At 55.0% G+C, this 131,921-nt stretch overlaps 5 protein-coding genes across 12 annotated transcripts; 2 read left to right on the forward strand and 3 right to left on the reverse strand.

Annotated features, from left to right (window-relative positions):
• The first annotated feature begins 5,090 nt into the window (after nt 1–5,090).
• PLP1 (proteolipid protein 1) lies at nt 5,091–12,321 on the forward strand. Of its 2 annotated transcripts, none has more exons than XM_064159081.1 (7): nt 5,091–5,218; nt 7,461–7,647; nt 8,125–8,386; nt 9,184–9,352; nt 9,568–9,641; nt 9,733–9,798; nt 10,266–12,321. In XM_064159081.1, exons 1-7 carry the CDS (start codon nt 5,215–5,217, stop codon nt 10,335–10,337), a joined length of 834 nt encoding a protein of 277 aa, XP_064015151.1. In that variant the 5' UTR covers nt 5,091–5,214; the 3' UTR covers nt 10,338–12,321. The 2 variants fall into 2 exon arrangements, with proteins under 2 accessions (XP_064015151.1, XP_064015152.1); XM_064159082.1 differs by having other exon boundaries at nt 8,125–8,281.
• Nucleotides 12,322–17,504: 5,183 nt separating this feature from the next.
• On the reverse strand, nt 17,505–24,788 carry RAB9B (RAB9B, member RAS oncogene family). 6 transcript variants are annotated; one of them, XR_010305733.1, is made up of 5 exons: nt 23,888–23,968; nt 22,926–23,054; nt 22,195–22,262; nt 19,712–20,883; nt 17,505–19,036 (listed from the first exon to the last, which is right to left on the reverse strand). XR_010305733.1 is itself a non-coding variant. In XM_064159087.1 (4 exons), the coding sequence occupies exon 4, from the start codon at nt 20,846–20,848 to the stop codon at nt 20,243–20,245; it is 606 nt and encodes a 201-aa protein (XP_064015157.1). In that variant the 5' UTR covers nt 20,849–20,883; nt 22,195–22,262; nt 23,025–23,054; nt 24,245–24,788; the 3' UTR covers nt 17,505–20,242. The 6 variants fall into 6 exon arrangements, 5 of the variants coding, with proteins under 5 accessions (XP_064015157.1, XP_064015156.1, XP_064015158.1 ...); XM_064159087.1 differs by lacking the exon at nt 23,888–23,968 and adding an exon at nt 24,245–24,788 and having other exon boundaries at nt 17,505–20,883; nt 23,025–23,054; XM_064159086.1 differs by lacking the exon at nt 23,888–23,968 and adding an exon at nt 24,245–24,788 and having other exon boundaries at nt 17,505–20,883.
• Nucleotides 24,789–30,946: 6,158 nt separating this feature from the next.
• On the reverse strand, nt 30,947–32,534 carry LOC135183666 (thymosin beta-15A homolog). The gene is made up of 3 exons (XM_064158870.1): nt 32,426–32,534; nt 31,950–32,054; nt 30,947–31,459 (listed from the first exon to the last, which is right to left on the reverse strand). The coding sequence occupies exons 2-3, from the start codon at nt 32,047–32,049 to the stop codon at nt 31,422–31,424; spliced, it is 138 nt and encodes a 45-aa protein (XP_064014940.1). The 5' UTR covers nt 32,050–32,054; nt 32,426–32,534; the 3' UTR covers nt 30,947–31,421.
• A 2,961-nt stretch (nt 32,535–35,495) lies between these two features.
• On the forward strand, nt 35,496–36,749 carry LOC135184137 (nyctalopin-like). Its single transcript, XM_064159727.1, has one exon. It carries the CDS (start codon nt 35,550–35,552, stop codon nt 36,747–36,749), a length of 1,200 nt encoding a protein of 399 aa, XP_064015797.1. The 5' UTR covers nt 35,496–35,549.
• A 3,254-nt stretch (nt 36,750–40,003) lies between these two features.
• Nucleotides 40,004–121,626, reverse strand: PLS3 (plastin 3). Of its 2 annotated transcripts, XM_064159094.1 has the most exons (17): nt 121,553–121,626; nt 74,872–74,958; nt 67,156–67,319; nt 61,919–62,048; nt 58,794–58,926; nt 55,603–55,684; nt 54,819–54,984; nt 52,499–52,641; nt 51,177–51,203; nt 50,038–50,133; nt 48,763–48,958; nt 47,657–47,735; nt 45,774–45,888; nt 45,513–45,646; nt 43,869–43,992; nt 42,771–42,895; nt 40,004–41,792 (listed from the first exon to the last, which is right to left on the reverse strand). In XM_064159094.1, exons 2-17 carry the CDS (start codon nt 74,936–74,938, stop codon nt 41,660–41,662), a joined length of 1,914 nt encoding a protein of 637 aa, XP_064015164.1. In that variant the 5' UTR covers nt 74,939–74,958; nt 121,553–121,626; the 3' UTR covers nt 40,004–41,659. The 2 variants fall into 2 exon arrangements, with proteins under 2 accessions (XP_064015164.1, XP_064015165.1); XM_064159095.1 differs by lacking the exon at nt 51,177–51,203.
• Nucleotides 121,627–131,921: the final 10,295 nt, after the last annotated feature.

A 131,921-nucleotide genomic window follows, 5' to 3' on the forward strand; every position in this document is an offset into this window, starting at 1 on the left:
CCTGCTGGGCTTTAGAGTCATAGCATCAACCAGGTTGGAAGAGACTTCCAAGCTCATCCAGTCCAACCTAGCACCCAGCCCTGTCCAGTCAACTAGACCATGGCACTAAGTGCCCCAGCCAGGCTTGGCTTCAACACCTCCAGGCACGGTGACTCCACCACCTCCCTGGGCAGCCCATTCCAATGCCAATCACTCTCTCTGACAACAACTTCCTCCTAACATCCAGCCTAGACCTCCCCTGGCACAACTTGAGACTGTGTCCCCTTGTTTTTCAGCTGGTTGCGTGGGAGAAGAGCCCAACCCCACCTGGCTACAACCTTCCTTCAGGTAGGTGTAGACAGCAATGAGGTCTGCCCTGAGCCTCCTCTTCTGCAGGCTGCACACCCCCAGCTCCCTCAGCCTCTCCTCACAGGGCTGTGCTCCAGGCCTCTCACCAACTTCATCACCCTTCTCTGGACACCTTCCAGCACCTCAACATCTCTCTTGAATGGAGGAGCCCAGAACTGGACACAGTTTCAGAGCCTGCAGCCCTGCATGCTGGGGGACTCTCGAGACCCTTGGAGCATTTCAGGGGATGGGGCTCAGGGTGTAGTTTCTCACTGCTACTGACTCCCCCATGCCCGAGGCTGGTGCCTATTGCCCAGCCCTTGGCTGAGCCTGGCTGTATGATTCTATCTCACTCCTCTCCTGCCCTTCCTCTGTCATCCCACAACATTGGCCTGTCCATCTGTCCTTCAATGCGCCTCCATCGTCCTCTGACAGTCTCTGCCAGCTTCTTTTTTTAAATGTAATTTTTATTAGCAGATTTTGCAGCAACCCAGGAATGCAAATAGGACAGTGAGTGCAGCCAGGCCTGGGCAGCAGGCAGCAGGGATGGCTCCACGGGCGTCCTTGGCACCGCGGCAAGAGGCAGCTGGACAGATGCTGCCGGTGCCGCTGCGACCTTCCCGCAGCTGCTGCCTTCTAGCTGCTTGGATGAGGCTTCCTGGCATAGCAAGAACATCCCTGGGCATCCTTGAGTGCTATTGGCAGCTGCCTGGCTTGCCCTGGCCACAGGACTGCCCTGGGCAGTGCGCAGCAGGACACACCTCAAGCCCCCTGGCTGGGGTGGTTTTTCCTGGCTGATGGGTGAACCGAGGCAGCAAAGTGGTGAGTGAGGACAGTTAAAGTCAGCAGCAGGTAACGAGAGATTCAGCCTGGCCAGGGAAGTGGCTGCCTAAAAATAGCAGCAAGGTTCTCAGCTGTGACAAGATACACTGGCATTGCTGCTGCTGCCCCATGTATAATGGAGAGAGGCACTGCGTGTGCCATTGCTGGCTCCTCTTGGGCGTGCCAGGGCTGTGCCTGCATTTTGGGGGTGCACAGTGGAGAGGCCTTCTGTGTTGGCACCCTCTGTAGTGTGTGATTTTAGCCACCATGCATCTCTGAAAATGCAGCTCTGTGCCCAGGGCAGTGCAGAAAATGAACCTGTGGGGGACATAATCAGTTAGGGGGGAAAAAAGTCCTCCCTGAAACTGCAGGGTTGTGGCAACTTGTGGAGACCAGAAAACCTCCCAGGTGGCCCCCACTGTGTCTGGCCTCAGTGCTGCCTCTGAGCTCACCCTGGGGAGGGCTGCCCACTTGCCCAGCGTGCTTGGTGTGTGCCAAAGGGAGCAGAGCAAGCAGAAGGCTGTCCCGTGGCATCAGCATGATGGGAGTGAGTGTGACAGGCTGTCTGCAGTGATTATGGGTGAGGCGGCTGCATATGGGGATGGGGACAGGGAGGAGCCTTTGGTCCTCTGCCCCATATGCTTCTGCTTGCTTCCCCATCTCGCTTTGTGCTAATGTGGTAGAGCAGTGGAGATCAGCAGTGCCTGTGTGGCTCTGCCTTTGCCCTTGCTGTCACCTGCTGTCACCCCAGCCCCAAATTTGCCTTCCCTGTGGGCTAGGGAAAACTGGAGTCTGAGTTGCAGGTGTGAAGCACCAAGGACTGAAGACCACATAAGCACCTCAGAGAGGCCTTACCAGGGAGCTGTATCCAGAGATGTACACAGCTGTTTGCCTCCAAATACTTCATTTTGGTGCAGCACATTTGAGTATCTTTGTGCAGATGGTGGGTGGCTGAGGAAGAGGTGGGTGGCCGAGGAAGAGGTGGGTGGCCGAGGAAGAGTTGGGTGGCCGAGGAAGAGGTGGGTGGCTGAGGAGGAGATGGGTGGCTGAGGAGGAGATGGGTGGCTGAGGAGGAGATGGGTGGCTGAGGAAGAGGTGGGTGGCTGAGGAGGAGATGGGTGGCTGAGGAGGAGATGGGTGGCTGAGGAAGAGGTGGGTGGCTGAGGAGGAGGTTGGTAGGTGAGGAGGAGGTGGGTGGGTGAAGAGGATGTGGGTGGCTGAGGAAGAGGTGGATGGCTGAGGAAGAGGTGGGTGGCTGAGGAGGAGGTGGGTGGCTGAGGAGGAGGTTGGTAGGTGAGGAGGAGGTGGGTGGGTGAAGAGGGGGTGGGTGAAGAGGAGGTGGGTGGCTGAGGAAGAGGTGGGTGGCTGAGGAGGAGGTCGGTAGGTGAGGAGGAGGTGGGTGGCTGAGGAGGAGGTGGGTGGCTGAGGAGGAGGTTGGTAGGTGAGGAGGAGGTGGGTGGGTGAAGAGGGGGTGGGTGAAGAGGAGGTGGGTGGCTGAGGAAGAGGTGGGTGGCTGAGGAGGAGGTCGGTAGGTGAGGAGGAGGTGGGTGGCTGAGGAGGAGGTGGGTGGCCTTCTCGAGTCCAGTGTGGCAGTTCCCAGGCTCTGTTAATGAGCGCAGTTAATAAGCTAAACCCTTAATTGTCCTCGTGGAGAGGTGGGTTTGGGCAAATTGCCCCAAGAGTCAGAACAAATTGCAAGGTGCTCCAAATTGATTTATACAGATGTTTGTTTTTACCAGCCTGGCATGGCCCTCTCCTGGCTGGCAAACAGGAGTGCATCTCCCCTTCTCCTCCTGAGGGCTAGCAGCATTTCCTCTGGCAGGGATGAGCAGGGATGAGCAGACGAGGAAGCATTTACAAGGTCTGGCAGGCTCCCTGCAGCCACAAGGATGCCCTCAGGGCCTCACCCGAGAAGAGGCTGAGCTGCAGGATTGCTCCAAGCCTGTAGTTACGCACTGAGGATTTTCAGGAGACGCTCTCACGACCTCTCCAACTGAAATGCAAAGACAAAGGGATGCAAGGAGCTCTCATCAAGCATTTCCACGGCCACACATACCCCTGGGGCTCTGCTCTCCCAAGTGCAGCGTTTTGGAGTGAGCTGTTAGCTACCCACCCAGCTGCTCAGTGCAAGCTGCATGCTGCAAAGGAAAGGCATCTCCAAACACTTTTCCTGCATGCTTTTTTCTCCCTCAAGCCTCAGGGATCCAGGGAGAGGCTTTCCCCCTTTACCTCATCTCCCTGTTTTGCAGCTGCTTTCTGAAGCACCCACAGGAGAACTGCTGTGGTAGAGGCTGGTCCCTACTGCCAGAGAGTGATGCTAGCTGCAGCGCTGGGGAGGTGCCATCCCAGGAGAGAAACCCTTGCTGACAAACTGCCTGATCTCCAAGACTTTCCAGCCACTTTGTGTAGACATCAGTCTCTCCTGGTTGCCCTCCTTCTCCCGGATGAGGTAAAGCTGCCCCTCAGGGTAGTCAGAAATTGCAGAGTTGGCAAGATTGGAATATCTATGGAAAGAAAAAGAAGGGCTTGCATTCCCCCCCTCCCCTCCATGTCATATCTGCCTACCTACATATCTACATCATATTTTATATGCTATATTTACAGTGTTTATTCATGTCACCTTTTTTACCCTCCTGGTGTCCAGGGGTCTCTCTTCCCTGCCCTGGGGTGCAGGCTGGACTCCGTTGATTTCTAGTGGCCATAAGGGTCATGGGTTACTTCCAAAGGGATGCTGCAAGGCTGTCACCCTCCCATGGCCACTACAAGGTGACTATAGCTGGGTGACATCACTGGCAGACCAACTTGGTGATACCCAGATGAGAAAGAAAGGTGCCCAGGGATGCTGTCCACAGTGAAGGCAAAGACTCCCTGCTCCGTTGTCCCTTCCCAACCCTTTCCACCACACAGCTGGCTGGGGGCACTGGGCAGTCCTCTGCCACCAAGGTAGGAGGGGGTGCAGGGAGGCAGCATCTGGGTCCCACTGATGTGGGGTGCAGCTGTTCACCATGAAGCCCTGGCAGCAGTTGCACAGCTGCTCTGGTGATGCTTTCCCCAACACACCTGCAGGCAAGCCAAGGGGTGGCTCTTTGGGTGAGTGAGGCATGGGAAGGAGTCCCCATAAGGTAGCCCACCCTGCTCCTGGTCTGCTACAGCCCAGGAACCCTCTAGCCTGCCAGCATCCCCAGCCTCAGGGACAGCCAGGCCCTGCCACCTCGCTGCCTGGCACAAAGCAGAGCATTGAGGGACACAGTGAGGCTTTGTCCACCCTGTGCCTGCCGGGAAGGGGCCGGTTGCCCTCTGCAGGCTTCCATGGCCCGGTACTGGCTCTGCAGCTGCAGCGCCAGGGGAGCTGCAGCACCGATGGAATGTGGGGCACCCAAGGGAGCTTGGCTCCATCCCTGCAGCCATGCTTCTCACCTGGGGCTCCACCGGCTGTGCCCACCTGACCACCTTTCCTTCATGGGAGCCAAGGGGCCAAGGAAAGCAGCTGTAGGATTTCTACCAAAAAAACTCCCACTTTGGAGCCCCTGAGGCTGAGATAAGGTCCCTGGCATGGGGGTCCCCCATTCTCTGGTCATAGGTCCTGGGCAGTTAGGGAAGTGACAGAGGAGCATCACTGCTGTCCTGTGGGGCTGGTCTCCCACACTGTCACTGTGGGCAGCCTGGGGCAGACACAGCCCAGCTGGGCCTGGGGTGCCCCCAGAGTCACCAATGAGGGGACACCCCATGAACCTCCACCCTGACAAAGCAGTTCTCTTTCTTTTAGGAGAGCCTTTTTCCCTAGGAGCCCTGAGCAGGGCCGTGGGGCGGTTCTGCCCACACAGCCACCAGGCACCCAGGAGCTGGCAGCCAAGGGGTGCTGCTGGTGGGGCCAGAGGGGAGGGGCGGGGTCCTGTCCCTTTAAGGGGGGTGGCTGTCACTCAGAGAGCCCTTTTCTTTGCTGGAGAGCGGGACAGGCACCCAGAGGGAGAAATACAGGGCGAGGGAGTGCCAGCCAGGAGAGGGCTCCTGCAGGCAGCACCAAAGCAGCTGAGCAGGCAGTCGGGGGACCTGACGAAGTCCAGCATGGGTGAGTATGGGCTGAGGGTGGTGGACTCTTAGAGTTGTCACTAGTGGCTCTGGCGACCTGGTCCCAGATCAGAGCACTCTGAAACTCTCCTCTGGCCCCAGTCAGGTCCCGCTGGCCACAGCGTGGCCATGGCAGCCGTGGGAGCTCTCAGGGGATGTCTCAGTGTGGCAGGGATGGTGTTTTCCTTCCCAGAGCAGTTTGCTGTCGCAGTGTGCTTACGTGGGTCTGTGGGGATAGATGTCCCCACAGCTAGTCCCACCTCAGTTGTCTCCACCGAGGCTGGAGACATGAGAGCTCTTGCCCAGGTCCAGGCAGGGGAATGAGACCTGCCACAGCTCCTGCCATCTATATGCCAGCAGCCCCGGGAAAACGGAGGTGCAGCTTGTGCCCATGCTTCCCTATCGATACAACAGAGCCAGTACTTTACCTGCACGCCCTCAGGGCACCAGGGGGGTCTGTTCTCAAGGGGTCTGCAGGGTGCTGGCACCCTTCCTCCTCCTGCCTGCAGCCTATCTTTTGGCTCCAGCAGCAGCTGAGCCTGGGTACAAGGCCCAGGAGTATGTCATAAGGGCTCTTTCTCTCCTCCCATCCCCTCCCAAGCTTTCCCAGCCCCGAGGGGATGGAGCTGTGGCAGGAGCCCGCCAGGCCCTGCTGCTTCCCAGCAAGATCCTAGTCCCACCCCTCTGCCGCAGGAATGGGGCATCCATCATGCCCCAGACCCTGGAACCTGCCCAGCAGCTTCCCCAGGTGACCGAAAATCCTTTTATTTGAAAGAAAAGCCTTTAATCCAGCACCCCGCTGGGTGCCCAGAGCCATCCCCACGGGGCACAGCGAGGTTCAGGGAATAGCACTGGCCAGGAGGAGCAGGACCTCCTCTGGACCTGCCATGTCCAAGGCAAACAAGCGGGAGGGGGCTCCGTGCTCTCCTATAGCGCTGCCTTTGTTCCCTGTTTGCTCTCAGCACGGGGTAGCAGCCGGGGCGTCAGTGCCAGGACAATCCCCCATTGTCCTCGGTGCCACCACGACCTTGCTCCCTGTGTGGAGGGGAGGGCACTGCTGGCCAAGACCCCTCGGTTTTCTTGTCCTTTGAGGGAGGAGATAAGCACTGTGGGATCTGCGGAGGGAGTGTGGGTTTGGGAACACTTCCCACGGGTGCCTCTTTGGCATTCAAGGCACAAATGCTATGCCCAGATGGGACGTGCCCAAGCAACCGCTGTGCCCAGAGCAGGATGCCAGAGCTTGAGGAAGGGGAGCAGCTTTGCTGTGCAGGGCTGTTGCAGCCAGGGCAGAAAGTTACTGCAGTTTTACTGGAGCCAGATGCCAGTACATGCAAACCCACCTGGCTGCTTGCCCCCACATTAGGCAGGAGAGCAGCTGGCTGAGCACATCCCCACCCATCAGCAGCCTGAGCTAATGATCCTGCATGTTGGAGCCCCGACATGCAGAAGGAGCAGGTGGTCCAACTTCTAGGCAATCCAAGCAGCACACTGGCACATGCCCTCACTTTCCCTACCCACAAACAGGTACCTGTGGCCTCATGCCAAATACCTGTCCTGGAGACTCAGTCTTTAACATGAGCACTAACGTGCAGGGCACTAACATGGCTCTACTCCATCGGCACAGCTGTCCCTGTACTGAGACTGCTGCAGCCTGGGCAGCCAGAAGAGAAGTGCATCCCAGCGTGCCCCCTGAAAGCCCGGGGTGCTCAGGGCGTGTGCCAGCTCCTCCTGCACTGTCCCAGCAGTGGGCCGTGTTGCTGGCTCTCTGCTGGGGCTTGTCTTTGTGGAGATGCTGGTTTGCCCTCCATCTCTGACGGCAAAATGGAAACGCAGGCAGCTGGCATTGCTGCTGCCCGCAGCTGGGCTGTGCCGGCAGCAGGGAACCCATTAGCAGCTTGTTTGCCAGATCCCACTGGCATTACGCTACATCGCCCTGTATTTCCGTCGCGTCTCGCATGGCTGGGCACGGCGGCCCCGCCTCGGCTCCCCATCTGCCTCACACCCGGGGGCTGCCTTGCGCCCCTGCTGTCCCACGCTGTTATTGCCCCGTGTCTCTGGGCACTCGGACGCAATCCTGTCTGACTGCTCAGAGAGCCTCTCTAGCATTGCAACGAATCGTTTGTGGGCTTCCCTTCCACCTGCCCAGCACCTTCCTTCTCCCATGCTTGCCTGCTCCCGAGCTGCAGGCTCTGAGTGCTCCCGGTCCTGGCAGTCCTATTCCACATCACCTCTCTTCTCCCTAGGTTTGCTTGAGTGCTGTGCCAGATGTCTCATCGGGGCACCCTTTGCTTCACTGGTTGCCACTGGCTTGTGCTTCTTCGGGGTAGCACTGTTTTGTGGCTGTGGGCACGAAGCCCTCACAGGCACGGAGCAGCTCATTGAGACCTACTTCTCCAAAAACTACCAGGACTATGAGTATCTCATCGACGTGTAAGTACTCCGCTGTGGTGCGTTTGCCTTCGCACCAGGGCCTCTGGCATCTCTGTCCTGTGCTGTGCCAGAAGGAGATGTCTGGCCAGGCTGGCCAGGTCAATGCCCTCACCTTGGCACCAAGCAGAACGGCAGCTGCATCTGCCATGTGCGGTGCTGCAACTGCATGGCAGGCTCCAAGGGCTGCTTGTTTTCATGTCATGCCTGTTTTGATCTGACCCTGCCTGGTGCTGGACCTCTGCACCTGGTAGGTATAGAGAGCACAGGAAAGCTGGCAGCAGCTCACAGCCTTGCTTGCTGCGGCTCTGCGCCTGCTTGCTCCTCTCATGGCTTCACCTTCCATGTTGGCCCTCCAAGGTGCTATGGGGAGGATAAGTCACCGCAGCCAGGCTGCCCCTGGCCATGTGACACACGGGGCTGAGCTCCCTGGCGCTGCCCCAGCGTCTGAGCATCCCTGCCCTCTCCTCTTCCCGGCAGCATCCATGCTTTTCAGTATGTCATCTATGGCACAGCCTCCTTCTTCTTCCTCTACGGAGCCCTGCTGCTAGCTGAAGGCTTCTATACCACCGGCGCCGTCCGGCAAATCTTCGGGGACTACAGGACCACCATCTGCGGCAAGGGCCTCAGCGCAACGGTAACCGGGGGCCCGAAAGGGAGGGGAGCGCGAGGCCCCCAGCGAGCTCACTCGCTGCAGCGAGTGTGCCAGTGTTTGGGAAAGTGGCTAGGACATCCTGACAAGGTGATCTTAACCGGGGTTTGGCACCCCTTCGCGCGCCCGCACCGGGGTCATCACGCTCGGTGTGGATGAAGGGCAGGAGACTGTGGCCGTCCGGGTTTTGGGGCATCCCAAAGGGAAGCGCAGCCCAGACGCCCTCCCCCAGGCCTGCCGTGGCCCCTGGGGCCCAGAGCAGCCCAAATGGCCACGTTTAACAAAACTGCTTCACGTTTGAGCGTGGGGATCCATCAGCATCCCCAGAGCGCTGGCAGCCTGAGGCTCTCCAGTGCCTGCTGCCCTCAGGGTTGTCCTCCCTGCTGTGCTTGGGGACCGTGACAAAGTGCTGACAAGGGGAGCCTGTGGCCAGGGGGAGCAGCGGGGGGTGGCTGCGGTTCTCTCGGGGGACTGTTGGGGTGGCAGCCCAGTGGGAGGGCAAGAGAGCTGCATTTGCCTGCCAAGGCAGGTTTGGCAGCTGTCCTCACGCAGAGACCAAACCCTGCTTGGCCATGGCCGGGGTTATCCCTCCCCACGTGGAACACGGCAGCCATCCTACTGCCACCATTGGTCATTCCCACGCACATGGAGCTGGTCACAAAGCTGGTGCTGGCCCTGTGAGCTACACAGGCACCCAGCTTGGGCTGCTGCTCTGTGCTGGCTCCCTGGGGATATGCTGGCTTTGGTGGGTGGTGGGGAGCCATACACATCTCAGTCCCATGCCTGCCCCACACCCCCTCCTGCCTGGGGACCCTCGCGCTCCCCTGTCCATGTCCCTGGCCATTTGATAACCATGGTTCTGCCCTGGCTTGTCCTGCCCCTTGCAGTTTGTGGGCATTACCTACGTCCTGACCATCATCTGGCTCCTGGTCTTCGCCTGCTCTGCGGTGCCTGTCTACATCTACTTTAACACTTGGACCACCTGCCAGTCCATTGCCAACCCCAGCAAGACCTCGGCCAGCATTGGCACCCTGTGTGCAGATGCCAGGATGTATGGTGAGTGACAGGTTCACTGCCCAGAAGTCAGGGCTCAGGGCAGATGAGACGGGATGGAAGAGGGGGCCCAGGCAGATAAGGCTAGGATAAAGTAGGGGCAAGTGCTGAAGAGCCCCAAACTGCTGCCGTGTGTGTGATACACGCGGCTGTGAGAAGCTGAGCTGGCCTGGCAGGCAGTCTGTGGCTGGCTCACCCAGCTGCCTGTGTCTCATCAGGTGTTCTGCCCTGGAATGCTTTCCCTGGCAAAGTGTGCGGCTCCAACCTGCTCTCCATCTGCAAGACCAGTGAGGTGAGCATCCCCTGTCACCTCAGCCTTGGCAGTAGCCTCCCCAGCTGGCATGCTGGAGCCCAGCTGCTTAACCCCCCCCTTTCCCTTGCAGTTCCAGATGACTTTCCATCTCTTCATTGCGGCCTTCGTCGGGGCAGCCGCCACACTGGTGTCACTGGTGAGTTGGTGCTCCCTCTGCCCGGCAGTTCTGCACCCGGCGAGGAAGTGGGGGCAGAGGACAACGGAGGTGGTGGGCATGGATGTGACAGAACCTGTGCTCGTGGCATTTTCTGGCACATAAGTGCAGATGGCGAATTCAGGCCTTAAGAAGGTAGAGGTGGGTGCTGGAGGGGATCTGGAGAAGCTTTAGGAGACCACCAGGGAAAAGTTGTGCTGCCCATGCATTGAGTCCCTTGCCTTGCCCTGACTCTCTTCTTGCTTCACGCCAGCAATGAGACGCTGCAGTGTCCTGCTAGTGCAGTGCAGCCATGGGGCCCTGCGGGGCAACTGCCCTTTTGGGGTGCTGGGCTGGGAGATGCCACCTCCGGCATACCACAGCAGGGAGCCCCACTCTCCTTGCCCTCCTCATCTGTAGGAGCCTTGTTTCTCCTCCTCCCTTCTCGCTCACTCTCTTCCTACCCACAGCTCACCTTCATCATCGCCGCCACGTACAACTTTGCCGTCCTCAAGCTGATGGGCCGAGGCACCAAGTTCTAGCCCACTGAGTGAAGCCCAGTCAGACCAAACGCCCTTCTTTTCTCTAACACCGAGGCTTTAACACTGCAGCCACCTGACACCAGGTCTCCTCTGCCTTAACTCTGCCTTCGCCGCTGACTCCCCTCTTCTTCCTCCCTCGCGTCCGTCACCGTGCTGAGCATGACCAGAAGGAGAGCTTTCCACCAATGGACACCTCTCTTCATGCACTTTTCTCTCTCTGTGCTCATCCACAACCGGTTCACTCTAGGGTCAAGCCCGTCAAAACCAGCCAGAGAAGAGGAGGGACTTACTCCAGTGTCCCGGTGTTGCCTAGGGATGAGCAAAGGCCTTCATGCTCCTGGAAAGAGGAAATCCATGTAGGTCGCTCCATGAGTAGCAGGAGGCTGTCTAGAGAGAAAAGGAAGTTGGCCCAGCCCTGGTACCATTGCTAGAGACTCTCCTGGAGCTGTCTGCTGTCACCACCTGTGGATGGAGAACAAGAGAAGGGTATTTTTTTTTCCCCTTAGCAAAGAAAGATGAATTTACCCTAAACTGCCTGCTGCAGCCAAGGCAAAGGGAGTTCAGGGCAAGGATCTTCTCGTTGTGGAGAAGAGAGTGCTGACCCCATTGCTGATAAGCCCTAACCCAGCTGCCCTTATTAAAGCCTAAAGGAGTTTGGTGTCTCTGCAGACAAAGGTGGACTTCTGGCTTTACCCTCCAGGCATCAGAGAGGCAGCAGATAGATTTGACCAGAAGGGGACATCTCTGTGCCATGCCCTGGAAGTGTAAAGCCAGAGCCATCCCCCCGTGGGCAGGGGATGACCCTCTGGACTGTGCCCCTTTGCCCACCCCTGCCCTGCAAGTGCAGTGCTCGCTACATGCTCTTGTCACTTCATAATGGTGCTCTTCTCTGGGTGATGTCTGCTTCTTTAACCTCCACTGTGTCAGAGAGCTTGATTTGTTTCTCACTCATGTCAAACGTAACCTTCCCTTGTTCTGTCCCACTCTTCCCCTCACTTTTTCCCCTCCATGTTTCCTGCGAGTCAGGACAACTGTCTTGTGTCTGCCAAGGTGGGAAGGACTGGCAGCATCGTGCCATAAAGGAGTTGGGAAGGAAAAGTGGTGGTTTGGAGGGCAGAGGGCAGAAACACAGCCCATCTCTGCAAACTAGATGCTTTCTGGTGCCAGTTTAGTCTTTACCCATGGAGGGAAGGCAGCAGTGGGGGAAGGGGTTTGGTAGAGACAACCTCTCCCTTATGATTGCTTTCCATGGCAGCTGGAGGAATGCCCTCTGGCTGGGTAGCAAGGGCTCAGCCAGACCTGCCAAAATGCTGTTTCCAGTCCTTCCCACCAACTGGCATTTTGTTTTGGTCTTCTCTGCCTCTCCTTACTGCTAATCATTTTGTTTATTTATTGGAGGAACTACTGTAGCTCCATCTTGCATGGATTTTTCTTTTCTGTTTGGTTTTTTTTCCCCTTTGGGTCTGTATTACTGCTTTTTTTTTTAAGTGCCTGTTTCAGCAGAGGCAAGGATAAAGGAGCAGATCTGCTGAGCAGAGCATTTGAAGGATCCTTGCCGCTGGGAATGCTGAAATAGATTGGCCAGGCTACCAACGCACACAGGCTGAGGAGAAGGGGGGGGGGGGGACACATGCCAAGAGGGATGGCAGGGTGGGGAGAAACCAGCCAAGATCTGGAAATTCACATCAGTGCTGTCTCTCTTGGGGGGTTTGCTGGGGTGGTTTTTTTTTCAGGTATCCATTTAACAAAAAGTAACCAGATCCTCCTTCCCACCCTTGCCCCCAGACCCCAAACACACACACACACACACACGCACACACACACACACAGACAAAGAGAGTTAATCAACTGAAAGTGTTTCCTTCATTTCTGATCTAGAGTTTCAACTTGTTAACAAGCCAATAAAAAGGAGCAAGTTTTTAAAGACTCATCTTACAAGATGTATTTTATAAAAATTAAAGAGAATAAATTAAAATTAAGAACATTCTGAACGTGATCCATGTCTGTCTGTCCATTGGTTTCGCCAGCTTTCCCACCCTCCCTGCCCTGGCAAAGGGCAGAGGAGGGGGAGGACTGAAAAGGAGAAGGTCCTGCATGAGCAGCACCCACCAGCCTCATCTGCAGGCCCCTCCAGGATCCTGCCCATCTCTTTTTCCCACCCCAGCCATGAGGGTTCAGACCTCCGACTTCAAAATCTTTGGTCGTAGCTGGGCAGCCCTTAAAACCTCTCTTTCTCCTCCAGCCATCCAGAGAAAAGCTAGAGTCTTGTAAGAGCCACCTGCTCACGTTTGGTGAGGTGCTGCTGCTGTCCTTTGACACTCAGCCTTGGTGATAACCTTTGCCACATCTCCTGTAGCACCTACAGCATGACCATAGCAGAAGTAATCGGCACAACTCGAGCAGAGCTCACCAGTTCACATCAGGCACTGAGTGTGGTACAAGCACGGTCAGAGCCACATGGGATGCACGAATCCTTCTCTTGCAGAGAGCCCTGTGTGAAACACAATGGTTTGGTTCAGGCATAAGGCCAGACATAACCATCACAGGGTCCTACATGTTCTGTGCTATGCTCCGTGGGTGGCTGCATGCCATTTGCTGCATGCCATTTGCTGCATGCCACTTGAACAGCTTGCACAGCGCTGGTGCAGGGCAAGGTCATTGACTGCTGTCCTTCTGTCCCCTGATCAGACTAACTTTGCCCTTAGATGCGTATTTCTACAGCAGCTGCTCAAAAATGATCAGTTCAAATGCTGCTTCTCTTGGAAATGCCCCTCAGGAGTTGTGCTGAGGAGATTCCAGAGAATAAAGCCACAGAGAAATGGTCCCAGCCCCATGCTCAGAGTGCAGCACTTCTTATGTTTGCAGCAAACCTGCCCAAGAGGACAATTTTAGGTACAGTGAGGTGCCTGTGTGCAGCAGGACAGGCTGAGAGCTGGCAGGCTGTTGCCTACTCACAGCCAGGATTCCATCTGCTCTTCCTAAATGAGACTCTAGCCCAAATCCTAATCTCCCCTCTCCCACCTTCAGCCCCCTCTATTCAGACTGCAAGGCTTCCCAAGCAGCCCAGCCAGGAGAGGTTTAGCTCATGCACTGATGCTGCTGCAGCTCTGTGCACAGCTGTGCCTGCAAACCAGCCTTGTCCCAGCTCAGAGAAACCCATGGGGCTGTAGCCAGCATCAATGGGGACCTCTGTTCCCTGTGTTCCCAGATGCCACCACCTTCCTCTCCCAATGCTGAAAGGGCCCTGTGTGTGTGTGATCGGCCACTGGGCAGGAGCAAGCTGAGGAACAAAACACTTCTCTTTCCCCTGGCAGAGACTGGTGCCCCTCAGCCCGAGTGAGAGCTGGAGAGAGCAGCACGAGGCAGTGTGTGAAAGCAGCCAGCATGGCAAAGATGCTGGGCAAGTCTGAGGGCTGAAGAGCACATGTAGCCTCTTGCTGGGTATGCCTTTGGTTATGTCCTGTTGCCATCCTACCTGGAGACAAGGATCTTGCCCTCACAGCTCCTTCCCTGGACAGCCAGTGGGCCTCAGGAACCAGCTGAGAAAAGTCAGTACGAACTTGCCTTGTACCAAATCACATCCCTGTAAACGAGCCCACCGTGAGAGCTCAAAGGAGGGGAACCACTACAAACAGACTTCACCCCTGTCTGGTGGCTGACAGGTGGCTGCAGCTTGCTCCTGCAAAAGCTAGCCCAGAGAAGGGGACCTGGATGCTCTGCTGCAGGGCACAAAGGGTGACTCCCAGCCTTTATTTTCGTGCCCTACCACTCCAAGAGATGCTGCTAGCAAGGGGCGCCAGACAAGCAAGCCCTTGGGACAGTGAAGATGAAAACCTCCTCTGTGCAGGGAGAGTAAGAGGAGAGGGAGTGGAAAGGTAGAGGAAAGGAAGTGGAGAGGAAGAGAAGAGGGAGAGGAAAGGAAGAGGAGAGGGAGAGGAAATGAAGAGGAGAGGGAGAGAAGAGGGAGAGGAAAGGAAGATGAGAGGGAGAGGAAAGGAAGATGAGAGGGAGAGGAAAGGAAGATGAGAGGGAGAGAGATGGCACCTAAGTGTGTTCTTGTAGGGACGGCCACGGGTCCCCATGGCTCCGCTGCGGCCAGGCTGATGCTCCTCCCGCTGCCTCCCTCTGCCGGGCGGGCCTGGCTGCCTCATCCCCGGTCCTCCGTCTCCCCCCCGCGGCCGCAGCGGCGGCTGCAGCGGGGCCAGGCGGGTGCCGCGCTCCGGCTTCCCCCGCCCCAGCCCTGCCCTGCGTCTCCCGCCCGCTGCCTCGGCTGCCCCGGGGAGCCCTCCCCGCGATGCACGTCTGAGGATGCCCTGGGGCTTCCAAATCCGCGGCAGCCCAGCGGCCACATCAGAAGGAATTACTGTCTCCCTCCAGCGCCTTCAGCTCATAGCGTCGTAGAATCATTTTGGTTGCAAAGGACTTTTAAGCTCATCCAGTCCAACCATTCTCTAACTCGATCATGTCTGGTACTAAGCCACGTCCTTCAGCACCACATTTCTGCGTCTTTTAAAGACCGCCAGGGATGAGGATCCAACCATCTCCCTGGGGAGACTGTTCCAGAACCCTCTCTGCTTCTAATCTCCAACCTAAACCCCACTTGGTGCAACCTGCGGCCATTCCCTCTTGCCCTGTCTCTTTACTAGGGAAAAGAGGCAGCACTAGAGGCAAACCCAACTGCTGCCCACTGTCCTGGCTCAGCCCTCCATCCTCTGCCTGCACCAACACTCAGCAGAGCAAGCAGTCGGGCCACTGCTGCCCATGTGCCCCAGCGCTTCCTCTGGCACCGGCCAGGCACCAGCTGGTTCCTCTCCATTTCTGTGCAGTTTTGCACTGCTAGGAAGAGCCTCAGTGGTGGGGAAAGAAGAGCCAGTGAGAAGCCCTCACAGAGACAGCCAAGACTGATAGACAGCCCAAGCAAATGCTGTACTTGCCTGTTTATGAAGACAGGAGTCCTCCATCTGTGTGTGGCTACAGGCAGCAGCTCTAGAGGAAGCTACCAGGAAAAGAGCTGCTCTACCAGCCACGCATGACACTGAGCACTGGCTTCCATCCATTCCCCACTGCTTTTGCCCCAGCAAGCAACCCACCAGTCACTGACTTCACACATTGTCCCAGGCCTCAGCTGAGGCATCAGGCAGCTGCGGTTGGAGTTGCCATCACCTCCCACCTTGGCAGAGCAGGGAGTGCTTATTGCAGAGCAGAGCATGCCAGTGTCCCTGGCACCAGAGCGGCACCAAGCTTCTTGCTAAGGACTGGAGCCTAGGGTAGGGTTCAGAGGCTCCTGAAATAGTGTTTTCAGACTCTTTATGTATATCTGCTCATCCTCAAACACGAGCAAAAACATGCAGTCCCCAGAGACTGTGCTCCCATAAACCTCCCTACAGCTGTACCGCAGCCTCTGGAGCCAAGAAGCTGTATTTGGGAAACACACAGCCTCAGTGACTCAGGTGGCAACCCCAGGGCACATGCAGCCATTCAGGGCTCCTCAGCTAGAAGTTCTAGAGAAGATTTCAGTTTCCTCAGCCCACCAAGCAGATTCACGGCCTCGCAGCTTCATCAGTTGAACCGGAGCAGCAAAATCCTCAATGGGGGCTGTGGGATAGAGGGATGGATGGGACCAGGGACTCCTCAATATTCCTCCTCCTTTGTAAGCAAACAGGGATCTGCTACAGCATCTGTTCACATGGAAGCAGCTCACTGCTTTCCTCTGCAGACACTCCTTTGCCCTCCAGGGTTCCATTCTCTCCCCAGCCCCGGACAAAAACCCACTGAACCCACTGTTATTGCTTGTGGTGGCCAAGTGGGGAATGAGAGAACAGCTTCTCTGTCAGTCCTGCCTCTACCCTGCATTTTCTTACGTCTCATATCAGAGGATTCAGTGACTCATGGTTTTAGACAGACCCTCATCCACATGAGACATCCTCACCCAACTCCTGAGACTCCTCCAAGGCTACCACCACCTCCCACCTGTCCATGTTGTCTGTTTTCAGCTGTGTTTTGAAATGGCTAAAGTACACTGCTAGAGATTCCCCAGATACTCCAGTCCCCATTTTAAAAGTAGGATTTCCAAGGACTGGAGCTCCTGCACTGCCTTTGGAAGCATGGACAGGCAAGCAGACGTGGGAGGAAAATAAGCTAAAAGGGTCTGCCAACAGAAACAGCAGGCATGGACTCTGCAGAGAAAGCCTCCCAAAATAAGTGACCATCCTGGCAGGACAGCGGAAGAGAACAGTTCCCATATGCTGATTTCTGCCTCAGCATCCTATGGAAACCATGGCTGGTTGCAACCCCCTGGAGCCAGAGGGCCTGGTTCCAAGGCTGCAGGAAGAAATCAAAGCAAAGTGCCCAGCCTGCTGCTGAGAGCCCAGGCTGGAAATTAAAATGGAGTGACAGAAGGAGGCAAGGCAGAGTAATTTCTGTTATGAAAGTGTATTTGGACACACTCACGGGAAGACAAAAGCACTCACTGAGTTTGGCTGGTAAATAAGTCACATTCCTTCAACAACTACTTGTCTGGCTGGGTACACTCAGCAGATCCAGAGAGCTATTCTGCCACTTTGCTGTTAAGAACTCACCTGCAGTACTGCATCCAGCTCTGGAGCCCACAGCACAGTAAAGACACGGACCTGATGGAGAAGGCCTACAAAAATGAACAGAGGGTCAGAACACCTCTGTTATGAGGACAGGCTGAAGGAGCTGGGGTTCTTTGGCCTGGAGAGGGCTGCAGGAAGATCTAATAGCAGCTTTCTAGTATCTGAAGGGCCTTCAAGAAAGCTATGGAGGAACTGTTTGCAAAGGCCTGCAGTGGTAGGATGAGGACAATGGTTTGAAATGAGAGGAGATTTAGATTGAATGTCAGGAGCAATTTCTGCACCATGAGGTGCTGGAACAGACTGCCCAGGGAGCTATCCAAGGTCAGTCTTGACAAGGCTTTGAGCAACCTGCTCTAGTGTCACTGTTCACTGTGGGAGGGGGGTTGGACGAGACGACCTTTGGAGGTCCTTTCCAACTCAAACCATTCTATGATCCAAGAATAATCCCTTTCATCTCTTAGTAGCTTCTCTCTGCCAGATGCCATAACCAACCCAGTCCCCTGCTCTCCCTCAGAACAGGAGCCAGCTTGACCTTTGATAAACCAAGAAGGCAACCACTTTCTGAAACCACTTGAATACATTCATGGTTTATTTGCTTAAATAAAGGGAGAACCTCGGGTTCACAATTCCAGCTCTGTAGCAATAGCAACAACTGCAGCAGCATGAGTGGACACAGGGAGGGGATGGCTGTTGGCACTGAAGTTTGCAACAGAAAGCTATAAATTCTTGCTCCTTTGGCAACTGTGTGCAACATTTATAATAAATTAAACAAATACATTACACTACACCTTCTAAAATGAACTTTTAAACCACATAAGCCTAATAAAACAGGTGGGTTCTTTTTCAAGTCAACGAGCCAATGTCTGTTGGAAGTAAAAGATGCTGTGTAACAGCCTCCAGCAATACATGCCTGTGCACAATGAGGGGCTTGAGCTTCAGCTATCAGCATCTACACCAGGGCACTGCAAATAGTTTGCTGCCCCCATGCCTCCTACACCGTGGCTTGCTCAGTCTCTGTCCTCTCCCACAGGAGGTGCTGATCCTCACACAGTTCACACAGGATCCGAGCTGGGGAAGCAGCACCTGCAGGAAGCTTCCCCCAGCAGCCCCTCTGGCCGGGCTGGGCAGTGCAGAGGGGCCTGAGCCCCTGTGTGAACCAGCTCCGAAGGTCATACCTGCTCAGAGATGTGCAGTGGAACCACGGGTCAGAGAGTCTAGGGCCTTGAAGGAGGTATCAAGCAGTGTTAAACTGAAGCACAGCCTAGCGGCTCAAAGAGGTCAGACACTGGTAAAAAATGGCAACAAAAACTTCAATATCCTGTAAAAATCTGTTGCACCTACAGAGGCAGAACTTTCTCTCATACCTCAAGGGATCTGCTTCTCCAGAGACTATGAGCACTCTCTCTTTCCATCCCCCTGAACATGAGTGTTCAGCCCCGTTTAGACATCAGATCCCTTTAAAGCACTTCGCATTAAAGCTTTGATCCTTTCCACACGTGGCTGCCTTGCAGAGAAGGGCAGGTACACCCTGAGTTCCATCAGAGGACACTCCCTGTGTGCTCAGAAACGTGGTTCAACAGCCACCAGCTGGAAAGGCAGAGCCTGCCCTGCTCTAAAGCACAGCATAAGCAAGGCTGCTCGATTTGAGCTACAAAATCCATCAGCCAGTAGCTCATCACAGTGGGAGTTGCATTCAGCAGACAGCAAATATGTACTCAGAGAAGCTCTCCCCATGGCAAGCTGCTTTGAGCTTATGGGAAAAGCCAGAGTTTTGGACAAACATTTGCCTGGGAAGTTGCAGGACATGAGGTCACAATGGTAAAGTGAGCAGTCAGCAAGCACTCTTTGCTACACAGATAGCTTGGGACTAACACCTAGCAGGGTGCAGGAGCTGTGCTCATAAAGGCCCAGCATCTTCTTCTAGCAGGCTCCTTGCCCCTATGAATACCATTTTTCAGTCACCTTGAACAGAGGTGGAACCAGTGCAGCTCTCCCCTCAGTGGACTGAACTCAGCAACCTTTAACAAAGGCCACTTAACTGAGTGGACATCCTCTGCCAGTGGAGTCTGCCATATGAATCAGAGATAAACCATACTGGATCCCCTGTCAGGGAATAAGAACCAGGAAAGTGGCATCAGTAATCTGTGCTCAGCAGTACTGCACCTGACACAACAAGTAATAACGTGAACAGTTCTGTGTTGCAGCATCCCAACAGGAACATATGTGCTAAAGGAACTGAGGATGCCGATCTGCCAGCCACCAAAGCACAGTGGCCACTGGCCCCACACATGGGATGAGTGGATTTATCCACACAGGCCCACCTGCACACCTAGGAGACATCCCACCCACCTACCATCTGGTCTGCTAGAGTGCATCATCTGGACCTGCCGATTACTTGTGACAGAAACCAGATGAGGCTTCATGCTCCAGATCTCCTGAACTCCTGAGTAACTCTAAACCCTCTGAGACGACCCAGCAAGGGTCCACTTGGTTATTTTTTTCATATCCAGGGCTTTGAGGAATGAGAAGCAAGATCCAGTCTTGAGCCTCCACAAGAGACAAGGAAACCTCTATTAAACAAGCAGCAGGCAGTGTCTCCACAAAGTAACACTCACACGAGACAAACTCAGAGGTGAGGAAAACCCACACCAGAAATGGGCAGCCAGGGAGAAGCGATGCTGCCACAAACACAGTTCCACCTCTCCTCGTCACGTTGCTTCGGATCAGAGTTTTAACAGTTCTCAGCACAATTCAAGTCTCAGGACACAAAGCACTTACCCCAGACAACAGATAGGCACACCTCAGCCACTCCAGCATTTGGCATTCTCACAGTCACGGGGGCTAGAGTTTCTGCACCGAGTTTGGTTCAGTCTGCTGATGAGATTTTTCCTTTGGCAGTAAGGTCATGAGTTTAGTGGCTCTAGGATGTTTTTGAGTTCAGGACTAAAATACTTCAAAGAGTGTCTAGAGTGCTCTCAGCTATGTCCCGCAGGCAGTTCTTGATACAGATCAGATCACTGCTGTCTTTAGTGAATGTAAAGGACTTTAACCCAGTTCTCTAAACCTGCTAAACCAGGTAGAGATGGAAGCAGGACTATGCTCACATGTTCCTTCAAAAGCTCCCTCCTGCAGAAACATGCTCTGTGCATGAAAACCCCAGCCAGAATTCAGACGGTGACACTGCAACTCCCCAGTGAGCAAACCACTTTTTGTCCTTGTGGCCACTCTTCTCAGAGTGCCCCCGAGCTGCCCGTGCTTACTCTGATCCAGCTGCTGGCTTGAGCGATGTTCCCGAAGCAGCAGCCTCTCCTAACAACAGGAAGAGCCTGACTTGGAGCTGGAGTGCAGGTCAATGGTGTGGCCCAGCATGCAGTGCTCTAGCTGCTCCTCCACTGCCAGCACCTGTCGCACAGCCTCCTCAAAGGCCACTGCCACATTGGTGTCATCCTTGGCACTAGTCTCCAGGTATGGATAGTTACCATTTTCCATGCACCAGGCCTGGGCCTCCTCCGTGCTCACTTGTCTCTCCAGTTTGTCTATCTTGTTGCCCAGGACTACAAATGGAAAGCGTTCGGGGTCCTTCACATCAGCATAATAGACAAACTCCTTCTGCCAGTTACTGAGGTTCTCAAAGCTCTGCCGGTCATCCACACTGAAGGTCAGCAGGCAGCAGTCTGCTCCCCTGTAAAAAGGGGTTCGCAGGCTCTTGAATCTCTCCTGTCCCGCAGTGTCCCAGATCTGGAGGGTCACAAAACGTCCATCCACCTCCAGGTCCCGGTTTAAGAACTCCACACCAATCGTGTGGAAAGCCTGGGAGTCAAACTTGTTGGTGACATAGCGGTTCATGAGGGAACTCTTCCCAACTCCACCATCCCCAAGCAGAATGACTTTTAAGAGCAAGGACTTCCCACTCATTGCAGCAGGACGGAGGGACGAAGGACCAAGGCAACCTGCAGGGTTCAGAAACACCACAAACCAGCTGCTGGTGACTCGTGGATGCTGTGGAAAGTCACATGTGAAAGAGCAGAATATGGCACTTCCATTCCCACTCCCTAACAGGTTTTGTGCACAGCAGGCAAACTCTCTCCTGACAGAGATTAAAGCCAGAAACCGGACAAGCTTTCAGGCACACAAGTCCTTCAGCAGGTGCAAAACGTAAGCAGCAGGTCACTGCTATGTGCCAGGTGGGAATAACTTGTTGGGAGTTCAGTACCAATCATACTGCTTTTGGTGTAATAAAATCTGGTGTATCTGAAAGCCTGCCTGGTTTTTCCAAACATATTCTCACTAATTAAATATCTCTTCTGTGTCCTCAGGCTACCAGAGAAGCAGCAAAATCACCAGGGATCACCAGCAGCAGCCCTTCGTTTCCACTGCAGGATTGCCAGTTACTTCCTAGTACAAGAGGGACATGGAGATGCTGGAGCGTGTCCAGAGAAGGGCCAGGAGGATGCTCAGAGGGCTGCAGCAGCTCTGCTGTGAGCACAGACTGAAAGAGCTGGGGCTGTTCAGTCTGCAGAGGAGGAGGCTCCAAGGTGACCTTCTTGTGGCCTTCCAGGATCTGAAGGGGACCTAGAAAAAAGCTGGGGAGGGACTTTCTAGGCTCTCAGGGAGGGACAGGGCTAGGGGGAGCAGAACAAAGCTGGAGGTGGGTAGGTTCAGCCTGGGTGTGAGGAGGAAGTTCTTCACCATGAGAGTGGTGAGAGACTGGAATGGGTTGCCCAGGGAGGTGATTTAGGCCCCATCCCTGAAGAAGTTTAAGGCCAGGATGGCTGAGGCTGTGTGCAGTCTGCTCTAGGGTAGGGTGTCCCTGCCCATGGCAGGGGGATTGGAACTAGATGATCCTTGTGGTCCCTTCCAACCCTGACTGATTCTATGATTCTGTGACTTGCTCTACTGGAAGGAGTCAGAAGAGGCACAGGCCTCACATCAGTACAAGTCAGCTGGCAAACCAGTTCTTAATCACCCCAAGAAGGCTGACTCACAAGTGGAGCTGCACTCATTTTCCACGTGTGATCTCTGCAGCTCAGAGGGGCTTTCCCAGGTGCACAGACAGCTTCTCCGCTGCTTTTGTCTGGCAATGCCTTCTGCAGGACAGTTTGCTGAGGCACAGTTTCACACTGCAGCAACCCAGCCACCACAGGTCCCTTAGAGCAGCACTCACAAAAGAAGGGCAAGCGTCAACCAGTCCTCCCTTTCCCAGGGACTTTCTGTGAGTGAAAGTAAAGGCCTGACCTGCAGTGAGAAGTTTGGTACTGTACCTGCTCTAGAAACACAACTCTTCTGCCTCCAGGACTGTCGAGGGAGTACCTTCCTCCAGCACAAATCACTAAAAAACAAACATCAGTCAGAGGTTGCCTGAGCTGTGCTTGGCGCACTGCTTTTCAGCCTGGAATGCTGACCCAGGCTGGACGGACTGCAGAGCTCTAAGAAGCTGAAAGTGCAGCGCTGATGGCTGAAGTAAAACAGGCAAGAAGAAGGCACTGAGGACAGCACATCCCTTTCCCTAAGTAAAATGGAACACATGCCATTTCTGACCAGGGCAGGGCCCCTAGATGCCAAACTCCAGAACAAACTGAAGGAGCTCTGGCAAGAGCGCAGAGGGCTGTGTAATGCGGGTCTGCACTCAATCCAGGGGACATCAATAGCTTTGATTTGCTTGGCTGGCCTGCCCACAGAGTCTGGAATCTAATCTGAGGATTCAACATGTACTTCAACCTCCTAACCAGAAGAGCGGGCCAGCTGGTGTCAAGGGATCTGGCTTGTTTACACCTGCTACAAACATTCCTGGGAAGGGTGCGGACACCACAGTGCTGCTTTGTGACTACCACCACCAGACCACCCTCTGAACAAGTGAAACGGGAGCACCTGACACTGCTCAGCTTAGGGCTCCTACTCCTTTCAGGCCAAAGGCCACTTTTGGCAGTAACCCCAGGGAGCACGTCTCCACTCTGTTTCTGTTCTTGTTGCAGCTTCTCCAACCAGCGCTTACCACGAAGCCCAAATCAGAAACTTCTGCTTCTCCAAAAGGTTTCACCAGTTTCAGTTCCTCTGCACAGGCACAGCCCAGATCAAGCACTGCTGCACTAACCTGATGGGCCATGGGGCACTTGAGAAGCATCTGTGAGAAGCAAAGAACAAAATGCAAATGTCACAAGAGACAAACAGGAACTGAAGCACAGGTCCTTGGAGCTGCTAGCTTTGGGAAGGTCTCCCCTCAGCAGGTAAGCTGGTCAAAGCCCTTGCTCTCCCTTCTCCAGTTCCTGAGAGAGGAGGGCGTCAAAGTGGTCCCCTGTCACCAAAGCCCGACCTGACACACACCAGCATCACTGGCAGGAGTTTCTGTTTAGAAATGGTTTGCAGCAAGTGACTTAGCAGAAGTTCCTGACCTGACCGAAGGGTTATGCGAGGCTACAGGTCAGCAGGCTACCGACAGCCATGACACGGATGGGCACACTGCCACTCACGGCACCGGCGTTAGCAACGCTGCCTGCAACCTGCTTTCGCTCACTGGCCCTTTGCACGCTGTTTTGGAGGTCAACCTCGACTCGCAGCAAGACGGAAACCGCTCACGCAGGGAGCTGATGGAAACAGTAAGGTGCGATCGTGGGGGCTGGGCCCCGCTCTCCCCACTCCCCAGGCCGTGGCTCTCTCGCTCAGCAGGAGGTAGAACTCTCCGGCGGGCCCTCGCCTGGCTGCCCGCTCCTCGCTCGATCCACTGCCGGAGCACCAGAGCGGGACGGCCGAGGACAGACGCAGGGAAGGAGGGGGTGCCGCAGCCACGGAGCTGCACACCGAGGGAGCGCCGCTGCCCTCTCCCCAACCCCGCGGCCGATGCCGAGGCCCTTCGGTAGAGGTCGAGAGAAAGGAGCGGCCCGTTAGCCCTGGGAGGTGTCTGGGGGCCGAGGGGAACGCCGCCGGAGCCGCCCGCCCTTACCTCCCCTCCACCCGTACCTGCCGCCGCTCCCCGACCCGCAGGTGCCGCCTGGCCCGCGCCTGCGCCGCGCACGCGCCCTGCCGGTACCGGGCGCGGCGGGGCGGGGCCGGCGCTCAGGCGGTGGGGTGGCGGCTGTCCCTCGGCCGCCCGCGCCGCCCCCGCCGCCGCCCGCCCGGCGCTCCTGGGGGTGCCCTCCTGTCCTCCGTCCGCCTCCGCCTTCCCCGCTCCTGCCGTCCCGCTGTCCCCACGCCGGCTCCGCGCTGCCGGCAAGCGGGACCTCCGCGCTGGCTCAGCCGAGCCGCACCGGGGGCTGCCTGGTCTCAGCGGTGGGGTCTCCGTGGAGCCTGTGTGAGATGAGATCACGGCACTCTTACCGGGGTGGGGTGAGCAGGCAGCCGGGTTCTGGGGTGCGGCCCCGTGCTCGCCGCCAGCCGCTGCCTCGGTGAACTCATCACTCGTCCTGTGCTGCAGCTGCGGCTCGGCGCTCTTCCGCTGTTCCAGGCCCGGCGCTCGGCTCTGCCGCTGCTTCTCCAGGTCCTGTACCTGCAGGCAGCTCCAGCCCGGAGCCCCTGCTCTGGGGCAGCCCGAACGGCCCTGCCATCCTTAGCCTTGGTCACGCCCATCTTCCCCTAGCCCACAGCTGCGGGCAGTGTCTGCCAGGCGCTCCGGCATCCATTTCGCCTCCCAGGACCAAGACAGCCAGAGCACAGCTGGGGAAGGACACCCTCACACACGCACAGGCACCCCCATCTACCCCGCACAGCCCTGAGGATGTGCCCTGTGCGGGTTCCGAGCTGAGGCCTCGCAAACTCCACACTTGCCAGCCGCCACACAGGCAGCAGTACCTCAAGGGGCGCAGCAGCATCTCCCAGTGCATCATCCACGGCAGCCAGACCACATAGCAGGTGACCAGCTGGCGGTGGGGAGTCTGCCAGCGCTGCGGGGAAACTGGGACCATGGCAGCAGGCATGGGAGTTACCTACTCCCCATGGCACTGAGATGCTGGAGGTTCTATTTGAGCCTTCCCTTCGAAAGCTGCAGCCCTCTCAGGTCCCTCCCTGCTCATCTGGGAGTGGTGTGTGAAAGGCAACGGGGAGTGGAATGTTCCCAGGCTGCCATGAGACCTCTCTAAGACACAACACTACAAGCAGGGGCTTGTCCCGGCTCCACTCCAGCCCCGGGGCCAAGCTGCATGCTGCCACCACAGCCTTTGCTCTCACTCCCCATCCCCAGCTTTTCCCTGGAGCCCTTGGTCGGTTACTTGGGACATGCTGGGTGACAGAGCGGTGGAGCAGGTACATGACAGGAGGAGGCACTAGGCATAACTTTGGCCTGATGTAGGTGTGCAGGCAGGCTGGGGCTTTGAGAGATAGCAGAAAGCATCTGTTGCAACATGCTTATCTGCTGGCCGTTGCTCCTGCAGGTTCCTGGAAAGTCATGGATCTGGCTGGCAGATGCTGGCTCACAGCCTTGCACTGGGGAGTTTGGCTCCTGCTGCAGTGGGATCTGCTCAGGGACTCATGGAAAAGGCACGTGACAACAGAGCAGGCCTCATGGTGGCAAGGACAGAGGAGGGGGATAGAGTGGCACATGGCAACTTGGCTGCCTCTTGGCAAGGAATGTGCCTGGGCGAAGGGTTGGAGGGAAGCCACTCCTGCCACTGCTCCAGAGGGGATCTGGGGGAAGCAGCAGAGGGGCATTTTCCCGTGCTGAATCCCAGATGTTATTGTGCACCACATACTCTGTGCCCAGCTTATACTCTACACTGTACTCTGCACCTGGCCTGGCCCTGGTTCCCCATGGCCAGTGAGACCTTCCCCCATAGGCTCATCCAGGCACGTTTGAAGCTGTGGCACAACACCACAGAAAGGCTTTGGTTTTGGTTTTCCACTCCAAGAGGCTTCCTCGTGTCATGTATGTGCTATGCAGTTGAAAGCAGTCTTGGATGCCCCTGGCAAACTCCCAACTGCCTGGGCTGCAGCTCGGCCCTGGGATGCATCCCTGCTGCCATCACCACCATGGCTTTGAACCCCCACCTTGTCTCCCACCAGCTCTCTGGGTTGCCATACCCCAGCTGCTGCCTACAGAGAGGAATAAATCACAGAGTGGGGGCTATGCATTGGGAGCAGGGGAACAAAATGTCTTTTCATGCCATAATCCTTTCTAATAAAGCACCAGGGGGAAGAAAGACCATAAACAATGTCTCCTGTGTGAGCCAGCTGCTTCCTAAAATAAAACACTCCCCTCCACCATCAGCTGCCCTGGTTGGGGCACAAGTGCAGGCACCGCAGCACGACACCGGAGGAGCATCTGCCATAGGAGCAGGTGTTCCTGCAGCTCCCTGCTCAGCCCCACGGGCCTGCAGGCATCTGTAGAATGCAACTGAGAGACACACACATGCTAAAATGAGCACTTAATTCTGGCCACTCACGAAAGCAGGCTGCGAGCCACCAAAGGGCTTGACATGCCCAGGCGCCAGCAACATGCGCGCTGCTTGGAAAGGCATGTGGCAAAGCTGCTCCCACCTGTGCTCCACACCAGCAATGACCCGAGCAAATGTGAGGAGCATGGCAGGTTGCAGAGCAGCCCAGTGCATCATTCCCCTGCTTTATTTAGACCTGGATGCTGGCAGGACCCTGACTGTTACTGAGATTCTGGAGGAGAGGGCAGAAAGCTCTGAGCACTCCTGATTCATCATTGCTTGTGCTGAGCCCCAGCTGGCAGGGCATAAGTAAACCACTACTGGTAAATCTGACTGCCTGGGCAATATCTCTGCTGCTGGGTAAGGTGTCATGGGGTGTGCCAAGTGTAGCAGCCCTGCTCTGCCAGCCACCACATAGCCTGCAGGCAAGTTTACCAGTGCAGGTGTCTAGAGGTACCTGGCTCACTGTGCTGGTGCTTTTGCACCCACTAGTTAGCAGTGGTAGCTTTCCCTCCCCATGGCCACAGGGCTGTCCAGCACGGCACTGCTCCTCACTGCAGGATGGGGACAGCTTGTCTGTTAACACACACCTCCCCTGCCAGCTCCGTGTCATTGAGTGTCCTGAGGGGATAGTCTGACCCGCAGTGCCACATCACACATAGTCCCTCACCCCTTGGAGGCCTCTCATCAGCTCCATCCCCAAAGAAACTTGGTCACCAGCTCCCACAACACTTTCATTTCCCTCTTACCAGTCTCTTCTGCTTTCTCCTGTTACAACCAAACACACAACTATCTCCAGGCATGCAGATACCCTCCCCAGCAACTCCCAGCAGAGGTTTTCCTTGACAGCTTGAGTTTGCTGGCCCCTCACCTCGCCTCTCCAGCACTGCCATAGCAGGGTTTGAGCTCTGCACTTGGCAGCATGGCCACCCAGGCAGGCAAGGACACCTGGGAGGGAAAGGCTGACTCAAGTGATGCAGAGGCAATGACACCTTCTCCGTTGGGATGTGGTGAGTGGTGGGTGGGGGAGAACCCATGCTTGGGAGAGCTGCACTATCTGCCAAGCTGCACAGCATGGCTTCACCTTATCCTGCTTGCTCTGATGATAAATGCACACTCTCTGGGGACTGTTTGCTTGTACTGACTGCAGTGTGGGCTGGAGCTGGCAAACTCAGAAGCTGTACAAACTCAGAAGCTGCCCCAGGGCCTGGTCAAGGCCACCTCTTGGCTCTCACCACTTTCTGATGCAGCCTTAGGGACTGCCAGATGGAGAGTGGTCAAAGTGAAACCCTGGCTGCTGACGTGCAACAGCTTCCCCTGTACTGGGCAATCCATGCTGCAAACCAGCATGGTGCTGTGGGATGCATGGAGAGGGTGCTGCAGCCTGGCAGGGTGGGTGCACATCCAGGGGGAGGGGAATACTGGGGTGCCCAGTGCAGGGCCATGCACAGGGTACTCGGGCATCTCCTGTGAGAAATGGGATTATGATTCTCCAGACAAGAGTATACAGGAGCTAAATCTTCCCCTGGCTGGGTCAGAGGGGATGGAGCAGCAGCAGGGCCAGATGCCCATCCCAGCTTCAAGTCCACAAGCCCTGATCTGAATTCACCCTGTGTTGTTGTTCACCAGGTATCTGCCCAAATTCCTGCTGGTGACTCATCTTCCTCCTCCCTCCTCTGCAGTGCCAGCCAAAACTCTCCAGCGATGGGAGAAAACCACCCCAGGAGCACCCTGGCCAGGGAGAAGTATGGGTATTGCCAGAAGGAGCTGAAACATACCTAGTGCCCAGTGAGTGAAGGTGGCATTGAGCCCTGCCAGGAATGTCCAGAACCCAGGATGACATCCTTTGTGCTTGACTGACTGCTGGGACAGCCCATGCTGCTGAAGCTGCCACGTTTCTAAGGGGTATCAGACTGGCAGGTGTCCTGGTCTCCCACACTGCTGGCAGCTGTGTGCCCATGCATGCTGAGGTGAAAAAGAGAAGGCCTAGGTCAGGGAGGGAGGGAAAGTGTTGAAATAAAGGGCTTTTCTGCAATGCTTCTCGCTGACTGGATAATCCCCTGCTGGCAATGAGGACATTTTGGGCACTGGATTGAAAAATGGCTGTGTCTTTATCTCAGACATGAGGGCATGGTTTGGGGCAATGCACCTGGTACTTCCTTGTGCACCATTCTGGCAGGGGTGTGGGTGGCAGAACTGTCTGGGATTCCCTATTTTGGGTGGACACAGCCATATCAGCCACACAGCCCACTGATCTGGGTGTCCCCAAGGCCAGGCTGTGGCTGTCAGCCTCTGAAGTGGCTTCCTCAGAACACAAACCCAGCTGTAGCAGCACATAACCACATGTCTTAATCTGCATCGCCGTGTCCCTGAGGTGGTCACAGTGAAGAATGAACCCAAACCCAGATTCATGACACCCCTGACCTCACTTTGCAGCTCCTCAAGATGCTGCATAGAATCACCCAGGTCAGAAGGGACCTTTAAAGGTCATTTTGTCTAAAGGTCATTTGCCCTGTCTTTGCAGTGAGCAGGGACATCCTCAGCTAGATCAGATCACCCAGAGCCCTGTTGAGCCTGATCTTTACTATCTCTCAAACACCTCTCTGGGCAGCAAGGATGGAGCAAGGTAGTGCCATGGACTAGCTTCCACAGGCTCAGGGCAAATGCTGAAGTATTGCTGGCTCCTGGCCTCAGCCACCCTGACATTTGGGGCAGCTGCTGAGGAGCCGCAGCCCTCATCCTGGTAGGTGAACTGCTCAGCCCCGGAGGAAGAGGGCGGGTGGAGAGCAGGCACTCCTGCGCAGCCTCCGCTGCCGGCATGTGCAGCACGGGGCGAGCTGGAGGGGTCTGTGAGCACAGCTGTGCTGGGCACAGACACACCTGCTGTGACCTTGCAGAGCCCTGAGTGACTCAGGGGGAGATAAGTTGCCTGGTGGTTTTCCATGCCTGCAGTGGCCCATTGCAGCGTGACTAAAGAGCATGCAGGAGGGAGAGGCACTTGGGTGGTGTCAGGAGGAGATAGGGTGCTGTGGGCAGCCACCCAGCCACTCTATTCCCAAAAACCTCACTGAAGAGCAGGGATCACCTCTGCTACTTCGTGTTTCCATCCCCAAAAGCTTGGTTCAGTTCAAACTCTGGCTTTTGGGGACAGGGAAAAGGCTCAGGCTAGACTTACCTCTGGGTTTGATCCAGTTCTCAGATCGGGTGCATCAAGTGGCCAAGGGACTGCAAAGCCTCTGCGTGAGAAGGAAATGCTGAACCAGCAGGAGGGTGCTTAACTTTTAGTAGTCTGCAAGCCCTGGCTGCTGCTCCTGAGAGCAGGTCTTGCTGACATGGCCTTTTCTACCTTCTGCTTTCACAGAAGGGTCCAAAGGGGCTTCACGACCCCTCCCCAGCACAGAGCCAAGCCTGTCCCTGCCTGGTGAGAGAAACTGCCCTGGAGAAGGGGGCAAGCCCTGCTGGAGTGCCACCCCAGCATCCTGACAGCCCACCCAGACAGCTGGGCCTGGGAAAAGGATTCTCACATCCATGATAGGGTGCTGTCCTAGGGACATCAGGGATGCTGAGTGGGCACAGGCACATTAGCATATGCCAAGCTTCTCAGTGCCCAGACGAGCGAGGCTGGGCCTTAGCATCATTCCTGACCACCCTCAGGCCAGGGAAAATGCCACATGCTGCCCTGACAGCACACAAACACCAATCTCTTACCTCTGGCTCCTTTCACTCTGCATAAGGAGTAAAGGCAGCCACACCAGCAGAGTTATTTGCAGCCCTCGTCAGGCAGCGTGGGTGGAGGTACCAGGAAGATATGAACCGTGTCCAGGCAGGCACAACAGCCCTGTGTTTGTCTGCAGCTGACCAGGCTTACGAGGGACGCCGGCCAAAACTCTAAGTTTGCAAGTCTGCCTCCACCTCCTCTGTAAGGAGCTTTCTTAGTGACCCTGCAGGCCAGGTGGAGGTGAGGAAGTCCTGGCAGCACCCAGGAAGCCTCAGCATAGACCTGGAGGCACTATCAGACCCCAGATGTCCTTCACCTACACTGTGCTGCCTGCAAGACAGAGGGATCTCCACTCCTGCAAGGAAGGGCTGGGATCAGTTTGGAAGGTACCCCAGCAGTTTACAGCATTAATCCTTCTTTACAAGTCTGCAAAGTCCTCCCTAACCAAAGGCAGGGGGCAGAGGTTGGCTCAAAGTGAAGGGCTGTACCAGGCACTGAGAGGAGAGCTCTGTTCCAAGAACCAGCAGGACTCAGGCCAGAATCCACATTGCCAGCACAGACACCTCCAGCCATGCACAAGAGGAGCCAGCCCAAGCTGGCCCTGCTTGAAGCAGGAGGCTCTGCCTTCAGGTGGGCTCTATGGTCCAGGTTAGCCTCTACTTAAAGATGCACCAAGAAACGGCTGTGGTGGTGGTATTGCTGATGGAACAGTGGCCTAAGCCCTTGTGTCACACCAGCAATGCTCCCAGCTCCCTCAGGAACTGAGTTCTACACGAACACCAAGCTAGACTCACCCTGCAAGGAACCATCCCACATAGCCCTTTGAGCAACACCAAACCAGTGGTGCCACAGCACCAGACAGAGACAGTTGCACCCCCCAGGGCAATCCAGGCTGAAGCCTGAACCTCTGCCAGAGAAGCAGCCACAAGCCATAGGTAAGCCATTACGTTTTTTATTTTATAATAAACTTCTCATTTTTTTCCCCCAAGGAAGACAAAAAACTGTGAATGAGGCTACAGAACATCATAGTGAAAAGTATGAGAGACAGATCCTGGCCACTAGCCAGGCCAGAAAGGGTCCCCACTCCCCAAGGCAGAAGAGGTCCGTCCCTAGGAGCCTCATAGCCCTTGCTCATCTCCTCGTGTTACAGTAAGATCAACACTGTCAGAGGGAGCTGGCTGAGCAGTCGAGATGGGGTTGAGTCAGGCTACTGATGAACTGAGGTGGACAGGCTGTGTCCCACTCATCCACCAAAGCTGCCAGCAAGTCGGGGCAGTGGGTTAGGGGATGCAGCTGTTGTTTAGACACGTACATGATAGAGATTTAAAAAAACCAAACAACCCCACACATGATTTAATTCAAAGCAAAAAAACAAATCAAGTGGTAGCTCTTCCTGCCAGGCCATCTCACTCTACGAAGACTTCACACATTCCTTCTCCTGCTCAATAGCTGCAAGAGAAAGAGAGGTCCATTAGTCTCTGGCACTTTTCTTTTTCACGTGGAAATACCCACTCGAGAAGATTGCAGGGCAATCATTCAGGCCTTGGAACACAGTTGTATGGTTTGATCACAAGCAGGGGTCGATTCAAGTCACAGGGGGATAAGACACACGGGTGACAGCAAGTTGGGCATCTGCCTTCAGCTCTCCTCAGGGAAGTCGCTACCCCAGGCAACACCTCGGAACGCTGTGATCACGCCTGCTGCCCCAGAGTGCCATACCCTGGCCCCTCACCTCTCAGGCGGTGGTTCTCTCTAGGTCAGAGCCTAACTGCCCCGAAGCCCCTCTCTCCAACGCATGCCTCGACAGCGCGATCAGCAGCCGCGGAGGACACACGCCTCACCGGCCGCGGCCAACGCGTCTCTTCCCAGCAGCCAAGCACCGGGGCCGCTCCTCTGGCCCCCGGCAGGCCCGCCCGCCCGTCCCCGGGGCTGTACTCACTCTCCTTGGAGGGCAGCGTGTTCTTCTCCTCCGTGTTGGTCTTCTTCAGCTTCTTCTTGTCGAATTTCTCCACCTCCGATAGGTCTGGTTTGTCGCACATTTTGGCTGCAAGATCCTCTCCGAGGTTAGTCAAGGTTCTCAGGGATGGGGACCGGCAGACAAAGGCGGCCCGCCCAAGCCCCCGCCACGGACAATAGCGCAGGGCGGGGCGCGCCGCCGCCCCGGGCACGGCACTGCGCCGCTCCGGGCAGCCCCTGCGCCCACCGGAGGAGCGTCCCCCACCCTCGCAACGCGCTCAGTGCGGTATGCTGCCCATCAGCCCCAGGATCCCTGCAGCATCCAGCCAGAGGCGCCCCGGGCTAGTCCCTCCTCGCACCAGCCCTGCCGTGCAGCCCCCTCCCCGGTTACAGCGCGAACCCACGTCGCGGACAGCCCCGCGGGCGGCAGAGCCGGTGCCGTCCCGCATCGTGCCGTACCTGGTACCACGCCGCCCCGACCGTTCCCGCTCCGCTGCTCTGCCAGGTGAGGCTGGGGCGTGCGGCGTGGGGCGGCGCCTTAAATACCCGGACACCGCCCAGCCTACGCCCCCATTGGCTGCCCGCAGCCCACGGGGCCCGCCGGGAAGTGTAGTCCGTCCGCCCGTGGCTGCGGCCGGCCGGCGGCGGAGGGAACTGCCGCTCCCGAGGTGCACCGCGGCACGGGGCGGGGCAGCAGCGGAGCGCGGGGCGCGCGCGGGGCCGCGCATCTGCGGCGGTGGTACCCGGCAGGGGCGGCCGCGGCCCCGCTCCCACAGCCCCCGCTCGGGCACACGCACTCACGCCCGGCCCCGCACATGCGGCTTTGCACACACGTGCACGCCCGCGGCCAGCTTGCGGACTCGCACGGGCAGCGCCGTGCGTGCACTCCGCGCTTGCACACCCGCGGCGCAGGAACTGCTGCGCACACGCGGGCACACACACGCAGCCTCACCCCCCGCAGCCCCCCGCCCAGCCCTGCTGCCGTCTCTGCGCCAAACACCCGGGCACCAGCTGCGAAGGGCAGCAGCATAGTCCACACTGGGCCAGGTGACTCCTGGACCATCATCCCAGCCCCAAACCCTCCTCAGAGGTAGCAGCAGCAGCAGCTATGGGGAAGCAGCTTTTCATATCACAGACGCACAGAACAAGGGTAGGGGCTAGAAGGGACTTCCATAGATCATCGAGCCCAAATCCCCTGCCAGAGCAGGACCACCTAGAGCAGGTCACACAGGAGCACATCCAGGCTTGAAGGCTCCTAAAGAAGGAGACTCCACAACCTCTCCAGGCAGCCCTACCCTTCTCTGATGCTGTCAGTTTGCGTGTTGCTGTTGTATCTCCCTGGTTTAGTCCAGTTAAGCAACATCTGCCAATGATGAGCTCGAAGAGCTGTGTGCATGGAGTCTCTGAAAGTGTCCTATACAAACCCAAGGAGAGTTAGAGAGAGCTCTGGGCTCAACTGAAGGCCAGAACGTGGCAACACTGCTGGAATCGCAACCAGAAAGCCCAGGTGGGATAAAAGGGATGCCAGAGTGAGCAACCCATCTTGGAATCTTAGAATCATAAAATCAACCAGGCTGGAAGAGATCTCCAAGCTCACCAGCCCAACCTAGCACCCAGCCCTGCCCAACCAACCAGACCATGGCACTAAGTGCCCCAGCCAGGCTTGGCTCCAACACCTCCAGGCACAGCCACTCCACCACCTCCCTGGGCAGCCCATTCCAATGCCAATCACTCACCCTGACAACAACTTCCTCCTCACATCCATACTTCCCCCAGCATAACTTGAGACTGTGTCCCTTCTTCTGTTGCTGGTTGCCATTGGCAGGGCTGTGCTCAGGTGCCTGCTTTGCTTGGCATCTGCACCACAGCCTAAGCACAGGGCACCTACCACAGATGCAGCTACCCCAGGGTGCCAGTGCCCATCCCTAGGGCACCTACCACACATGCAGCTAGCCCAGGGTGCCGGCTCCCATCCCCAGGCCACCTGCCACATGTTCAGCCCCTGTTTCAGCTCCCATCCCCAGGTGGCACTGCCACTTGGAGCTGCCTTTGCTGAAGCCCCACAAAAGGCCTCCCTCAAAGGCGGGGGGTTTTGGGCAAACTGCCCTTCAGGTGCCAGGGGAGCAACGGTCAAGGCAGGAGCAGGAGCTCCTTCCTCCCAGACACATCCCAGGGGAAGTCTGTCACCTGCTGCTCTTTTCAGAGGGCAGGAGGTGATACAAGACCCTTGTGGGCACAGGAGAGTCATGGAAGCATTTTGGATGGTGAAAGAAGCTCATCCAGGCCAACCCTTCCCTGACTCTGCCAAGCCCGGGGCTAAACTGTGGCCCTCAGCTCTGCCTCCATGAAACACCTCTAGGGATGGGGATTCAATCACCTCCCTGGGCAGCCTATGTCAGGCTTTGAGAACCCTTTCAGGGAAGGATTTCCTTCTAACGTCCAACCTCAGCCCCTGTGTATTTCAGCTGCCTGGCAGAGCAGAGCCTTTGGGACTGAGGGAATGTGAGAGAGGCCTTGAGAACATCACAGCACCACAGAATGCCAGGGGCTGGAAGGAACCTCCAAAGCTCAGCCAGTCCAACCCCCTGCCAGAGCAGGGTCACCTAGAGCAGATCACACAGGAACATATCCACACAGGTCTGGAATATCTCCACAGAGGGAGACTCCACAACCCCCCTGGGCAGCCTGTGCCAGGCTCCTGCACCTTCACCCTGTCTAACCTAAACTTGTCCTGGTGTAACTCATCCCAGGCTTCTGTCACCTTCACTCTGTCTAACCTAAACCTCTCCTGGTGCATCCCATCCCAGGCTTCTGTCACTTTCACTCTGTCTAATCTAAACCTCTCCTCGTGCATCCCATTCCAGGCTTCTGTCACCTTCACTCTGCGTAACCTAAACCTCTCCTGGTGCATCCCATTCCAGGCTTCTCTCACCCTCACTCTGTCTAACCTAAACCTCTCCTGGTGCATCCCATTCCAGGCTTCTCTCACCCTCACTCTGTCTAACCTAAACCTCTCCTGGTGCATCCCATTCCAGGCTTCTGTCACCTTCACCCTGTCTAACCTATTCCTGCGCTGGTGCCATCCCAGGCTTCCGTCGCCCTCAGCTGTCTGACCTAAGCCTCCCCCGGTGCAAGCCCAGGTCACTTCCCGGCCGCTGTCGCTGGCCCGCAGGTACAAGAGGCTGCCTCTCACCGGGCTCTGACCTGCTTTGCGGGCGCGGCGGCGGCGGTGCCCGGCTGGGAGCGGTCCCATGCGCTCCGTCAATCCCCGCAGAGCAGGCGGCACCTAATCGGCTTTGCTGTGCCCGCAGGCTCCGTCCCCGCGGCGTGCAGCGGGCAGAGCTGGCTAATTCTCCGCCAGAGCTGGCTAATTCGCTGCCAGCCTGCCCCCAGAGCCCTGCCATGCTCGCCGCTCACCTCTCCCGGCCAGGCAGAGTCTCTTTCGCTTGCCTCCTCCTCCTCCCCTCTCCCCTCCGTCGGACGCTGGACGCGGCGGCCGACCATGCTCCTCCTCGTTCCGCTTCTGTTCACTTGCGCAGCCAAGGCCGGCCCGAGCCTGAATCTCTCCGCTCCGTGCCCCAGCATGTGCAGATGTGCTCCCGAGGAGATGATCCACTGTAACAGAGCCGGCCTGAGAGCCCTGCCCGCAGGCATAGCAGCCTCCACCGTCTCGCTCAGCCTCTCCAACAACTACCTGCGGACCCTCGGCACCAACACCTTCCAGAACCTGACTGTCCTGCACAGCCTCTGGCTCGATGGCAACAACCTGACCTTCCTGTCCCCGGGGACCTTCCACGCTCTCGGCCAGCTGCGGGAGCTGCACCTCGGCAGGAACTCGCGCCTCACCCACCTGCACGCCAACACCTTCCGAGGGCTCCTGAACCTGGTCAGCCTGGACCTGTCCCACTGCAACATCTTCGAACTCCACCCCCTGCTCTTCTCACACCTGCCCGCCCTGCAGAGGCTCGACCTGGCCTCCAATAACATGCGCTACGTCCCCCAGGCCTTCCAGAACCTCTCCAGCCTCACCAGGCTGTCCCTGGAGGGCAACCACATCGAAGCCATTGGCAGGGACTCCCTGAAGGACCTGGAAGCTCTGTACGCTCTGAACCTCAGGAGGAACCGGATCTGGATCATCCAAAGCGGCGCTTTCACAAAGCTCCTCAGGCTGGGAGAGTTAAATTTAGGACACAACTTCGTGGCTGATTTGCCTAATCAGCTTTTCGAGGGCTTGAGCCAGCTCAAGACCATGCACCTGGAAGCCAACAGAATCAGCGCCGTGGGCTGCGCCTTCAGGCGCCTCCTCAACCTGAGGAGCTTGTACCTGAACAACAACCGGATCTCCTCCATCTCAGGCTCTGCTTTCCTGGACTTAAACAAGCTGCACTTCCTTCACCTGAGCAGGAACAACCTCAGCTCCCTCCCCACGGGGCTGCTGGCAGGGCTGCCCAAGCTGAAGCACGTCCTCCTGTCCCACAACCCCTGGAGATGCGACTGCAAGATGCTGTGGTTCTGGCGGTGGAGCGCTGCGCACCGGGGAGCCATCCAAGGGCTACACTGTGCCTTCCTGGGCCCTAATGACACCCTGGCCCTTGATGTTCTCCAGCCAGGGGACCTGGCAGACTGTGCAGTGCCACCTCAGCTGGCAAGCGAAGACAAGTGCAAGGTGGCTGGCACCAGCACGGCTGCCAGGACCCCCACCGTCCCCAGCAAGCTCATCCTGTTGGCGCTTGTCTCCCATGCGTGGGGTTTGGTTCCGTGGCCACACTCTGACAGTGTTTGAATAGATATGTACTGGCTGCTTTTCCTTGCTCTCTGTTCTCATCATGGGTGGGGGTTGTGTGGAAACAGAAGGATTTGGTTGTGCAGGTTGTGCCTTCGTGGGCACTGCTCAGATCTGGAATGCTGATGTCACAGCAGAATGTAAACGTTCCCCTCCAAAGGAGAAGCTCCCATGAGTATGTTCAAGCCTGGGGGGCTTGTGCTGGAGGATGTGAGGCTGGGAAGCATAGCCCCAGCACAGCCTCTGGCCCCTCCATTCCCACATGCTCTCTAAGGCTGAGGCTGCCTTCCTGTGCCCAGCCTTCGCTGGGGGTATCGTGAGCGCTGCTGAAGCAGGACTACTTTGCAGGTGTTGCAGCACATCTGGAGGCCCTGCAAAAGGCTCACCCCAGCACCTCTGTGAAGGTGCAGTAGTGCCCACAGCTGGCACATCCTCATGCTTTGCTCTCAGAATGCAAGGCAGTGTTGGAGGAGTGGGCAAAACCGCCATAGACTCACAAACTCATTTGGGTTGGAAAAGGCCTTTCAGATTGAGTCCAACCTTTCTCTAACTCTGCCCCAAGGCTAGGGCTAAACTGTGGCCCTCAGCACCACTTCCAAACACTCCCAGGTATGGAGATTCAGCCACCTCCCTGAGCAACCTATGCCAGGCTTTGAGAACCCTTTCAGTGAACAAGCTTCTTCTCAGGTCCAACCTAATCCTCCCCTGGTGCAACTTGAGGCCATTTCTTCTCACCCTATCTCTTGTCAGTGGGGAGAAGAGGCTGGCACTAAGTGAACATGGAGGTTCCTTAGAACATGGAGCCTCAGCAACCTGCATTTGCTCCTTTGTCTCAGGGATGGTCTGCACGAGTTGTAGCTCCCTGAGTTTTGTCAGAGAGCTCTAACGTGGAGACACCACACCACTGCCTTTCCCCCACATCCAGCTGCTGGGTTGTGAGGCTTCCATCACAGAGCTAGTCAGAGCATCATAGAATCAGCCAGGTTGGAAGGGAACTCCAAAGCTCATCCAGCCCAACCCCTCTGCAGTCAGTAGGGGCATCTTCCACTAGATCAGGTCATCCAGAGCCTTGTCCAGCCTCACCTTGAATATCTGCAGGGATGGGACCTCAACCACCTCCCTGGCAACCTGTTGCAGTGTTCCACCCTCATGGTGCAGAACTTGTTCCTCACATCCAATCTAAATCTGCTCTGCTCTCATTTCAAGCCAGTTCACCTCTCTTTCCTTCTTCTCACAGATCAGCCTCCTCCATCCTCCCAACAGATGTTTTGGGAGGGATTTTACACCCAGCTCAACTCCTGCTGCAGATCACGCGAGGCTCCACTTGAAAAAGCTCTCAAAGCTTCTGCCTGCTGCAGCAGAGCCATGAGCTCTGGCCAGGGATCACAGAATCACAGAACCTTAGAGGGTGGAAGGGACCTCCAGAGATCATCCAGTCCAACCCATCTGCCAAGGCAGGATCATGCAGGGGAGTTCACGCAGGAATGCAGCCAGGTGGGGATGGAAAGTCTCCAGAGAAGGAGACTCCACAGCCTCTCTGGGCAGCCTGCTCCAGGGCTCTGGGACCCTCACTGTAAAGAAGTTTCTCCTTCTGTTGAGCTGAAACCTTCTCTGTTCCAGTTTGTAGCTGTTGCTCCTTGGCTTACTGCTGCTGACCACCAAAAAGAGCTTGCCCCCCTCCACTTGACCCCCACCCCTGAGGTGTTTGTACACATGGATCAGATCTGCTCTCAGCCTCCTCCTCCTCACACTAACCAGCCCCAGGGCTCTCAGTCTCTCTCCAGAGGGGAAATGCTCAAGTTCCCCACTCATCATCATGGCTCTCCATTTGTCTCTCTGCAGCCTTCCTGCAGGATCCCTTCAGGCACTGGCAGCAGCTCTGAGGTCCCCCTGGAGCCTTCTCCTCTGCAGGCTGCACCCCCCCAGCTCCCTCAGCCTGTGCTCACAGCAGAGCTGCTCCAGCCCTGGCAGCATCTCTGTGGACTCCTCTGGACATTCTCCAGCAGCTCTGTGTCCTTCTGCTGGGGATAGCAGCACTGGAGGCAGGATTGGAGGTGAGGTCTCAGCAGAGCAGTGTCCAGTGTTTGTGTCTGTGCTTGGCATTGCCCTGACCCAGCTGCAGAACCTTGCACTTGGTCTTGTTGAACCTCTTGAGCTTGGCTTGTGCCCACCTCTGCAGCCTGTGCAGGTCTCTCTGGATGGATCCCTGCCCTCCAGCCTGGGTGCTGCACCACACAGCTTGGTGTCACCACTGAGGCTGCACTCAATGCCTCTGTCACTACCTCAACACTTCTCAGCACTACCCCAACCTTCCTCGCTGTGAGGGTGCTGGAGCTTTGAAGCAGACTGTCCAGAGAGGTTGGGCTGCCCAAGGAGGTGGTGGAGCCACCATCCCTGGGGGTGTTCAAGGAAAGCCTGGATGAGGCACTTAGTGCCATGGTCTGGTTGACTGGACAGGGCTTGATGCTAGGTTGGCCTGGATGATCTTGGAGGTCTCTTCCAACCTGGTTGATGCTATGATTCTATGATTCCTTCCTCTGGAGGCCTTTCCAGCCCCAGCTGGGTGCCAGGACACGTTGCCATCACCTCAATAAGGACAACAAGTTGCATCTAAATGCATTTTTGGGTGGTTTGTTTGTTTTTATTCTTATTTTCAACTACTGCTCTGCCACCATATTACATCACTTGGGAATAGCTCAGAATAGCAAATAGGATCTCCAAAAAAATATATAGCAAAGAGCTTGCCAAAGCAAGATAATATTTAAACTCTATGGATACAGCATCTCCCTTCTTTGGCCACAATGCTTCCTTTGATCTGTAAAAATAAGGATTTGCTTTCTTCTGTCCCAGCAGGTTTGCTGTGCAACCACCAAACCTCCCCTCCCTTTCCCCCTCCCCCCCCCCCCGACAACGCAGTCTGGTTTGATACCCAACAGCATTTTAAGTTAAAAACAAAACCAAAACACAAACCAATTCCCTACCTCCCTCCCCCACCCCCCCCAACGTAACCCCCCCCCCCCAGAGTTAGAGTTTTCATGCAGGTTTTGTCTAAAAAGTACTTCCTAGGTGCACAGAACTGAGCCCAAGATGCAGGCAAAAATGCATTCGCTTCCCCTGCTCAGGTGTAAGGCTGCCACGTGGCATCTGTCTTCTGCAAGAGCTCCAAGGGTGGTGGTGGTCTTAAAGAGGGGGAAGATAATCCACAAAACCAAACCCAAAACCTTTGGATAAGCAGCAGGAGGAAAAACAAACCCTAAACCTGCTGTGCTTTATTTGCCTTCCCATTGGCTAAGGTGTAGCAAAGAGCACCAGGGCTAGAGAATAGCAGAGCAAGGTGCCACCATCCCTACCACCAGAGGAAGGTGCCACCTTCCCTATCACCAGAACAAGGTGCCACCTTCCTTACCACCACAGGAAGATGCCACCATCCCTACCACCAGAGGAAGGTGTCAACTTTTCTACCACCACATGATGGTGCCACCTTCCCTATCACCAGAGGAAGGTGCCAGCTTCCTTACCACCACAGGAATATGCCACCTTCCCTGCTACCACATGCAGGTGCCACCATCCCAACCACTGGAGGAAGGTGCCACCATCCTCACTACCACAGGAAAGTGCTACTATCCCAGCCACTGGAGGAAGGTGCCACCTTCCCTACCACCACATGAAGATGCCACTATCCCAACCACTTGAGGAAGGTGCTGCCATCCCAACCACCACAAGAAGGTGCCACCTTTTCTACCACTACAGGAAGGCACCACCTTCCCAGTCACCCCCTTCTCAGATCTGGCCTGCAGGTCCCAACTTGTACTGTACTTGTACTTCATCTGCAAAGGTGAGGAAGAAATCAAAGGCAGCCTGGACCCTATGGATTGCAGAGGGAAACTGGGTTGGTTTCCATTATGACTCGACCCAGCTCTTGGAGATTTCAGGGGTTAAATAAAGGGGAAAAAAAAACAAACATCAAAGAGGGAAATAAGAAAAAAACAACAAACAAAGAGAGGAAAAAAAAGAGGAAAAAAAGGGGAAAACAAAACAAAGAGGGAAAAAAAGAGGTATAAAAAAAGAGAGAGAAAGAAAGAAAAAAGAGGAGGAAAAAAAGGAAAAAACAGAAAAAATGAGAGAGAAAAAAAGATTAAAAATAGAGGAGGAAAAAAGAGGAAAAAAACAGAGGAAAAAAATCAGAGGGAAAAAAAAACCAGAAAAAAAAGAGAGAAAAACAGAGAGAAAAAAAGGAACAGGAAAAAACAAAGAGGAATAAAAACCAGATGGGGAAAAAAAACAGAAAAAGAACAAAGAGAGGAAAAAACCCAGAAAAAATATCAAAGAGAAAAAAGAAGAAACTGAAGAGAGAGGAAAAAACAGAAATGAAAGAAGAAAAAAAGAGAGGACAAAACAAAAACCAAGGAGAGGGGAAAAAAACAAAGAGAGGAAAAAAAAATCAACAAAGAGGAAAAAAGAAAGAGAAAAAAAAACAAGGAGAGGGGTAAAAAAAACCAAAGAGAGGGGAAAAAAAAGCCCTAAAATATGCATCAAGCATCTGAGAAATACTGGAGCAAAGGCAAGGTGCAGGTGTGGGGTGAATGCATTTCCGTGAGCTCCTGGGCAGCTCAGCTTTCCCTTGGGCACAGCCTGGCTGCTGGTTCAAAGCCCTCTCCCTGGCAGCAGCGACCAGAGCCTGCCTTGCGAAGCAAAACCAAGGTCCTCTCAGCTTGGGCAGTCCCTAGGCCAGTAGCACTTGGATGTGGTCGCTGCTGAGCTGCTGCTCGTGCACCTGCTGGGGGGCAGGTTGGGGTTTTGCTGCATTTTGTTTCTTTTCTTGGTTTATTTTTTTCTTTTTTCCTTCGTTTTTGTCTTCTTCTTCCTCCTCCTCCTCCTCCTCCTCTTTCTCGTCCCAAGGCTCAGCTCTTCTATACTCGCTTCATCCCTCTGCCCATCAAGCAGGCAAACACCGTCATGACCATCTTCGGTTTTACCTCCACCAGATCTTCTGGAAGGGCATAAACTCTGGCACCAATTCTTCTTGCCATGGACACAGCATACCTAAGCACCAGGAGAAACCAAACAGGGGCTCAGCACTGAGACTGCTACCAAGGAATGGCAAATCAGCTCAATCATAGAACCAAGCAGGTTGAAAGAGAGCTCCAAGCTCAGCCAGCCCAACCTAGCACCCAGCCCTGCCCAACCAACCAGACCATGGCACTAAGTGCCCCAGCCAGGCTTGGCTTCAACACCTCCAGGCACAGCCACTCCACCACCTCCCTGGGCAGCCCATTCCAATGCCAATCACTCTCTGACAACAACTTCCTCCTAACATCCAGCCTAGACCTGCCTTGGCACAGCTTGAGGCTGTGTCCCCTTCCCAATATCCAGTCTACATCTGCCCCACTCAAGCTTCATTCCCCCTCATCCCATCACTACAAATCCTTGTAAAAACTCTTTCCCCAGCTTTCTGGTAGCCTCCTTCAGGTACTGAAAGGCTGTGATAAGGTCTCCCTGGGGCTTTCTCTTCTCCAAGCTGAACAGCCCCAGCTCTCTCAGTCTGTCCCCCATCAGGAACATGCTCCAGGCCTCTGATCATCTTCATGGCCCTCTTCTCCCTTTTCTTGTACAAGCAATCCCAGGTCATGTTTTTCAGTTGGACTCAATGGTCTTAAAGGTCACAGGCTCACAGGATGTCAGGGGTTGGAAGGGACACAAAGCGATCATCAAGTCCAACCCCCCTGCCAGAGCAGGATCATACAATCTAGCTCAGGTCACACAGTCCTCTCTTGGACTCTGGAGTAGATCCCTGTCTCTCCTGAACTGGGGAGCCCAAAAATGAAGGCAATAACCCAGGTGAGGCCTCACCAGGGGCAGAACAGATTGAGGAGGAGAAGACATTCCAAGAAGTGATGCCTGTCTAAAAAGGTCCAACAGGAGAAGACTGAAACACCACAGCAATAAAGCCTGCAGCTTAAGGCCAGCAGATAGAAGGTTCACTCTGTCAGTGCAAAGCAGCTTTGGAGAGAGCAAACTCACTTTGCATTGTTGTGCTTGTCATCTTCTGATAGCTGACCTGTCTTCACCAGGTCATAGTTGATACAACCAGGTTGGATAGCATCAATTAAATCCACAACTGCCAAGCTTGTGCTGATGGTCTTGTCCTAGAGAAAACAGAGAGGCAAAGATGAATGTCTAATCCTTAAAGCATCCTTTGAACATCTAAAATTTAATGCATCCTTTGAATGTCTAAACCTTAAAGCATCCTCTGAATGTCTAATGCTTAAAGCATCCCTTCTAAGCACCCTTCTCACCTCAACTGGGCTGCCCTGCAGCATGCAACAAAGGAAGCTTTAACCAGGCCACTTCATGCAGCAGCATGAGTGATGATTCCCAGCTGGATCACAGGCAAAACCAAACTGCTGCTTCTCCACTGCTAAGAGCATGAGGTCATTGCTGCCACTCACCCCAAGAGCCCTGTTAATGCTAAGCAGCCAGGTCTGTCCCTCTGAGTAGACTCCAAGAGACGATGCTCACCAGCATCTTGTGCCCTTATGTTTGCCATGGAGGAGAAGAGGAGGCTGAGGGGAGGCCTCATTGTGTTCTACAATTCCCTGGAAGGAGGTTGCAGTGAGGTGGGGGTTGGGCTCTGCTGCCTTCTTTCAGGAGAGCAAATGGCCTGGAATTGTGCCAGGGAAGGGTTAGGTTGGAGCTGAGGCAAAATGTCTTTGGTGCAGAGGCTGCCCAGGGAGGTGGTGGAGTCCTCATGCCTGAAGGTGTTCAATAAACCTGTGGCCATGGCACTTGGGGACAGGGTTTAGTGGCCATGGTGGGGTTGGGTTGCTGGTTGGACTGGATGATCCTAGAGGGCTTTTCCAACCCAAACACTTCTGTGGTGATCTCAGCCCCCACCTCTGCCCCAGAGCCCAACCATCCTCCCCTCCTCCACGCTAACCCAGCAGCTCTCTTGCCCCATTGCTATTCCCTGCTATGGGCAGTTCTAAAACACTTCCTCTCTGCTAGCCTGAAGCCACTTTGCTCCAAGCACAAACTGAACCCTGCCCTGTTTAAACCCATTGCTGATGCTCCTTCAGCCCAGGAAATACTTTTTTTTGGATACAAGAGAGGAACTTGAACCTTGAAGTTCTGGATGGAGGTGGACTTGCCAGCTTCTTTCAGGGTCTGGTTTACCCAGCTGACTATAATGTCATCATTTGCTTTCTGGCCATCACCCAGGTCCTCCAGGACATTCAGTGTGTACCTGAGAAGTGGCAAAGAGAAAGAAGATCAGGCCAAATCCCCAGCGAGGATGCAGCCAGGATGCCCTGTGAGCCCATGGCAGCTTGGGAAGTCTTTAAGGTCTTCAGCTCTGGGTTTTTGTTTTCTTGGCTCTTGCTGTTTAAACTCCTTTAGCAAAAAGGAATCAGCAACTCTCTCCTCTCAAGTGTGATTTCTGTCAAAGCACTCAGTCTTTCCAGCCTTTCAAAGCCTTTAATGTGAGCTCCAAATGTTGCCTGGGCTCAGGGGACCTGTCAAACTCTTCTGCCCCCAATCCATAGGGATAAGACATCACCTAAAAAGGTGTGGATCAGTTTCCAAGGCAGCATTCTGACCCCTCCTGCCCACACAGTGTGATGAGATGTTGTGCTGAGGGATTGGGTTTAGTCAAGGACTTGGCAGTGTGAAACTAATGATTAGACTCCATGATCCAGAGGATGGCCACAAAGATGCTCAGAGGGCTGCAGCACCTCTGCTATGAGGACAGGCTATGAGAGTTGGGGCTCTGCAGCCTGGAGAAGAGAAGGCTTGGAGGAGACCTTGGAGTGGCCTTCCAGCATCTGAAGTGGGCTAGAGGAGGGCTGGGGAGGGACTATTGACAAGGTCTGGAAATGAGAGGATGAGGAGGAATGGGTTTGAAGTGGCAGAGGGGAGATTGAAAGTGGATGTTAGGAGAAAGTTGTTTGCAGTGAGGGTGGTGAGACACTGGCACAGGTTGAGGGTGCTAAGAAACTGGCACAGGTTTCCCAGGGAGGCTGTGGAGCACAGAAGCACCCAATGTGATCTTTAATCACATTGGGTGCTTCTGTGCTCCACTACCTCCCTGAATGTGTTCAGGACCAGGTTGGATGACACCTTGAGTGATCTGTTCTAGTGGGAGGTGTCCCTGCCTATAGCAAGGGGTTGGAGCTGGATGATCCTTGAGGTCCCTTCCAACCTAAACCATTCTATGATCTTGAAGGGCTTTTCCAGCCTAAGAATTTCTGTGATTCTGTGATACTCTGCAACCCTTTTGCTGATTCATCTGCATCATCCTAGAAACCTTCAGAAAGAGCAAGAGAAAGGCCAAGCTTATCCACTATTAAGTTTTCTCCTTTCCTCCCATCCCAATCCCAACAGGGGATATTTATAAAGCAGCCTTGGGAATGTTTCTCTCTCAATTCCCAATTGAAAGAAAAAGAAACCAGACCATAAAAGTTGGGGAAATGTCCCTGCTTAGGGTTTCTGCATGTGTGTAGGTGAGACAGAGGTGATCCTAAGTCACCAGGATGTCCACAGACCCCTCCCCAGCAGTTTCTCTGCTGCATTCTGCTCCGGCATCCTACGCACAAGCAGGAGCAGCTCTGCTGCAGTTTTGTCCAGCTGCAATGCCTCTAAGGGCAGAAAGTTTTACAGCCTCTCTTGGGGACCTGTTCCACTGCTGCAGTGCTCAAAAAACCCCAAATCTCTTCCCAAACTCTGTACTCCCAGTCAGAGGTCTCCCCCCTTTGAGCCAGGTCCTACCTCCTCATCAGCTGCCAGACTAAGGCTAGCGTCAGTGTGGGGTTTCCATCGTTCAGGTCCTGCCCTCCAATGCCAACCAGAGAGAATTTAGCTGGATGCTTTCCCAGGTCTACAGCATAGTTGCAGTTTTCTAGCTGCACAGGGAACAAAAAGAGGCTTTGAACACTCCCAGGTACCACTCACTTGTGCCTGGAGGCCTCAAAGGAGGACTCTTGTAGCGTGTGGAGCTTCTCTTTTCAGGCTTCTCCATGCAGTTCTTACCTTCTTCATGTTTGCTCCCAGCTTAGGGTATGGAGGTTTGTTCACTTTATTCCAGTCCACAGGAACCTTGATCTTCTCATACAGCTGCAGTATTACCAGTGCATCTTGGAGATCACTGAAGGGGGAAGGCACCAGCTGTGATCAATGGGTCAAGACTGCAAAGTGCTCTGACACACCAAGAGTCACTAAGGACACTTCACAACTGCTGCAGCTTCAACTACTCTAAAATGAGGCCCAGCACAAGAATGAAATTGCTGGTGGGGGTCCAGAAGAGGCCACCAAGATGATCAGAGGGCTGAAAAGGACAGTCTGAGGGATTTGGGGTTGTTCACTCTGGAGAAGAGAAGGCTCTGGGGGAGAGCTTTCAGTACCTGGAAGGGGTTCCAGGAGATTTGGGGTTGTTCAGCCTGGAGAAGATAAGGCTCTGGGGGAGAGCTTTCAGTACCTGGAAGGGGCTCCAGGAGATTTGGGGCTGTTCACCCTGGAGAAGATAAGGCTCTGGGGAGACCTTTCAGTACCTGGAAGGGGCTCCAGGAGATTTGGGGCTGTTCAGCCAGGAGAAGAGAAGGCTCTGGGGAGACCTTAGAGCTGCCTTTCAGTACCTGAAGGGGCTCCAGGAAGTTTGGGGTTGTTCAGCCTGGAGAAAGCAAGGCTTTGGGGAGACCTCAGAGCAGCCTTTCAGTACCTGAAGGGGCTCCAGGAGATTTGGGGAGGGACTTTGGACAAGGGCTGGGAATGACAGGAAAAGAGACAATGGTTTTGAGCTGGGAGAGGGGAGAGTGAGAGTGGAGATGAGGAAGAAATTGTTGAGACTGAGGGTAGGGAGAGACTGGCACAGGTTGCCCAGGGAGGCTGTGGCTGTCCCCCCTTGCTGGAGGTGTTCAAGAGCAAGGTTCATGGGTCCTTGAGCAAGCTGCGTTAGAGGGAGGTGTCCCTGCCCATGGCAGAGGGTTGGAACTGGATGCTAGAACCCATCAGGGTTGGAAGGGACCACAAGGATCTGCCAGTTCCAACCCCCCTGCCATGCCCAGGGACACCCTACCCTAGAGCAGGCTGCACACAGCCTCAGCCAGCCTGGCCTCAAACACCTCCAGCCATGGGGCCTCCACCACCTCCCTGGGCAACCCATGCCAGCCTCTCACCACTCTCCTGCTCAACAACTTCCTCCTCACCTCCAGCCTCACTCTCCCCACCTCCAGCTTTGCTCCATTCCCCCCAGTCCTGGCACTCTCTGACAGCCTCAGAAGTCTCTCCTCAGCTCTTTTGTAGCCCCCTTCAGATCCTGGCAGGCCACAAGAAGGTCACCTGGGAGCCTCCTCTGCTCCAGCCTGCACAGCCCCAACTCTTTCAGACTGTGCTCACAGCAGAGCTGCTGCAGCCCTCTGAGCATCCTCCTGGCCCTGCTCTGGACACTCTCCAGCATCTCCACAGCCCTCTTGTCCCAGGGGCTCCAGAGCTGGATGCAGTGGATCCAGACTGTTGGATATTGCTTGCAGCTCAGGAAGGCAGCGGAGCAGAGGAATCCAGCAAAGGATCATCTCCAATTTCCTATCTCACCTCCGTGAGCAAATCCTGCTGCTCTCCTGCTCAGCCTGATTAGTAGTGGGGTCAGGCTGTGTTTGTAGCTTAGCCTTCTCCCTTTCCTGACTTCCTAAACCTCTCCATATGTCCATAACATCCTTTTGAAGAATCCCAGGTTGGATTAGAGCCTGCAAACAAATCCAGCCTAGTTCTGGGTATAGTGTGGGGGCAGAGATGTTCAGGAGAAATAAACCGATTCTCTTTGTATACCTCCTGACTCAGCCACATGAATTCCCTGCCTCCAGGACAGGTCCAGCTCCAGTCTGCCCAGCCTGGGTCTCTGGCAGGAGCCTGGCACTCACCCATAGAGGTGATTCACGTGGGGGTTCACGCCCAGGGAGTTCATCCAGTTGCGGAAGGTTCGCTCCTCTCGGGTCTCTCCTGGAGCAGAGAAGACAGAGTCAGGCCACTCCTGCGAGCTCAGAGGGCTTTCCACCTTGCAAGGCAGCAGCTCAGCTCACTGCTCAGAGCAGAAAATGCCTATCTTTTCCTACAGCTTCTTGCAGAGGAAGAAAGTTGCCCTGATGCCTGCCTTTGGGTTCCAGTTGGACTTCCCCAGGCCTTAGAAGAGGCTGCCTTTGGCACCTGATGCCAGTCAAAGCAGCAGGAAGTTCTTTCCCATGGGTGTTCCCATGTCTGGAGCCAAGGCAGCCAAAGCCCCAACCCCAGATCTGCCAGCAACCACAGCTCCCTCAGCTGGCTCACTGCGCTGCTGAGGTGCTCCTGCCCCTCACAGGGAAGGGCAAAGCCTCCTAACCCTGGCATGGAGACTGGCAGGGGATTGCTGAGGTGCTCTTGCCCATCACAGGGAAGGGCACAGGGAATAGCCATGGCATGGAGGCTGACAGGGGATTGCTGAGGTGCTCCTGCCCCTCACAGGGAAGGGCACAGGGAATAGCCATGGCATGGAGGCTGACAGGGGATTGCTGAGGTGCTCCTGCCCCTCACAGGGAAGGGCACAGGGAATAGCCATGGCATGGAGGCTGACAGGGGATTGCTGAGGTGCTCCTGCCCCTCACAGGGAAGGGCACAGGGAATAGCCATGGCATGGAGGCTGACAGGGGATTGCTGAGGTGCTCTTGCCCCTCACAGGGAAGGGCACAGGGAATAGCCATGGCATGGAGGCTGACAGGGGATTGCTGAGGTGCTCTTGCCCCTCACAGGGAAGGGCAAAACCTCCTAACCCTGGCATGGAGGCTGACAGGCTGCTGCCATTACTGCTAACAGACTCAGACTCCACATCAAGGTCAGAGCAGCTAAAAACATTGTCAAGTGCCCTCCTCATGCACCCCAAGCGGCCAAACCCCCCCCTGCAGGCTGCAGTGGCAGCTGCTGCTTCAGCAGAGATCCCTCCAGCAGGCACAGCCTCTCTGCTCTTCTCCCACGCTGCCAGTGACAGGGCCAGCACCTTCCAGCAGGGTCCAGTCGATGTCCTGGTTCTCAGGCTTGGTGAGCGCTGGGTACTTGTTGAAGAGGTTGGCGACGAAGGCCAGGTTGAGCTTGGGGTTGCCGCTGACCACGTCTGCGGGCGTGACGAACTGGCGGCAGCCCAGGCGCTCCGCCTGCTGCAGCATGCACTCTGCCCGGCGCAGGTCGTCCCGCTCCTGCCGGGGCACAGGGGCGACAGCAGGCGGGCAGGAGGTCAGCACACACAGCAAGGCGGGTGGGAGGCTCCTGACTGCTGCAGGGGCTGAGTTAGCAGAGGCTGGAGGAGACCTCTGAGATCAGCGAGCGCAGGCTGCGAGCTGGCAGCAGCACAGGGAGCAGAGAGGGGCTCCGAGGGCAAGGCTCTGCCACTGTGTGCAGTCACAGAGTGGCTGCGGGAGAGGAGGCTCAGGGGTGACCTCACTGCTGAACAGTTCTGGGCTCCTCAATTCAAGAGAGATGTTGAGGTGCTGGAAGGTGTTTGGAGAAGGGCAGCAAGGCTGGGGAGGGGCCTGGAGCACAGCCCTGTGAGGAGAGGCTGAGGGAGCTGGGGGTGTGCAGCCTGCAGCAGAGGAGGCTCAGGGCAGAGCTCATTGCTGTCTGCAGCTCCCTGCGGGGAGGCTGTAGCCAGGTGGGGTTGGGCTCTGCTGCCAGGCAAGCAGCAACAGAAGAAGGGGACACAGCCTCAAGTTGTGCCAGGGCAGGTCTAGGCTGGGTGTTGTTAGGAAGTTGTTATGAGAGTGATTGGCATTGGAATGGGCTGCCCAGGGAGGTGGTGGAGTGGCCGTGGCTGGAGGTGTTGAAGCCAAACCTGGCTGGGGCACTTAGTGCCATGGTCTGGTTGGTTGGGCAGGGCTGGGTGCTAGGTTGTGCTGGCTGAGCTTGGAGGTCTCCTCCAACCTGCTTGATTCAATGATACGATTCTATGCTGGTGCCATGGTCTGGTTGATTGGGCAGGGATGGGTGCTGGGTTGGGCTGGATGAGCCTGGAGGTCTCCTCCAACCTGCTCTCCAAAGCAGAGTCAGCAAGCCCCCAGACAGAGCAAACCCACAAACACTTTCTCAGTCGTGTTTGTTACCTGGCAGGCAGTGACCAGCCCTGCACCAAGCCCTCATTTAGCTCACACTCGAGCTGTGCCCAGGCCCACTGACACTTTAGACACCCTAGAAATTCAGCTCCCAGGTTAGCCAGCAGTCAGAGGGCAGTGCAGGGCACAGGTGGTGAGTGGCAGCAGGAGAGGGCAGCCTGAACACTTACGTTGAAACCCGACATGTTAATATCGATCTGAGGCTCTCCTTCCTTCTGCCCTTTGGGTGCAATTTGATTGAGGAGGTGGAAATAGGCTCTGGAATCCTGGAAAGAGATGAAAAAGAAAAGCTTTAGGTCTCCCCCAGGGTGGTGAACACACTGCAGCAATTCATTGCAGGCTCATCTTTGTGGGTGCCATGGACAGAGGCACTGAGTGCAGCCTCAGCAAGTTTGCTGCCCACACCAAGCTGTGTGGTGCAGCAGCCAGGCTGGAGGGCAGGGATCCAGCCAGAGGGACCTGCACAGGCTGCAGAGGTGGGCACAAGCCAAGCTCAGGAGAGTCAACATGACCAAAGGCAAGGTCCTGCATCTGAGTCAAGTCAATGCCAAGCACCAATCCAGGCTGGGCAGTGAGTGGCTGGAGAGCAGCTTTAAGGGGAGGGACTTGGGATTGCTGCTGGAGGAGAAGCTCAAGAGGAGCCAGCAGTGTGCACTTGCAGCCCAGAAAGCCAAGCAGAGCCTGGGCTGCAGCAGCAGAAGTGTGGCCAGCAGGGCCAGGGAGGGGATTCTCCCCCTCTGCTCTGCTCTGCTGAGATCCCACCTGGAGTCCTGCATCCAGCTCTGGAGCCCCTGGGACAAGAGGGCTGTGGAGATGCTGGAGAGTGTCCAGAGCAGGGCCAGGAGGATGCTGAGAGGGCTGCAGCAGCTCTGCTGTGAGCACAGACTGAAAGAGTTGGGGCTGTGCAGGCTGGAGCAGAGGAGGCTCCCAAGTGACCTTCTTGTGGCCTTCCAGCATCTGAAGGGGCCTACAAAAAAGCTGGGGAGGGACTTTTGAGGCTGTCAGGGAGTGGCAGGAGTGGGGGGAATGGAGTAAAGCTGGAGGTGGAGAGAGTGAGGCTGGAGGTGAGGAGGAAGTTGTTGAGCAGGAGAGTGGTGAGAGGCTGGCATGGGTTGCCCAGGGAGGTGGTTGAGGCCCCATGGCTGGAGGTGTTTGAGGCCAGGCTGGCTGAGGCTGTGTGCAGCCTGCTCTAGGGTAGGGTGTCCCTGGGCATGGCAGGGGGGTTGGAACTGGCTGCTCCTTGTGGTCCCTTCCAGCCCTGCCTGATTCTATGATTCATTTTAACAAGTCACTGTGCACAGCTGTGTACCTTGACTGAGTTACCAAAGTCTGTAAGCTTAAAGCAGAGCACAAGGTAGAAATCCAGGCAGCAGGAAAGGAAAGAGAAAGGAAAAGGTTAGACATAGACAAGCTGAAAATAAACTGTTTGAGGCTGTCTCTGCTGCAGGCTCTGGTGTCACAGCCACCTCTCCAATGGCTGAAGGAGGCAGTGACCTCCTGCTGCTCATTCTTATGGCGCCCATGCCAGGTACCCCAAGGCAGCCCTAACCTCTAAAGAAGGCTACAGCCAACAATGCCAATGGCCCCATAAAGACAAAGCTGAAGGTCTTCTCCTGTGCCTATCCATTATCTAGAAGCCCTTCAGGGAGAGAAGGCAGGGACTGGCACAAACCAGGAGGAGCAAAGAGCTACAGTAATTATTTACCAGCTACAGGTCCTTTCAGCCCTCAGCACTAAGGAGGACCTCAGCATGTCCTCACAGCCTGTGGCTTGCACCAGAGAAGCCAACAACATCTCCAGCAAAGCTGCTGAGCAGTTTTTGAAGCTGGAAATTAGAGTGCCCATGTGCATGCATGCACAGACAGAGGCAAGCTCTGGGTTCCCCAGGCACCTCAGTGACCAAGTTCTGAGCCTTCCATCCCAACAGCCACTTAACCCTCAGTTCTCCTTCTCCTCCTCAACATTTCTGGCCAGGTATGTGAAGGGGGCTACAAAAAAGCTGGGGAGGGACTTTTGAGGCTGTGAGGGAGTGCCAGAACTAGGGGGAATGGAGCAAAGCTGGAGGTGGGGAGAGTCAGGCTGGGCTTGAGGAGGAAGTTGTTGAGCAGGAGAGTGGTGAGAGGCTGGAATGGGTTGCCCAGGGAGGTAGTTGAGGCCCCATGGCTGGAGGTGTTTGAGGCCAGGCTGGCTGAGGCTGTGTGCAGCCTGCTCTAGGGTAGGGTGTCCCTGGGCATGGCAGGGGGGTTGGAACTGGCTGCTCCTTGTGGTCCCTTCCAGCCCTGCCTGATTCTATGATTCTGATTCTAAGAGGAGAAGGTGCCCTGCAAGAGCAGAAGTTGTCCTGGTGCAAACAGCCTGGTGTTAGGTAGCTTGGGGGAGGGCAGAGGACAGATTCTATGATTCTATGTGAACAGGGCTCCAAAAATCTGCTGAGCTCAGCATCCAAACACTCCACAATGACCAGAAGTCACCATCCTGCCTTTCTACATTAGTGCTGAGAGAAAAAGGCCAACCCCTCACGTGGTAAAAGGAGCTGCAGATCCCTGCTCTCCCATTTGCAGCCCAGCAATAGGAGAGTTTGTTTCCCCCTGCTTTCCAGAGCCCTGTGTAGGTGAGGAGAGCTCTCAGTACCTTGATATCCGAGCTGAAGTTATTGATTTTGTGCCAGCCTGCGTTCTCCAGGTGAAAGTTGGCCCATCTTAGGAGCAGCTCTTCTGGGGAGAGCTTCATAAGGTCCTCCAGATTTTCACCATCACGAAGTAAGGCAGCCAGTGCTGGGAAAAGAAAGAGAGGAGTGCTTGTGAGGGGAAGGAAGGAGTTTTCCAGAGGCAAACCTGCACTTTACAGCAGTATTGCAGGGGAAGAAGGGGAGAACAACACCAGGCTCTGCAGCCTCAGAAGAGAAGGCTTCAAGGAGACCTTGGAGTGGCCTTGCAGGATCTGAAGGGGGCTACAGGAGGGCTAGGGAGGGACTACTGACAAGGTTTTGTAATGAGAGGATGAGGAGGAATGGGTTTGAAGTGACAGAGGGGATACTGAAACTGGATGTTAGGAAGGAGTTTGCAGTGAGGGTGCTGAGAGACAGGCACAGGTTTCCCAGGGAGGGAGAGAGACTCTGAGACTCTGTCCCCTTCTGTTTCTGGCTGGGTACTGGGGGTGCTGGCAGAGAGTGGCTGAAGATGAGGCAGCAGTGTGCCCAGGTGGGCAGCAGAGCCAATGGCATCCTGGGCTGGCTCAGGAGCAGTGTGGGCAGCAGGACAAGGGAGGTTCTTGTGCCCCTGTGCTCAGCACTGCTCAGGCCACCCCTGGAGTGCTATGTCCAGTTCTGGGCTCCTGCATTGCAGAGAGTTGTTGAGGTGCTGGAAGGTGTTTGGAGAAGGGCAGCAAGGCTGGGGAGGGGCCTGGAGCACAGCCCTGTGAGGAGAGGCTGAGGGAGCTGGGGGTGTGCAGCCTGCAGCAGAGGAGGCTCGGGGCAGAGCTCATTGCTGCCTGCAGCTCCCTGCAGGGAGGCTGTAGCCAGGTGGGGTTGGGCTCTGCTGCCAGGCACCCAGGGACAGAAGAAAGGGACAGAGTCTCAAGCTGTGCCAGGGCAGGTCTAGGCTGGATGTTAGGAGGAAATTGTCAGAGAGAGTGATTGGCATTGGAATGGGCTGCCCAGGGAGGTGGTGGAGTGGCCGTGCCTGGAGGTGTTGAAGCCAAGCCTGGCTGGGGCACTTAGTGCCATGGTCTGGTTGGTTGGGCAGGGCTGGGTGCTAGGTTGGGCTGTCTGAGCTTGGAGCTCTCTTCCAACCTGGCTGATGCTATGATTCTATCACTACAAGTCCTTGTCAAAAGACCCTTCCTGCCTTTCTTGCAGCCTCCCTTCAGCTACTGAAGATTTGTAGCTGTCTATAATCAGCAAGCAGCTTTTGCTCCCCTCCCCAACACCATCTTGCACCTGTGGCTGAAGCACAGCAGGAAATCCTGCCCAGCCAAGGTATCACAAAGCAATATGCTCCTTCACACCACAAAGCTTGGCCAAGGTGTGTCTGGACTTAGAGACTTGTGTTCAGTCAGTTCTCCAAGGCTGACATCACCAAGGCAGCACAACCCAACCCCTGAACCTGGCTGTAGAGCACTCAACTTGGCACAGGCCCTGAGGATGCTGAAGGTGAGCATCCTCCTTTCAGCAGAGAAGGGAAGAGGCAGTGGCAGGCTGTGAATGACAACATTCATAGAGTCTCAGAATGTCAGGGGTTGGAAGGGACCTGGAAAGATCATCTGGTCCAGCCCCCCTGCCAGAGCAGGATCACCCAGAGCAGATCACCCAGGAACACATCCAGATGGTTCTTGAATATCTCCAGAGAGGGAGACTCCACAGCCCCACTGGGCAGCCTCGCCAGGGCTCTGTCACCCTCACAGGGACAAAAATTCTTCCTCAGGTTCACATGGCACCTCCTGTGCCTCAGCTTCCACCCTTCATGCTGTGGAAGTGATCACTCAGAGTTTCATAGACCTTTCACAGGCTCACAGGGTGTCAGGGGTTGGAAGGGACCCAAGGAGATCATCCAGTCCAACCCCCCTGCCAGAGCAGGACCACACAGAGATCACACAGAACACATCCAGACAGGCCTGGAAAGGCTCCAGGGAAGGAGATTCCACAACTTCTCTGGGCAGCCTGTGCCCAGGCAAAGAAGTTCCCCCTTGTGTTGAGCTGGAACCTCCTGTGCTGCAACTTCCATCCATTGCTCCTTGTCTTATCCCACCTATGAGATCAAGCCTAAGCTCACCCACAGCTCACAACCCCACCTCTGCTGCCAAGCCGCTGCCACTAACCCACATCCACACAGCTTTTAACCACCTCCAGGTACAGTGACTGCATCCCCTCCCTGGGCAGCCTGTGCCAGTGCCTGAGAGCCCTCTCTGGGCAGACATTTTTCCTTCCCACTCCCTTCCCTGCCCTTGCATTTACCTTCATTTCTGCTGAGCTCGATGTCGGCGAACAAGCCGATCTTAATGATCTGCCAGAGAAGCCCAAGGACCAGGTGGGGTTTCCCTTCCCTCAAATCCTCTGCACCAATATTGACAACATGACAGCCAATGGCAGATGCAGAATTCAGTGCCAAGTTCAGGTTTTCCTGTGAAGAACACAGCTGGGTGAGACAGGGCCAGGGGAGAGGCTGCTTTGCCTTTCATCTAGCACCAGAGAGCGGAGATTTCTCCTTCGACCTTGCTCCGACAGCAGCGGCTCGGAGGAAAGGCTCCCAAAGTCACTTTCCAGCTGCACTTTCGTACCAGAGCTGTGGTGGCAGCAGGCTTGAATCAATAAGAACTGCACCAGGCACCAGGGTTTAATTTCAGCCTCTGGCATTGAGTTTCAGCCTTAAAGAGTTAGTTGGCATCTAGCGGTGCCGACAAGAATTAAGACTGGAGAAGTAGTAACAGAGGAGCACATCTCACAAACCACCCCGTGGGACTGTGGAAACACTCAGGGAGCCAACCCCATCACCCACAGGGTGCTGCAGAGCATCCCCACAGCTGCACATCAACCACTTCACCCATCTTGCCAGGAAGCAGCTTGCTTTTAGCTTCTGAACTGCCCCCACAGCACCTCCAAGCATGTGCAGCATGGAGCTGCCTTTAATAATTCAATGCAAGTTATAAACCCTGCTCCTTTCCAGGCTTCCACCACAAGCCCTGGAGCCATCCAGGTTGGTTGCATTCATTCTGACTGTGAAACAGCAGCACAGGAATACCTGAATGATGAATGGGGTGAGCTTCTTCTTGTTAATTGCTCTCTCATCAATGGTGTCCGGAACGGAAAGGTTGATCATTTTGCTGGGAGAAAGAAAACAAACAACCAGATAAAGACTTAATCATGATTTGGGCTGCCCAGGGAGGTGGTGGAGTCACCGTCCCTGGAGGTGTTGAAGAAAAGCCTGGATGAGGCACTCAGTGCCATGGTCTGGTTGACTGGATAGGGCTGGGGGACAGGCTGGACTGGATGAGCTTGGAGGTCTCTTCCATCCTGCTTGATTCTATGATTCTATGATTTCATAGAGTCATAGAATCAAACAGGTGGGAAGAGAGCTCCAAGCTCAGACAGCCCAACCTAGCACCCAGCCCTGCCCAACCAACCAGACCATGGCACTAAGTGCCCCAGCCAGGCTTGGCTTCAACACCTCCAGGCACGGCCACTCCACCACCTCCCTGGGCAGCCCATTCCAATGCCAATCACTCTCTCTGACAACAACTTCCTAACAACACCCAGCCTAGACCTGCCCTGGCACAACTTGAGACTCTGTCCCCTTCTGCTGCTGCTGCTTGCCTGGCAGCAGAGCCCAACCCCACCTGGCTACAGCCTCCCTGCAGGCAGCTGCAGACAGCAATGAGCTCTGCCCTGAGCCTCCTCTGCTGCAGGCTGCACACCCCCAGCTCTCTCAGCCTCTCCTCACAGGGCTGTGCTCCAGGCCCCTCCCCAGCCTTGCTGCCCTGCTCTGGACACCTTCCAGCACCTCAACATCTCTCTGCAATGCAGGAGTCCAGAACTGGACACAGCACTCCAGGGGTGGCCTGAGCAGTGCTGAACACAGGGGCAGAAGAACCTCCCTTGTCCTGCTGCCCACACTGCTCCTGAGCCAGCCCAGGATGCCATTGGCCACCAGCTTTGTCACAGAATCATAGAATCAAGCAGGTTGGAAGAGACCTCCAAGCTCATCCAGTCCAATCTATCCCCCAGCCCTATCCTGTCAACCAGACCATGGCACTAAGTGCCTCATCCAGGCTTTTCTTCAACACCTCCAGGGATGGTGACTGCACCACATCCCTGGGCAGCCCATTCCTATCCCACCTCAGCCCAACTCAAAGCACTCTCACAATGCCCACCACAACACATTTCCTTCTGTGGGGGTTTTAGTTTGAAAAATCAAGGTTGTGTAAATCAGGAGTTAATATTTACACCCTCAAGAATGTATTTGTAAACTAATAGCTAAGCCTGAAACCTTAAGCAGGTTCCCAGCCACTGCCCAGCTCAGCTGCTGGAGCATGAGAGGAGCACATGAATCATTCAGAGGACAAGGCAGTGAACTGCTGAAGCCTCTTTGCTCTGCTGCTATCCACTGCAGAGCTGCTCCCTCCTGCTGTAAGGATGCCCTGCTGCAGGGCAAGGAGAAGCTGCTGCAGAGCAGCGCCCACACTTCGAGGGGCTTGGGGGAGGCACAGGAGTGCAGCCAGGTTTGAGCCACCATAAAACACATGGCAAGGGCTTAGGTGATGTTCTCAAGTGCTTCCTACTCTGTGCCTGAAGTGCTGAGTGACTTGGAGCAGAGGGATTGAAAAACAAAGCCCAAACGCCACATGAAGCTCACAAACCAGAGGGTGGGTGGGGGAAAAGAGAGGGACAAGGGGGGCAAGGAGGAAAGAGAGGGAGAAGGGAGGAAAGGAAAAGAGGGAGAAAGGGGGAAAGGGGAAAAGAGGGAGAAGGGGGAAAAGGAAAAGAGGGAGAAGTGGAAAAAGAGAGGGAGAAGGGAGGAAAGTAAAAGAGGGAGAAAGGGGGAAAGGGGAAGGGGGAGAAGGGGGGAAAGAAGAGGGAGAAAGGGGGAAAGTAAAAGAGGGAGAAAGGGGGAAAGTAAAAGAGGGAGAAAGGGGGAAAGTAAAAGAGGGAGAAAGGGGGAAAGTAAAAGAGGGAGAAAGGGGGAAAGTAAAAGAGGGAGAAAGGGGGAAAGGGGAAAAGAGGGGAGAAGGGGGAAAGGAAAAGAGGGAGAAGGGAGGGAAAGAAAAAGGAGAGGGATAAGGGGGTAAGAAAAAAAAGAGGGGGAAGGGGGGAAAGAAAAGAGGGAGAAAGGAGAAGGAGCAGGGGGGAAGGAAAAGAGAGAGAAGGGGGAAAGAAAAAAGAGAGGGAGAAGGGAGGAAAAGAAAAGAGGGAGAAGGGGGAGGAAAAAGTGAGGGAGAAAAGGGGGAAGGAGAAAGGGAAAAGGGGGAAAAAAGGGAAGAGGAAGAAGGAAAGGGAAAGAAGGAAACAAAGGACCAAAATCCAGGGGAAAAAAAGAAACAGGAATCCTACTAAACATCTTTTGAGCTCTGACACTGAAATTCCAGGCCAGTCCCACCTGGCTACAGCCTCCTTGCAGGGAGCTGCAGACAGCAATGAGCTCTGCCCTGAGCCTCCTCTGCTGCAGGCTGCACACCCCCAGCTCCCTCAGCCTCTCCTCACAGGGCTGTGCTCCAGGCCCCTCCCCAGCCTTGCTGCCCTTCTCTCAACACCTTCCAGCACCTCAACAGCTCTCTGCAATGCAGGAGCCCAGAACTGGACACAGCACTCCAGGGGTGGCCTGAGCAGTGCTGAGCACAGGGGCAGAAGAACCTCCCTTGTCCTGCTGCCCACACTGCTCCTGAGCCAGCCCAGGATGCCATTGGCTCTGCTGCCCACCTGGGCACACTGCTGCCTCCTCTGCAGCTCCTCTCTCCCAGCACCCCCAGCTCCCTCTCTGCCTGCCTGCTCTCAGCCACTCTGTCCCCAGCCTGTAGTGCTGCTTGGGGTTGTTGTGGCAAAAGTGTAGAACCCTGCCCTTGGCCTTGTTCAATCTCATCCCTTTGGCCTCTGCCCACCCATCCAGCCTGGCCAGGTCCCTCTGAAGGGCTCTCCTACCCTCCAACAGCTCCACATCTGCTCCTAACTTGGTGCCATCTGCAAAATTCCTGATGCTGGACTCAATCCCCTGCTCCAGATCATCACTAAAGATACTGAACAGGACTGTGCCCAGCACTGATCCCTGGGGCACACCACTGGGCACTAGTGGAGGCTGCACAGGAGCTTTTTTCTGGGTGTATTTATTTGGGGCCAGCACTTTCCCACTGAAACTTCTTTTTTTAAAATTATTATTGGTTTTTAGTTTATTTAATCCTTTGGGAAGGGTTAAAACAGCTTCTGTCAGCTCCAGCAACTTACCACAGCACAATCCCATCTCCCACAGCTTTGAACAGGTCGTCTGTGTTGGGGTTCATGGGAATGACGTGCCTGCAGTCGGGGTCGTTTTCCAGGGCTTTGTTTATCCAGTTGACAAAGGCATATTTTTCTTCCTCTAAGATAACCAATTGCAAAGGGAAAGAAGCTTTTTTTCCCATACCATAGCAAAGGTTTTCCCAAAAGAATTCAGTGTACAAGAGCCCAGGGAATTAACCACTCCCCCCCCCCTGTTTATTACCACACCAGTTGATTAGTTGAAATGGGATCTGACTTTGCTTTCCATTTCCCAGGATATTCCTCTCTTAGAATGGTTTTAGGTTGGAAGAGACCTCAAAGATCATCTAGTTCTTACTCAACAGCTTTATCACAGTCAAGTTCACAGAGTCACAAATTGCATCAGGTTGGAAGGGACCCTCAAAGGTCATCTCGGCAGCAGGGACACCTCCAATTGGATCAGGCTGCACCAGAACGCATTGAGTCTGATCTATGCCTTCAGGGATGGGGCCTCAAGCACAGCCTTGGGCAGCCTAAGCTAGTGTCTCCCCACCCCTCACTGTGCAGAACTTCCTCCTGATGGCCAATCTAACTCTGCTCTCCTTCACTTTCAAACCATTGCCTTTGTTGTCCAACCTAACTCCGCTCTGCTTCACTTTCAAACCATTGCCTTTGTTATCCAACCTAACTCTGCTCTGCTTCACTTTCAAACCATTGCCTTTGTTATCCAACCTAACTCTGCTCTGCTTCACTTTCAAACCACTGCCTTTGTTATCCAACCTAACTCTGCTCTGCTTCACTTTCAAACCATTGCCTTTGTTATCCAACCTAACTCTGCTCTCCTTCACTTTCAAACCATTGCCTTTGTTATCCAACCTAACTCTGCTCTGCTTCACTTTCAAACCATTGCCTTTGTTATCCAACCTAACTCTGCTCTGCTTCACTTTCAAACCATTGCCTTTGTTATCCAACCTAACTCTGCTCTGCTTCACTTTCAAACCACTGCCTTTGTTATCCAACCTAACTCTGCTCTGCTTCACTTTCAAACCATTGCCTTTGTTATCCAACCTAACTCTGCTCTCCTTCACTTTCAAACCATTGCCTTTGTTATCCAACCTAACTCTGCTCTGCTTCACTTTCAAACCATTGCCTTTGTTATCCAACCTAATTCTGCCCTGCTTCACTTTCAAACCATTGCCTTTGTTATCCAACCTAACTCTGCTCTCCTTCACTTTCAAACCATTGCCTTTGTTATCCAACCTAACTCTGCTCTGCTTCACTTTCAAACCATTGCCTTTGTTATCCAACCTAACTCTGCTGTCCTTCACTTTCAAACCATTGCCTTTGTGATCCAACCTAACTCTGCCCTGCTTCACTTTCAAACCATTGCCTTTGTTATCCAACCTAACTCTGCCCTGCTTCACTTTCAAACCATTGCCTTTGTTATCCAACCTAACTCTGCTCTGCTCCACTTTCAAACCATTGCCTTTGTTATCTAACCTAACTCTGCTCTCCTTCACTTTCAAACCATTGCCTTTGTTATCCAACCTAACTCTGCTCTGCTTCACTTTCAAACCATTGCCTTTGTTATCCAACCTAACTCTGCTCTGCTTCACTTTCAAACCACTGCCTTTGTTATCCAACCTAACTCTGCTCTGCTTCACTTTCAAACCATTGCCTTTGTTATCCAACCTAACTCTGCTGTCCTTCACTTTCAAACCATTGCCTTTGTTATCCAACCTAACTCTGCTCTGCTTCACTTTCAAACCATTGCCTTTGTTATCCAACCTAACTCTGCTCTCCTTCACTTTCAAACCATTGCCTTTGTTATCCAACCTAACTCTGCTGTCCTTCACTTTCAAACCATTGCCTTTGTGATCCAACCTAACTCTGCCCTGCTTCACTTTCAAACCATTGCCTTTGTTATCCAACCTAACTCTGCTCTGCTTCACTTTCAAACCATTGCCTTTGTTATCCAACCTAACTCTGCCCTGCTTCACTTTCAAACCATTGCCTTTGTTATTCAACCTAACTCTGCTCTGCTTCACTTTCAAACCATTGCCTTTGTTATCCAACCTAACTCTGCTCTGTTTCACTTTCAAACCATTGCCTTTGTGATCCAACCTAACTCTGCTCTGTTTCACTTTCAAACCATTGCCCTCATCCTGTTACCACAGAATCACAGAATTGTCATGGTTGGAAGGGACCTCAAATCTCATCCAGTTCCAACCCCTCTGCAATAGGCAGCAACACCTCACACTAGACCAGGTTCTTTGGCACAGTCCCTCCCCAGCCCTTCTGCAGATTTCCTTCAAACATTGAACACCTCCAGGGAGAGAGCAACCACAACCTCCTTGGACAACCTGTGCCAGTGTCCCTCCATCCTCACTCAAATAATTCCTTCCTAATCTCCACTCTCAATCTCCCCTCTGCCACCTCAAAGCCATTGTCCCTCATCCTGGCACTCCCCTCCCCAGGTACTGGAAGGACAAGGAGCAATGGATGGAAGCTGCAGCACAGGAGGTTCCAGCTCAACACAAGGGGAAACTTCTTCATTGTAAGGGTCCCAGAGCCCTGGCACAGGCTGCCCAGAGAGGTTGTGGAGTCTCCTTCTCTGGAGCCTTTCAAGGCCTGTCTGGATGTGTTCCTCTGTGATCTGTGCTAGATTGTGTTGTTGGACTCAATGATCTCTTTGGGTCCCTTCCAACCCCTAACGTCCTGTGAGCCTGTGGAAGGCTGCTCCAAGGTCTCCCTGCAGCCTTCTCTTCTTCAGGCTGAACAGCTCTTTCATCTTCTTTCACTGCCTCTCATCCTACCATCACAGGCCCTTTTAAACAGCCTATCTCCAGCCTTCCTGTAGGTCCCCTTTGGATGGTGAAATGTAGTTCTGAGGCCCCTTGTGACACAAGAACTCCCCCAGCAAGCCCAACTGCCAGAACAAGTACCCATTTCATTTGCGTGCTGCCCACCTCTCATTACCCTCTCACTCTGCTCTCACCAAGACCTGAGACCTTCCAGCTACCAGAGAAAACCTGGCAGGGCAGTAGAGGTCTACTAGTTTGGAGATATGGACTCATCTTGCCCAAGAGAGGAGCAGGAAGGTCGAGTGGTACCTGAGTAGGAGTGCTGCGTGCCCTCGCTGGAGAGCTCGGAGGTGCCCCCGATGGCACAGATGCCCTCCTTCCTGTTGATGGCCTTTCGGAAGGTCTTAGCAATGTCACTGCTCTTCACCTCCTGGAAAATCTGCAATGCAGAGTGCTCTGTTAGGTAAGGAACACCTGACTTCACAGCGTGGAAGCACCACAGAAGAGGCCATTTCTTCTCGGCTTCACAGCAAGCTCAGTAGCAAACAACCATCAGCAAAGCTGGGGGGCACCGCGAGGGTGGAGCAGGATTAGATGCAATGTGGGCAGAGGGCACTCATCCCACTGCCTTGGACCTACTGCAGGTGCCTGCTGAAACCAGAAGCATCAGGCACAAAGGACCTCACAGGCAGTTACCTTGTGAAGGAGGTGCCAAAAGACCAGGAGATCGAAACGTGAGCCCTGTGCGGTCAGAGCGGGTGACTCATGCAGCAGGTTCTGCAGGAGCCCAGCTGACAAAGCTGCTGGGCATGAACCTCCCTGTGTGAGCCACACACTCCTGTGACTGTGACTTGAGTTCACACCCAAGGCTGTGGCCACATGCCCAAGAAGAAGGCAACAGTGGACTCTGCAACAACACACAAGAAACAGTGATCCAGGAGAAGGGTGTCCCCCTCCCCTAAAAGCAGGCTTGGGCTAACTGACTAAACACCCTCAGCCCTGAGGGCAGAGGAGATGCTCTCAGTGCAGATGATACTGAACAGGTTGTATTTGGTTCTTAGTGGCCCTGGGGTCCTACAGAGCTGGGCAGCTGTGAGAAAAAAAATACCTGCAGTGGCTCGAAAGCCTTCTGTAGCCCATGGAAGGCATTGGGTTGGAAGGGACCCAAAAAGGTCGTCTTGTCCAACCCCCCTGCAGTGTGCAGGGAGAGAGGATGATAGAATTGTTTTGGTTGGAAGAGACCCCTGAGATCATCCAGTCCAGTCATCAACCCAACACCACCATGGCCACCAAACCATGTCCCACATTGCCATGGTTACAGGTTTCTTGAGCACCTCCAGGGAAGGGGACTCCACCACCTCCCTGCGCAGCCTGTGCCAATCCTGCACCACTCTCAGACACTTGTCCTCATCTCCAACCTCACCCTTCCCTGGCACAATTTCAGGCCAGTTCTTCTTGCCCTTATCTTAGGGAGCAGAGCTCAACCCCCACCACACTGCAGCCTCCTCTCAGGGAGCTGTAGAGAGCAGTGAGCTCTGCCCTCAGCCTCCTCCACACTAAACCCCACCCCAGCTCCCTCAGATGCTCCTCCCCAGCCCTGCTCTCCAGACCCTTCCCCAGCTTTATTGCCCTTCTCTGGACATGCTCCAGCCCCTCAACGTCCTCCTTGGAGTGAGGACCCCAAAACTGAACACAGTATGTGAGGTGTGGCCTCACCAGTGCTGTGTCCAGAGGCATACCTCCAACTGGATCGGAGTGCTCACAGCCCCATCGAGTCTGAGCTGGAATGGCTGCAGGGATGGGGCCTCAAGCACAGCCCTGGGCAGCCTGTATCAGTGTCTCCCCACCCTCACTGTGCACATCTTCCTCCTGATGCCCAACCTAACTCTACCTTGCTCTACTGTCAAGCCATTGCCTTCATCCTATCCCCACAGGCACTTCTGAGCAGTCCTTCCCCAGCCTGCCTGCAGGTCCCCTTCAGGTATCAAAATGAAGTCCTAAGGTCTCCCCAGAGCCTTCTCTGCTCCAGTCTAAGGGGAAAATAAACCCAAATCTTCCCACCAACCTTAAGCAAATTTATTTTCCCCTGGGCTGCAAACACAACTCCAATGTCCTCCTTTGTACTAAGACCCCAGCAGAAGTTGTCAGGCTTAGGAAACAGCAACAGCTCTGCCTCTAAAAATCCTAACCTGTGCTCCTACTGCACAGCTTAGCTGCCTCCAGAGCACTTCATCTTCACGAGATCATTGCTACCACCCAGAGGTGACACAAGAGGTTGATTTCCTCCTTCCTAATGCAAACTTAGAGCCATGGCCCAGCTCAAACCAACTGCTGAAACATGCACCCAGCATGCAAGTGTGGACAAGCTGCAAACAAGCTCCAACTTACTCTTTGACTCTGAACTCACAAAGTTCAGAGGGTCTGAGAACAATTAAGGAGCAGAAGGTGAAGAGAAAATGAAGAGGTAACCAAGAAAACCAGCTGAGAGGAAAACAGCTCCCTCAGGGCACTGCATGGGAGGTTGTGGCTCTTTCAGTACCATCAGAGCAAGGGAAGGATGAAGGGATGGAGATGGAACCAGTACCTCCAGGGGAATGTTGTGCTTCTGTGAAAATAAATTGAATGAAACACCTTCCTCACCTGTTTCTAGAGAAAAAGGCTGAAGGTTAAATCTGTTCTACCTCCTTCCATCCTTTTAAGACAACAAACAGGTCTGATTTTGCCTAGCTCAGCATCTAGCACTTAGAATGGCTCGGGTTGGAAGGGGCCTTGGGTTGCTGCTTTCAGCTTGTCCAGCCAAACAGCAGCAGAGAATCTCCTTCTCCTTCTCCTCCTCCTCCTCCTCCCCACCAACAACTCTCTGATTTTTGTTTCTTTTAGTGGGAACAGGAAGCAGAAAGTTCTGAGCTAAGCAAACTCTTTCTTCTGTCATTAATAAGAAACTCGTTTGCCTTGAATGGTTTACATCAAATACATTTTGGGTTGCTGCTCTCAGCTCCTTCAGCCAAACAGCAGCACAGAATGGCTTAGGCTGGAAGGGACCTCGGAGATCATCTGCTCCAACCCCCTGCCCTGGGCAGGGACACCTCTCAACTAGCCCAGGCTGCTCAAGGTCTCATCCAGCCTGGCCTTGAACACCTCCAGGGAGGGGAAATCCACAACCTCCCTGGGCAAGCCACTCCAGAGTCTCAGCACCCTCGTACTGAAGAGCTTCCCCCTCAGCTCCAGTCTAACCCTGCTCTGCCTCAGCTTCAAGCCATTCCCCTTGGCCTGTCTCTAGGCATCCTCAGGGAATGTCTCTCTGCAGCCTTCCTGCAGGATCCCTTCAGGCACTGGCAGCAGCTCTGAGGTCCCCCTGGAGCCTTCTCTTCCCCAGGCTGCACCCCTCCAGCTCCCTCAGCCTGTGCTCACAGCAGAGCTGCTCCAGCCCTGGCAGCATCTTTGTGCCCTCCTCTCCAGCAGCTGCGTCCTGCTTCTGCTGGGGACAGCAGCCCTGGAGGCAGGGTTGGAGGTGAGGTCTGAGCAGAGCAGAGCCCAGGGGCAGAATCCCCTCTCTTGCCCTGCTGCCCACACTGCTCTGGCTGCAGCCAGCACTCAGCTGCCTGCTGGGCTGCGTGAGGGCACTGCTGGCTGCTGGGCAGCTGCTCAGCACCCAACACCCTCAAGGCTTTTTCTGCAGGGCTGCTCTCAACCCACTCTGCACCCAGCCTGGATCTGTGCCTGGGGCTGGCCTGATCCAGCTGCAGGACCTTGCCCTATGATGTGCTGAACCTCATGCAGTTGGCACTGGCTCACTTCTCAAGCCTGTCAAAGTCCTTTTGAATGCTATCCCTGCCCTCCAGTGAGCCCAGCTCAGCACACAGCTTGGTTATCTCCAACTGCCACTTGAAAGGCCCTTTCCAATCATCAGCAAACACTTAGTTAAGTCCCATTAAAGTGAGGAAGGAAATCATGGGAAAATAACAACGTGCCTTGGAAAACAGGAACAGCTTCCAGTTGTCACTGGAAGTCTTTTCCTTCCAGTTGTCACCTCATGTGCAAATGGCCTTTCAGCTTCCCAGGAAGTTTTCCTTCAGGAAAAACATACTTCCCCTCTGGCCAAATCTAAAGGACTGGTCTTATGCAGAGACCTGCCCAAGGAACTGATTTTTTGGTGGTTAAGTCTTCAAAAGTGATTAGTCTGGAGGATAACTAGGCTGAGGCTTACAACTCCAGAGTGCCAGCTTGGAAGGGACCCCAGGGATCATCTGGCACAAGCTTTCTAGGTGCTAGTTGAGTCTAAATGGGCTGGCCCAGCACCCTGCAAGCTCAGCATTAAAACTGCCCAGTGCAGGAACCTCTCCTGGTCTAGATTGGCCTCCTGCACTCCTAGGGGCAGTTTTCATGAGGCTGCTCCAGCAAAGCCTCCCAGAACATCAGCAGGAAACAATCTCTCAGGGGCTGAGGACTCAGTTGTGCTGCTTGCTCCATTTTCCATGGTAAGAAACTCCTCCAGTTTGGAATCTAAGCCTTGCTGGCCTGTCCTCTGGCCTCTCTAAGAGCCTGCCAGCACAGCCAGGTTCTGAGGCTCCTTTTGGCTTGGCTGATTTAGTCCCAGACCCCCAGCCTGAGGCAGAGCAGCTGTTCAGGCAGAGCAATGGGGGAATAAAAATCCAGTGGGACAGAGATGACACAGAACTGCAGGCTGCCAGGAGGGAAGGGACCCCAAGGGTCATCTGCTCCAAGCTTTCCAGGTGACAATGCAGTGGCAGGGAGCTGCCCCAGCACCCTGGCAAGCTGAGCCTTCAGCTGCCCAGTGAAGGGCACTCCACTGCTTCCCCTGGGAGACGATTCCAGGCTCTGCCTGTTCTCATGGCAAACATTTCCCTCTGGAGCCCAGTGGGAATCTCCCCAGCAGTAACTTGCCCCCAGCACCCCTTGTCTGCTCCATGGCACTCCTTGGAATCATAGTTTTGCCATTTTCCAGCTCATCTTTTTTCCCTGGCACTTAAATTAAATGAACAGGTCCCTGACTCCATGTCGAGCAGGGAGCTACCTTTACCCATTAGTCATCAACTGAATGTCATGGGGAGTAGCTTATTTTAATCTCTCCACTGAAACCAGAGGGAGTGAATGAAAAGTGGGCTGGCTGCTCAGAAACTGAGACCTGATCTGTCCCAGCAGAGCAATAAAAGTTGTGATTTAAACATAAGCAGCAATATTAATTGCAAACTTAAACCCAGTCCCACGAGTATTCAGAAGCTGGAATAAAACCCCTTTAACTCTCATGATTTAATTGAAGTCAGAGAATCATAGAATCAAGCAGGCTGGAAGAGAGCTCCAAGCTCAGCCAGCCCAACCTAGCACCCAGCCCTATCCAACCAACCAGACCATGGCACTAAGTGCCCCAGCCAGGCTTGGCTTCAACACCTCCAGGCACAGCCACTCCACCACCTCCCTGGGCAGCCCATTCCAATGCCAATCACTCTCTCTGCCAACAACTTCCTTCTCTTCTACTCCCTTCCAAGCTTTGCCCAGGCAGCTGGAAATTCAGAAACACCACTTACGTAGACAAACTCTTCAAAACTGATCTTCCCATCCTTGTTCTTGTCACCATCAATCATGAGCTTCTGGATGATCTCCCTCACTTTGTAGCCAGGGAGAGGAAGGTTGGCTTCCTTGAAGAGCTCATGCAACTCATAGTCACAGATGAACCCATTGCTGTTGAGGTCTGGGGAAGAGAAAGGACAGGAGGTGGGTTCAGGAACATGCCAGTACCCTTATGACAGCAGCCCCAGAAAGTAGGGCAGAGGCATAGCCCCCAGGCTCAGAAGTGCTTTGTGAAGATCAACCTGTGTGCCAGGGGTGCCTGAAACCCCTGTGCCAGGGACATCTGCAACCCTTGTGCCAGGGGTGCCTGAAACCCCTGTGCCAGGGATGTCTGCAACCTGTGTGCCAGGGGTGCCTGAAACCCCTGTGCCAGGTACATCTGCAACCTGTGTGCCAGGGGTGCCTGAAACCCCTGTGCCAGGTACATCTGCAACCTGTGTGCCAGGGGTGCCTGAAACCCCTGTGCCAGGGACATCTGCAACCTGTGTGCCAGGGGTGCCTGAAACCCCTGTGCCAGGGACATCTGCAACCTGTGTGCCAGGGGTGCCTGAAACCCCTGTGCCAGGGACATCTGCAACCTGTGTGCCAGGGGTGCCTGAAACCCCTGTGCCAGGGACATCTGCAACCTGTGTGCCAGGGGTGCCTGAAACCCCTGTGCCAGGGACGTCTGCAACCTGTGTGCCAAGGGTGCCTGAAACCCCTGTGCCAGGGACGTCTGCAACCTGTGTGCCAGGGGTGCCTGAAACCCCTGTGCCAGGGACGTCTGCAACCTGTGTGCCAGGGGTGCCTGAAACCCCTGTGCCAGGGACGTCTGCAACCTGTGTGCCAGGGGTGCCTGAAACCCCTGTGCCAGGGACGTCTGCAACCTGTGTGCCAAGGGTGCCTGAAACCCCTGTGCCAGGGACGTCTGCAACCTGTGTGCCAGGGGTGCCTGAAACCCCTGTGCCAGGGACGTCTGCAACCTGTGTGCCAGGGGTGCCTGAAACCCCTGTGCCAGGGACGTCTGCAACCTGTGTGCCAGGGGTGCCTGAAACCCCTGTGCCAGGGACGTCTGCAACCTGTGTGCCAAGGGTGCCTGAAACCCCTGTGCCAGGGACATCTGCATCCTGTGTGCCAGGGGTGCCTGAAACCCCTGTGCCAGGGACATCTGCAACCTGTGTGCCAGGGGTGCCTGAAACCCCTGTGCCAGGGACATCTGCAACCTGTGTGCCAGGGGTGCCTGAAACCCCTGTGCCAGGGACGTCTGCAACCTGTGTGCCAAGGGTGCCTGAAACCCCTGTGCCAGGGACGTCTGCAACCTGTGTGCCAGGGGTGCCTGAAACCCCTGTGCCAGGGACGTCTGCAACCTGTGTGCCAGGGGTGCCTGAAACCCCTGTGCCAGGGACGTCTGCAACCTGTGTGCCAGGGGTGCCTGAAACCCCTGTGCCAGGGACGTCTGCAACCTGTGTGCCAAGGGTGCCTGAAACCCCTGTGCCAGGGACGTCTGCATCCTGTGTGCCAGGGGTGCCTGAAACCCCTGTGCCAGGGACATCTGCAACCTGTGTGCCAGGGGTGCCTGAAACCCCTGTGCCAGGGACATCTGCAACCTGTGTGCCAGGGGTGCCTGAAACCCCTGTGCCAGGGACATCTGCAACCTGTGTGCCAGGGGTGCCTGAAACCCCTGTGCCAGGGACATCTGCAACCTGTGTGCCAAGGGTGCCTGAAACCCCTGTGCCAGGGACATCTGCAACCTGTGTGCCAGGGGTGCCTGAAACCCCTGTGCCAGGGACATCTGCAACCTGTGTGCCAGGGGTGCCTGAAACCCCTGTGCCAGGGATGTCTGCAACCTGTGTGCCAGGGGTGCCCACAACCTGTTTGCCAGGGATGTCTGCAACCTGTGTGCCAGGAGTGCCTGCAAGCTTGTTAGTCGAAGGAGGTTCTCCTCTGCCTCTGCTCTGCCCTGCTGAGACCTCATCTTGAGCACTGCATTCAGGTTTGGGCTCCCCAGTTGAAGAGGGACAGGGATCTGCTGGAGAGGGTCCAGCAGAGGGCTAGGAGGATGATGAGGGGACTGGAGGGCACTGTCTGATGAGCAGAGGCTGAGGGACCTGGGGCTGCTTAATCTGGAGAAGACTGAGAGGGGATTTGATTAATGTTTCTAAGTATCTGAGGGCTGCCAGGAGGAGGGGACAGGCTCTGCTCACTGCTCCCTGGGATAGGACAAGCAGCAATGGATGGAAGCTGCAGCACAGGAGGTTCCAGCTCAACACAAGGGGGAACTTCTAGATTGGAAAGGTCCCAGAGCACTGGCACAGGCTGCCCAGAGAGGTTGTGGAGTCTCCTTCCCTTGAGCCTTCCAAGGCCTGTCTGGATGTGTTGCTGTGTGCTCTGAGCTAGATTGTGTGGTGCTGCTCTGGCAGGGAGGCTGGACTGGATGATCTCCTTGGGTCCCTTCCAACCCCTGACATCCTGTGAGCCTGTGACCTTCCTCCTAATATCAAGGCTGTCCCTTGCTGGATATATATATATATATGGCACCTTGCTGGATGTCCTGCACCAGGGCCAGCCTCCAGACAAGAGGTGGCCTGAACGCCCTGCCCCAGAACGCCTGCAGTGGTGCCCAAGAGCTGCAGAGGCTGTCGGAACAGAAGCTGTCCCGAACGAAATCCCTCGGCGCGCATCCTGGAGTTACTAATGGAAGAAAGTGAGGATGGATTTAACAGCCCAGCTCCAGCTTGGATCCATTATAATCTGCCTGGTGGAAAGGAAAAGTACAGCACATCAGAAGTTTCCTATTTCTACTGAAAGATGCATGCCTGGCAGGGTAGCAAAGCGGGGCAAGGTCACAGCAGCGATGTGCTGCACCATCTTCTGCCCATCTGCTGGTGCTGCAGCAACAAAACCCCAAGGCTGCTTCCAGTCCTGGCTCAGCTTCCTCCCGACAAGTCCTTAAAATAGCTGAAATAACAGGATGTGAGGGGAAAGTAACCCACACGTTGCCTTTTAAGGAGAAAGGCTGAGCAGGACACGCTCCAGCAGCATCACAGAGGCCCAGAGGGGTCAGAGCATTGTTCCCCACCTTGAAGAAGAAGAAGAAGAAGCTTATCTCTGCTGTTGGAGCAGGGAGAAGGCAAACAAACAGAGCAAGCCTGCAGATTCTGCTCTGCCATGCCTCCCTGCCCAGGGCCACTCTTTGGTCATGTCCACACACCCCTGTCCTGCACAGTGGACTCAGAAATCTGCTGACATCTCAGAGAGCCACAGAACCATTTGGGCTGGAAGGGACCTCAAAGATCATCCAGTTCCAAACCCCTGCCGTGGGCAGGGACACCTCCTACCAGCACAGGTTGCTTCAGGTCTCATTCAACCTGGCCTCTAGCACCTCCAGGGAGGGGGCAGCCACAACCTCCCTGGGCAACCTGTGCCAGTCTCTCCCCACCCTCACTCTCAACAATTTCTTCCTCATTGCCACACTTACTCTCCCCTCTCCCAGCTCAAAGACATTGTCCCTTATCCTGGCACTCCCAGTCCTTGGCAAAAGTCCCTCCCCAGCTCTCCTGCAGCCCCTTTAGGTACTGAAATGCAGCTCTAAGGTCTTCTCAGTGCCTTCTCTTCTCCAGGCTGAACTCCCCCAGCCTGTCCCCATAGGGGAGGTTCTCCAGCCCTCTGATCATCTTCATGGCCACCACTGGACCTGCTCCAGAGATTCAATGTTGCCCTCCTGCTGAGGAGACCAGAACAACTTGCTCTTCTCCCACTAGCCTGCAGGTTGTTCAAGGCCTAGATGGTTCTCAGGACCCACTTAAAGGCACTTTTCCCCCACTGCTGTTGGCCACTTGGATCATTTCCAATACAAACACCTGGCCATAGGATGCTGGAAGCTGCTTATCTGCACTGTAGCTGACTTCAGTGCTAACTTCAGACCATGGCTGCTCACAGAATTACAGTCACACCATGGAGTGGGTTGGAAGAGACCCCTTGAAGATCATCTAGTCCATTACCCCTGCTAGAGCAGGAGAACCTGGAGCAAATCACCCAGGAACATAATCCAGGTAGGTTTTGAATGCCTCCAGAGATGGAGACCTCACTACCTCTCTGGGCAGGTTATCTTCAAGTGTCAGGGAGGGCCAATGGGAGTCTAGTCTGGGTGATTTTCTTAACTAGCCAGGTGGGGTTGGGCTCTGCTGCCAGGCAAGCAGCAACAGAAGAAGGGGACACAGCCTCAAGTTGTGCCAGGGCAGGTCTAGGCTGGATGCAAGGAGGAAGTTGTTGTCAGAGAGAGTGATTGGCATTGGAATGGGCTGCCCAGGGAGGTGGTGGAGTGGCTGTGGCTGGAGGTGTTGAAGCCAAGCCTGGCTGGGGCACTTAGTGCCATGGTCTGGTTGGTTGGGCAGGGCTGGGTGCTAGGTTGGGCTGGGTGATCTTGGAGCTCTCTTCCAGCCTGCTTGATTCTCTGATTCTAAGTGTGGGGGGACAGGTAACACCCCAACCATCACAAGAGCACACAGCACCATACAGAATCACAGAATTGTCAAGGCTGGAAGGGACCTCAAGGATCATCCAGTTCCAACCCCCTGCCATGGGCAGGGACACCTCACACTACATCACATTGCCCAGAGCCACATCCAGCCTGGCCTTAAAAACATCCAGGGATGAGGCTTCCACCACCTGCCCTGGCAACCTGAGCCAGTGTCTCAGCATCTTCACAGTGAAGAACTTTTTCCTAGGCCTGGGGGTCAGGAGGGGGGGACAGGCTCTGCTCTCTGCTCCCTGGGATAGGACAAGCAGCAATGGATGGAAGCTGCAGCACAGGAGGTTCCAGCTCAACACAAGGGGGAACTTCTTTCCTGTAAGGGTCCCAGAGCACTGGCACAGGCTGCCCAGAGAGGTTGTGGAGTCTCCTTCCCTGGAGCCTTTCCAGGCCTGTCTGGACGTGTTCCTGTGTGCCCTGAGCTAGATTGTGTGGTGCTGCTCTGGCAGGGGCTCGTTGATCTCTGTGGCATCCTGTGAGCCTGTGCACTGCAGCTGGAAGGAGTCCCAGCAGGGTGCACTGCTCAATGCCAATCAGCTGCCTTGCAAATTCCTGCTCTCTGCAGGTTGCAAACCGAACTTGCTCTGAGTGTTTTCTGAGCCACCTTGCTCAGCCCACACCGATGCAAGGCACCGACCAGCCTGTGTTTGCAGCCAGTGCTCCAGCAGAGCTGTGCAGTGGAGAAAGCAAAACGCTGCCTCTCAACACTTGTGCAACTCATTGCTGGCCTGTGCCAGTCCTGGGTGTGGTGCCTCAGCTGCATGCACTGACCTCAGCCCACACTGCTCACGGCCACCTCCCGGCCCACCCCTCGCTGGCTTTTCTCTGATCCTCCTGTAAGCCACAGCAAGAAAATAAATCAGCAGAAAACTATTTTCTCCATGATGTCACTTTCCTGCCCCTCTCTGACTTCCTGAAGCAGCCTGCCAGGAGACTTCTGCAATGCCAGGGCAAGGGCACCTGCTAAAGAACCCCAGGGATCAGGATAGGTTGGGGATTGAGCTGTTGGAAGGCAGTGAAGGGGAAAAGGACCTGGAGGTCCTAGTGGATGGGAGGCTGACCATGAGGCAGCAACGTGCACTTGTGGCCAGGAGGGCCAATGCCTTTCTGGGATGTATTAAAAGGGCTGCAATGAGCAGGTAGAGAGAGGTTCTCCTGCCCTTCTGCTCTGCCCTGCTGAGACTGCATCTGGAGGACTGTGTCCAGTTCTGGGCCACTCACTTCAAGAGGGACACAGAACTGCTTGAGAGAGTCCAGCACAGAGCCACAGAGATGATGAAGGGAATGGAACAGCTCTGTTATGAGGAACAGAATAGAATAGAATAGAATTAAGCAGGTTGGAAGAGAGCTCCAAGCTCAGCCAGTCCAACCCAGCACCCAGCCCTGGCCAACCAACCAGACCATGGCACTAAGTGCCCCAGCCAGGCTTGGCTTCAACACCTCCAGCCACGGCCACTCCACTACCTCCCTGGGCAGCCCATTCCAATGCCAATCACTCTCTCTGGCAAGAACTCTCAGAAGAGCCTGAGGGAGCTGGGGCTTGGAGCTTGGAGAAGAGAAGACTGAAATTTGACCTCGTCAATGGTTATAAAGATGTGCAGAGTGAATGCCAGGAGGCTGCAGCCAGACTCTGCTGGGTGATGCCCAGTACCAGGAAAAGTGGCAATGGTGGAAGCTGAGGCATAGGAAGTGCCATGGAAATGTGAGGAGGAATTGTTTCCCTGTGAGGGTGACAGAGCCCTGGAACAGGCTGCCCAGAGGGGCTGTGGAGTCTCCCTCTCTGGAGATATTCAAAACCTGCTTGGCTGTGCTCCTGTGTGACCTGCTCTAGGTGCCCCTGCTCTGGCAGGGGTTGGACTGGCTGAGCTTTGGAGGTCCCTTCCAGCCCCTGGCATTCTGTGATGCTGTGAAGGGCAAAAGCTGGAAGGCAATCAGAGTAGCTGGGGCTGTGCCATCCCTCCAGCATCACTGGGAGGTGATGTGGGAGAGAGGTGAGAAGCAGCAAAGAAAGAGCCACCAGAGGGCAACGCACATGCAGTGCTGCAGCCCCAAGGCGCTGGGTTGTGACCGCAAGCTGCTCCCTAACGCCCAGCTACACAGGCGCAATGCCTCAGCTGCACCTGCCCAAACCAGAAAGGCAGCAGCTCCATTTACCATCTGCATGGCTCAGCCACCCTGCCCAAACCACCATCACCCAAACCAAGCATTCTGCAAGCCCTGAAGTGCTGCCTGGGCTGAAGGAATGCGATAGAATCGCAGGATGGTTTAGGTTGGAAGGGACCTCAAAGCTCAGCCACTTCCAACCTCCTGCCATGGGCAGGGACACCTCCCACTAGAACAGGTTGCTCAAGGCCTCATCCGACCTGGTCCTGAACACCTCCAGGGAGGTTGTGGAGCACAGAAGCACCCAATGTGATCAAAGATCACATTGGGTGCTTCTGTGCTCCACAACCTCCCTGGGAAACCTGTGTCAGTGTCTCACCACCTCCAACCTGTGCCAGTGTCTCACCACCCTCAACCTGTGCCAGTGTCTCACCACCCTCACTGCAAACAACTTCTTCCTAACATCCACTTTCAGTCTCCCCTCTGCCACTTCAAACCCATTCCTCCTCCACCTCTCATTACAAGACCCTGTAAATAGTCCCTCCCCAGCCCTCCTGTAGCCGCCTTCAGATACTGGAAGGCCACTCCAAGGGCTCCTCCAAGCCTTCTTTTCTCCAGCCTGCACAGCCCCAACCCTCTTAGCCTGTCCTCAGAGCAGAGCTCCTCACAGCATCTTGGTGGCCTCCTCTGGACTGGCTCAAACACTTCCATGTCCTGCTTGTGCTGGGGGCTCTAGAACAGCCTTCTCCTCTCCAGGCTGAGATATCTGTTGGGATACTTCTTCTGCCCTTGGCAATCAGCAAAGTCCACCCTAGGGCAACAGGGCAAGGCTGTTTGCCAGCACTCAGTGACAGCCAGACTGCCAGGGTCCCTTCCTTTGTGCTTCTTGTCTAGAAGTGACAAGCCAGAAGCAACAAGGCTGTCAAGGCACTCCTTGGCACAGAGGAGATGACAAAAGCAGCAGACTGCCCACATCCTGCTGGCACCACTGCTCACAGACACAAATCCACTCCAAATGTGCAGCAGAGAGGAGGGAGGTGCCCTCCTCAGTGGGACTTACCAACTTTGGCAAAGGCCTCCTTGAGTTCCTCCAGCTCATCTTTGGAGATTTGCGTGGTGTTGGCCATCTCATGAATCTAAGGAGTATCTGAAAGAGAGAGAAAGGGACACTGTGTGAAGCCAGGCTGCCTTCAAGTGTGTGCAGTTCTGAACAGCAACAGGACGGCAGCAGAGTCCTACCCCTGGGGAAGCAAAAATAAACTGCAGCAGGACAGGTCAGGAGGTGATCTGCTAGAAAGCAACCCTGTGGAGAAGGTGCCCACCAGTACTCTCAGCTCCAAGCTCTGCATGGACAACAACGTGCCCTGGTGGCCAAGGAAGTCAATGGGATCCAGGGGTGCATTAGGAAGAGTGTGACCAGCAGAGCAAGGGAGGTTCTCCTCCCTCTCCACCCAGCTCCAAGCTCTGCATGGACTGCAATGTGCCCATGGTGGCCAAGGAAGTCAATGGGATCCAGGGGTGCATTAAAAGTGTGACCAGCAGAGTGAAGGAGGTTCTCCTCCCCCTCCACTCTGCTCTAGTGAAGCCCTACCTGGAATATTGCATCCAATTTTGGGCTCACCAGTTCAAGAGAGACAGCTTGAGAGAGCCCAAGGGAGGGCTACAAGGATGCTGAAGGGACTGGAACACTGCCTGAGAAGGAAAGGCTGAGAGCCCTGGGGCTGGGTAGTGTGGAGAGAAGGCTGAGAGGGGTCTGAGCAATGTCTGTAGATAGTTGAGGGCTGGGGATCAGGAAGGAAGGGACAGGCTCTGCCCACTTGTGCCCTATCTTCGGCCTGGGACAGGACAAAAGGCAATGGATGGAAACTACAGAGGAGGATGTAATCTACACAGGAGGATGTAATCTACACCTCATGTTGAGGTGGAACTTCTTTAAGGGTCACAGAGCACTGGAGCAGGCTCCCTGCTCTCCAAGGCAGAGCAGAGGGGCAGGAGAACCTCCCTGACCTACTAACCACAGCTCTCCTAATCCCAGGGAGGTTGTGTCGTCTCCTCTGGATCCCTGTCTGGATGCATTCCTGTGCAACCTGCACTGGATTCTCTGGTCCTGCTCCAGCAGGGAGGTTGGACTGGAAGATCTCCAGAGGTCCTTTCCAACTCCTAACATCCTGTGAGGCTGTGAACAACCAGCACCAAGGTCACTTGAGTTCCTGAAGCCACGGTTATCTTTCCACTTGGAAAACAGATGTGTGAAACTCAGAGGAGATGGGAAATGCAGTCCTTAACGAGTCCCAAAGCCCATTAGCCTCGTTAATATTTAGCTCTGGCTGTTTGTTTTATGGCTAATGCTGTTCTGGCCACCTTCAGGCACCTGCTGCCCAGTGCTGTGTGCTGTAGGTCAGCAAAGCTCCCATCTCTAGAGATACTCCACAGCTCTGAACTAAGTGCAGGGTTCTACACTTAGGCCACAACAATCCCAAGCAGCACTACAGGCTGGGGACAGAGTGGCTGAAAACAGCCAGGCAGAGAGGGAGCTGGTAGAGAGGAGCTGCAGAGGTGTGCCCAGGCCAACCTCAGCCTCTCCTCACAGGGCTGTGCTCCAGGCCCCTCCCCAGCCTTGCTGCCCTTCTCTCAATACCTTCCAGCACCTCAACAGCTCTCTGCAATGGAGGAGCCCAGAACTGGACACAGCACTCCAGGGGTAGCCTGAGCTGTGCTGAGTACAGGGGCACAAGAACCTCCCTTGTCCTGCTGCCTACACTGCTCCTGAGCCAGCCCAGGATGCCATTAGCTCTGCTGCCCACCTGGGCACACTGCTGCCTGCTCTTCAGCTCCTCTCTCCCACCACCCCCACTGCCAGTCCCTGCCCCATTGCTGCAGTACAAGCCCCAGGATGGACTTGGCTGTCTGTCTGTTGGTGCCTTTTATTGACTGTGAAACACCTTCCCCTGTCTGCTGGCAGCTCTGCAGGTGCTGGCAGGTGGGGTCCAATGTGCTTTCCTTCATGTCTCTGTGGTGAAGCAACTTCTTGTTGACTTTCTGTGCTGCTGGCACCTGTCTGAGCTGCTTTCCCAGACTGCCACACCTGCCCATCACTCCCATCTCTGCCAGCTTCATTCTCCCCACTCCAGGTGAAGTGCTGCACAAAATGAGTGCTTACAGCTACAGGCACATTTGTGTTCTATTAGGTTGGACTGGATGAGCTTGGAGGTCTCTTCCAATCTGCTTCATTCTATGATTGTATGGAAACTGCAGCAAAATGACAGAGAACACCAAAAGAGAGGAAATTGCCAGGGTGAACCTTTTATGCTGCTTTGGCAATTTAAGACTGGTTGACCAAGGAACTGCTACCATGCAGGTCCCTGCAAGACACAGGGATTGCTGTGTACAGCACTGCCCATCTTGCTGGATGCCAAATCTGCTGCTCTGGGCCCTAACCCAGAGGCTTTCAGCAGCCTGCTCTGGTGGGAGGTGTCCCTGCCCAAAGCAGGGGGTTTGGAACTAGACAATCTTTAAAGTGCCTTCCAGCCAAACCTTTCTATGAATCTATGAACCCTGCTCCTGGAGCAGTCCCTTCCCTGCAGCACTCCACAGCTGCCCCAGTGGCAGCCAAACCTTTGCAGGAGATAAAAGAGTTGCTCAGCAAGAAAGTCAGCTCTGAGCAGGCTCAGTGCATGCCAGCAGAGGCAGATTTCACAACTGGCAGAAAGGCTTGGGGAACAGTCTCAGGAACAGAGAGTTTTGACTGTGCAGGCAGGTGGCACGGAGCTGCCAGGCAGGACAGGCTGAGCTACGAGACTGAACACTCAGCCAAACCTCCTACACAAGTTCTGTCTTCCTCCTAGTCCTCATTTGCACCAATTCATTCCCAACCCAGGAGGATTTCCCTCAAAAAGGGATCTCCAAAAGCATCATCAGCTAACCACTGTAATAGAATTTCATTTGCTGCTGACTGTCTCTGCCACCTTCAACACCCAAACAAGCAGCAAAGCACCAGCTTGAGCTTAGAGCTTGTAGAAGAGCTGCACTGTTGGACCTCACTGGGGAAATACCAAGGCCTGGGGGTGCCCTGCAGTTGTTTGTAGGGGTCTTCACTCGACAAATAAATCTCCTTTCCAGCCCCTCTGCTGTTCAGCTCAGTCAGGAAGTCTACAAAACAGGTTTACCACTCATCTTCCAAATCATTTCTCCCTGGGTTTGTTTCTCTGCTTGAGAAGAGAGAGGAGGAAAAAAGCAGACCCCTTACTCTGTTAAAGCTGTCTGGGAAGGGGAAAGTATCTCATAACAAACCAGGGTATCACAGAACCAGAGAACTGCTTGGGATGGAAAGGACCTCTAAGGTCATTGAGTCCAACCCTCAACCCAGCCCCACCATGGCCACTAAAACATGTTCCACACTGCCACAGCCACAGGCTTCTTGAACACCTCCAGGGGTGGGGACTCCACCACCTCCCTGGGCAGCCTCTGCCAATCCCTGACCTCTCTCAGACATTTCTCCTCACCTCCAACCTAACCCACTCCCCTGGCACAATTTCAGCTCATTTCCTCTCCTCCCATCACCTGATACTAGGGAGAAGAGGCAACACCTTCAGGGATGGGGACTCCATCACCTCCCTGGGCAGGCTGATCCTATAGGAAAAGGTTCATAGGTGTGCTGGTTTGAGACAAATTGGAATATTTCAGTGAGAGAAATTAGTTTATGGGCTGTGAAAAGCAAACAGTGGTGATGTCTGCTGCACTCATAGGCTTGCTGAGATCTACAAAACCAAGAACACAAACAGAGATAGGACACAGTGTCTCTGTCTGTCTGGTGCGTGTCTCTGTCTCCTTGGGGCTGCTTCAGTGTCACTAATCCCTCTGCTTTCTAACCTCCGTGGCTGATCACAGGCTCACAGGATATTAGGAGTTGGAAGGGACCCAGGGAGATCATCCAGTCCAACCTCCCTGCCAGAGCAGGACAATCCTATCTAACACAGATCACACAGGAACACATCCAGACAGGCCTGGAAAGGCTCCAGGGAAGGAGATTCCACAACTTCTCTGGGCAGCCTGTGCCCAGGCAAAGAAGTTCCCCCTTGTGTTGAGCTGGAACCTCCTCTGCTGCAGCTTCCATCCATTGCTCCTTGTCCTATCCCAGGGAGCAGAGCCTGTCCCCCCCTCCTGGCAGCCCTCAGATGCTTATAAACATTGATCAAATCCCCTCTCAGTCTTTCTTTCTCCAGACTAAAAAGCCCCAGGTCCTCTCAGGTCCCTCAGCCTCCTCACAGCTCTGCTTGTACCCTTGTGCTAAGCTGTCAATATAAAGCTTCATTCCTTAACTTCCAGCTAGGCTGAGCCTAGTCTGGGTGATTTCATGAGTGCGGGGGGGCAAGTAACACCCAAACCATCACACCCAACCAACCATTCTGCTTCTAGCCCCCCTTGCCAATCCTCCAAACTCACCTTGCATGTAAGGCAAAGTCTGGGCTAAGATAGAGGGGTGGGAAGGAGGTGGGAAGGTAGTTGGGAGCCCCTCCTGGGGACTCTGGTTTCTGGCAGGGCTGCTGTGTTGCTTTATTACCTTTAACTGGTATATTGCTGCCTGTAGCTGTAGATATTGTAACTCTCTGCTTGCACCTTGTGCTAAGCTGTGCATAGAAAGCTTCATTCCTTAACTTCCAGCTGGGCTGAGCCTAGCCTGGGTGATTTCATAAGAGTAAGGGGGCAGGGAACTCCCAAGCAGTCACATTGGGCCACAAAGTCTCAAGTTGGCAGGAGCTGCTAAGCTCTCAATGCTGTTTGACAAGAGTTTTTGGGGGTTGCTTTTTGCACTCTGAGAGGTATGAGCCCAGCACTGGCACACTGCAATTGCTGGGGGGGAGCTTTGCAGGGTTCAGCTGGTTTGGGTTTGGGTTTTTTTCCTAGGGGGGGGCTGGTTTGTTTGTTTTTAATAGCTGAGTGGAGGGCATTCAGAATGGTGTTTTTCATTCAGTTGCCTTTTTCAAACAAGAGGCTTTGTCTTCAGGGGCATAGAAGAGGCCTTTTGTCAGGCTGGCACAGGGATCAGACATCAGCTGCCTCGCTCCGGGCCCTGCGGGAGCGCAGCACCACTCTGCTGCCGCCTCGCCACGGCACCTCTGCTCCTACTGCTTCTGCCAGGGCACCCCATGGCAGCCAGGGACAAACTCACAGCTAGAGAGCCACTCCAGATGAAGGGAGAGAGCAGCACACAAGCCCTATGAGTTGAGGCTGAGGGAGCTGGGGGTGTGCAGCCTGCAGCAGAGGAGGCTCAGGGCAGAGCTCATTGCTGTCTGCAGCTCCCTGCAGGGAGGCTGTAGCCAGGTGGGGTTGGGCTCTGCTGCCAGGCAAGCAGCAAGAGAAGAAGGGGACACAGCCTCAAGCTGTGCCAGGGCAGGTCTAGGCTGGATGTTGTTAGGAAGTTCCTGGCAGAGAGAGTGATTGGCATTGGAATGGGCTGCCCAGGGAGGTGGTGGAGTCTCTGTGGCTGGAGGTGTTGAAGCCAAGCCTGGCTGGGGCACTTAGTGCCATGGTCTGGTTGACTGGATAGGGCTGGGTGCTAGGTTGAGTGGTTTAACAGCTGTAAGCCACCTGGAGACAGATCACTGCAGTGGGGACTGCCACAGGAGGGATGCCACCGCTGCAGCACTCAGGGATAGAAGACAACCAGGTCACTGGGGTGGATTAACTGCTGAGGTAGCAACATAAAAGCACTCGAGCCCAGAGGGGAAAAAAAAGTCCACAGGGCTCTTTCCCAAGGATGCACAGGGATGGCTGGAAAATGGGGGGTGAAGGGGGGCAGCAAAGGAAAGGAGCACTCAGGCATTGGCACATCTCCTTGAAAGCTGGAGGATTAATTCAACCCTGAGAGCACACAGCAACCAAATATTTCCTGACAGCCACTCGAACACTTCCAACAGAAACAGAGCTGGAATTTGCTGCTGATTCAAATGGAAGAATTTGCTTTCCTAGCAGCTCGGTGTCACTGTGTGAAGAGCCAGGCAGCCCTGCCCCTTCCAGAGCCCAGAGCTGAGCAGAGCCAGGCAGCCCTGCCCCTTCCAGAGCCCAGAGCTGAGCAGAGCCAGGCAGCCCTGCCCCTTCCAGAGCCCAGAGCTGACCAGAGCCAGGCAGCCCTGCCCCTTCCAGAGCCCAGAGCTGACCAGAGCCAGGCAGCCCTGCCCCTTCCAGAGCCCAGAGCTGACCAGAGCCAGGCAGCCCTGCCCCTTCCAGAGCCCAGAGCTGACCAGAGCCAGGCAGCCCTGCCCCTTCCAGAGCCCAGAGCTGACCAGAACCAGGCAGCCCTGCCCCTTCCAGAGCCCAGCGCTGAACAGAGCCAGGCAGCCCTGCCCCTTCCAGAGCCCAGAGCTGAGCAGAGCCAGGCAGCCCTGCCCCTTCCAGAGCCCAGAGCTGACCAGAACCAGGCAGCCCTGCCCCTTCCAGAGCCCAGAGCTAACAGCACGCATTTGTTCACTCAAACAGGCCAAAGCACAGACCCGCTGAAGTGTCGACAATAAGGAATTCAAACCTCCTTTTCCCCATGATTTCAGCAGCAACCACAAGAGAAGTGCCCAGGGGCTAGCCTGCGGCAGCGGCTCGCCCCCCTCCCCATCCCCCTTGCCAGGGGAACTGTTGTTCTGCTGCCTGCCCACGAAGAGGGCTGCAGACACAGGAAGGCAGCTGAGGCTCACTCAGCAGTCGCTAATTAAAGCTGCTCGCAAAGCCGCAGAGCCCTGCCCGCTCAGCCAGCGCCCCTCAGCCCTGCCCCGCAGCGAGGGCAGGCACTGCCGGGCACCTCCTGCCCGCTCAGCCAGCGCCCCTCAGCCCTGTCTCGCAGCGAGGACAGGCACTGCCGGGCACCTCCTGCCCGCTCAGCCAGCGCCCCTCAGCCCTGCCCCGCAGCGAGGACAGGCACTGCCGGGCACCTGCTGCCCGCTCAGCCAGCGCCCCTCAGCCCTGTCTCGCAGCGAGGACAGGCACTGCCGGGCACCTCCTGCCCGCGGAGCCCACGGCCGCAGCCGGCGCTTGGGGCACTGCCGCAGCAGCCTGCCCGCTTTGGAGGGAATCCTGCTCAGAATCCAGGTGACTCTGCGAGCTCCCAGCATAAAGAGGACAAGGAACTGCTGGAGAGGGTCCAGAGGAGGCCACAAAGATGATCAGAGGGCTGCAGAACCTCCTCTATGGGGACAGGCTGAAAGTTGGGGCTGCTCAGCCTGGAGAAGGCTCCAGAGAGCGCTCAGAGCAGCTTTCCAGTATCTGAAGTGGCTCCAGGAGAGCTGGGGAGGGACTTGAGACAAGGGCTGGGAGTGCCAGGATGAGGGACAAGGGCTTTGAGCTGGGAGAGGGGAGAGTGAGAGTGGAGATGAGGAGAGGCTGAGGGAGCTGGCGTTACTTTGCCTGCAGAAGAGGAGGCTCAGGAGGGACCTCATTGCTGTCTACAACTACTTGAAAGGAGGCTGTGGCCAGGGGGGGTTGGGCTCTGCTGCCAGGCAGACAGGCAGCAGTAGAACAAAGGGACACAGTCTCAGGTTGTGCCAGGGCAGGTCTAGGCTGGATGTTGTTAGGAAGTTGTTGTCAGAGAGAGTGATTGGCATTGGAATGGGCTGCCCAGGGAGGTGGTGGAGTCTCTGTGCCTGGAGGTGTTGAAGTCAAGCCTGGCTGGGGCACTTAGTGCCATGGTCTGGTAGCTGGGTGCTAGGTTGGGCTGGCTGAGCTTGGAGCTCTCTGCCAACCTGCTTAAGTCTATGATTCTAAGAAATTCTTTACAGTGAGGGTGGGGAGAGACTGGCACAGGTTGCGCAAGGAGGTTGTGGATGCCTCATCCCTGGAGGTGTTGAAGGCCAGGTTGGATGCCTTGAGCAAGCTGTGCTGGTGGGAGGTGTTCCTGCCCATGGCAGGAGGTGGAATTGGTTAACCTTTAAGGTCCCTTCCAACTCAAACCATTCTGTGATTAGGCTGATGTAAGATTCAGCCCTCAAGCTTCCTGTGGCTCACCTCATCCTCCTCTTCCTCCTTGTTCTGCAGGTAGGGCTGGGTATCAGAGAATCATAGAATGATTTAGGTTGGAAAGGACCTCAAAGCTCAGCCAGTTCCAACCTCCTGCCACAGGCAGGGACACCTCCCACTAGAACAGGTTGCTCAAGGTCTCATCCAACCTGGCCTTGAACACCTGCAGGGAGGTTGTGGGCAACCTGTGCCAGTGTCTCACCACCCTCAACCTGTGCCAGTCTCACCATCCTCACTGCAAACAACCTCTTCCTAACATCCACTTTCAATCTCCGCTCTGCCACTTCAAACCCATTCCTCCTCATTTTGTCATTACAAGACCTTGTCAGTAGTCCCTCCCCAGCCTTCCTGTAGCCTCCTTCAGATCCTGGAAGGCCACTCCAAGGTCTCCTCAAAGCCTTCTCTTCTCCAGGCTGCAGAGTCCAAACTCTCTCAGCCTGTCCTCATAGCAGAGCTGCTGCAGCCCTCTGAGCATCTTGGTGGCCTCCTCTGGACTGGCTCCAACACTTCCATGTCCTGCTTGTGTTGGGCCATCCACACTCCTTTGCTTCCCTTGCCCAGTTCACCCCTCCCAGCTCCTTTCACCACCTCTGGCAGCTTTGGTCACCACAAAACGCTCTGCTGCAGGGGCTGCTCCCTGACTGTCACACAGGCCCCTGCCATGAGGCCAATGTCTAGCCAGACATGACTGTAGAAGCTCCAAAGCTGCTGGGCCAACCCAGGGCAGCCACTCTGACCAGAGCAAAGCAGTGAGGGGAGCTAAATGCTGAGCGCTAGAGCCTGAGGATGTTGTGCATCCCTCCCAGGTGACTTGGCTGCTGCAGAGGCTCTCCTGACACAGCAGGAACTCTCCCCCTTGGGCACTGGGCAGCAGGGGAGGGCATACATATGCCCCCCCCACACACCACATCATCAGCTGCACCCAGCAGTGATGCTGGCTCCTTTTCTGATCCAGTCCAAAGCCTCTGGGCTTTTCTAGACCTCTCCAAACTTGACAACGACAAGAACTGAAGGCTCATGGTGTAAAGGCTGGATTTGCTGAGTCCTCCAAGAGATCCACCACTGCTTTGAGGGCAGACAGGGAAGTTCAGCCTGCAAATGAAAAGCTACCACACAATCCATCCTCTGCTGCTCACAATCAAGCTTGTGTGTTTCAAACAAAGGGGTTTTCTCTTTGACTCCAAGACAGTACCCACTAGCTACATGTGGTGGTTAGCAGCAGAACACCAGGCTGCTGCGAGCACATCAACTATTGAGCAATCACCTTGCAGGCACGACAGAGGCACAGGCTGAAACCAGACCTTGGCCACGCTTCCCTCTCTCCATCAGGCAGTGCTGGTTGCCGTCCTGATAACAGCAGTGATTAGCCCCCAGAGACTGCACTGCTGTGGTGTTCAACACCTTCCTAACAGCATGAGCACGACTCTGCTGCAAACCACTGCCCCCACTAACCACTTCTCTGCTGCTCTTGGCGTCAGTGAGGTGCTCAGGCATGCAAAGCAGAGGTCTTCCTCACAGCTCAGCTGGCTGCTCCCTCTGCCTCAGGAGCAAGGAGGTGCAAGAAGCTTTGAGCAGCTCTTCCTTTGCAGTGCCAGGCTTGGCCAAGTAGCTGCATCCCTCATCTTCCCTCCACGGAATCACAGAACTAACCTGCTTGCAGATCGAGTCCAACCTATCACCTAACACCTAATTAACCAAACCCTGGCACCAACTGCCTCATGCAGCCTCCTCTTCAACACCTCCAGGGATGGGCACTCCACCACCTCCCTGGGCAGCCCATTTCAATGCCAATCACTCTCTCTGACAACAACTTCCTCCTAACACCCAGTCTGAACCTGCCCTGGCACAGCTCACTGCCTCCTAACCCCACACAGAGATTATCTCCAGCTGCTGCTTTCCAAGCATTTCTGATCCAGCAGGAGTCCCATTAGGAGGTTTTGTTTTATACTATTTCAAACACTGTGGTGTGTGCAGTTCTGGAACCTCCAGCACAAGAAGGACATTGAACTGTTGGAGCCAGTCCAGAGGAGGCCACCAAGATACTCAGAGGGCTGCAGCAGGTCTGCTATGAGGACAGGTTGAGAGAGTTTGGGCTCTGCAGCCTGGAGAAAAGAAGGCTTGGAGGAGACCTTGGAGTGGCCTTCCAGTATCTGAAGGGGGCTACAAGAAGGTTGGGGAGGGACTATTGACAAGGTCTGGTAATGAGAGGATGAGGAGGAATGGGTTTGAAGTGACAGAGGGAGATTGAAAGTGGATGTTAGGAAGAAGTTGTTTGCAGTGTGTGTGGTGAGACACTGGCACAGGCTGAGGGTGGTGAGACACTGGCACAGGTTGCCCAGGGAGGTTGTGGAGCACAGAAGCACCCAGTGTGATCTTTGATCACATTCTGTGCTTCTGTGCTCCACAATCTCCCTGGAGGTGTTCAAGGCCAGGTTGGATGAGGCTTTGAGTGACCTGTTAGAGTGGGAGGTGTCCCTGCCTATGGCAGGAGGTTGGAGCTGGCTGAGCTTTGAGGTCCCTTCCAACCTAAACCATTCCATGAAATATGAACTAACACTTCCTTAGGAAGCTGCAACTGGCAGGCAGGGAGAGACAGGCTCCCTGCTACCCTTCTCTTCACCTGGGAGCAGGCTGGGAGGCTTTGCCCCTCCTGTTACACAACTCACCAGTGTTCCAAAGGAAAAGAAGCTGTTAAACACATCAGGAGCAGAGACAAATGCTGGAGTCAGTCACCACCCTTGGCTTAGCCTGTGATTACCCTGGAAGCAGTGTCACAGACTGACAGAAACACCCAGGTTGGCTAAGCCCCTCAGGATCACCAAGTCCAAGCTGTAACCCTACTCTACAAGGTTCACCTTACACCATAGCCCCAAGCACCACATCCAAACGATCCTTCAACACACCCAGGGTGGGTGACTCCAGTACCTCCCTGGGCAGCTCTTTGCAGTCCCTGACCCCTCTCAGTGAAAAACTTTTCCCCCATATCCAATCTAAACCTCCCCAGCCTCAGCTTGAGGCCATTCCCCCTTGTTCTGTCTCCACTTACTTGCGAGAAGAGCCCAGCAGCAGCCTCTCCACAATGTCCCTTCAGGTAGTTGTAGACAGTAATGAGGTCTGCCCTCAGCCTCCTCTTCCTCAAACTCAACAGCCCCAGCTCCCTCAGTCTCTACAGAGTGTCCACCTCCAGACAGAAGTGCTTTGATTGGCAAAGCCCTTTAAGCTGCTCCAGTCCAGTCATCAGTTTCACACTGACAAGTCCTTGACCAACCCAAAGCCCTCAGCACCACATCTCATCACTATGAATCACTGTGGTTGGAAAGGACCACCAGCATCAGCCAGTCCAACCTTCATCCCAGCAGCCTTCATCACCAGACCACAGCCTCAAGCACCACAACCTTTGAAACACCTCCAGGGATGGTGACTCCAGCACCTCCCTGGGCAGCCTGTGCCAGTGCCTGAGCACCTGCTCAGGAAAGAACTTCCTCCCAACAGCCAACCCAAACCTCCCCTGATGCAACTTGAGGCCATTTACTCTTGTCCTAGCATTGAGGAGATAAGACCAGCTCCAGCCTCACTGCAACCTCCTTTTAGGTAGCTGTAGAGGGCAATAAGGTCTTCTCTCAGCCTCCTCTTCTCCAGACTGAACACCCCCAGCTCCCTCAGCCACTCCTCACAGGTCATGTTCTCCATGGTCTGGTTGGTTGGGCAGGGCTGGGTGCTAGGTTGGGCTGGCTGAGCTTGGAACTCTTTCTGCCAACAGCTTCCTCCTAACATCCAGCCTAGACCTCCCCTGGCACAGCTTGAGGCTGTGTCCCCTTCTTCTGGTGCTGCTTGCCTGGCAGCAGAGCCCAAGCCCACCTGGCTACAGCCTCCCTTCAGGCAGCTGCAGACAGCAATGAGGTCTGCCCTGAGCCTCCTCTGCTGCAGGCTGCACACCCCCAGCTCCCTCAGCCTCTCCTCACAGGGCTGTGCTCCAGGCCCCTCCCCAGCCTTGCTGCCCTTCTCTGGACACCTTCCAACACCTCAGCATCTCTCTTGAATTGAAGGACTCACAACTGAACACAGCACTCCAGGTGTGGCCTGAGCAGTGCTGAGCACAGGGGCAGAAGAACCTCCCTTGTCCTGCCATACTGCCTTGTCCTGTAGTGCTGCTTAGGGTTGTTTTGGCCAAAGTGTGGAACCCTGCACTTGGTCTTGTTCCATCTCATCCCATTGCCCTCTGCACACCCATCCAGCCTGGCCAGGTCCCTCTGCAGAGTACTCAGAACCTGTAGGGCCCATTAGAAAGTAGATAAATTACTGCTCCAGGCACTAACGATCAGGCACTAATGCAACGTTCAGGAGAAGTATCTGGCAAAGAGGCTTTTAAGCTTCCTGAAGGTCACATTTTGGCTCCCCACCAGGTTTAGCAGAGGGACCACCCCAGGGTCAGAGCACATCTGAGACCATAAGCCACTAGACTGGTTCAACTCACTCCTGAATGTCAGCAGTGCTGCCCATTAACCACTCAGCATCTCACCCACCAGGTGATCCTTCCAGGAACAACCAGGAAAGGAAAAAGCTGAACACTCATCCTCCCTGGGCTGCAAAAGCAAGCAGTGCTCAGAGATAATTCAAACCAAAGTGAAAGGAGGTTAAAGAGAGAGAGGAGGCAGGGGTCAGATGTCAGCTAATGGACTGAGAGACTCAGAAGGCTCCACTTATTCTCCTGGCTCTGGCTCAGGGAAAAAAAAGTCATGCCAGCCTCTCAGAGCAGTATTATGCTGCTAAGAATTCTTATTCTGGTGTAGCTTCCCAAATAAGAAGCAGAATGAAAGACTTGCTCCTGCTTACTCGAGAGCTTAACCATAACTGACTTCAAGAAAGGACTCACCTCTTGCCACCCATCACAAACAAAGGGCTCCCAGAGCAATAGTGGGAAAACCAACAGGTTCCCTGCCTGCCTGAGTGAAGAGGGATGTAGATCCCAGGGCTGTGTGAATATCCTTCCCCCGAAGCCAATCAGACCTGCCTGCTGAGACCTGCACATGCTTTAAGCATCTCCCAGTGTACAGCCTAACAGGTTCCCCCAGGCAGACCTCGGGCATGGCCCCAGCCATGAGTGGCTGGATGAGGGGGAGCAGTGCATGGTTCCTGGGCACACTGCTGCCTCCTCTGCAGCTCCTCTCTCCCAGCACCCCCAGCTCCCTCTCTGCCTGGCTGCTCTCAGCCACTCTGGCTCCAGCCTGTAGTGCTGCTTGGGGTTGTTGTGGCCAAAGTGTAGAACCCTGCACTTGGCCTTGTTAAACCTCATCCCACTGGCCTCTGCCCCAACCTCTATGATCATCCACACCAACTATGCCCACTAAACACCCAACCCAGCACCATTATGGCCACATCCTGAAGTGCCATGTCTACGTGCCTGTTGAACACCTCCAGGCATGGTGACTCCACCACCTCCCTGGGTAGGCTGTTCCAGTGTTTAACCACACCTGCAGGAAAGACATTTTTTTCCTAATACCTAAACTGTATCTCCCCTGGTTCACCCTGAGGCCATCTACACTCATCCTATAGATAGCTGCTTTGAGAACAGACTGATCCCCACCTCACTGCAACCTCCTCGCAGGGCACTGTAGAGAGCAATGAGGTCTCCCCTCAGCCTCCTCTACTCCACACTAAACACTCCTGGTTCTCACATCTGCCCCTCCCCAGCCCTGCTCTCCAGACCCTTCCCCAGCTTTGTTGCCCTTCCCTGGACCCCCTCCAGCTTCTCAGTGTCCTTCTTGCAGTGAGGAGCCCAAAACCGATCCATGTAGCACTCAAGCTGTGGCCTCACCAGGGCTGAGTACAATCTCTTCCCTGGTCCTGCTGGCCACACCATTGCTGATCCAGGTCAGGCTGTTGGTGCTCTTCTTGCCCGCCTGGGCACACCCTAGCTCAAGTTTAACTGCCTGTCAAACAGCATCTTCATCACGAGGGTGATGAGACACTGGCACAGGTTGCCCAGGGAGGTGGTGGAAGCTTCATCCCTGGATGTTTTTAAGGCTAGGCTGGATGTGGCTCTGAGCAACCTGATCTAGTGTGAGGTGTCCCTGCCCATGCCAGGGCAGCTGGAGTTTCTCTAGACCTGGTCCAGTCCCTCAGTGTCCTTCTGGGAGTGAGGTACCCAAAACTGAACCCAGGACTCAAGCCGTGGCCTCACCACAGAGGACAATCCCTGCCCTGCTGCTACTGCCCACACCATTGCTGATCCAGGCCAGGCTTCTGGTGCCCTTCTTGCTCATCTGGGCACACCCTGGCTCATATTCAGCTGGATCTCAACCAACACCCCCAGGTCTTTCTCTGCTGGGCAGCTTCCAGCCAGTCTGCCCCAAGCCTGCAGCGCCCATGGGGCTGTTGTGACCCAAGTACAGGACCTGGCCTCGTTGAACCTGCTGCAACTGAGGACGAAGAGGATGGCAGATAAGAGGCTGATATGCCACAACATGGTAAAGCAGGAAGCATTACTCAGGCTGCTGAACTTCCCTCCAGCCCAGGCAGGGGCATCAGCCCCCTGCCTAACTCCAGTGCCAGCACACTCACTGCTAGTTTGATGCCAGCAAACAAGCTGCTGCAAGCCAGGCACGCAGCGTGACGGTGCCGAGCCCTGGGGAGCTGGACAAGAGGGAGTTTCACCAATCAGCTTTGGGAGGGTTAGGATTTGTGCAACCTCTGAGAAGCTGCAGCATTTTGGTGGTGCAATTTTGCAGGGCCTTTAAGCAGTCTGAAGGTAAACAGAGGTGTCCTGAACTGGCACTGCCAGGGCTGGAATCCCAAGAGCGGCAGGCTGCTGCCCAGAGAAGCTGGGCAATGAAGGCTTCCTTTAAGTAAGAAACAAGCCACCAGGAACTACAAACCATACTCTGAGCCTGGCCATTGTGTTTCAAAAGTCCTTTAAAACCCAGGAGTTCCAGTAACTTCTTTCAATAGGTTAGCCAGGGAGGTCGTGGATGTCCTCTCTCCTCTTAAGGTGTTCAAAGCCAGGCTGGATGAGGTGTCCCAGCAGATGGAACTAGATGATCTTTAAGAACTATAGAATCAGTCAGGGTTGGAAGGGACCACAAGGAGCAGCCAGGTCCAACCCCCTGCCATACCCAGGGACACCCTACCCTAGAGCAGGTTGCACACAGCCTCATCCAGCCTGGCCTTAAACACCTCCAGCCATGGGGCCTCAACCATCTCCCTGGGCAACCCATTCCAGCCTCTCACCACTCTCCTGCTCAACAACTTCCTCCTCACCTCCAGCCTCACTCTCCCCACCTCCAGCTTTGTTCCATTCCCCCCAGTCCTGCCACTCCCTGGCAGCCTCAAAAGTCCCTCCCCAGCTTTTTTGTAGCCCACTTCAGATGCTGGAAGGCCACAAGAAGGTCACCTGGGAGACTCCTCTGCTCCAACCACTCCACCACCTCCCTGGGCAGCCCATTCCAATGCCAATCACTCTCTCTGACAACAACTTCCTCCTAACATCCAGCCTAGACCTCTCCTGGCACAACCTGAGAATTGCAGGTGTGGTCTAGAGAAGATGGGGCAGATGCTACCTATCTCTAGCAAACCAGGAGCATTAATCAGAGATCACTGTGAAAGAGCTAGGAGAGCAGAGGAGCTGCTGTCTTGGCCCCCCAAAAGCCTCCCAGCTGGTGAAACCAGCTCTGCTCTGCCAGCAGTGCATTCCCTGCACTTCCCTTTAGTTCACCCAACCCAAGGAGGAACCAAAAGCCACCAGTCCAGGGCCAGGCAAGCTCTACTCTGTGACTCTTGGATTTTGGACATGCAAACTCTAATTTGCAGGTTTCAGGTCCAAGCAGGACCTCCAAGATGCATCCACCACTTCTGGAGCCAAGAATTAACTTCCCATTGAGTCTCCTCAAGCTGCTTTGCCTCCTCCTCCTGCTCCTCCTCTTGCTCCCTTGGATTAGCAGTTCAGCCACTGCCCATTATTACCCTTAGGACAGATGTAGTGGTTGAAGGGATGTGTGCACTGTAAACAGCAGGCAACCTCCCTGCTACTCTGCATTTCAGGAGGGTGTGAAAAGTCCTCCAGCTGTGGAAATGGTTCTTCACAGCCAGATGTTTTGCAAAATGAACACAGGGTACAACACAGCTGAGCAAAACCTCAGGGCAGTGGATTCAGAGCAAGCAAAACCAGGCTATGCAGGCAGCTACCCTAGATGTGTATTACAGCTTGGCAGACAAATGCAAGTGTTTCAGCACAGGAAAAAAAGCAGCGTTTCAGTCCAATACTTAGAAGGTCTCAGCACATAGAAGTGTTTTAGACAGGAGCAAGTGCTAAAGCATAGGGAGGTGGTCTACCTGAGCTTCCAGCACCCTTACCAAACACACAGCAAGCAGGGGAAGCTCCTGCTTGGAAAGGAACTCCCTGCAGGCTGTGATGCCACCAGGCCATTCCCACCAGAGCAGCAAAGCAGCACTCAGAGCTCAGCCCCTTCAGGTGAAAAGACCCCAAAAGGGCAGGTAGCCACCAGCAGCCTACAGCCAGCTCCCAGAAGGACTCAGAGCTCCTCAAGCTTTCTACAAGGCACAGCTTTAAATATTTAACACTTCTTAACATGCAAGTTGAAGCAGCTCTGCTTTTCAAAAGCCTGCTGCAGCCAGAGATGGGCCAAGATGTGCCCCAGACGGAGGTTTCTGGGCAGACACACCCTCAGTCCTCACTTGAACAGCCCAGTGCTCGCTGAGTCCTCACTTCACAGCCCAGTGCTCGCTGCTGCCAAGTCAGGGGCAGCTTTTGCTGCTGCTGCTGCTGCTGCTCGGATCGAGGCACATTTAAACCCCTCCAACACCCAAAACTAATCCTTGCCTTCTGCCCACAGCTGCTTCCCCTTCCCCACAGCAGCATTAGGCATCCCCAGACAGCCCTGTGAGAAAATGGAAGCAGAGAAGCGGCCGCAGGACAGTGCCTGCGGTGCGCTGGCGGCCGCGCAGCCAGCCAGAGCCCCGAGCGGCGGCCGGCGGCGTCCTCCTCCTCTTCCTCCTCCTCACCCCCTTACCTCTGCCTCCTCTCCCGGGGAAGCCGAGCCGAGCGCTGAAGCTTCTCGCACGCCCACGGCGGGGATCCGGACAGCCAACATTCCTCCCACCATCCCCGCCCAGCAAAGGGGAGGTTGCTTTCCCGAGAGCCACAGAAGGGATGCGGTCACGGCCATGGAGCAAGAGATGCGTTGGCAACGCGCAGGGACAGGCAGCTGGGATGAGGGATCCCCTCCTCTTCCTCCTCCCCCCCCCCCCCCCCCCCAGCAACAACAACTCTCTGATTTTTGTTTCTTTTAGTGGGAACAGGAAGCAGAAAGTTCTGAGCTAAGCAAACTCTTCTATCATTAAAAAGAAACTCATTTGCCTTGAATGGTTTATATCAAATACATTTTGGGTTGCTGCTCTCAGCTCCGTCAGCCAAACAGCAGCACAGAATGGCTTAGGCTGGAAGGGACCTCGGAGATCATCTGCTCCAACCCCCTGCCCTGGGCAGGAACACCTCTCAACTAGCCCAGGCTGCTCAAGGTCTCATCCAGCCTGGCCTTGAACACCTCCAGGGAGGGGAAATCCACAACCTCCCTAGGCAAGCCATTCCAGAGTCTCAGCACCCTCGTACTGAAGAGCTTCCCCCTCAGCTCCAGTCTAACCCTGCTCTGCCTCAGCTTCAAGCCATTCCCCTTGGCCTGTCTCTAGGCATCCTCAGGGAATGTCTCTCTGCAGCCTTCCTGCAGGATCCCTTCAGGCACTGGCAGCAGCTCTGAGGTCCCCCTGGAGCCTTCTCCTCTGCAGGCTGCACCCCTCCAGCTCCCTCAGCCTGTGCTCACAGCAGAGCTGCTCCAGCCCTGGCAGCATCTTTGTGCCCTCCTCTCCAGCAGCTGCGTCCTGCTTCTGCTGGGGACAGCAGCCCTGGAGGCAGGGTTGGAGGTGAGGTCTGAGCAGAGCAGAGCCCAGGGGCAGAATCCCCTCTCTTGCCCTGCTGCCCACACTGCTCTGGCTGCAGCCAGCACTCAGCTGCCTGCTGGGCTGCATGAGGGCACTGCTGGCTGCTGGGCAGCTGCTCAGCACCCAACACCCCCAAGGCTTTTTCTGCAGGGCTGTTCTCAACCCAACACAGAGCCTGTATTTCAATCTATGTTCTTGTTTTATGACTTTAAAACCTCCAGAAGCTCACACGCAGAACGTGGGGATCCAAAGAGTCTCAGTACGCACTGAGGGATGATGCCACCTGCTATTCCACCCCACAGCTCCCCACTAAAAGAGAAAGGGAGAGTGATCTGAATGGGTGGTAAATGCAGAGTTGAGAGCATCTGCTAGCAACCAGGAGGACACAAGCAATAGAAACATCATGTCCTACACTGGTGCTGATGCAAAGCAGAGGAGCACAATCGATCACCAAGAAGGTTGAGTGGCCAGCAGCTCAAGATAGGGATCTGCCCCTCTGCTCTGGTCACCCACCTCACCTGGAGTACTTTGTCCAGTCTGGGGGCACCCAGCCAAAGAAGGACATAGAACTGCTGAAGTGGAACCAGAGGAGGCTATGAAGATGATCAGAGGACTGGAGAACCTCTCCCATAAAGTCAGGCTGAAAGAACTGGGGGTCTTCAGCCTGGAGAAGAGAAGGCTCCAAGGAGACCTTAGAGCAGCCCCTGAGGGACTCCACTTGTCACTGGCCTCCACTTGGCCATGGAGCCATTGACAGCCACTCTCTGGGTACGGCCATCAAGCCAGTTCTTTATCTATCTCATGCTCCACCCATGTGTCACCAGCTTGGAGACCAGGATGTGGTGTGAGGCAGTGTCAAAGGCCTTGCTCAGGTCCAGGTAAATGCCATCAGTTGCTCAAAAGTCTCAAGGAACAGTTTAAGATGTCTCAGAAAGTTTGGTTCCTCCACATTTCACTCTGTGTCAGCACGCTGTACAGTGTCAACTCATCCTGTAAGGCAGTGCTGAGGCTTTGGGGCTTGATAGGTCCTGGTGTGAGAGCTTACCAAAGGGGCAACCAAGCTGGCAAAGGGTCTGGAGAACAGGGCTGGGCAGGAGCAGCTGAGAGATCTGGGGTTGATTAGTGTGGAGAAGAGGAGGCTGAGGGCAGACCTCATTGCTCTCTGCAGTTCCCTGAAAGGAGGCTGGAACCAGGTAGGGGTTGGGCTCTTCTCTGTAGAAATAAAGCACAGGAGGAGAGGAAACAGCCTCAAGGTGTGCCAAGGGAGGTTTAGGTTGGATAGTAGAAGAAAACACTTCACTGAAAGGGTTCTCACAGACTGGCACAGACCGCTCAGCGAGGTGGCTGCATGCCCATCCCTGGAGGTGTCTCGAAGACGCAGAGATGCGATGCCAAGGGCCATGGTTTAGCACCAGGCTTAGGAGAATGAGAGAATGGTTGGACTGGATGATCTGGAAGGTCTTTTCCAACCAAAATGAGTCTCTGATTCTGTGAAAGCCCAGCTTCCAAACTAGGTTTGAAGAGCCCTAGCAGGAGCAGTGCCGGCTTTAGGGAGGGAAAAGAAGAACCTCCTCTTCTTGTCACAGGCTTCTGTGTTACTGGACTAGAAATGCAACACCTGCAGGTGGCAGATTGAAGCTGCAGAGCAGACTCCTGACAGCCACTAGCCCATGGATCTTCAAATCTCTGCTTGCTTCCTTTTCTGTTTATTCAGGTAAGCACAATCACAGCATCACAGACTGTCAGGGGCTGGAAGGCACCTCAAAAGCCCATCCAGACCAACCCCCCTGCAAAGCAGGGTCACCTATTCTTTGCTGCTTCTCACCTTCCTCCCACATCACCTCTCAGTGATGCTGGAGGGGTTGTACAGCCTCAGCTACTCTGAGACTGCCTTCCAGCTTTTGCCCCTCACAGAATCACACACTCTCAGGGGCTGGAAGGGACCTCAAAAGCTCATCCAGTCCAAACCCCCCTGCAGAGCAGGATCACCTAGAGCAGCTCACACAGGAACACATCCAGGCAGCTCTTGAATATCTCCAGAGAGGGAGACTCCATAACCTCCCTGGGCAGCCTGTGCCAGGCTTCTGTCACCCTCACAGGGAAAAAAAAACCCCTCCTCGTGTTTCCATGGAACTTTCTATGCCTCAGCTCCCACCCACTGGTCCTTTTCCTGGCGTTGGGCATCACTCAGCAAAGCCTGAGTCCAGCCTCCTGGCACTCACCCTGCACATCTTTACCAACATTCATGAGGCCTCCCCTCGTTAATGTTTCTAACGCACCCTACAGGGCGAGCAGCTGCTCTTCCCCTCCCTCTGCTGGGAAGGGCAAGGGCACTGCTACCCCACGGGCACAGCTCCTCAGCAGTCCCCCGCCGAGCAGAGGCTCCCCTGGCGTCCGCACGGCGCTCATCTTCCCCCCCCCGCCGCGGAGCAGCGGCAGTCAGTTCTTCCACAGCTTTCGGAGCACTCTGTTCCACCCCTGCTCTCAAGCCAGCCTGTCAGCCCAACCTGCGATTATGCTCACACCTAAAATAGCTCTCCGGCAGCGCCAGCACCGCCCGCCGCCTGCTGATGCCCCGAGTAAGCCGCGCCAGGGTGCGGTGCGGTGCGGTGCCGGCAGGCAGCTCCCTGGGCGCTCCCAGCTCCGCTTCCTGCGGGGCGGCTGCTCCTCGCACGCTGCTCCCCCTGCCCTTCCGAAACAGGCAGCCTGGTGGAGAAGCCAGCGCAGCACACGGCCCTTTTCCTCCCCTCCGCCAGCCTTTGCGGGAAGCGCTCCCAGGTTCGCTGCCCGGCGGCGGCTCCGCTGCCCGGCGCGGCGCACAGCGGCGTGCACACGGGGCGCGCTCCCGGCGCCGCCCCAGCACCTGCTTGTGCGAGGACGAGGCTCCTCCCGGCCCCAGCTTGCCAGGTTTCACTGGGAGGCCACTGATACCTGCGCACCCTCCAGGGGTTACTCACCCACAGCTGTGGGAGCGGCAGCTGCTGCCTTCCAGGTGACGAGGGAGCAGAGAGGGCAAGTCCAAGGAGTCGCTTTGGCTCTCTCACCACTTGCCCTCAAGAGCAGACCCCCTGGCAGAGCTCTGGAGGAGAAGGGAAGCTCATCCAACACACTGGCCTTTGGCTCCGGTGGGCTGTGCAGCCCCACTGCTCTGCCTGGGCAGCCTCACCACCCGGCAGAGGACAACCACCTGCTGCTGCACACCAGGCTCTCCTGCCTGCTTCACAAGGAGACTCTTCCACCCCTCGTTAGCAGTGCCAGGAGATGCCATGCCAATACTGCAAGCTGTACAAGACACTAATGAAACCCATGACAATGCAGAAGTCCCTGGCAATGCCACGTCAGCACTTGTGGTTCCTGGGAAGGGTTTTGCCTCTAGCTCCTGCCTAAAAAGCTGCTTACTGGGATACAGCCAACTCCAGTATCATCCAACCAAGAGAGTGTAGGACATGCTGGCCCACTCCAGCATGCCCATGCTAGAGAACCTCCATAGACAGAGGGCTGGGCCATGGATCCCAGGAGATCCCAGAGCCAGCAGGCATCAGCAGACCTCAGCAGGCCTCCAGGAGTGGCAAAGGTAGCTCAGCCTCCTGCCTCTGCCTGGCCCTGCCTGCTGTGGTGCTGCATTTGAACCATTTTCAGGAGCACCCTCCCTCTTTAAAAAAAAAAAAAGAGAGAGAGAAGGGACAGGGTCAAAGGGTTGGTTTAGAGCTGGGAGAGAAGCCAGGTAACCTTGTGCACTTCAGCAGAGAGAAGACACCACACTTGATGAGCCAGGGATTTAGGGAGCAGAGCTGAAGGAGCAGCCACCATGCCATTTTGGGCTAGGATCAGTGACCATTTCCTGTAGGCCAGCCACTCCCTTCCTCCAGTTTTATCCACATTCTCTTTTAAAGACAGGGATTTTAATGCCATCATTGGAATGGGCTGCCCAGGGAGGTGGTGGAGTGGCTGTGCCTGGAGGTGTTGAAGCCAAGCCTGGCTGGGGCACTTAGTGCCATGGTCTGGTTGGTTGGGCAGGGCTGGGTGCTAGGTTGGGCTGGCTGAGCTTGGAGCTCTCTTCCAACCTGCTTGATTCTATGATTCTATGTTGATTTTCTTTTACAATGATAGCAGTTGGATCTCTGAACCCTGGATAGAAGCAGCCTCTCCTGTGCTTTTCAATACAAGTCTCACACACTTCTTGCCTTCACCTTCACTTGAGACCAACTGCAGAGCATCTTCTGTCAGTCAATGCCAACAGCTCTGGAAGGATTTGACAAGTGAGGAGCAAGCATTTGACCTGAACTCTTCAATTTATCAGTCTGCTTTTGAGATAAACTCACCAAACAAAACAAGGACGTCTGCCTTCGCTACGGTTCCCCCCCTGCCCTAAAAGCTTCCTGAGCAGCTCTTTCTGCGACCCTGTCAGCTGGAGGAAAGCAAGGCATTAGTCAGGCTCATGCTTATTTAATCAAGCCCTTGCATATGCAGCAGGGGACTGCAAGCCTCCAAGAAAGCAAAAAAAAGGTCTGCAAAGCAGAGCTGTGGGTTCTGCAGAGCAGAGCAGAGCCGAGCCGGGAGGACTCGCTCGATTCTACCCCAAGGAGGCTCAGCTTAGGTATTAACTGAAGGAGTTCTTCACAGCTTGGAGCAAGGAGCCAGGCAGGCACCGAAGAGCCAGCGAGTATGGGCTGGGAGAAGGAGAGCTCAGGGCTCACCACTGCAGAAGGAAATCAGAGGCTCCACTGATGTCAGCTCCAGGAAATGAGCCACAGGCAGATGATGTCGGAAGCAGGCTTTTATATTTAGGACTGAGTCACCCACTTTATTAAATCTGAAAGGCACAAAGAGGTGGGTGTGGAGGGGGAATAAAAGGAGGTGGGGGGAAATGAGCAAGTTATTCCCTTGAGATGATGGGCAATGGGGTGTCTGGGCTTGGGTGGGGTGTGCTGGGAGGTGAGAGAGAAACTAAAAGGTGACCTTGGAACCCTTTCTTGTGCTTGTCCTGGGAAAGCAGCTGCAAGAACTTCTGTGCTTCCTGGGGCAGAATCACAGAACAGTAGGGACTGGAAGGGACCTCCAGTGATCATCCAGTCCAAGTCCCCTGCCAAAGCAGGGTCACCCAGGACAGGTCACACAGAGATGCATCCAGATGGGACTTAAAAGTCTCAGCGGGATCATAGAATGAAGCAGGTTCTAAGACAGCTCCAAGCTCAGCCAGGCCAACCTAGCACCCAGCCCTGTGCAATCAGCCAGACACTAAGTGTCCCATCCAGTCTCCTTCTGAACACCTCCAGGCACGGTGACTCCACCACCTCCCTGGGCAGCCCATTCCAATCACTCTCTGTGGCCAGAACTTCTCTGGGCTGCCTGCTCCAGGGCTCCAGCACCCTCAAACAAAATGCTCCTCATGTTGAGGTGGAACTTCCTGGGTTCCAGATTGCATCCATTGCCCCCTGCCCTATCACAGGGCAGCACTGCCAAGAGCCTGGCCCCTGCTTCTTGGCACTCACTCCTCAGATGTTTATGAGCATTGATCAGGTCACCTCTCAGCCTCCTCTTCTCCAGGCTAAACAGCCCCAGGGCTCAGCCTTTCCTCATCACACAGATGCTCCAGTTCCTTCATCATCTTCATACCTCTGTTGGACACTCTCTAGTCTATCCCCGTCTCTCTTAAACTGGGGAGCCCAGAACTGGATGCAATAATCCAGATGTGGCCTCACCAGGGCAGAGGAGAACCTGCCTTGCCATGCTGGCCACACTCTTCTTGATGCACCCCAGGGTCCCATTGGCCTTCTTGTCCACAAGGGCACGTTGCTGTCCCATGGAGAACTTACTGTTCACAAAGACACCAAGGTCCTTGGAGCCAACACTGACCATGCTTTGCAGTCCTGGGGTTTGCTGTGGCCAGTCCCACAGGCAGCCCAGGCCTGGGCAGGGCACCAGCGGCACTGAGGCAGTTTCCCATCCTTTCTGCTACGTACAGAGGCTGCTGGCAGGAACTTGGGGCAGAATTACAGCAGGGCAGTTACAGCTGCCCCTAACCCACCAGAAGTGCACCTTGCACCCATCACACCCTGCAGCAAACAGCTCTCTTTGGGCGCTTGCGTCGGCAGGAGGCGAAGGCTGAGGGGAACCGAGTGACTGACCTGGACACGCAGCAAAAGTGCACCCAAGTAGGGCAGACACCACTGCAGGCTGCCATCCAAATGCCATCCTGCCACCTCTTCTCTTCCTCAGTGTTTCAGTCTCCCCCCACCCCACAGTTCTCTGTGGGGTCACAGAGGGACCACCCTTGCAGAGCATCCCTGCTAGCCCAGCTCAGCCCTCTGCAGTTCAAGCCAGTGAAGAAAGGCCTGGTAGGAAGATCTTGCAGCACAAACATACTTATCCATCTTTAACCTGAGCTGCCAAGTCTGCCCACCACCCAAGGGAGGTCCTTGATGTGGCTGAAGCAATCACAGAATCAAGCAGGTTGGAAGAGATCTCCAAGCTCATCCAGTCCATCCTAGCACCCAGCCCTATGCAGTCATATAGACCACGGCTGCAACCCTCTCAGCATCCTGCTGGCCCTGTTCTGGACACTCTCCAGCATCTCCACAGCCCTCTTGTCCCAGGGGCTCCAGAGCTGGATGCAGTACTCCAGCTGGGGTCTCAGCAGAGCACAGTAGAGGGGGAGAATCCCCTCCCTGGCCCTGCTGGCCACACTTCTCCTCATGCAGCCCAGGCTCTGCTTGGCTTTCTGGGCTGCAAGTGCACACTGCTGGCTCCTGTTGAGCTTCTCCTCCAGCAGCACCCCCAGGTCCTTCTCCTCAGGGCTGCTCTCCAGCCACTCACTGCCCAGCCTGGATTTGTGCTTGGCATTGCCTCCACCCAGCTGCAGGACCTTGCCTTTGGCCTTGTAATTACAGAATGTGACACAACAAGAGATGGCAGGAGCAGAGATTTGCTCACAAGAGGTTTGTGTCATCACAGGACTCCACTAAAAAGCCTTTCTGCTTTCTGTCAGTGGGACTCTGCAGCCTGAGCAGCAGCAACAGCTTTGCAAAGGGTTCAGCTACTTAAGCCAGGTCTTTCCCCTGAGAAAACACTTCCCAAACACCACAGCATAAACACTGTTACCAAAGCCAAGCACTGCACCTCATCTGGATTTGAGAAGCCGACAGCAAACCAGCCCCATCTGCAATGCCATTCCCAGCAGGGACTCACCTCCAGGAGCAGCCAATACAACTGGTGGGATCTTCTCAGGAAGATTTTGACAGCAGAGAGGATGTGGAAATTACCCCATGGGCTGTGTGCAAGAGTGGCAGCTCTGCAGCAGCAGAGATCAGGGACTGCTGAGTGATCTGCCAGCTGCTCACGGGAAGAGGCTGCACCTCTGCAGCCACAACCTGCTCTGACCAGCAAATGGGCACTTAGTCAGCTGGTGACAGGCTGCTGGAAACCACTCCTGGCTAGTCGAGAGGCTGTGGGAGCCTGCCACTGGGTGGCTCCTTGGCCCCACATAACCCCATCTGTGGGTGACCTCCCATCATCAGAGAGGTTTCAGTGCTGGGAAAGGGTCAAGGCAAAGCTGGTACGGTCTCAGCCCAACCCAGGCAGTAGCAGTCCATGTGCCCAGCCCAGCCTAAGAGGATCTTTAAGCAGCCACTGGGATCCCATCTGGACATGAAGCCAGATGTAGGAGGTAGAACATTTTGTTGTGTTGGACAAGTGGGCCTACAAATTCAGCTGCCTTGAACTGGTCCAGAATCAAACCTCAGGGGACCTGGAAGCTTTTCCTGGTATTTAGCTTGTGCTACATTTCTTGGCATGGTCCCTAACTGCTCTTCTTGTCTCAGACCCCAAGGAAGAGAAGAAATCAACCTTGTGTTGGCTGGACCTGCTGGAGAGGCTAACCTCAGAGGCTCCCCTGACTGCTGCACTGCCTCCATGTGTGCAGAAAGGTGAGGCAGAGCTGGATTACCACTCACACAGGCTGCAAGCCATCACCCATAGCCCCAGAGTGCAACCTTCCCTACAGAGCTCATTACACTGTTAATTAGTAAACTGCCTCACATTTCCCAGCCCAACAAAAAAAACCCCAACTCAACAACTGCTAGTAGCAAGGCTCTGCTTCCACTGAGAGCAGACTCCTGACCACCTCAAGCCTGCTGCTTGCTGCTGAGTTTAATGTTTATGAATCAGCATTTAAAAAGAAACCCAACACATCCTCATCCTTTAACACCAAAGTAAACCTCCCCCCCCAAAAAAAAAGGAACCATCAAAGAAAACCCCAACACCACCTACAGCTCCTCCCTAAAGCCAGGAGTGAGTAAAACATTGCATGAAGCAACTGTGCAGTTCAGGTCTAGGAGGGGGAAGGTCCATAGCTAGGAGCAATTAACGCCACAAGGTCCAACGTGGATTACACCAAAGAGGCACAAATGCTGACCCAGAATATTAGCCACGAGTGCTAGCACACCCCAGGGCAGTGCACCAGAGGAACTGCAACACCTTGCTCTGCTGGCAAGTTCAGAGCAGGCCAGTGCCCAGAGTGAATTATTGACCAGTGCTGGCTGTAAAGGCTCTTCAATAACAGAGGGTTTCAAAGGCCATGCAGATGGGGCAGAAACCTCTTCCAAGTTCATGGCTTTCCACCACCTCTTCAGACAGGCCTTTAGAAGACTAAACAGACTAGAATCACAGTAGCTGGGAGTGGGTTGAGGTGGGAGGGACCTCCAAATAACATCCAATCCAATCTCACTGCAGTCAGCAGGGACATAGAACCATAGAATGAAGCAGGTTGGAAGAGAGCTCCAAGCTCAGCCAGCCCAACCTAGCACCCAGCCCTGCCCAACCAACCACACCATGGCACTAAGTGCCCCAGCCAGGCTTGGCTTCAACACCTCCAGCCACGGCCACTCCACCACCTCCCTGGGCAGCCCATTCCAATGCCAATCACTCTCTCTAGCAGGAAGTTCCTCCTAACAGCCAGCCTAGACCTGCCCTGGCACAGCTTCAGGCTGTGTCCCACTTCTTCTGTTGCTGCTTGCCTGGCAGCAGAGCCCAACCCCACCTGGCTACAGCCTCCCTTCAGCAATGAGCTGCAGACAGCAATGAGCTCTGCCCTGAGCCTCCTCTGCTGCAGGCTGCACACCCCCAGCTCCCTCAGCCTCTCCTCACAGGGCTGTGCTCCAGGCCCCTCCCCAGCCTTGCTGCCCTTCTCTCAACACCTTCCAGCACCTCAACAGCTCTCTGCAATGCAGGAGCTCAGAACTGGACACAGCACTCCAGGGGTGGCCTGAGCAGTGCTGAGCACAGGGGCACAAGAACCTCCCTTGTCCTGCTGCCCACACTGCTCCTGAGCCAGCCCAGGATGCCATTGGCTCTGCTGCCCACCTGGGCACACTGCTGCGTGCTCTGCAGCTCCTCTCTACCAGTACCCCCTACATCCTCCACTACATCAGGTTGCTCAGGGCTCCACTGAGCCTGACCTTGGATGGGGCCTCAACTACATCCCTGGGCAATCTGTGCAGTGTTCCAGCACCCTCATGCTAAAAATCTTGTTCCCAACATCCAAGGTAACTCTGCTCTGCTCTCATTTCAAACCACTGCCCCTTGTCCTATCACTCCAGGCCTTTGTAACCAGTCCCTCTGCAGCCTGCTTCTAGCCCCCTTTAGGTACTGGAAGGCTACTATTAGGTGTCTCCCAAGCCTTCTCTTCTCCAGGCTGAACACCCCCAGCTCCCTCAGCCTGTCCTCACAGCAGAGGTGCTCCAGCCCCCTAATCACCTTCATGGTCCTTCTCTGGACCTTCTCCCCATCAGGTGCTTGTCCTTCCTCTGTTGAGGGCTCCAGAGCTGGACACAGCACTGTGGGTGAGGTCAGAGCAGAAGGGCAGAATCCCCTCTCTCTATCTGCTGACCACACTGCTCTTGATGCAGCCCAGGATGCCTTCTGGGCTACAAGTGAACCATGCTGGCTCCTGTCCACCCTCCATAACCCAGATAAAAAAAAGTATGGATCCCTTAGAGAAAGGGGAGGAAGGGAGAAAGGCATAAAAGGTCTTGGCATTAGTGATGGGTCTAAGCAGTATAAGCTGGGCACTACCATAACCATCCATACAGGAGAGCCCTGCTGGCTTCCAGGAGCCTCTTGGCTGGACAGAAGCAATGGAAGTATTTCAGCCCTCCAGCAAGAGGCCTTGACCATGATGCCTTTGCTTGAGCATTTGGTTCACATAAAGCAGTGGCAAGAGCCCAGCTGGAAAATAGACCAACAATAACTTGACAAAGGGGTGGGCAGCAGAAGGGGAGGGGCAGGATTGCACTGGAACCTCTGCTCTGTGTCCCCAAGGGAAAGCTCAGTCCCATGCTCAGCCAAGCAGTGCAGAAAGGAACAGGCTAAAGTTTAAGCCACTTCTTCAGGTCACTTATTCAGAGAGCTTTCAGCCCAGATTCAACTCTCTTCATATGAAAGGCTGAATGCTATCTAAGTGAGGATGCAGAAACTTGAGCCTCACCTCCAGGAGCACTGAGAAACATGCACCCATCTCTAAAAGTATTTCCATTGGAATCATGGAATTAACCACGTTGGAAGAGACCTCCAAGACCAGCCCAACCTAGCCCCCAGCCCTGCCCAACCAACCAGACCACGGCACTAAGTGCCCCAGCCAGGCTTGGCTTCAACACCTCCAGCCACGGCCACTCCACCACCTCCCTGGGCAGCCCATTCCAATGCCAATCATTCTCTCAACCATGCTGGGTCAGGGAAATGTTTGCCTACAGGATTTATAGAGCAATATTTATATGTATATAGCACTGCAGCTGCTTAGCACTTAGGGCAGAAGGCAAACACTGCTTTAAGCCAAGCAACAGGCCTGGAGGATCAACTCTGATGTATCAGCTCATTACCACCCTGCTGCAGAGACTGCAAGGCAGGAGAGCATCCCAGCATTACTGCATCCAGCTCTGGAGCCCCTGGGACAAGAGGGCTGTGGAGATGCTGGAGAGTGTCCAGAGCAGGGCCAGGAGGATGCTCAGAGGGCTGCAGCAGCTCTGCTGTGAGCACAGACTGAAAGAGTTGGGGCTGTGCCGGCTGGAGCAGAGGAGGCTCCCAGGTGACCTTCTTATGGCCTTCCAGGATCTGAAGGGGGCTCCAAAAAAGCTGGAGGTGTTTGAGGCCAGGCTGGCTGAGGCTGTGTGCAGCCTGCTCTAGGGTAGGGTGTCCCTGGGCATGGCAGGGGGGTTGGAACTGGCTGCTCCTTGTGGTCCCTTCCAACCCTGCCTGATTCTGTGATTCTAAGCCCATCCCTGCCATCAGACACAGCATCCTGGAAACTCAAAACCACAGCCCTGCTCCAAACCCAAACAAGGCTCCACAGCCCCTTCCCAGCTGATTAGGAGGACAAAAAGCACAGTGGCACCGTAAAGGAGGAGCCAGGATTTATGGCTTTTTCCAGCCTTTGTTTAGCAAGCCATGCAGCTGAAGCACTGCTCCATGGAATATGAATGCCAATTACAGGGATGGGCAGTTCCTTGCAAGTGAAGTTTCCACTTGGTCAGAGCAGTTCTGGACACGCTGAGGACTTTGGTGCTCATCCAGCGATTTTGTCTGCTGGGAGAGGCTGTGCTGAGCCCTTCCAGAAAAAACAGGGGCAGCCACTGTGAAAACTCCTGAGACTTCATTCAGCAGCCCCAGCCTTCCCAGAAGGGCAGAGGCAAAGGCAGCAAGTTCAGTCCTACTGTTTGTGGAAGCAGAGCAAGAGAGTCTTCTGCTTCTGGTACTGGGGAGCCTGTGAGAGAAGCAGATCAGCAGTGCCCTTCCAGTGGCATCTTGAGCACAAGTCAGAGAATGGTTTGGGTTGGAAGTGACTTCGAAGATCATCCAGTTCCAACCCTCCTGACCTCGAAGATCATCCAGTTCCAACCCTCCTGACCTCGAAGATCATCCAGTTCCAACCCTCCTGACCTTGAAGATCATCCAGTTCTAACCCTCCTGACCTCGAAGATTACCCAGTTCCAACCCCCCTGACCTTGAAGATCATCCACTTCCAACCCCCCTGACCTTGGAGATCATCCACTTCCAACCCCCTTGATCTCAAAGATCATCCACTTCCAACCCCCTTGCCATGGGCAGAGACACCTCTCACCAGCACAGCTTGCTCAAGGCTTTATCCAACCTGGCCTTCAACACCTCCAGGGAGGTTGTGGAGCACAGAAGCAGCCAATATGATCTTTGATCACACTGGGTGCTTCTGTGCTCCACAACCTCTCTGGGCAACCTGTGAGTCTCTGTCCACTCTCCCTCTCCCAGCTCAAAGTCCTTGTCCCTCATCCTGTCACACCCAGCCCTTGTCAAAAGTCCCTCCCCAGCTCTCCTGCAGCCCCTTCAGGTACTGGAAGGCTGCTCTGAGAACTCTCTGGAGCCTTCTCTTCTCCAGGTTGAACAGTCCCAACACTCTCAGCCTGTTCCCATAGGGGAGGTTCTGCAGTGCATCTTGGTGGCTTTCTTTGGACCCTCTCCAGCAGCTCCAGGTCCTTCTTGTGTTGGAGGCCCCAGCACTGGAGGTAGTGCTGCAGATGAGGGCTGAGCAGAGCAGTCCTGGCACTGTGAGCTTCTGCAGCCAGGCTGGGACAGTGCCTTGCACAATGACAACAGCACTGGGGCAAAGACCAATATAATTGGTCCAGAGAAGAGAAGGGTGAGAGGGGATTTAATCAATGTCTATAACTATCTGAGGGCTGGGGGTCAGGAGGGGGGGACAGGCTCTGCTCACTGCTCCCTGGAATAGGACAAGGAGCAATGGGTGGAAGCTGCAGCACAGGAGGTTCCAGCTCAACACAAGGGGCAACTTCTTAACTGGAAGGGTCCCAGAGCCCTGGCACAGGCTGCCCAGAGAGGCTGTGGAGTCTCCTTCCCTGGAGCCTTTCCAGGCCTGTCTGGATGTGTTCCTGTGTGACCTGAGCTAGATTGTGTGGTCCTGCTCTGGCAGGGGGGTTGGACTGGATGATCTCTTTGGGTCCCTTCCAACCCCTAACATCCTGTGATAAGCATTTGAAAACAAGACAAAAAATTAACCCTACCCAAACCCTGCTCAGATGTACGAAGCCAGACACTGCTACAAAGATGGTAACCCAAAGTCCTGCAGCCTCCCAGCTCTGTTGGAAGCTCATGGGTACATCCATGGTGCAATGCTCTCATGAGGCCAAATCTCTCACACCCAAACTGCAGCCTTCAGTGCACCAACACCATAGTTGTTTTGTAGTGCTTCCAGCATGCAGAAGCAGGACCTACACCTTGCTGCCATGCCAAGCTGCAAAGGAGGTTGTACTCCTTTTCCTACTCTCAGGTGATAGGATAAGAGGAAATGCCCTGAAATTTCACCTAGGGAGGTTTAGGTTGAGTGCTAAGAACAATTTCTTTGCTGCAAGAGTGGTCAGGGGTTGGCAGAGGCTGCCCAGGGAGGTGGTGGAGCCCACATCCCTGGGGGCATTCAAGAAACCTGTGGAGATGGCACTCTGGGAGCTGGTTAGTGGCCATGGTGGTGTTGGGTTGATGGCTGGACTCTGTCTTGGAAGGCCTTTTCCAATCAAAACCATTTTACTATGCTCTGAGGGAAAGAGCATGCAGGAAAGCAGGAGCTCAGCTGCAGTGTGTCAGATCCCAACACAACAGGCAGAGAAGACACTTACCAATGGCACCCAGGTACCAGTGCCACCTTGCTTCATCAACAAAGCACTGCACATCCCCTCCCACCTAACCCAGAGAGGCTACAAGCTTCTGTCACCCAAGACCTTCAGCTCTGGAGAGCTCCAGTGTCACCTCTAACACAGTGACAATAAATTAGTCCCCCCCCCACACAGAGCATTCAAGTGCAGAGCTCTCTGCCTCCCTACTCTCCTAGTATCAAGATGCTTCTCACATGTGGCTCTTCAGGAAGAGAAAGGCCAGGGAGAACAAAGAGGATTTTTCTTAGGCTTCATTTCTAGTCACCTCCAGGAGACACAACAATTCCAGTTGGAATCCAAGAGGATATCCCTAGAGCTCTGCAATTTATTCCTGGAGAGTGATTTCCCCCCCTAGCAAAGCAGTCTCCTGACCATCCGGAGCCACGGGAGCAGACACAGCTCCAGCAAAGGAATTTCTGGCAACAGCTGCATTGAACAGGACAGAGGTCAGGGGCAGGATCACCTACAGCATGTCACAGGCGAGCCACCTCCAGCTAGTGCCCCAGAGGCCACCAGCACCTCCTGCCAAACACAGCACTGCCCTGAACCACAGCAGCACCAACACAGCACAGCAGCAGCTCTGATGATGCTCAGCCTCTATCCCGTTTGCTGCTCGATGCTGTTCCCCAAACCAGTGCTTTGCAGGTGTCTCCCCCTCTGCCCCTGGCCCTGCTGTGGGCAGCAGCTCACACTGCCTTATCATGGAGTCACAGAACCAAGCAGGTTGGAAGAGAGCTCCAAGCTCAGCCAGCCCAACCTAGCACCCAGCCCTGCCCAACCAACCACACCATGGCACTAAGTGCCCCAGCCAGGCTTGGCTTCAACACCTCCAGCCACGGCCACTCCACCACCTCCCTGGGCAGCCCATTCCAATGCCAATCACTCTCTCTGACAACAACTTCCTAACAACATCCAGCCTAGACCTGCCCTGGCACAACTTGAGGCTGTGTCCCCTTCTGGTGCTCCTTGCCTGGCAGCAGAGCCCAACCCCACCTGGCTACAGCCTCCCTTCAGCAATGAGCTGCAGACAGCAATGAGCTCTGCCCTGAGCCTCCTCTTCTGCAGGCTGCACACCCCCAGCTCCCTCAGCCTCTCCTCACAGGGCTGTGCTCCAGGCTCCTCCCCAGCCTTGCTGCCCTTCTCTCAACACCTTCCAGCACCTCAACAGCTCTCTGCAATTCAGGAGCCCAGAACTGGACACAGCACTCCAGGGGTGGCCTGAGCAGTGCTGAGCACAGGGGTGGGCACAAGAACCTCCCTTGTCCTGCTGCCCACACTGCTCCTGAGCCAGCCCAGGATGCCATTGGCTCTGCTGCCCACCTGGGCACACTGCTGCCTCCTCTGCAGCTCCTCTCTCCCAGCACCTCCAGCTCCCTCTCTGCCTGGCTGCTCTCAGCCACTCTGGCCCCAGCCTGTAGTGCTGCTTGGGGTTGTTGTAGCCAAAGTATAGAACCCTGCACTTGGCCTTGTTCAGCCTCACCCCCTTGGCCTCTGCCCACCCATGCAGCCTGGCCAGGTCCCTCTGCAGGGCTCTCCTACCCTCCAGCAGCTCCACAGCTGCTCCTAGCTTTGTGCCATCTGCAAACTCACTGATGCTGGACTCAATCTCGTGGTCCAGATCATCAGTAAAGATGTTGAACAGGACTGTGCCCAGCACTGATCCCTGGGGTCACCACTAGTGCCAGCTGCCAGCTGGATGTGGCACCATTCAGCACCACTCCCTGGGCCCAGCCCTCCACACTGAAGTGCCTGTACTGATGCTACTTTTCAAACCAGCCCAGCTTGCTTTTGTTTTTTCTTCTTTCCCCAGAAAAATTCAGCTTCTCCTCACACACAGACCAAAAAAGCCTGTAGCAGACATAACTGCAGGAGTCAGTTTTTCCACTTTTAGCACTGGAGATCTGAACAAACAGCCCCTTGACTTGCAGCTGAACTGAAAACATGCAGCTGAAAGCTGAATCAGGCAAAGCCTGCAGGCTCTGTCCCTAGGCTTTGGGAGGGAAAAAAAAAAGACATCCTTCTAGAGTTCTTCCACAGCCAATTTCATGGTTGTTTACAAAGGTTTCAGAAGAGACAATATTTCATGGCAGGGCTTTTCACAGTCTAGCCTAGAATGGAAGAAACAGACACTGAAGAGGCCAAGGCAGAGCCTGCAAAATTGAAGGGGGAAAAAAGGCATTTTTTTAGAGACATCTGATCAACAAATCCACATCATCTGCTCCAGGCCCACAGGGCAGAGCAGGAGTAAACAGTTTGTGGAGCAGGCAACAGACAGAGGCTCCCTGCCCTCCTCCCAGCATACTGCTGCGCTCCTTTGAATCACAGAATCAAGCAGGCTGGAAGAGAGCTCCAAGCTCAGCCAGCCCAACCTAGCACCCAGCCCTGCCCAACCAACCAGACCATGGCACTAAGTGCCCCAGCCAGGCTTGGCTTCAACACCTCCAGGCACAACCACTCCACCACCTCCCTGGGCAGCCCATTCCAATGCCAATCACTCTCTCTGACAACAACTTCCTAACAACATCCAGCCTAGACCTGCCCTGGCACAACTTGAGACTGTGTCCCCTTCTTCTGTCCCTGGGTGCCTGGCAGCAGAGCCCAACCCCACCTGGCTACAGTCTCCCTTCAGCAATGAGCTGCAGACAGCAATGAGCTCTGCCCTGAGCCTCCTCTGCTGCAGGCTGCACACCCCCAGCTCCCTCAGCCTCTCCTCACAGGGCTCTGCTCCAGGCCCCTCTGCAGCTTCCTAACAACTGCCTAAGCCAACTGGCAGAGGGGAGATTTAAAGTGGATGTTAGGAAGAAGTTGTTTGCAGTGAGGGTGGTGAGACACTGGCACAGGTTGCCCAGGTTGTGGAACACAGAATGTGATCCTGGGATAGGACAAGGAGCAATGGATGGAAACCACAGCAGAGGAACTTCCACCTCAACGTGAGGAAGAACTTCTTGACTGTAAGGGTCCCAGAGCCCTGGCACAGGCTGCCCAGACAGGTTGTGGAGTCTCCTTCTGTGGAGCCTTTTCATCCCAGTCTGGATGTGTTATGGTCCTGCTTTGGCAGGGGGATTGGACTCGATGGTTTCCAGAGGTCCTGTCCACCCCCTAGCATCCTGTGATCCTGTGTGACCTGAGCTGGATTCTCTGGTCCTGCTCTTCCAGAAGGGTATTGGACTCCATCCATGGAGGTCCCTTCCAACCCCTAACATCCTGTGTGACCTGAACTGGATTCTCTGGTCCTGCTCTTCCAGAAGGGTATTGGACTCCATCCATGGAGGTCCCTTCCAACCCCTAACATCCTGTGTGACATGAGCTGGATTCTCTGGTCCTGCTCTTGCAGGAGGGATTGGACTCCATCCATGGAGGTCCCTTCCAACCCCTAACATCCTGTGTGACATGAGCTGGATTCTCTGGTCCTGCTCTTGCAGGAGGGATTGGACTCCATCCATGGAGGTCCCTTCCAACCCCTAACATCCTGTGTGACCTGAACTGGATTCTCTGGTCCTGCTCTTGCAGGGTGGGGATTTGAGCCCACCCATAGAGGTCCCTTCCAATCCCTAACATCCTGTGAGCCTCTGCTTTTCCAGCTGAAGGGCTTGCTGTGGCTGCCAGCCTCCCCAAGAAACCACACCATGCCTATGCTGTGTCAAGTTTTCAGCCTGCTGAGAAGAAAGGCTATTTTTAATCCAAGCCTCTGCAGGATGGGGTCACCTCCAGGCAGGCCAACCAGCCACCCTAAGCCACCAGACCAGCGTCTGGCAGGCTGTGCTTGCAGGCTGATGTCGGTGCTATTTTGAGGATGGGAGGAATTTAGACTAAAAAGAGATATAAATTAAAAACAAAGGAGGCTATGAAAAGTGAATTGAGGGAAGGGCCAGACTTATCCTGTGCACTTTGGTCTGAAGGCAACAGCAGAGCAGCTTTAGTTTCCGTTTCCAACAGCAGCTTCTAAAGCATCATCTAGAACATGGGCTGAGAAGAGGGCTTGGACAGGGGGAACCTGTGGCTCCTTGCACAGCAGTGTGAGCCTTGGGAGGATGAGGCAGGAGAGACCACACCTCGGGCACTGTGTCCAGTTTGGGTCAGCACAGCACAGGAGGGACACTGAGGTGCTGGGGCAGGGGCAGAGAAGGACAATGAGGCTGGGGAGAGGTTTGGAGAACATGGCCTGTGAGGAGCAGCTGAGGGAGCTGGGGGTGTTTAGTGTGGAGAAGAGGAGGCTGAGAGGAGACCTTATTGCCCTCTACAGCTACCTAAAAGGAGGTTGTGGTGAGGCTGGAGTTGGTCTCTTCTCCCCAGTTACTGATGCTAGGACAAGAGGAAATTGCCTCAAGTTGCATCAGGGGAGGTTTGGGTTGGCTGTTGGGAGGAAGTTCTTTCCTGAGCAGGTGCTCAGGCACTGGCATAGGCTGCCCAGGGAGGTGCTGGAGTTGCCATCCCTGGAGGTGTTTAAGAGGAGAGTGGCTGTAGTGTTTGAGGCTATGGTCTGGTGATGAAGGCTGCTGGGATGAAGGTTGGACTGGCTGATGCTGGTGGTCCTTTCCAACCACAGTGATTCATAGTGATCAGATGTGGTGCTGAGGGGTTTGAGTTGGAGCTAAACAGTTCCAACTCTCACAGCCTGGAGGGACTTTGGTGATGGACTGCTTAGGAAGAAGGGAAACACCTAAGCAGTGCTGTGAATCCTAGAATCATAGAAACAAGCAGGTTGGAAGAGAGCTCCAAGCTCAGCCAGCCCAACCTAGCACCCAGCCCTGCCCAGCCAACCAGACCATGGCACTAAGTGCCCCAGCCAGGCTTGGCTTCAACACCTCCAGCCATGGCCACTCCACCACCTCCCTGGGCAGCCCATTCCAATGCCAATCACTCTCTCTCACAACAACTTCCTAACAACATCCAGCATAGACCTGCCCTGGCACAGCTTCAGGCTGTGTCCCCTTCTGGTGCTGCTTGCCTGGCAGCAGAGCCCAACCCCACCTGGCTACAGCCTCCCTTCAGGCAGCTGCAGACAGCAATGAGCTCTGCCCTGAGCCTCCTCTGCTGCAGGCTGCACACCCCCAGCTCCCTCAGCCTCTCCTCACAGGGCTCTGCTCCAGGCCCCTCCCCAGCCTTGCTGCCCTTCTCCAAACACCTTCCAGCACCTCAACAGCTCTCTTGAATTCAGGAGCCCACAACTGGACACAGCACTCCAGGGGTGGCCTGAGCCGTGCTGAGCACAGGGGCAGAAGAACCTCCCTTGTCCTGCTGCCCACACTGCTCCTGAGCCAGCCCAGGATGCCATTGGCTCTGCTGCCCACCTGGAAGTTCAACCTAGACTTTGTAAGCACAGCAGCAACACTGGATGTTGAAAACCTCTTAGCAGCAGAGCATGGCCAACATGACTTCTTCCCAAAGTGACAGCAACAAATACCTGTCCTCTTCCTTCCCTCCCTAAGGGCAGTGTGTGCCATGCAAACAACAAATCAGTCAGCAAATTCTGTTTCCAGCCTTAAAAAACCTCAAAGCTTACTTCAGAGTATCAGAAATTTGGGGTCCTGCAGAGACACTACACCTTAGCTCCTCTTGAAGGCCACAGGGAGAGAGTCTCTTCCCAGCTATGCAGTGGGAGCTCCCAGCAGCATCTGTGAGCTGTCACTCTTTACAGGAACAAAAACCCTACTGAAGAGGCAGGAGAAACAGCTGTAAGCCTTTTAGAGGAGGAAATGAGACAAGGAGGCTGGTTAGAAGCATATGGCCCATATGGATTGACATCAGCAGCAGTCCTAGCCAGAGCTCCCCATTTCCAACAGTTGCTTTGCTCCCCACATCCTCAGATGCACGTCAAACCCATCCTCCTTTCATCTCTTCCACACCAGCTGCCACATGGCAGCAGAGCACAGGCTGCTGCACCCCATGGGGATGGTCTGGATGCTGCAGGAGGAGTCAGCTCACCCCCAGTGACATGGACATCACTCCACAGCAGTGGGTGAGCATGGGGCCAGCTGGCACTGGGGGACACAGAAAAAGTTGCCTGGCAGCAAAGGACCTTGGGGTGCTGGCTGATAGCAACTGAACATGAGCCAGTGTGTGCCCAGGTGGCCAAGGAGACCAACAGCAGCCTGGCCTGAGTCAGCAATCATGCAGCCAGCAGGAGCAAGGCAATGACTGCACATAAACAGCCCAGACTTGGCACTGGGGGGGCCACACCTTGTACTCTGGGTTCAGTTTTGGGGCACTCACTTCAAGAAGCAGGGCCAGGGAAGCACATGAAAGCTGAGGAAGGGTCTGGAGAACAGGGCTGAGGAGCAGCAGCTGAGGGAGCTGAAGCTGTTTAGTGTGGAGAAGAGGAGGCTGAGGGCAGAGCTCATTGCTTTCTAGAGCTCCCTGCAAGGAGGCTGCAGTCAGGTGGGGGTTGGGCTCTGCTCCTTAGTGTCAGGTGATAGAGAGAGAGGGAATGACCTGAAATTGAGCCAGGGGAGGGTTAGGTTGGAGCCTGGGGGAAATGTCTTTGCTGCTGGAACTGCAAAAAGGCAAAGCAGTGCCACCAAAGTGACCTCAGAGATGGAAAATGAGAAGTATCAGGTGACAGGACAGGAGGAGATGGCCCCAAACTGTGCCATAGAAGGTTCAGGTTGGGGATTAGGAAGAACATCTTTGCTGCAGGAGTGGTCAGGGATTGGCAGAGGCTGCCCAGGGAGGTGGTGGCATCCCCATCCCTGGAGGTGTTCAAGAAACCTGTGGCCACGGTGGTGTTTGGCTGACAGTTGAGACTTGAAGATCTCAAAAGGCTTCTCCAACTGAAACAATTCCATGATTCCATGATCCTAAAGAAGAGGACCCAAGGCAAGCAGTCCACCTGGTGGGAAGGCTGCATTTCCATGGGCAGCAGTCACCCTCACAGCTGCTGGAAGGTGGAGAAAACCAGGAACAAGCAGAACAATGAGCAGAAGGGGGGCAAATGGCTCTCAATAGCTCCTGCTGTCCTGGGAGCTATGAAGGCTACCTCCTCATCATCGTGCCACTCACACGACCAGCTTGGAGCAGCCCAAGTGGTACCCTGCCAGAGGCCAAGGTAAAACAGGAGGTGTCAGAGGAGCCACAGATGATCTCAGGCTCCCAGGGGAGGCAGGCAGAACTTGCTGGTCAGCCCTGGCATGTTTTATCTCTCACCAAAAAAAGCCAACAGATGGCAGGTTCCCAGGAGGCCAGCAAATGCCACAGGGGCTGAGTGTGAGTGGCTGGGCACAGGACTGGCCAGCACAGCTCAGCATCCTGTCCCAAGAGGTGCACACCCCTCTGGTGGGAACAGAGCTGCCCAGAGAGGGCAGAGCAGGCTGAGCAGCTGGTCCTGCCCGCTCCCAGCGCCGCGGCAGGCTTGCACACCTCATCCCTGGAGGTGTTTAAAAGCTGCATGGATGTGATGTTGAGGGATGTGGGTTAATGTCAGTGGCTCAGCAGCGTGGTGGCATCGTGAGCTCTGGGGGAGCTTGGACTCAAAGGTCTCTTCCAGCCTTAACATAGAATCATGGAAACAACCAAGTTGGAAGAGAGCTCCAAGCTCAGCCAGCCCAACCTAGCACCCAGCCCTGCCCAACCAACCAGACCATGGCACTAAGTGCCCCAGCCATGGCTTCAACACCTCCAGCCATGGCCACTCCACCACCTCCCTGGGCAGCCCAGCCCAGAGCCCAACCCCACCTGGCTACAGCCTCCCTGCAGGTAGTTATAATGAGCAATCAGCAATGAGCTCTGCCCTGAGCCTCCTCTGCTGCAGGCTGCACACCCCCAGCTCCCTCAGCCTCTCCTCACAGGGCTCTGCTCCAGGCCCCTCCCCAGCCTTGCTGCCCTTCTCTGGACACATTCCAGCACCTTGTTCTATTGCTGGTTGCCTAGGAGAAGACCAGCCCCCACCTGGCCACAACCTCCTTTCAGATAGTTGTAGACAGCCTCCAGGATGGGCAGGGAGCATCATTTTTCCCAGCCACACCACCCCGAGCCCTGATGTCAGACCCTCACCCAACTCATGAGACCAAACCTCTCATCCTTCCCACCTGCTCAGCTACCAGCAGCAAGGGTAGTAGTTGCCTGCAGGGCAGGAAAGGGCTTTAACAGTGCAGGCAAGAAAGGTGACTGTGCTGTGAGCCTGAGCAACCCTCTGGGAAGGGTCAAAGCTGAAATTGTCCTTCCACATCCCCTCTCACTAGCAGCAATGCAGGCTGAGCTCAGACAAGATCCACTCACCACAAACACAGCCTCTGCTACCTGCACAATAACTAAGGGCCAGAGGTGCCAAGAGGATTATATGTGCAAAGTTGCCACCAGGTGCCCATCAAAAGGGTTTGGAGACCAGGGATGGGGCACAGAAAGGTGACACTGTGACACCCATTAGACCACCCAAGCAGTCACTGACGTGATATGACCTTGCAGCACCCTCACTGAAACAATTTGTCTCACGTTTTGCAACATGAGAGCAGCCTTGAGAAGGAGGACTGGAAGGGGCTGTCAGCTGGTGCCAAAGTGCCCAGCAGCCAGCACTGGTCACTGGCAGCCCAGAGCCAGCTGTGTGCTGGCTGCAGCCAGAGCAGGGAGAGCAGCAGCACAAGGAGGGGATTCTGCCCCTCCAATCTGCTCTGCTCAGCCTTCACCTGCAGCACTGCCTCCAGTGCTGGGGAACACAGCACAAGAACCACCTGGAGCTGCTGGAGAGGGTCAGGAGGAGGCCACCAAGATGATCAGAGGGTTGAGAACCTCCCCTATGGCAGCAGGCTGAGAGTTGGGGCTGTTGAGCCTGGAAAAAAGAAGGCTGCAGGGAGACCTTAGAGCAGCCTTACAGTACCTGAAGGGGCTGCAGGAGAGCTGAGGAGGGACTTGTGACAAGGGCTGGCAGTGCCAGGACAAGTGACAATGGCTTTGAGCTGGGAGAGGGGAGAGCGAGAGTGGATAAGAGGAAGAAATTGATGAGAGTGAGGGTGGGGAGAGACTGGCAGAGGTTGTCCATGGAGTTTGTAGCTGCCCTCTCCCTGGAGGTGTTGAAGGCCAGGTTGGATGAGAGCTTAAACAACCATGGCAGGGGGTTGGACTTGGGTGACCTTTAAGGTCCTTTCCAACCCAAACCATTCTCTGACTGTATGAAAACCCATTCAGGAAGGCTTAGGTCTGTGTGTGCTGGGCAGGTATCTGGCAAGCCTTTTTATTTCACTTCACCTTACACACAGACACGGTGGGAGAAGTTCTGGGTTCATGTTTGTAAGGTCTGAGTTTGTTTGGTGTGTTGGGTTGGGGTTTTTTTTTGTGCTTTGGGGCTTTCTTTTTTTTTAATGTAATTAGCAACTTTAATCACTTTGTGAGCTCAATGTCCAAAAGGATATTCCAGAATTCCTTATGCACAATAGCAGGGAAGTGCTGATCATGCACGAGTCAGCAATCAGTCAATATCGACACAGCATATTGCAGCCATCCCCTGGAGGAGAAGGAACTTCAGCAGTGAGAAGTTACAGATTAATAGGTGTTATTGCAGCCTGCAGGTGGGTAGCTTGGCAGTCACATGTTTAAACAGCTGGCCCTGAGAGATGGGAACATGCTTTGCTTTGCCTCCCTTCCAGGCTGCAGCAGGGATTCAGCAAAGGTAAGCATAGAATGGCTTGAGATGGAAGGGAGCTTAAAGATCATCCAGTCCCAGCCTCCCCCACCATGGGCAGGGACACCTCCCACTAGAACAGGTTGCTCATCCAGCCTGGTCTTAAGTACTTTCAGGGATGAGACAATCTGTATCACAGAATCAACAGGTTGGAAGAGAGCTCCAAGCTCAGCCAGCCCAACCTAGCACCCAGCCCTGCCCAACCAACCAGACCATGGCACTAAGTGCTCCAGCCAGGCTTGGCTTCAACACCTCCTGCCACGGCCACTCCACCACCTCCCTGGGCAGCCCATTCCAATGCCAATCACTCTCTCTGACAACAACTTCCTGACATCATCCAGCATAGACCTGCCCTGGCACAGCTTCAGGCTGTGTCCCCTTCTTCTGTTGCTGCTTGCCTGGCAGCAGAGCCCAACCCCACCTGGCTACAGCCTCCCCTGCAGGCAGCTGCAGACAGCAATGAGCTCTGCCCTGAGCCTCCTCTGCTGCAGGCTGCACACCCCCAGCTCCCTCAGCCTCTCCTCACAGGGCTGTGCTCCAGGCCCCTCCCCAGCCTTGCTGCCCTTCTCTCAACACCTTCCAGCACCTCAGCATCTCTGCAATTGAGGAGCTCAGAACTACTTTCAGGGATGAGACAATCTGCAGCAATAGGACAAGGGGCAATGGCTTCAAACTCGAGAAGAGCAGATTTAGATTGGGTGTTAGGAATAAGTCCTGCAGCATGAGGCTGATAAATACTAGAACAGGTTGCCCAGAGAGGTGGTTGAGGACCCATCCCTGGAGATATTCAAGGTGAAGCTCGAAAGGGCTCTGAGCAACCTAATCCAGTTGAGGATGTCCCTTCTGTCTGCAGGGGGGGGGTTGGATTGGATGACCTTTGGAGGCCCAACCTCCAAACCAGACCATTCTGTGGATTTCTCTGAGCATATTCACAACCAGAGCCAGAACAAAATACAAACTCCTGCCATTTGCTGCCACACAGACACAAACCAAGTTGCAGCCACATAAATGCCACCTCTGCCAAGTGCATTGCAGGTGATAGCTCTGTCCTTCCTCTTTCCCCTTTGCCTTCCAGCTCTCTCTTTGATCAAAAGTATTGCCATGGCCCTGGCCCAGGGTTAACACAGCAGGTTGAGAGCTCCCATTCAAACACCCTGCTGTGGTGAACTGATGGTGTTGACCAAAGTGAGCTTGGGGCTTTGCAGACATCTACAAGAAACCCAGGCCTGAATAATGCACCCAGGCTGCTTCACCATCACTTCCTCTGCCACAGACAGTGTCCATGCCAGAAAACAAACCTGTAAGGGGAGGGCAGATGGGGGGGTTCTAGCCCACAGCACTCAGAACTTTAAGAAGGAACAAGGTGTAGAAGACATTTAACTTCACAAGTCCACACACTGACTCTAAAGCAGAGCTGACTGGGGCTTTGGGTTTGCTGCAAACACAGCCTCATGGTGCTTCTCCACCTATGATTTGCTGCCATGGAAAAGAGGTCACCAACAGCATGGCCAGGGTGTACGTGGGGGCAATGTCACCAAGTAAGCTACCACCACCTGAAGTATCACCACCAAGACAGATTCATGGGCTAAATGATGCCCTCCCAAGTTATCAACTTGCTACAGATCATAGAATCATAGAATGGTTTGGGTTGGAAGGGACCTTAAAAGATCATCCAATTCCAAGCCTCTGCCATGGGCTGGGCCACCACCCACCAGCACAGACTGCTCAAGACCTCATCCAACCTCGCCTTCAACACCTCTAGGAAAGAGGCATCTACAACCTCCCAGGGCAACCTGTGCCAGTGTCACTCTCAAATGTTTCTTCCTCATCTCCACTCTTCCCTCTCCCAGCTCAAAGCCATTATCCCTTGCCCTGGCACTCCCAGCCCCTATCAAAAGATCCTCTCCAGCTCTTCTGGAGCCACTTAGGGTACTGGGAGGCTGCTCTGAGGTCTCACTGGAGCCTTCTCTTCTCCAGGCTGAACAGATCACTATTAGATCACTAGCATCACTGAACAGAACACTACCACGTGCTTTGACAACGAAGTGGATTGAGATTTCTCTATGGAAAGATGCTGGTCACACCCTCCCTAAACTCCCTGCCAGTCATGTGAACAGAAGAGCTCTTCTCCTCCCCCAGTACATCACACTGCACACAGCAGCCAGCACACAGCTCCTGCACTGCTGCTCTTCTCCTCCCCCAGTACATCACACTGCACACAGCAGCCAGCACACAGCTCCTGCACTGCTGCTCTTCTCCTCCCCCAGTACATCACACTGCACACAGCAGCCAGCACACAGCTCCTGCACTGCTGCTCTTCTCCTCCCCCAGTACATCACACTGCACACAGCAGCCAGCACACAGCTCCTGCACTGCTGCTCTTCTCCTCCCCCAGTACATCACACTGCACACAGCAGCCAGCACACAGCTCCTGCACTGCTGCTCTTCTCCTCCCCCAGTACATCACACTGCACACAGCAGCCAGCACACAGCTCCTGCACTGCTGCTCCAAGCAGTGGAGCACTTGCAGCTCTATTACACAGCAGACAGAGGCAATACTCCCAACACCAAGTTCACCTCTGAAGATGTTCAGCTGGCACTTGGATCACTCAGCTCACTGCCAGCTGCTTAATCGTTGCCCCTAACACCCTTTCCATTTGCTTCCTTCAGGTCAGAACTGCTCTACTTCCATTTCTCCAAAGCCAGTCAAGCTGCTGCACCAGACAGCAAACAGAAGAGTTACTAGAAGGTCCCTCCTGAGTGGATTCAGCAGCAAATGCAAGGCTCCACTTCCTTCACTCCCCATCTTAATCTCACCACAATCGAAACCCGGAGCAGAGAAGTCAGCAGGGGAGCCCCAGGGGAAGGAGTTCCTCTGCAGCTACCCCCAGTCCATCAGCTGAATACCTAATGAAGCCATCAGTCCCCAGAGCCTCCCCACACACACACCGTGACCCTCATCCAGCAAAACCAGTAAATAGGTTTCTGGAGTTTGGGACATTCTTTAATCTGGGGAGATGTTTGCCTACTTCAGACGAGGGGAAATTTAGTCAGCTTAGCTTTGATAAGAGAACAAAGCCCCTGGTTGAGCAGGGCTCTTTATATGGAGCACCGAAGGACCGAGTTTAATAATCACATTACAATCTCTTCGCCCAGACAAAGAATGAGTAATTCACCTTTCACAAGCAAGGAATTCCTTCAAAGGAGCTTGGTTACCACCAAGCAACATCCTCAAATTGTTACACTTCTGGCAAGATTCACAGGCTGTGATAACAGCAAACAAAAAAAGCTCTCTCTTAGCAAAATCATTTTATAACAAACCTCTTTCTTCTTCCCCTTCTTTTTTTTTTTGTTTCGAATTAAGATTTATTCAGATGCAAACCAGCAGGTCAGGAATTTAAACGCTTTACAGGCACACCCCACGCATAGAACCCTTTCAAACGCCCCCAGGGCAAGAATCGGCCCCGGGATATTGCACCCAGGGCACTCACCTTGGTGCCCACTAATCCCCTGCAAACGCTGCTCTGCACTGACAAGCCACCGGCACAAGATGTCTTTGCAGAGCAGCTCGAGTTTGGGCACATGGCTATGCACAGCGCTCACACATGTTATCTCTGCAACTGTTCCCCTTTATGTCCAGGCTCCAGCTGTTGCCTTTAAAGTTACTCTGGCTAAGCCTCCCAGCATCAAGGGGTTTTTCTTCTCAAGTTACCAGGCTCGCTGCAACAGTCGCAAGTGTTACTGCTTGAACAATGGCTCCGAGTCCTCATGCAAAAGCAATTTATCGGAGGTATCTATTCTCTTTTATAGTCGCTTCTACAGACTGACCAAAAACAGGAAGCCTAGCTCTGTGTGCAGATGCATTCCACTGGGATTGTGTAACAGCAATAACAACCTCGGAGGCTGATTCAATGGCATTTGCTCGCAGCTATACCAACAGCTCCCCTGAAGCCAAATAAAGGAGTTCAAGTGATGCCCCGCTTGAAAGTATGGATGCTGCTCCTGAGCGGACACAAGCAGCCTGTCCCAAGGAAGCGTTGAGCGGGTGGGGGTGGATTCCCAGCCACGTGTCACATCGCTGCTGGCACTCAGGCACCCAACATACAGCTGGAGAAGAGCGGTGCCTGCGGTGTGTTCCCTCTGCGGGCAGCAAAGACTCGAGGCCATGCATGGGAGCACTCCAATGCCACAGAATCATAGAATCAAGCAGGTTGGAAGAGAGCTCCAAGCTCAGCCAGCACAACCTAGCACCCAGCCCTGCCCAACCAACCAGACCATGGCACTAAGTGCCCCAGCCAGGCTTGGCTGCAACACCTCCAGGCACGGCCACTCCACCACCTCCCTGGGCAGCCCATTCCAATGCCAATCACTCTCTGACAACAACTTCCTAACAACATCCAGCCTAGACCTGCCCTGGCACAGCTTCAGGCTGTGTCCCCTTCTTCTGGTGCTGCTTGCCTGGCAGAAAAGTCTGACCCCACCTGGCTACAGCCTCCCTGCAGGTAGTTGTAATGAGCAATCAGCAATGAGCTCTGCCCTGAGCCTCCTCTGCTGCAGGCTGCACACCCCCAGCTCCCTCAGCCTCTCCTCACAGGGCTGTGCTCCAGGCCCCTCCCCAGCCTTGCTGCCCTTCTCTGGGCACCTTCCAGCACCTCAACATCTCTGTTGAGCCCAAAGCCATGCCAGGCTGCCCCAACCTCTCCTATGTACAGCAAAGTGGAGAGCTTCACCTCCCGCGGAACTCCGAGCTCGTCCCTTTCCTTCCGAGGCTGCCAACAAGGAGCCATTGTTCGGGGCAAGCTGGGTGACATTTCCTCTCCCCGTCCCAATTAGAGATGTACAAAAATAAACCTACCGGGCCGCCTCCCTAGCTCCTTTCGCTTCGCCCCGCTCCAGCTGGGTCAGCAGGCGGCCGCGGTGCCCGGCACTGTCCCCGCTTTGGGGCATACACTGCTGCCGGAAAGTTAACCGGGAGCGGCCGCCGCTGGCTCCGAGCCGCTTTGCGGGAACTCGCAGCCCAGTTCCGCTTCCCACAGCCCGCACAAAGCCCGGAGCCCGCGGCGGGGGGCATGGGGACGCCGAGCCCTGCCGCCCCGTTCCATCTCCACGCCGAGCCTCGCCGCCCGCCCCGACCCATCCAGCCGCGGGGCTTCCGGCCCGGGGAACTTTCGCAGCGGGACGAGGCGGCGGCGGCGGCGGCGGCGGGCTGGGAGCTGCGGCGAGGAGGCGCCCGGGCAGCGCGTCCCTAGCGTCCCGCAGCACCGCTCCGCGCCATTGTCCCGGAGCCTGCCGGGGCGGCCAGGGCACACGGGAGCGGAGCTGAGGCGGCAGCGAGGGCCGGGCCCCGTGAAGCCGCCGGGGCCGGTCGGCGTCTCCCCGCTACCCCAACACTGACCCCCGGGATGCTGCGCCGGGGCCGGCGGAGCTCCGAGCGCGGGCAACTTTCCGCGAGTTGGAACGGCGCTGGAGGAGCCGCCGGGAGTACTCACCGCCCGTGCGAGCCGAGCCCTGCCGTGCCGTGCCGTGCCCCAGCCCCGCTGCCCGCGCTCGGCGCGCCCCGGGCCCGCCGCCCCAGCCGGATTGGGCCGCGGCGCTGCGCATCACCAGCTCCCGGCGCGGCCATTAGGCGGCCGCGGAGTCACTCAGGGCGGGGAGGAGCCGCGGTCCCGGCCCCGCCGGGCTGCTCCGCTCCGTCCTGCCCTCCTCTGCTTTGCCCAGCCGACGTCCCTCCTCTTCAGCCTCCATCCCTCCTCCTGCACTGCCGACTTCGCACCTTCTGTGCATGCATCCCTGCTGGGTACTCATCCCCCCTGTGCATGCATCTCTCCTGTGTACTCATCCCCCCTGTGCATGCATCTCTCCTGTGTACTCATCCCTTCTGTGCATGCATCCCTCCTGTGCATGCATCTCTCCTGTGTACTCATGCCCCCTCTGCATGCATCCCCCCTGCGTACTCATCCCTCCTGCGTGTGCACCCCTCTGTGCACGCACCCTGCCCGCTATGCCTGAATCCCAGCCCCTGTGCAGGCATCCCACATCCTGTGCGTGCAGCCCTCCTGTATATGCGTCCCTTTTGTGCCACAAGTATCTCTTGTTCTTCCCCTGTGTGCAGTCTTCTCCAAGCACACATCTCTGCTCCCCTACAGGCATCCCCCTTCTGTTCCTGCATGCCTCTTCCTGTGCAAGCCTGCATCCTCTCTGCCATGCGTGGGGCAGCTCGGCATCCCTCAGCCCCACCGAACAGAGAGAGAAGCTCTGGGCTCCCCTTGCAGTCTCCCTAGGAGAGGAGATAGTGCCGAGGATGCTCAGGGGAAGCTGGTGCCGGCGGGCACACTGGGCAAGGAGGAACAAAGGGCTGGCCCAGAGCTCTGCTGCCATCAGGAGTAGGTAGGGTGGGGGCTCCTAGACCTTTGCACCCTGTGTCTGTGACCCTGGGAAGCGAGCACTGCCACAGCCTTTCCCACCCAGCCTCCAGCTGGCCGATTTGGGATAGGTGGCCTTGTAAATGCCCTAATTTCTACATTTGGCACACATTCACACCAAAAATCACTAGAAGAGCTCAGGAAACAGAGGGCCTTAGGGAGGCTTTTACGTAGAAGAGGTGCAGAACAGAAGATAATGCAGAGCAGGCCCTGAACTGAGAAAGAAAGAGCAAACAATTTGCCAGGGGAAGGAGGAGGTGAATGGAGAGAAGGAAGCAGGGGGACAAGAGCTGCACTGTGGAGCTGGGCCAGGAAAGGGGAAAGCTGTTTCCCCGAATGGGGAACTGCTCCAGCAGCCTGACATTGTCATCTCCATCAGGACCAGGACAAAACATAGGTATTGATTACCTCCTTCTAGACCATGGGAGTGATGAGAGCCTGGAATGGGTTGCCCAGGGAGGTGGTTGAGGCCCCATGGCTGGAGGTGTTCAAGGCCAGGCTGGATGAGGCTCTGGGCAGTCTGACCTAAGGTAGGATGTCCCTGCCCATGGCGGGGGGAAAGATGATCCCTGTGGTCCCTTCCAATCTTGACTGATTCTATGATTCTAGTTTAGAAGAAAAGCAAATCCGCATTCATAGATCACAGAATAGAACTACAGAGCTGCTGAGGTTGGAAGAGACCTTTGAGATCGAGTCCAGCTCCTTACCGAGACCTCACAATCCCTCCTCTGCTAAGCCACTACCACTAACCCATGTCCCTCAGCATTATATCCATGCAGCTTCTAAACACCTCCAGGCACAGCCACTCCACCACCTCCCTGGGCAGCCCATTCCAATGCCAATCACTCTCTCTGACAACAACTTCCTAACAACATCCAGCCTAGACCTCCCCTGGCACAGTTTGTGTCCCCTTCTTCTGTTGCTGCTTGCCTGGCAGCAGAGCCCAACCCCACCTGGCCACAGCATCCCTGCAGGCAGCTGCAGACAGCAATGAGCTCTGCCCTGAGCCTCCTCTGCTGCAGGCTGCACACCCCCAGCTCCCTCAGCCTCTCCTCACAGGGCTCTGCTCCAGGCCCCTCCCCAGCCTTGCTGCCCTTCTCTCAGCACCTTCCAGCACCTCAACAGCTCTCTGCAATTCAGGAGCCCAGAACTGGACACAGGACTGCAGGGGTGGCCTGAGTAGTGCTGAGTTAGGGGCACAAGAACCTCCCTTTGTCCTGCTGCCCACACTGCTCCTGAGCCAGCCCAGGATGCCATTGGCTCTGCTGCCCACCTGGGCACACTGCTGCCTCCTCTGCAGCTCCTCTCTCCCAGCACCCCCAGCTCCCTCTCTGCCTGGCTGCTCTCAGCCACTCTGGCCCCAGCCTGTAGTGCTGCTTGGGGTTGTTGTGGCCAAAGTGTAGAACCCTGCACTTGGCCTTCTTCAGTCTCATCCCATTGGCCTCTGCCCACCCATGCAGCCTGGCCAGGTCCCTCTGCAGGGCTCTCCTACCTTCCAACAGCTCCACAGCTGCTCCTAGCTTGGTGTTACCTGCAAAATTCCTGATGTTGGACTCAATCCCCTGCTCCAGATCATCAATAGAGCTACTGAACAGGCCTGTGCCCAGCTCTGATCCCTGAGGCACACCACTAGTGCCAGCTGCCAAGTGGACATGGCACCATTCACCATTCCCATGCCTGGAGGTGAGAACAGCACAAAGTCAGAAGTTCAGCCATAAACCAGGAGCATTAATGCAAAGTGCCAACCCTGGCATAAATACCATGGCACTTTCCCCTCCTTTCCTTTGCTGTTTAAGTGTTTTCCACCACTGGCAGAAAAATGAACCAGTCAGCTGGTTGCAGTCAGCTAACAAAGTGCTACCAGGTAAGGTGCACACCAACACTGGATCTTTCCTTCTCTGCTTTGTCAGTAGATGGGGAGCATCCAACCCAAACCGTGCTGTGAGTCTGTGATATTTAACCAGAGCTGCACAGGGAGACCCATTACAACAAGCATTTATTTCCCTGCTGCCAGCATCACAGGGGCACAGGTCTGCACCTGACGTGAGGTCCTTCCATGAATTAGCTAAGGACAGACTGCCAGTCACAGCACCACAGAATGCCAGGGGCTGGAAGGGACCTCCAAGACTCAGTCAGCCCAACCCCCCTGCCAGAGCAGGGTCACCCAGAGCAGATCACACAGGAACATATCCAGGCAGGTGTGGAATATCTCCAGAGAGGGAGACTCCACAGCCCCCCTGGGCAGCCTGTGCCAGGCTTCTGTCACCCTCACAATGAATAAATTCCTAGTCCATTGTTACAGAGCAAAGCAAAACACATTTCAGCCTCCAAACTGTCATCCTGCAGTCAGTTTTCTGAGGCTGTGAAATGGCAGCTCAGAGGCTGGAGCACCTCCTTTGTGAGGACAGGCTGTGAGAGTTGGGACTGTTCAGTTTGGAGAAGAGAAGGCTCCAAGGAGGTCTTATTGTGGCTTTCCAGTATCTGCAGGGGGCCACAAGAAAGCTGGGGAGGGGTCTTTTTAGAGTGTTGGGTAGTGATAGGGCTGTGGGGAATGGACTTAAGGGAAAGAAGTTTTAGATTAGACTTTAGAATCAGAATCATAGAATGAGTCAGGGTTGGAAGGCACCACAGGAGCAGCCAGTTCCAACCCCCCTGCCATGCCCAGGGACACCCTACCCTAGAGCAGCCTGCACACAGCCTCAGCCAGCCTGGCCTCAAACACCTCCAGCCATGGGGCCTCAACCACCTCCCTGGGCAACCCATGCCAGCCTCTCACCACTCTCCTGCTCAACAACTTCCTCCTCACCTCCAGCCTGGCTCTCCCCACCTCCAGCTTTGCTCCATTCCCCCCAGTCCTGTCACTCCCTCACAGCCTCAAAAGTCCCTCCCCAGCTTTTTTGGAGCCCCCTTCAGATCCTAGCAGGCCACAAGAAGGTCACCTGGGAGCCTCCTCTTCTCCTTTTAAGTTCTTCAGCATGAGGGTGGTGAGACACTGGCACAGGTTGCCCAGGGAGGTGATGGAATCATACAATCATAGACTCAACCAGGTTTAAAGAGACCTCCAAGATCATCCAGTCCAACCTAGCACCCAGCCCTATCCAGTCAAAGGCTCATCCCTGGAGGTTTATAAGGCCAGGCTGGATGTGGCTGAAGGCAACCTGATGTAGTGTGAGGTGCCCCTGCCCATGGCAGAAGGGTTGGAGCTGGATCATCCCTGGGGGCCCTTCCAGCCTTGACAAATCTGTGACTCTGTGAGAAGGTCTCAAAGAGTGGTGGCACATGAGGGAAGTGACACAGATCACAGTGGAAGCTTCCTCCTCGCATTAGGAGGAGAGTTAGAGTCTCCTCTCTCCATCCTTTTCTTTGTTGTTGTGTCACTGGAGCTCTCACTGGACATCAGAAGCTCTGACACGCTCAGCTCTCAGGAGGTAGGAGCAGTCACTTGGTACTGTGCTACAGGATCAGTTCAATGTTGTGCTCCAGGTGGGAGCCCTGTGCTCAGGTCCATGCAATCACAGAATGGGTTGGGTTGGAAGGGACCTTAAAGCTCATCCAGTTCCAACCCCCTGCCATGGGCAGGACACCTCTCACCAACACAGCTTGCTCAGGGCCTCATCCAGCCTGGCCTTCAACACCTCAACACCAGCACACAGCTGGCTCTGGGCTGCAGCCACCAGTGCTGGCTGCTGGGCACTTTGGCACCAACTGACACCCCAGAGGTTCTCCATCCCTCTGATCATCTTTGTGGCCTCCTCTGGATGTGCTCAAACAGTTCCCTGTTCTCGTTGATTGTGTCATTGCTTCTCACTGCATTATAAACACAAAATACCTGTGAACGTTGCAAGTTTTACTCCCCTCCAGAACATACTTTAGGTTATTTTCCTCTGTGTGTGTGATCTTTTGCTAGCAAACCAACATAAAAGAGCTGGAGACACAAAATCATCTTTGTAGATCTTGACTATTCAGAAAATGCAGATGACACATTTCCCTGCCCTGCTTTTGTCCATAACCAGTGGCATGAAACAGGCAACTCTTTGTTCTCTAAATGAGGGAGCAAAGGACTGAGCATATTGAACATCCACCAGAGGGATTTCCCTGTGTCTCCATGCACAGAGGGAGTTAAGCTACAGCAGACAAATCCATTAACTGTTCCCTGACAGAGTCACCAGCCTTAGCTGAGGTTTTTGGTGCCATCCTCAATTTCTGTGTGCTAAGTGAGATGTCAAAGTGTGGAGATTGATTTCAGGGCACTGGGAGACCTGGCACATGAGGGAAGGCTGAGATTCACTGGAGCTGTTCAGCCTGCAGAGGAGAAGCCTTAGAGCAGACCTTATCACCGTGGGCCAGGACATACAGAGTGGCTGCCAGGAGGATGCAGACTCCCTTTGTACAAGCAGTGCCATGGAGCAGACAAGGGGTGCTGGGGACAAGTTACTGCTGGGGACATTCCCATTGGGCTCCAGAGGGAAATGTTTGCCATGAGAACAGTCAGAGCCTGGAATCATAGAATCATAGAATCAAGCAGGTTGGAAGAGAGCTCCAAGCTCACCCAGCCCAACCTAGAACCCAGCCCTGGCCAACCAACCAGACCAGAGAGTAGCAGAAGATGAGGCAGCAGTGTGCCCATGTGGGCAGCAGAGCCAATGGCATCCTGGGCTGGCTGAGGAGCAGTGTGGGCAGCAGGACAAGGGAGGTTCTTCTGCCCCTGTGCTCAGCACTGCTCAGGCCACCCCTGGAGTGCTGTATCCAGTTCTGGGCTCCTGCATTGCAGAGAGATGTTGAGGTGCTGGAAGGTGTGTGTTGGCTGCAGGCAGAGCAGGGAGAGCAGCAGCACAGGGAGGGGATTCTGCCCCTCCAATCTGCTCTGCTCAGCCCTCACCTGCAGCACTGCCTCCAGTGCTGGGGAACACAGCACAAGAACCACCTGGAGCTGCTGGAGAAGGGCCAGAGGAGGCCACCAAGATGATCAGAGGCTGCAGAACCTCTGCTGTGGGGACAGGAGGAAAGAGCTGGGGCTGTTGAGCCTGGAGAAGGGAAGGCTGCAGGGAGACCTCAGAGCAGCCTTCTAGTATCTGAAGGGGCTCCAGGAGAGCTGGGGAAGGACCTCTGAGAAGAGCTGGGAGTGCCACGATGAGGGACAAGGACTTTGAGCTGGGAGAGGGGAAATTGAGAGTGGAAATGAGGAAGAAATTGTGGAGAGTGAGGGTTGTGAGACACTGGCACAGGCTGCCCAGGGAGGCTGTGGATGTCTCCTCCCTGGAGGTGTTGAAGGCCAGGCTGGATGAGGCCCTGAGCAAGCTGTGTTGGTGGGAGGTGTCCTGCCCATGGCAGGGGGTTGGAGCTGGATAAGATTTAAGGTCCTTTCTAACCCAAGCCATTACATGGACCTGTGAAGCCATGTCCAAATCCCCTGTCATCACCTCATGGGACTCTGGACTGTGTTGTGAAACCACCTCCTGTTTATGCTCCTGCAAGGCAAGTCATGCCTTGGGGAAGGGCTGGCTCAGGCTTCCCTGCTGCCTCTCTTCTGCTGCAGAGCTCTTATTGCTGCAAACCAAAACTGGGACCAGTTCTGGGCTCCTGAATGGCAGAGAGCTGTTGAGGTGCTGGAAGGTGTTGAGAGAAGGGCAGCAAGGCTGGGGAGGGGCCTGGAGCACAGCCTTGTGAGGAGAGGCTGAGGGAGCTGGGGGTGTGCAGCCTGCAGCAGAGGAGGCTCAGGGCAGAGCTCATTGCTGTCTGCAGCTGCCTGCAGGGAGGCTGTAGCCAGGTGGGGTTGGGCTCTGCTGCCAGGCAAGCAGCAACAGAAGAAGGGGACACAGTCTCAAGTTGTGCCAGGGGAGTTCTAGGCTGGATGTTGTTAGGAAGTTGTTGTGAGAGAGAGTGATTGGCATTGGAATGGGCTGCCCAGGGAGGTGGTGGAGTCCCCATCCCTGGAGGTGTTTAAAAGGAGGCTGCATGAGGCACTCAGTGCCATGGGTTAGTTAATTAGGTGTTAGGTGCTAGGTTGTACTCGATGCTCTTAGAGGTCTTTCCCAACCTGACCAGGTCTGTGACTGTGTGAAAATTCTGCTCCTTCCTGTCAAGAAGGTATTTTTCCAGGGATTGCCCATGCAGAGCAGGGAGAGCTCAGCACTCCCAACCTGGCAGTGGCAAGCCAGATTTAATCACATTATGTCCTTGTACCATCCTTAACTGCAGGGGTTTTATGGGCCGAGCTTCCAGAGGACTCACTGACCTTTGGAACTTTATTTGCAGTTCCTATCAGCAGAGTGAACTCCCCTCCATCACCACCAGCCAAAAAGAGCCCAACAACAGAGCAGCATGGCAATGAGGAGGTGTCTTTGTCTCTTCCCTTGGTTTAAGTCAGTCCTGGTGGACAATAACTTATCCATGGGACAGCAACATGTCCTGGTGGCCAAGAAGTCCAATGCTCTCCTGGGGTTCATTCAGAAGTGTTGCCAGCAGATCCAGGGAGGTTCTCCACCCCCTCTACTCTGCCCTGGTGAGACCACATCTGGAGTATTATGTCCAGTTCTGGGCTCCCCAGTTCAAGAGAGTCAGGTATAGACTAGAGAGTGTCCAACAGAGGCTATGAGGATGATGAAGGGAATGGAGCACTGCCTGATGAGAAAAGGCTGAGCCCTGGGACTGGTTAGCCTGGAGAGGAGGAGGCTGAGAGGGGATCTGATCAGTGTCTATAAATATCTGAGGGGTGGGGGGCAAGTGGAGGGGGGCAAGCTCTTTTTGGTGGCCAGCAGCAGTAAGCCAAGGAGCAAAAGCTACAAACTGGAACAGAGAAGGTTTCAGCTCCACAGGAGGAGAAACTTCTTTACAGTGAGGGTGACAGAGCCCTGGAGCAGGCTTCCCAGAGAGGCTGTGGAGTCTCCTCTTCTGCAGACTTTCCATCCCCACCTGGCTGCATTCCTGTGTGCCCTGCCCTGGGTGATGCTGCCGTAGTAGGGGGCTTGGACTGGATGAGCTCTGGGGATGGGATGAGATGGCAGGGGATGGGGTGAGCTGTCTGCACACTGCTGACTTCCATGCCAGCAATGGCTTTGCTTCCCCCCCTGCTCTCCTCTGTGCTTGCCTTTGGCTCACATGAAGATGAGGCACACCAAGACATGTGAGGAGAGGCTGAGGGAGCTGGGGGTGTGCAGCCTGCAGCAGAGGAGGCTCAGGGCAGAGCTCATTGCTGCCTGCAGCTCCCTGCAGGGAGGCTGTAGCCAGGTGGGGTTGGGCTCTGCTGCCAGGCAAGCAGCAATAGAAGAAGGGGACACAGCCTCAAGTTGTGCCAGGGCAGGTCTAGGCTGGATGTTGTTAGGAAGTTGTTGGCAGAAAGAGTGATTGACATTGGAATGGGCTGCCCAGGGAGGTGGTGGAGTGGCTGTGGCTGGAGGTGTTGAAGCCAAGGCTGGCTGGGGCACTTAGTGCCATGGTCTGGTTGTTTGGGCAGGGCTGGGTGCTAGGTTGTGCTGGCTGAGCTTGGAGCTCTCTTCCAACCTGCCTGATTCTGTGATTCTCTGGTTCTATTCTAAGACTATAGGGCAGATAAGGAATCAGGTTCCTGTGTCAGAGGACTTGGAGGACGCTGTGCTGGTTGGCTGAGGAGCTGTTCTTGCTGCTCAAGGACACTCTTTCTGGTGTTTCTAATATCTCTCCTGTTGCTGTTGTTAGCTTGGTTTGTTTCCCTTGCCCACAGGATCCCTGCCAATATTTTATTCTCCTTTTCTCTGAACTTTCTTCTCCCGTTTTTCTTGTTGATTTCCTCCCCCCCCCAATCTTTTGCCTTCTCCTCCATTTCTCTCACACTGGCATAAAATTCCCCCAGCTCCTGCAAGGCTCAGCCATCCCACAGCCTCCAAACTCCATGGGGAGCAGAAGCAGAGCAGGGCTGCCTGCATTCCTGCAAGCCCAGGGCTGTTGCCAGTCCTGGAACCAGGCTGTGTTTGGGGCTGACTGTTGCCTGTCCTGGAACCAGGCTGTGTTTGGGGCTGACTGTTGCCAGTCCTGGAACCAGGCTGTGTTTGGGGCTGACTGTTGCCAGTCCTGGAACCAGGCTGCATCTGGGGATGGCTGTTGCCAGCTCAGAGGCCAGGCTGCCAAGCTAAATACCCCATGGAGGCTCAGTTAGGTCCAATAGGCACAGAATTCCTTGCAGTGACCAGAACAAAGTGAGCTGAGCAGTTTCTCCTGCAGGACTGCTAACTGCAAGGCTTCATTGCCTCCTCCTGTGTCCTGCAGGGCAGACATCAGCCCAGGAGCTCTGATCTCACCGCAGCAAGGCAGACCTGCAGGGCAGGGGAAGCTGTGGTGCCCACCTGGGCTGAGCTGCATCTCTAGGGACCTGAGTGCTGTTGGGCAAGGCTGATGCTGCCTTATCAGAACCGGTGAGTGCCTCCCCAACAAAGGTGGAGCACATCCACATCAGCCAACATTTCCATATTAGTGCTTTGCATTCCCTGAGTTTTCCTGCTGTGCTCACAGCAGGAGAGGCTGAGCTGGCTGAAAGCAGTATGACTGTTGTGGTAAGTGACATGCAGAGCATTTGCCCTTGTGTTCTGTATTTTTGGTGTTCCTATCCAGACCAACCCCAACTGCTGCTAAAGTCATGAGTAAAGCACAGTGCTAGAAGCAGGGCGAGCAACATTTGGCCTTAGGTTTGATTTTGCCCCAATTATTTTGGCAGTTTGCTTGGTTTTGTCCTCCCCCATGGATCTCCTAAGGAAGGTTGAGGGCGAAGCACTGCCGAAGGCATTAATGCTCAAAACCATTTTGCAGCCACTAAATATCCCCTCCTGATCTGCAAAAAGAGGCTTTTCATCATTAAGAGCTTATGGTCTTTCAAACTGCTGCTGGAGGGAAGTCTGAGGTGGCTTTCTCTGTCACAGAGCTGCTAAGTAGCTGACAGTTGAGTTGCTTTAGCCTTTGAAACTTGTGCCCTGCAGCAGCGCTGGCTACAGCACAGAACCTCAGAGCAGGTGAGGAGAGAGACCCTCAAGACCACCAGGTCCAACCAATCACTCACAGCTCACAATGCCACCACTGCCACTAACTCATGGCCCTCAGCACCACATCCACACAGCTTTCAAACACCTCCAGAGATGGGGACTCCAGCACCTCCCTGGGCAGCCTGTGCCAGTGCCTGACAGCCCTTGCTGGAAAGAAATCTCTCCTAATATCCAACCTGAACCTCCCCTGGCAGAACCTGAGGCAGTTCCCCCCTGTCTTGTCACTTGCTGTATGTGAGAATAGACTGATGCAGATGGCACTAAGCTGGGAGGGAGTGTTGGTCTTCTGGAGGGTAGGAAGACTTCACAGGAGGATCTGGCCAGGTTGAATCTGTAGGTTGAGGCCAATGGAACAGGATTCAACAAGGCCAAGGCTGGGTCCTGCCCTTGGATCACAACAACCCCATGAGGCTTGGGGCAGACTGGCT

The sequence above is a fragment of the Pogoniulus pusillus genome, chromosome 19 (genome assembly GCF_015220805.1).
Source record: "Pogoniulus pusillus isolate bPogPus1 chromosome 19, bPogPus1.pri, whole genome shotgun sequence".
Taxonomy (NCBI): Eukaryota; Metazoa; Chordata; class Aves; order Piciformes; family Lybiidae; genus Pogoniulus; species Pogoniulus pusillus.

Excerpts from the sequence above, each read along its gene's own strand:
- RAB9B (XM_064159087.1), bottom strand. The coding sequence starts at position 20,848 with ATGAGTGGGAAGTCCTTGCTCTTAAAAGTCATTCTGCTTGGGGATGGT.
- LOC135183666 (XM_064158870.1), bottom strand. The coding sequence starts at position 32,049 with ATGTGCGACAAACCAGACCTATCGGAGGTGGAGAAATTCGACAAGAAG. Across the intron at positions 31,460-31,949 it reads CACGCTGCCCTCCAAGGAGA|CTATTGAGCAGGAGAAGGAA; the intron begins GTGAGTACAGCC and ends TTTCTCTTGCAG.
- LOC135184137 (XM_064159727.1), top strand. The coding sequence starts at position 35,550 with ATGTGCAGATGTGCTCCCGAGGAGATGATCCACTGTAACAGAGCCGGC.
- PLP1 (XM_064159081.1), top strand. Across the intron at positions 8,387-9,183 it reads GGCTAGGACATCCTGACAAG|TTTGTGGGCATTACCTACGT; the intron begins GTGATCTTAACC and ends TGCCCCTTGCAG. Across the intron at positions 9,353-9,567 it reads TGCAGATGCCAGGATGTATG|GTGTTCTGCCCTGGAATGCT; the intron begins GTGAGTGACAGG and ends GTGTCTCATCAG.
- PLS3 (XM_064159094.1), bottom strand. The coding sequence starts at position 74,938 with ATGGCCAACACCACGCAAATCTCCAAAGATGAGCTGGAGGAACTCAAG. Across the intron at positions 50,134-51,176 it reads ACTTTGGTAACTCAGTCAAG|GATTCCAGAGCCTATTTCCA; the intron begins GTACACAGCTGT and ends ATCTCTTTCCAG. Across the intron at positions 42,896-43,868 it reads CCTCCATCCAGAACTTCAAG|GACAAGACCATCAGCACAAG; the intron begins GTTCAAGTTCCT and ends TGTTTTCTCTAG.